The sequence below is a fragment of the Abrus precatorius genome, unplaced genomic scaffold (assembly GCF_003935025.1).
Source record: "Abrus precatorius isolate BTA unplaced genomic scaffold, Abrus_2018 Scaffold8, whole genome shotgun sequence".
Taxonomy (NCBI): Eukaryota; Viridiplantae; Streptophyta; class Magnoliopsida; order Fabales; family Fabaceae; genus Abrus; species Abrus precatorius.
In genome coordinates, this window is record NW_020874428.1 from 22,670,237 (window position 1) to 22,814,415 (window position 144,179).

Here is a 144,179-nt window from a genome sequence, read left to right on the forward strand (position 1 = left end):
GTTAATTGTTATTTAGTTTAATTTTTACTTTTTTTGGGGTATAAATTGATGTTTAAAATCTGTCATAAATAGTTCGAAAATATAGAGATAAACACGAAAAATGAAAAAGAGAATATGTGAAATGGCATATTGTTTGGATAAAATTAATGCTTCGTTATCAAGTTTGTTTTTATTTTTTCTTAATATAATTATTTTTTTTAGTTTTAGTAAAATCATTTAGAAAACCTTTCGTTTTTTAAATCATGCAAAGATCCATGGTAGTGATTGAATTATGGATAAAAATATGGATCTTCAGAGATACAAATCTTATATATTTCAGAAACTAAAAGTTTCCCTTTATATATAATTTGATATAGTTATAGTTTTTTATTTAAAAAAAAATTGTTATGTATAAACACAACAGCATTTGCATTTCTGCAATATTAAAGGCAATAATTTGAGAGAAACTTCAATCAAGTTAGTAAAATATAATTATTTTTAAATTTATATTTATTATAAATTATATATGATAAAGAAAACAAGATTTCCACCACCAAAAATAATATTTCAACCACTTGAAATAAAGTTGAATTAAATTTATTAATAAATGAAAAATAAACCAATAATATAGGAATAAAATTCCATATGGAATAGAATATTTTATTTTTCCAAAATATTGCCAATTGGATAGATGAAGCCGAACTAAATTATAGTAAGGCCCATCATCTTAATTTTGCTAATTTGATAGAGCTTTTTACTCTGAAGCTTAAAAATAGTTATTCTTTCATCATATTTTGCTAATTTGCGTCAATGGTCATTATTAATTTAACTATCTAATCTTTGGAATTGGTTGGCTTTGACAATATCTTTGCCTAATTTTTCTTGATGGGTCACTCTACGTCTCTGCCAAAAAAATGTAATGATAAATAAATACATATAAATATTTTCACTAAACACGAAAGCAGTGGCTGAGATTTTTTTGTCAATTACTTAAATAATCCCTAAAAATCTCAGCTACTCCTTTGGGCTCTATTGACTTTCATTGGTGACAATCTTTGTCTTGCATTCGTTATTTTTCATACTAAAACATGATGATAGCATTTCTTCAGTAGCGTCTGCGTTATGGCTAAATTATTGTACTTGTTCCTCAAAGCTATTTTTAATAGAATGACGTGCTTGATTAATCTCATCATGAATGCAACGTTTTTGACGCATGTCACACGACAATAATTGAAAGTTTATATATAAAATGCAATGCATTATCGAAATTCCATCAAATATCTTAAAGAAAAACAATTGGAGAAGAAAAATCATCCCCGTTGCCTTTTTTTTCCTTCCAAAATTTCAAATATAATATTTTCCCCTTTGAAATTTTGTGGAGTTGAGGGACGCACCTGTTAACGTTGCAGTTGACCATGAAGTCAGCAACGTCAAATTTTAAGCTCCGTGATATAGCAATTATGATGTAAGCATGAAGTGTCATAAAATAATGATTAAATTAATTTTTAATTTCTGAAAATACACTCAGTTTTAATTATAATTAAAAAAATTGACATGAAGTAATATTTAAGTTAATCACATCAACATTTAACGATGATTAAAAGTTAAAAATACAAATTAAAATAGAAAATAATTTTACAAAGATGAAAACAAAATAAAATAATTTTTTAAATTAAATTGAATCATATAAACATGCCTACACGAAGGAAAATACTGATATTATACACTGACCACCTAATAATTGAGCGAATCATAATTGAGATTTTTCATATGTATGTTGATAGCTGTATACGCATGCACTTGTGTTTGTCTAAAGGTGTTAACAGAGTAGAGAGGAAGTTTAAAAGAGCACGCTGCTTCATATATAGTGTGTACTTTTATAATTAATTTCATTAAAAATAGCATTAGATATGATAAAACTTTGCAATTAGGCAGAATATATATATATGGAAAGGTGGGGAGTTTCATGATTCTCAAAATTGTTGCTCCTTTTGTCAAGAATTTATTCATTTTGTTGGATGATTTTGAAAATCATTGTGCCCAATGACTTTGCAAACCTAACTAAGATTTCCAATACTTTTTAACGTAATAACACAGGCATCATTGCTCATTCAAGCTGTGTAGGACAATTCTTTCTCTCACTGGCATGTGAAAGGGCTAAAGAAAATGCTCAGTGGTTGCATACACAAGCCACACGTTAGAATGACCTCATTAGAGAATAAAATTAAATAATTTTACAAAAGGACCGTCAAAAGTTCAAAGTCACTATTATATATGACTTGTTAGAAATGGCTTATTAGGTGGCACTTTTGTTTGATAATTTTGCTAGCAAGTAACACTACCAAGACAAGTCCAAAATTGGTAGGTATGCACGTCAAAGATTTATACTCTACTTGGAGGGATTCAATAAACCATACATGCTACGTAATTTAGCAAACAAACCAGCGATAGTTTTGTCAAGAAACCAGGACACAAAAAGAAAGACGGTATTCACAAATTTTCAACTTAAATAAATATATATACACACACAAAAGACTTTGATGTAATAATACCCTAATTCTACCCTTTTTTTATTAATTAACTTGTTTATTTTATATTAATCTTGCTTATTAATTTTTAATGTTGCAAATAAATATACTTTATGAATTAATGTATAGGTGAATTATAAAGAGATTTGTGATTTAGTTCTATTGATTTTTTACTTTACACTAATTAATTATCCATTTTATGACAAATGTGCAAAATAATTACGAATTTTGTACAGGGTAAGTATAATAAAAATAATAAATGTTTTAAAAAATTTAAAGTGATAAATAAATTTTTAAATAATGAAAAATAAAAAAATGAAATAAATAGAAACTTGTCAAAGCCTATGAGCTTATACCTACACAATCTTACTGTAAAGAACTCAAACTCGGTGAAGATTTATAATTTCAACTTGGGGACCAGTAACTGTTGGGAAGAAGCAGAATTAATTAATGTGAATATTCAAGAAGCCTCCTATGTTTATTAAATCTATAGATTCTTCCAATTTGGAGACACAACTTGATTTTTGGGACCTATTTTAGAGAACTGAATCTCTAATATTTTGAAAAAAAATTGTCATGTGTGATTAAAAGTAGTGTATGGCAATGGAAGGAAGCTCAACAAATAGTAAACAAAAACAAATGGAGTAAGGAGTAGTTATCGGCCAAAGAATATTGATTTCAATGATAAAAATTTTAATTTTTTTTAGCTAAGTTTCACTCAAAAACGTGCTAACATATGATCATGTTAATCTTTTAGGGATGTTCCCAAAGGCGATAAAGATGATTGTATGGTCAAACATATTATAAGAATCATGTGTACATAATAATGGACAGTAAAAAAATGAATAGAATTATAAACTTTTAGCTGTTGATGACAACTATGAATCTTATATATGTGCATTTTGGTATAATAAAGGACCTTTGTGCAATGTCCTGTGTCAATCAAGATATGTAAACTCAACGAATGAAATTATATATAATTTTTATGTCACGTTTACTGATAGTAATAATTTCTTATTATGATTAAACATGGTTTGCAAACTATATATTTATTTGGTTTGGTGATGAACTTTAGTTTACACAATTTTTAATGCAAATTACGTGAAAAAAAAAAAAATCCTTTATCTAAAACACAGTTTTGAGAGATATACAATTGCACCCTAAATGAAAGCTAACTCATTTTAGTATTATTTCATTAAGTACTATTTTAACAACACATTTTTTTTATTTTTAAAATTAAATAAAATTTATATAAGTCTTCCAAATAAGATACGAGGCTCTAAACAGGGAATACAATATATCATTCAACACAATTATATATAAATTTTACTTAACAATATTGCTTTTAAAACAATTTATCAGTGGTTGTAATTGAATCATAGCCAAATCGATTATGTTTACTAATTGAAGAACATTCAAGGTTAAGTGTGCAACAATTTCACTTTTATACCTAAGACCATAAATATAAATTTTGTTTAAACAAAGTATAATTGATAAATTCGGATATGAATATTTAAGTAATTATAAAGTATGGGAATGAGCTTTAAATTAAGTTGTTACTCACTTAATTATTAGTTGAAGAAGAAGTATTTTTAAAAAAATATAAATGTGGATATCATAATATTATATTTAAACTAGTATTATCCCTTAATATTGGTAAACCATAACTGATTTTGAGATTTTTTATTTTTAATAATACTCTTGTCCAGTTCATGTCCTCAATGACATTAGTATTTAAATGAGTAATTCGGGTTTGTGTGATCAAAATTGGTTGTATAAATAATTGATCCAATTGTGCGGATTAAAAGCTTTGGGATTTGAACTAACTATAAGTCAATGTTTTAAAAACTGATTGTAATTCAACTATGGCCAAGCTGGTAAAATTAAGTTGATATAATATAATAAAATATAATAATATTAAATTTTATCAATTCAGTTATTAATTTAAATTTTTTTAAAAATTTAATAATAGTGCGCGACTAGGATTAAATCTTAAATAAACAGAATGTGAAAAAAAATATTTTAATATAATTTAACTGTTAAATTAATAAAGTTTATGTTTATAAAATATTAAAAAGATAAATTATATGTTATTTATATATATGTATATATATATATATATATATATATATATATATAATATTCAGTTTTAACATATTGTTTATTACATATGTTCATTAATTTTGCATTGACTTGACCATTTTTGATTAGTTTTAACTAATTTTATGGTCGATTGGTATTTTTAGTTGACTGGACCAAACATATGATTAGTTAACTAATATTTTAGTCAAGCTTAACATGGTTCAGTATTTTTTACATTGCTACACACCTGTCAAAAACTTGTATTAAATATAAGTAAGTTGATTTTAAAATGAGACAACTTTCCATTCTTCTAATACCTAAAAATCACTAGAGTTGTTCTGCCTTAACGCCTAGCTCCATTCAACACTAGGACTAGTCGATTTTTCATGAATGACTCACTCTGTGTGATTTAAATATTAAAGCTACAGATAAGATAAGAATATAACCTGATATGATAATATCATAAATTTACACAAGAACGAGCTGTATTATAGTTTTATAAACAAAATTATGCGTTTATGAGTTAATGTTTGATGGAATTAATTCTCAAAGTTGAATTCAAAATCGAATCTAATCTACTAAAAATTTTAATTTTACTTGTAATGGCAACACCTTGAAATAGGTGACGTGGAGTCAATCGTAAAACCACTCGTTTTTGCTTTCCTTTGATTGATGTAGTTTCCGGAAGGGGAGTGAGTAAAATTAGCGATGCGATTAGCGATGCGACGTGTTGTGACAAACTATGTTGGATAATACCCACATCGACACAACACAACACGCATCATGATTGATTATTCGGAACCAATATATATCCATTTTTTCTTAGTAAATCTACATATTTCCAATTCCTCACTTATTCATATCTTATAGAAATTGACCTGGGTGATGTGTGAGATAATTATTTTTTTTAATAAAAAGATTGTGAGTGTACATTATAATTTGTTTCGATCAATATATTTTATTATTTTTTAATTTTGAATTATATTCGTATTCAAATTATAATAAAATAAAAAAAATGAAGCTTACCAAAATAAAAAAATAATGACAGATGAAAATAAAAAAAGTGTTAAACAAATTAGACATTTGTAATTAAAAAACAAATAAAGTGTACAGACTTAAATAATAAAAAAATTTAAAAAACAAGAATTGTGACAAATTCAAATTTTAAATACAAACTCACGTTAAAAAAATTATAAGGTACAATTTAACTAACATTAATTACATTTAAAGAAAAGAATAAGAAAGTTTCATATTAATAAATTAAAAATTTCATTAAAAAGTTGTAAATATAAATTATTAAATATTTTACACAAACCACTTAATCTTGAACACACTATCTTTTCCGATCATAGAATAGATCTGTCCATAAATTATAATATTAGATGCCTACTATTACTTTGCTACTATCAACTTGATAAAACATATTTGAAAAGTGATTTTGCTTTAATCAATATTGTTTAGCGCTATAATTACTAAAAGATATAATGGTTTTATCTTGCACTATTTATATAGCATGGTTTTGAGATATGATTTAACAAATAACATAAATGCTGTTATACTTTTTAAAATTTGTAATATATACTATAAGTTTAAAATGAATGAACATTAATATTTTTACTGATTCATTAAAAATATCATAATATAAAATTCTTATATTGAATAACAGTTGAGATCAAAGATAAGTTGTAAATATTCACACCCTCTGTTTCACTAGGATATTTCTTAGAAACAAAATTGTGAGGCATACTACCACTAAAGTAGGCAATATTTTAGATATGATGAGCTCAACAGAACTACAGACATAAGCGAAAGTTAGATCTTACAATATAATTTTCTTGAAATTAATATATATGCATGCTTATTTATTTATTTGGATAACGTTGTATACATTAATTCGATACATGCCATATATTTTTTCCTACCATGATTACATTAAATTAGAAAACTTCGTTTTCTGAATCATTTATCAACATGTGGGATATAATTAAGAAGACAAAACACCACTCTTCTTCCGCGAGCGAAGCCACAAGTTGCATAAAACAATTACCTAGTTGAGTCCATTCACCAGATAGGACAAGGCTTTTTTCATGACACAATAGTCAACAGCAAAAATAGTATGCAGATGCCAAATTCAAACATTGCTACTAATGTCTTCTGGGTTGTTGCTGTTTCGTTTTCTCTCCTCAAAAAATACCTTCACGAATTCATTCAGCAACAACTGAGACAATAATAATAATGATGATAAAGACAAATTATACTCACCATTTCTTAAGATTTAACAAAATCATATTCAATATTTTTCTTTTATCATGCACAAATTTTCGTTAAACTTTAAGGACTCGAATATAATTTAGCCAGAGCACATTGTTACTCTGTTCTTATTTTTCTTCATAACCTGATACTCTGAATTCTACCTGCTCTTTTCACTAAGTAGAATGAAAGTCCATTTAATTTCTTTTCACTATAATTCAAAAGCACCTGGATATTTTCGATCTCACAAATCCTGCCCAGGAAATAATTCAAGCCGGCCCGGATAATACATTATAATGTTGCATTTATTGTGTTGAGAACTATATATATATATATATATATAATCTCAGCTAAGTACATAATCTTTGTCTGGTTATATATAACCCATTCACACTGAAGATGACAGAAATATCAGTTATGGACTCAATATATATAACTTATATATAGATGTTACAAGTTAAAGAAATTAATTAACTAAACATAACTACTATATATATGTGATATATAAAAGTTTATCAGGGAGTAAATCATTCTATTCTATTGGTCTGGGGAGTTCATTAACAATGAGATGATGGTGACTACAATGGGAAGAAAGATACTAAAATATCTTATAAAAAAGACTAAAGATAACTTAACAATTAAAAAATGAAATATTAAAAACATTTCAACAATGCATGATAAATATATAATAAAAGATCAAATATGAATACTCAGTACTAAACATAACTTAACAATCTTCTGAACATTGAATATAATAAAATTTAAAATTAATCTACTTTCAAGTAACACAATTTTAACCGTGAGAAACAATTTTTTCTTTCTTTCTTTCTAGATTATTACAACCATAAAAGGTAATTTTATTAATTTCTTTTCTTCTTTTGAATTAACACATGTACAAAGATAGTCAAGATGAGATAAGCACATAAAAGAACAATGAAAAAATATAAAAATATCTCAATAAAGAGTAACAAAAACCCACTATAAATGTATAAAAACTTCACTACGAAAAAATTCCACGATAGGAAGAGACTCCTAAGGGGTTCCAACGGGGGCGCAACTCTTATCTGAAATTAGTTTTCAGTATGCTCGTTGATATATTAAAGGCTACTAAGGTCCATTTTTTTTGTTCATATGTACGTTATTTCATAGGAATACGTGATCGACTCAATTTCGTTTATGTCGTTGCTGTGTCCCCTTCATGGCAAGAAAAAGCAAATACTTAAAATGTAATAAAAATGTATCAAAAAATGTTCAAGATTGGATTTATCTTAAAGTAAGTAAAGCGATTACTTAAAGTAGCTTTATAATATCAAAAAATAAACAAGGTTTCCAAAAAATTGACTTATTGTTAATATTTTCTTTAAACAAAAAACAAAGAAACAAAGTTATCAACTAATATATATATATATATATATATATATATATATATATATATAATATTAGAAGTGAAGGATTTTTTTTCTCAAAATTAAGTCTTTCATTTTATTATATTTTTATTAATTAATTATCGTTCTACTTAAGTCTTTCACTTTATTATATCTTTATTATTCAACATTTTAAACAGTAAAATCCAACATTTTTTGCATTATTCATTAGTATTAATATTATAAAAGTTTTGTTAACCTTAATCTTTAAAATAAGGATGAATAGTTAATAATAATAAAATTTTATTAAAAAAAGAAGTATTATATTTTTATAACTTCAATATAATAATTATGTACTTTTTTATAAAAAAAAATTATTTATGAATATTTAAATTTAGCCCTAGAGACTGAGGCTAAGTTTAACAATATCCATATTATAAATGTTTCAGACTCTAATATCTTGTAATTACTTCTCCACTTTTTACCCTATGCATGTGGACCTTGTTTCTACGAGTATGCATGTAAATGCTCGATTCTGTTTCTAGATACCAATTCATTATTAGTCGCTAAACAAAACTTCAGGTGAACAGGTATGATTTTTTTAAAAAAATTTACAATGAGACTTATAAATTAAGAGTATATTCTATATCTTTTAACACGTAAAATAATTATAATTATTAATTTTATGTTAATAAATAATGAGATAATGATTTATTTAAAAAAATATTTTTTAATCTCTAAAATATTAACAAAATTATAATTATCACTTTAAAAAAAATATATGTTCCTGTTAAGGATATACTTATCCTTCGTCCTGCAATCAAAATCTGTAATTCTACCTTTGCCTATCTTTACGTCCCGTTATAATATTTTTTATGAAATTTTAAGCTCTCTTTTATCTGGAATAGATGACACATTTCGATAGTCAAGTAAGTATTCAGTATAAAATAATAAATATTATTTAATATTTTGTAGTCAACTTTTTTTATTTATTATTCTTATTTTCCTTTTATAGGCACTATGTTGGATTAATGGATTTGGTGAGTCAGTCCTGGATTAATCTTTCTGATGATTTAGATAATTAATTATTTCTTTATTGGTTACTTATCCTAATTATGCTATTAATTTATTTTAAGATGATCGAAGGGGTGTCAGTACCTATAAAACAAGGTTGAAGAGGTTATTAGCACTTCTCATTCAAAGATGAGGCCGAAGGAGTAGTTGATATCCTTCATCACAGGACAAAATCAAATGGGTAGTTGATACCTTTCATCCCAGGATAAGGTTGAATGAGTACTCAATTCCATTTGGTTACAGAGAGAATGCATAAGACTTTATCTACTATAGTATCTTTCATCTTAAGATATGGCCGAAAAGGTATTCATTTTTTTTTTTTTTGGAGTGACTAAATAGGATTTTATCAGAATATATAACACCTTAAATTTATGGATCCTATAACAAGTACAATTTTTTTTCTTTTATTTTAGGGAGTGTCATGAAAAAAAAAATGAATATAATATAATATTTTCAAGATAAAAATCATCGTTCAAAATCATTAAGATTTTTTTTTCTTTTAGCTTTAATCGCTGTTGGACTCCTCCAATAAGTCAGTCTTTTACACAATTGGTGGTATTTCAGTAGAGTAATAGTATAACATTACGAACAAGATAGCATACCAAAATTTGTACAATGTGCCAGTCAAGGTAATGTGATAGAAATTGAACTTCGTTCTTGTTCCCTATGCAACCTTCATATGATGACTAAATCTCTTAGCGATATTAGCATTCAGCATAAGTATTGTAGAAGCCAGCTTGGGATCATAACTCATTGGAGTGGATCTTGATTATTGATATTAAGTCAACCCATTTTAGATGGTTTTGGAATAGTTTTGATCTCGGTTCAAGTGCTTCCCCGACTTAAGTAATTTCTTTTCCCACCAATTTTTCACTAATTACATGGTTCTTTTTATATATTTTTTCAGAAAAATTAAAATAATGTGATATTTTATAATTATTCATAAAATCAAACCCAAAAAAAAAAAAAAAAACCGGAAGTTGTCTGGCTAATTTTCTACGACGGCACATCGTTTGTTCTTCCTTTCGTAGTTCTAAAGGATTACATTACACGAGGGTCACCTGTAAGTCATAGAATCTCTTGAGTAGATCACAAAGCCTAAATGGTTGTTTATATAATTTTGGTAATGGAGTGCCAAGAGGTCAAAACTAATGATTTCGTAGAAACACATCATTCAAGACCCAACTTGGGGAAAAAATAAAATAAAACAAAATCTTATGTGAGCATGGTCTTCGTTTGTTTGGATAAGTTCTTTCTTTATTTTAATATATTTAGATGTAAACTTTGAGATTTTTTTTAATGTAGTATACTTTGTTTTCCGAAGCATAGAAGCCTACCTTAAAAACCATAAATTCCATTTTTTTAGTGCTTACCATTAAAAAACAGAAAAACTTATCCACAACATATATTAACATTTGTTTTATAAACGTGTTAGGTCCTCCCATTTATCGCCTTAATAATTAATAATTATAATCTTTATTTAACAAAAGAATTTTGTTGACAAATGGTCTCTAATCTTCTTTCTTAGTACAATGAGGGTGTAAAGAATTAAATTGGAATATTCAATAACTGTTAAATGACATAATTTTGTATCCAACACATGAAGAAATTATTGAAATTATTTTATACCCTCTTTGGGTCGACGTTGTGATTGGAAGTAGTTATAAACGAAAACGTCAAAGAAAAAAGAGGAGACTAAACTTGTGATGTGTATGTATCAATTATCATTTGTGGCATTGTCTTACTTTTACTTAATACTCTTACCATCCTCGGAGGTTTGAGTTAGTGAGTGGAGTATCTCACGCTTCCGACTCAAGCAAAGCTGGTCGATGAGGTGGCGCTTTCGGATTGAGACCTGGCACGTGTGGCCCATCTCTCATCCCTGATCAACACGTGTCCGCGGTAAACCCAGATAACGAATTGAACAGAAAAATACAAAGGCGAAATTAACAAATAAATTATATTTATTTAAATAATATGAACACCTTTATTCATCAATAAATAATAGATAAATTCTGATAGTGGGTTTGTGGGGCTTTGGTGACTTTGGAGCTTAGAGGGTTTGATTTCTATATATAAATAAGTAGGTGGTGGTGCTCTATCTTAGCTTATGTGCATATACTCAGACTCTAAATTCTCTCTCTTTGAATCTCAATTTGAACCTTCTAGTGTTGAGAGATCATTTGTAACCAAGCTTTGTTGCATTTGTCTTTTGATACAAAATGGGAAGACAACCTTGTTGTGACAAAGTTGGGTTGAAGAAGGGGCCATGGACTGCAGAGGAGGATAAGAAGCTCATCACTTTCATCCTCACTAATGGTCAATGTTGTTGGAGAGCTGTTCCAAAACTAGCAGGTCTCATTTCATTGCTCCTATTGTTTAGAGCATTTTCTAAATGGGCTCTTAGAGATTTAGTCCTTATCATGCAGCCATTTTATCCTTAATGAATGGTTAATGAAGCTGAAATGCTAGAGTTTCAGTCTTCCTTTGCTATTTGGCTATTAATATCTTTAAAATGGTTTGAACTTGGAACATGTTTTGCATTATGATCAATGGATTTTTGGTCTTAACTTCTTTCTATATGTGCTGCCATGGCTTGGTTCCTCTGTCCTGATTATTTGTTTCCCATTTTGTTCCCTTTTAAAGACAAGAAAATCGAGCACTCAAAATTGGCATATTCCTTTCACCTTTTCAAAACATGTTTATGCAACAAATGCTATGTTGAAACAATCACTTTGTTGAAATTAAATTTGACAATTGGGGTGTGACTCCATGCAGGACTATTAAGGTGTGGGAAGAGTTGCAGGCTCAGGTGGACCAATTATCTGAGGCCAGACTTAAAGAGAGGCCTGTTATCAGAATATGAAGAGAAAATGGTCATTGATCTTCATGCTCAACTTGGCAATAGGTTCTTTCCTCAACCACCCTTTCCCCCTGATCCCCCTGTTTTGCATGTTTATTTTTCCCTTGAAGAACCTTACCGATGATTAAATTAAATAATTGCTACAGTGACCCTTTGAAATATTAGACTAGGCTTATCTGAGGAAATTATCAAAACCAAACTAAAGATATTTTAATATCACCAAACGCACCAACCTAATTGAATTTGTTACTTTTATAATACATGCACCTCAATTTGTAATTTGTTTATACATCTAAGTGAGAAGATGTGGTCCCATGGCTCACACCAGCTAGGAGAAGGAGGCGTATAAAAATTGTAGACACAGCTCTTTTTTCCTCTCCCCTCCTTTTTACATTTTTTAGAGAAAAAATAAAGAGAAAAGGAACTGCTTATGATTGCAGTTAAAATTGACTAAAAATGGGTATCATTGACATATAAAAGTAAATAGAGGCCAAATTTGTCTTGTGGACAATTTTTTTTTTATTTCATAATTTGCATGTCATGGAGCATTTTAGTGGCTATGAAGTCATTCTTCCTTTAAAGTCATTTCCGCGTGGACCTTATGTTAATGATGGAATCTTTCATTATTTTTTGGAGTTATCAATATATTATTTCACTAATTACTAAAGTCTTTTTTTTTTTTCCTTGTCCTTTTCTTCTTATGCAGATGGTCTAAGATTGCTTCTCATCTCCCTGGAAGAACTGATAATGAGATAAAAAACCATTGGAATACCCACATAAAGAAAAAATTGAAGAAAATGGGCATTGATCCTGTCACTCACAAGCCCCTCTCTAATGCAACTGAACAAATTCAAAATCAACCAAAACAACTACACCAACCAGAAGAACAGCAGGACCAACAACCTTTGCAAGTTGACTTTGACCCCAAATTTGAACAGAATAAGGAGACAGAGAAGCCAGAGACTTCATTGGATTCATCAACCATCACTGAAGCCAAAGAGGAAGACAAAATTATGACACCCCAGTTTGACACAACGGATCTGATGGATGGGTTTTGCACAGATGAAGTTCCAATTATAGAACTTGATGAGATTCTAGTGCCTTGTGCTCCTTCCTCTTCATCTTCCTCTACCTCCTCTTCAAATTCAACCAACTTCCTTGAAGACCTACAATTCCCGGATTTTGAATGGTCTTGTAATTACAATGATAATAATAGTATTAACAATAACAACAATGAAAACAACATCATCATCAACAACAACAGCACTATGGCCTTGTGGGATGATGACTTTATTAGCACTCTAGATTTTCTGATTAATGATGATGATGATGCTGATAGAAAGCAAGTATTTGATGCTCCTCTCACTCAGTACTCAAGAATGGTCATGGATTCAGAATCTTGGGCATATGAGTTGTTTTGATTTTAATTCTTCTCACCTTTCCTTCTGCCTCACTCGTAATTTGCTTCTAAGTTTTACGAAGAATAAACAGTGAATCATTTATTAGGAAGAACACAACCCCTGTTTAGCATTACCAACCTTTTTTTTTTCTACTTAACTTTTCACCTTATTCTGTACATTACAAAAATATATATATGATAATGGAAATAAATTTCTTTTTTTTTTTAATTTACTTTCTTGTGTAGAAGTCACTATTAATTAGAATTATTTCTGAATTTTTTTCTTTTATTATAAGACTCGAATGTGAAAATTTTTGCCACTCTTCCTTTGTATCATTGGTGGAAACATGTTGGTTTGTTTTATTCAGTTGAATTCATTTTTAACTTTCTACTTTTTGACATAACTGTTGAAGTCCTATTTATTATTTTGTTCTGGTTATACTGCAGTTTCAAAGTCCTTATCTTCACGTAACTGGAATTGAATATTCTATTATATTTAATACTTCATATTTCTTTCTTTAAATATTTTAATTCTAATTCGTATATTGTTGTATTGTACAGTTGAATTCATGTGGTAATCCTTCTATATTATAATTCTGAACTATATTTTAGCCAATGTTTAATTATTTATCATACATTTGGTTCCACATTGTACATTTTCAATTATATATTCCTTCTTGTTCTTTTCTTTTCGTCTTTTTTTATTATCGCTTATCAATTAATAATATTAATTGAAACAAAGAAAAACAACGGAATATGTAGATAAGCCCTTTACAAGTTTGAAATAGTTATAATCTTAATATATAAAATCAATTAATTAGTCATTATAAATTGTTCATTCGAAAACAAAAAGTGATTGTGAAGCAAGCATCAGACCTTTCTGCACAAGATGCTTTGGAATAAACTACTGACCAGTTGATGACAAATAACGAATCTTAGTTTAAATGGAAAAATAGAGTGACTAATGTTAGAAATATCTTTTCATCTTTACAATCAATTTTTAGTTTTTGTACATTTAAATTTTGAGTTTTAGCTTTCATTTCATATTTCTAAAATATAAGCAGTTTTTTTTTTTTTTAAATCTCTACTGTTTATAAACCCGTTAAATGTTGACGTTTCTTTTAGCTGTAAGATAAAAATCCATTCTTAGCACCCACTGGCAAATTTATAATAACCACAGAAAGTAAACTTACTTACCTTTAAAAATAAAAAATTAAACAAAACTCAAATTTAGAGAAAATAAGAACAAAATATATCTTTATATGGAAAAAAATATTTCAGTCAATAAAATATTCATGAATTTTAAATTAAAATATAAAATATGACAATAATACATAAACCCAAAAAAAAGTAAAAAGGATTACAGGTAAAATAAAAGTTGAACTCTTAAATTTAGTGCAATTACCGGATTAAATCTGGGTACTGCTAATTAAAAGTTGCTCATTTTTTATTATTATTTTACTAAATTAATGCATAGTTGAATTTTTTTTATAACTTTATGTTTTAAGAATAATATTTGTTTGGTAAAGAATAGTAAATAAAAGATATGATAAGAGTTAATAAATAATGCTTTCGGTTTTTTTATAAGAAAAACAATTACAATTTTTTATTTTTAATTATAAAAAATAAATACTATTTTTGTTGTGTGTTACTGAAGGTAATGAATTTTTATAAAATTTAGAATATTAAAAGACACTTTGAAAATAATAAAAGAAAGAGAAAACACACAAATTAATTCTTTAAATGGTAGAAGTAGTGAATATTAATCTTACTTATTTAAATTGTCTTGTTAATTTCTTACATAGTTAGTTGTATAAGAATTAAGTCATTGTTATTAATAAACACCTAAAAAATATTATTTATCATTAAATGATACATAAATATTAAATCAACCTTGTTTCATATAATGTTAGAAACTAATCTAGTTGATTTTATGTCATCATTGTTACTTCCATCTTTTAAAGTCCTTTCTCTAATATATTGTAAGCCAACTCTGCCACCTCCTCTTTCTCTCTCTCAAAGACATGCACTCTTGTTCTTCCTTCATGCATCACACTTCAGACTGTCACCTTGACCCCACGTTACGAGGGAATAACAGATCTTCAAATTACAACAACCATTAATGTCTTAACGCAAACACAAAACTCTCAAGTTTCAACAATGGTGACGATGATTTTGCAAATTTACAAAAACACAGTGGTGTTGGAACTGGTTGGGAATTGCAGTTAACTCCGGCAATGATTTTTCACCTTTATTCCTCTTCCAATGTCATAGTGGTTATGGGATAGAACTACTGACCATTGTGAGGGGCTGGGTTATAGTGATGTAGCTTTGATGAGAGGGGAAGAGCGAGAGAGAGAGGTAATAAGGGCTCTGATGGAGCGAATCATCGTGATTAGAGTGACTTCAAGAAGAGAGAGAAGTAGTGGAGCATTGGAGGCGCGGATGACTATGAATAATGTACCTTAAAGCAAAGGGAAAAAGAGAGATGAGTGGTAAAGATTTTAAGGACACGATGTTATAATACTTTTTTTATTAGTGTCCAAGTTTTTCTTTCTTCCCCTTTAAGTGCTAATTTTAAATTTTCATTTTCAAAGATTATACTTAAATATGTTTTAAGATAAATAATTTTTTTATCGATAGTAAAAAATTGTGAGCCTTTTAATGTCATTATTAAGAGCTAATTTTTAATGTCATATTATTGTTTAAAAGATGAAATGAACTCATAAAGACTTGTATGATTAATTTTAATATTTTTAATTTTATAGTAATATATTGATAAATATAATTTTTTTCATTATTATTTAACACCGAATTGCTATATAATTAAAAAAATTAATTGTTATAATAATTAATTCAAAAATTATATTTAAGTAATTTGAATTAATTGATATTATAAAACAATTATTAATAATGTAACAAAATTAAACACTAAATTTCACCTAAATTTATTATTTCGTCTCCTCAAGTTGTTTACTAATATCAGAGAATCAAAATTAACCATTAAAAATGTCAAGCATGTAAATTAAGCTATTGGAAAATCATTTGAATTTACCTATTAAATATTATGTGTATAAGAGTGCTAAGAGTGTGAATTAATTGACGATCGATGAATATTCCTTTTAAGGTGTAAATATTATTGAAGTAATTTATTTTTATAAAATCTTTTTATGCACAAGATTAAGAACTTAAACATGATTAAATATGCTACATTTCGTTGGTACTTGTTTGTTTTTAAATAAATAAACTTAAGTTTAATAATAATTGTAATTATATAAATAGAATAAACTCAATTTTTATAAATTTGACATTTAAATCTCATATATGTTTATATAATACAGTAAATTTGGCGTTTTCGTTTTATTTATAAGTATTTTAATTATGTTCTCTAATTTTATTTTGATTCATTTTTATTTTTTATTTTTTAAAAATATTTTAAATAAGTTATTTAAAAAAATATGTATATTAACTCGTCAATATTTTTCACTTGTTCCTCTTTCATTCATTTTTTATCATCGTCTTTCATTTGTTTAACATACGTTCATAACAATGTTAACCTTGTCACTATATAGTTACTCCTACCACCACCTTCTCCCTCACCTCAAATATTGCATTGCTTTCAAGAACCTACTTTTAAGACTCACTGCAATTAAAAATTTAACACTGCAATTCTATATTTTTACTATCTCGACTATTTATTTTAATCTTACTTTCAACTTTCCTATTATTTTCATAATTATCATATGTATGTTTATTGTCATTATTATTACTATATTGATTAATCTTTGGAAGATGTCGATTAATCTTTGCTGATGTTATAACCCAAACTCAGCCTTTGTACAAATATATAATTTGACAATAATCAAGAGTGATAAAAATAAAAATAAAATTATTATTAATTTAGACTTAATTTGATATAAATAATTTTATTTGAATTTTAATTATGTTTTTTAACTTTTTATCTTATCGTATGGATACTTATTTTGTATAGTTCATTTGTTATATAATAAATTATTTGAGTTTTCTAAAGAGCTTTCTCAAGGAGTTGTTAAAAGATTTTACGAATAAGAAATTATAATGAGGAAAGATTTGGTGATTCTCCAACATTCTCTTTCGTTTATAGTGTCTGAATATTTCCTATTACACACTATGAACGCTGTTTAGCCCTGGCATTGTAAATCGATGATAATTGAACTTCAATTTAATGAGTATTTATAAAATTGATTTTTAATGAATGAATATAATGTTTTCGAGTTTAGATATAAATAATTACTCACAAAATAATTTTTTTAAAACACAAAATATATATTATTAAAAAGAGTTTAAGAAAAACTTAAAATTTATATAAAAAAAATTAAATTTACTTAAAAAATAAAAAGTAAAAACATACTTATACTTATATAAAGTTAAAATTAATATAAATTTATAAGTTCAAATACTAATCAGTTAACAAAATAATTTATTTTTTACTCACAAAATATCACTCATACCTAAGATATGTTCTCATTCTCAGTGGCCTTAATAGACAGAATAAAACATCTAATTTTATAAAATAGAAATATTTTTGTTCTACATTTCGTTCAAGTTATTTTTCTGAAATAATATTTTTATCAAAATTTCAAGAATTTTTAAGAATGATTATTTCTCATAAGTAATTTGTATCCAAACAAGTGAAAAGTCACCTATGCAAAATGTAGCATAATGTCTGTATCTATCTTGTTTGAGTATATTCTGGCGATGGTGAACGTAACTATCATGTTTGAATATAAAATATAAAGACCTACTATAACCTCAAATATTATAGCATAATGTAGCCTAAATTTTACTTCTGGAAATCAAATCGATAATTGAGACCACACACTAATGCATAAGCACAAAAACAAAAGAAAAATACAATAAGATCAGGTGAAAGTACCTAACTTCATAAATCCTTATTGACTCAAGAAATCCATTTTGTCTCCCTTTGTTTAATTTTAACCTCATCGTCAATTAAAAGAAATTACTATTATTAGTTTGTTAACTCTTTAATATTTTTTATTATATACTTTTAATATAAAAAGTTATATATTATAATTTTATTAATAATTTAATTTTTATTAAATACAAATTATATAATCAAAATTTATCTTAATACACGATAAATCTGTTTTAGTAATCAATAGTCATTTTTTTATAGTGATATAATATTTCTTTTGTTTCCTTTTTATTTTATGCCAATTTCACGGTATTATACTGACAATGAGTAGTGAATGATAGAGTCAGAGCCTGTATTAAAATAAAAATACATAAAAAATTGAATTAAGAACTTTTTTATACCGAAAACTAAATATTATATAAGTGTAATTATATGAATTATATATATATATATATATATATATATATTAATTGAAATTCACCACAAACCACCAGTTTTAAAATGGTTGGTTTACAGTTTTAACGAGCCACGTCTCTCGATATATTGAAGTGACAGAATTAAAGGAATTTAAAAAATAACATAAAACTAACCCTATACGGTTTTAGTTTCTTAAAGTTATAGCCGCCATGCCGCTGACGCATGAAAAAATTAAAACGACAATAAATAAAAAATTTTAATGTTTTTTATTTCTATAAATTTAATTATCGGGACATAACACTTCCTTTGCGTAACGGATTACTTTTTAAAGAAAAGACATGCACACTTAACACCTATAAAATATATTTTGTATAAAAGGATCACTCACTTTGTCAAAATACATAGAGTTAAAAATTTAATTATTTTAATGTGAGAATAAATATAAAATAAAAATAGAAATTATTTATTATTAATTTTAAATTAATTATATCTAGTTTTATTTTCTTAAATTATACATATACATAGACATAATTTTTTCATTTATTAATGTCTCTTACATTTTATCTGAATTTTTTATTTAACTTATATTTAATAAATTATAATTTAAAGTTTAATTTTTTTACTCACCGTTGTATGTAAAATTTGTACTAGTATACAAAATTTTTTCATATATATATAATTCAATCCCTCTTTTTATGGTTTTTAGATTAATTTTTTTTTCAAGTTAAACATAAATTGTGTTCGAAGAGTATTTGAAGTTTACCTTATTATATAATTTAAAATTACTAACTAGTTAAAGTTATGAAAGAAAGTAGTACATGATTTTTTAAAATAAAATTTTAAAGTTATTTAAATAAAAAATTATAAAATTTATTAAAATAAGTTTATTAAATAAGTGTTTATTTGAAATACTTGTTCAAATACATATATAAAATATTATCAATTATTTTTCAATTTAAGATTTAACTCTTTTTTTTTAAAAAAAATAGTGTTGTAATACATATCTTGAGTGTTCGTTGATCAATTGCCACGATTAATTTACCATTTTAACATAAAATTCTTCTTCTTCTTACATGATTAATTCACCGTTACCACGCCTTAGAAAAATCGCCCCCGAGCCACCATAGCACTGTACACTCTGCCAAGGAATTGCCAAATCCAAAACATTAATCATTAATCGATCACAGCTAACACTAAGGCCTTTGGAAAGTTGCAACTTGCGGTGAGTCCTAAAACGCGTATGAAACAAGATGAAGAAATCTCAAATTTCGACAAAAATTCAACTACAAAATGGTTCAAAGAAAAGGACATGCAGAATATTGAATCTAACTAAAAGATTTTGAATTAAAATTATTCTTATGAAAAAAATATTGTATAGACATCTACAGAAATTATTTAGACTAAAACAATAAATAACTTACACATTATTTTCAATGTAAACAAACATTTAAACACATATACGTATGAAACTATTTAATTAATGAAAAATCATACTAATTAAATATCGTATAATTATTTACATATTTGGTAATAGAAATTGGGAACTGTGGTCTACCTTCTTTTATGAACCTCTAGTTTTTAATGCGCAGCAAGTCTTTTGAACTATCACCAAAGCGCTTTCATTCACGCGCTGTTGTTGCATTTGCCCCGATGACCAAATTTAGTTTTCATCACCAAATATTTGTTTGGTAGTCATTATATTCAAATTTTAGATTCATGCATTTTGGTATATCATATATATCGATTAATTGGACAAGGACTGCATGCTATTTCCGTTATATTGTTTTGAAAATGTTAAGAATAAACTATTAATAATAATAAATTTTATTAAAAAAATTATTATATGACTTCAAATTAATTTTTCACACCATGACACATTTTAATATGATTATTTAAAATTAAAACTAATTTAAATAATTTTATTGATATTTTACTTAATAATTTGGAATTAGTTTTATTAAATTAACTATATCTAGCTTTGAGAAAAAAAAATCATGCAACGAATTGAGAAATTTGGTTTCAAAGTTAAGTACGTACAAGGAAGTGAGAATGAGTCTTGATGATACCTAATGGTGCGCATCGTTCTCAATCGACAGCACCAACGTTCCTCGAATTTACTTAAAAAAAATCAACTAACGTAAGGACAAGCCGAATAAGACCTCCTAAAAGTCAGAAAATAACTAATCATTTAAACCTTTTAATATAGTCGCAATCGCAAACAAGATAAACATAATTAGTTTGATTCTTAGAAATTCGTATATAAATGTAGAGTAGTCAATATACATATTAAAGCATTCTCGTTTTCTAAGAAATAGTTATTTAAATTTCGGTGCCGCATAATTATTTTATACTTACATTTATAAATTAATCAAACAATTTATGTGGTATAAAATCACTTTTCATGAAATTTCGTGGAGCTTTATGAACAAATAAGTCTGACTCTATCTAAACTTATTTGAATTAAACATTTTACAAATAAATGAAAGGAATAAAAAAGAAGAAGCATACATTAGTAATTTTTTAATGTATTTTAAACTTTAGATAAAATTTTAAAATATAAAAATATTCATATAAAATTAAAAAATAAAAAAATGACCGGAAATGAATAAAGAATATGACGAGACAAGTTTTCATATAAAAATATATTTTATTTAATTACTTATAAAAAAAATTAAGGAGATAATGTATTTAAAATTGATGAATAAATTATATTAAATGAGCATTCGTTTGATATTCTTTCTTCCCACTCACTTCTCTTTCTTTCTTTCTTTCTTTTTTTCCCAACTAAATAAATCAATAATGTTTGTTTTTTCATTTTTATTATTTTCATCAGTGATTTTAACATATGGTTTTAATTTTATGAATCTGTAAAAGTGGTAAAAGATCTTTTTTTTATTCTTTTAAAAGTATAAAGTAGAATATTAAGAAAAACCATGTTTACGTTAGAAATAAAAATGTTACTTAAAAATAAAATAGTAAATAACCTAATATGGTTACCTGACTGAGAATTTGAATCTATGATAATGACGGACGAGTGTGGACCACACGGAGGGAGGCGCGTGGGTCTACCAGCGAGGTCTTCTTTCATCATAGACTTAGTGGTGGACAGCTTACGTGTATAACAGCTTGTCCCTGTCCATATGTCAATACCAAATCTCTACATTGTGGGTCCAACTTGTAGTTAGTGCAATTGTGTTTATGACATGATGCAGTCATAAGATCACACTTCCTTTGTCACGACAAGACTTTTAAACATAATCAAATAATAAAATTTCAAAATCAATTTTTATGAGTTTAATTAACTTTTTTAAAATAAATAAATAATTCTTAAAATTATGTTTTTTAAAGTAATTTTTATTAAATATTTTTCTTAGTCTTGTTCTTACAATTTTTTTAAATAGTTATTACCGTCAATAGAGAGATGCCAAGTGATAATTAAAAAAATGTTAGACGTTATATTTAGCATGTGCGATATTAATTTTAAATGTGACAAAATTTAAATAAATTAGTTTTTAAAAAATATTTTTAATTAGTTTTTATTAAATTTTTGTTAAGTTTTAGTCTCATAAAATTTTAATTTTAATTTTTGCTACTTAAATAAATACTGTCGATTCAAGACAAAATGATATAATTTATTTTCAAAAATTTAAAATTCTACAAGGCTAAAAGAAAAACAAAAGTTTAATAGTAAATAATTTCAAAAAAGTGTATTTTTAAGGATTAATTATTTATTTAAATTTGCCACATCTAAAGTTAACATTTCACGTGACACATATGACAAAATTTTGTTTACTTAATCATCACTTGACAAGTCTTAAATAATAGTGTGGATTATTTAAAAAAAGTTGTAAGATTAAAAAAATTAATAAAAATTATTTCTAAAAGATAATATATTTTCAAAATTTATATATAATTATTTAAATATTTTTAAAATTTATTTATTATAATAATATTTTAATAATGAAGTAATTAGTGAATTTAATTGTGTTTAAAAAATGTTTCCTACACCCTAAATATAACACGTCACATTTTAATGTATAATTTACATTAGAATAGTATCACACATTATGGAATATATGTTATATTTTGGTTTCTGACATGTTTTGAATATGAGCCATTGAACATTTAAGTATGTTTAACTTCTTTTTATTATACGTTAGAAATTGATACATGACATATTTTGAATGCTATTTTTTAGCGTTGAAAATTTTATTAAATTTTAAATCTTAATTTTTTCCTATTTTAATAAAATTTAAATTCAAATTCTAGTTCCATTTAAATTTTAATTTTTCTCTTATTTTAACTAAGTTTAATTTTATTTTTAAATTTTTTAATCTTAAACTTTGATCAACATGAGAGAAAAATAAAAACTTTAATTTTAATTTTAATTAATGTGAAAGAAAATTTAAATTTATGCTTTGATTTTAATTTTTTTTAAAAAATTTAAATTCAAACTTGAATCAATGTAAAGTAAAAAGTAAAATTTGGTGAAAATGAGAGAAATTAATATTTAAAATTAAAATCCAACACAAGTATCTAGAATGTGTGGAGTAAAATGGAAAGGAGCAACACATTAGATTAGAGTGTGTAGCGTCTATTTATTTTGTTAAATATTCTTCTAATAATATTGTTGAATCAACCCATTTTAATAATTAGTTTAAAAGTTATATTATTTTGATAAATAATTTTAATAATTGTATTATTATAATTAAAAAGTTTTTGAAGTAGCCTTATAATTCATTTTTAATTATTAACTAAAATGTATTGAAAATTATAAAAATTATGAGTCTCAATCTTTTTTACTCATAAATTAATATTTTTTAATATATTTTTAAATTTTTTAATAAATTTAACTAATAATTAAAAATATAATAAAAAGAATATGTAAGAAAGTACATCACTACATTTTTCTAACTAATTATTTCTCTTATCTCTAAAAAAATAGTTGTTTAAAGTTGTGACACAAGAATTAGAATTATATTTAATTATTTTATTTTTATTAAAAATATTATAATAATTTTTATTATAACCATTTTGAAACTTGTTTATGTAATAAATAAATAGTAAGAAGATAGAAAATGAGTTTTGAAATAATAATCATCATAAGAAAAAATTAATTTCACTTTAAAATTATAAAATAACTATTATTTAAAAAATTGATTAAAAAATATTTTTAGAGACAGAAGAATAATTTAAGTGCTTAGCTTTCTTAGCTATAACTATTATAAAGGTATAATCGTATTATATTTTAACAATTCTTATATATATATATATATATATATATGTATATATATATATATATATATATATATTATTTTATTTTATTTTTTTCGTTTCTCTCTTCTCTTCTTGTTTATTTGATATCCAAAAATGAAAGTGCAAAATAATCATTTTTCATAACTGCATGATAACCCTTGTTAACTTAGCTATTTTGCGTGCAACTTCTAGTACCTTCCTTCATGCTTAACTTCTATCCTATGCGTACAAGAATTATCAAATCATCTTAATTCAATCACCTATCAAGTAAGAAGTTTCCTATTACCCTTTCACTTTTATGATATGTTCCCAAATTAGCCTCCTTTAATTTTTTATGTGGTATCAAAGTTCCATGATCCACCCTTGAACGATGAGAGCTTTGGTTCCATTGAAAGAAAAATCTGAAGAAGACATAAGTTTCAACCAAGATTGCAAAATCCATGAAGGTAGCACCATTCATAGAGAAAGAGGTGAACGATGGAGCATTAGAAAACTCAAGGAAAATGAAGGTGCGTATGGAGGAAGGAGCAACGAATGCTGAAGTTTATCAAGTGGCAGAGATTTGGTTCCCTTCGTTTTGCTTCGTTGATGAGCTCTAATATTTAATTCGTAGAAAAAGAGATTGAGGCATTTGCAAAGGAAGAAGAAACAGTGAAGAAGGCACGTATATTGTAAATGCTCCAGCATCAGAAAATTATGTAGAAAAGATGCATATCCCTATTATCCAATGGCGGGTTTAATCTTTGATACCTTCAATGAAATGGTGAATCGACAAAACATGTAATCCAATCGTCTTATGGAATCTTTCAAAACGGTCCACAAGCACGTCAAAGATATTGCCCATGAATCTCAATTTTTACAGCTTGATCAACATTAAGAAAGCCAGCAATGTGAAAGAAGGATCATGATCAATAGTTTGGATACTCTTGTGGAATGTGCTATGTTATCCTTTAGGTTTGACACCATGGAAGGTTTCAAACCTAATCATAACGGGTATGGATTTAACTCCTTATCCCGTTAATGAATGTTATGAGTAGACAAATGACAACTGCTACGAACCGTGATGTATATAAACTCTCTGCATGCATATTTCTACATATATTATCTATTGAATTGTTATCACTATAATATTAATATTCTGCCAAGTATATACAAAACTTTGGAAAAACATGGAGTAGATCCTTATATTATTGAGTTTGATATAAAAAATTGGCGAAACATGAGGTTTCAGAAACCTTAAAAGATTGATTTATGAGTCTAATATTAATAAAAATGTTTTAGAATTAATTTGAAATGATTTTGAACTTGTTTGATCATAAATTCCAGGTTTTTTTTTGTTTCAAATAATTTATTATTGGTTTGGGATAATAGATTATTTAGTCGACGAAACATTCTGCTGTACAAAATTATTTGTTTTTAGTTTTGAATAATCTGTTATTTCTTTTTTTTTTTTAGCAAATAATCAAAATTGGAAGAATAAAATAATTTATTACCAAGAACAAATATGTTATTTAATAATAAAGAAGAACGACTATTTGCGAAGTATAATTGATGAATTTTCAAGCTTAAAATATGGCTTTCTGTTTGTCAAAAACAGTCTATTATTTACGCAAGATAATTGATTATTCCATTTTAAAATAATTGAATCGTTTTTGGGGATAGCAAGCCCAAAACCTTCTGAAAATGAGAATAATTAATTGTTTTATAAGATAATCAATTAGGGGCCTCTTTAAATTTTAAAAAAAAATTGAGCTTTGAGGGCTCACTTTGTGTGAAAAGAAAAAGTGTGAAGGAAAGAAAAAGAAAAAGAAAAAGAAAATCTGGCAAGATTTAGAGTTGTATTTCAAATTTAAAGGAATGGGAAAGTAAGTTCACACATTCTATTGTCTTTGAATCCAATCCAATTTTTTAAGGAGTTTTTATTTTTATTTTCTTTATTTCTTAAACAAGATTCTTAGAGATTTAAGTAACAAAAAATATAAGAAAATTTGAGGATTTAAAAGTATACATACTTAATAAACAAAATTCTAAGGAGCTCAAGGAAGAAAACCAATCTAGAGAAAATTAAAGGAGTTGAACACGGAACACAATTAAGGTGGGTAAATCTTACCCACTTATGTGTAAAACTAAGATTAGGCAAAACGATAACTTTTGCAAAGATATTCAAGATTTTGAATGCCAATAATGAAGTGTTATATCTCACCAATTAAGAGAAGGAATTAATTGAGGTTACATGTATTCATGAATGGGTCTATCGTTAGGATGCCTTGGTGAGTGCTAAACTATAAAGTTATAATTTAATGTTAGGATGAGTTTTAATTAGAAGTCCAAATGACAAAAGGACGTTGAAATATGACCTTAAAGTAACTTATATGAGATTTTAACATGTATTCATGTTTTTAACATGTTTTTAAATGTTGAAGTTGATATGAACATGTAATGTGACATATGTGGCACGTATGAAAGTGCATTTTCAATGTATGAGAGGGGGTGGGTTGGCTCACTGGCCATGGTCATCCCCAAAAAATTCAATTTAGTTGATATTATTATGTGAAAACAATTTTTGACACTTTTTGACTTTCAAAAGTTATATTTTTTTAATGTATTCATGTTTACTATTTTGTTGTAGATTTATGTTAATTAAGTTGTCATTTTTTTATTATTTTATGGATTGTTTTAGTCAAATCAAATATTATACTGTTTACTAAATATTATTTTGATCGTTATTTGTTAATTGATCTTCAAATACTCCACTCTTGTTTGCAGGCACACAAAACATACATTTTCTTTTTTAATTCCTTTTACAATAGTTATATATATATATATATATATATATATATATATATATATATTATTAGCTTCTTATTTTTTTTATTTTTTTAAAATTCAATGTGTTTATAATATGACGCAATAAAAGGGCCTCTGCCTGATTCCCCTCAAAATCAAATTAATGATGTTTTTTCTGGAATAATGAGTTTGTACTGAATCAAATTTGTTATTATTAATATTTTTTTGAATTTGAGTATTTAAATAATTAAATTTATGTATTATTATGATAATAGTTATAAAATTCATGTATTATTTCTTGTAGTACTACTTTCTTCTAAGTAATTAACAAGATTTGAAATAAAATAGAAGTGAGAAAATTCATGATGTAATAGTTAACGACAGACGTTGAATACTAGAAATGTCTCCAAATGATTAGGTTTGCATAGTGTTTTGTCGGAGCAAGTTGGTTGGTACTCGTAGTGAAAAATTTAGATCCTAGGAAACTGAATTTATAGTTTGTGATTGGTGTGTAAAGCATTTATAAATAAGCAGTAGAAGGTCAATGTCATATATCCCTAAGGTGGCATTGCAGTATTTTCCGTTTACATTGATTGCAACAATGCATAATTACAACTACTACTGCTTCCAACCACTCATAAGATCTTATCTGTTAACTACAAATCAGAATAGACCAAATGTAAACAATTCTTCTGTTTTTCTTTTAAATTTGTTTATTTATCTATCTATTTAAAATTAAAATTTTAATACAAGGTTATTGCTAATTAATATCCTTTGAACACTAATTGAAAATTTAATAATAAATTTTTTTATTAAGAATAAATTAAAAGTTATGGTAAAAGTAAATTAATATTTTTTATAAATTTTTGTTATTGATTTCTCAATCAGTATTCCCCTAAAATAATAATTAACATTTATCTTGAAATAATTTTAATCACTATTATTTACTATACTCTTATTTTTACCTACTTTTTTAACAGTACTTTACATATTTATTATTCTTTAATCTGCATATTATTTTTTTAATAGATAAAATATGAAAAAGTATTTTACGTACTTTTGCCGACAATAAATCATAAAAGAAAAAAAATATGTAAACTTCGTAATAAAGCAAACATGAAATCCCTTCTACACGAGTATTTTAGGAAAGTCTATATTATACAAACTTTTATCTTAAATTGTCGGCCATATGTAAACTTTATTTGAGAACAAATTTAATTATGATCTAATTATTATTTTAAAAATAATTAACAAATGGTTTTGTAATAACCTTTAATTCTGTATGAAAACTTGCTAATTTATTTGTCGGGAATTACCCTTCAAATTTTTGTATATTTTGTGTGTGTATACTTTGTTTGTAGAAATAAATCAAATTTAAATACAAGTAATATATATGGCTTGGAGGAAAAAATTGCAAAAGAATTTACGTAATAACAAACAAAATCAACCATTAAATTTGCTGGATTAATATAGTTTTCGTGTAATAAATTTAATATAATAGTATAAATATTATGAGTCTATATCAAGACATGGTAATCCAGTGATACATTATAATGTTGTTAACATAGATTTAAAATTATTATACTAATATGTTATTATTATCGTAAACGAAAAAAAAATGTCAAAGAAAATAAACCTAACGAATAGTTTTTTAGTGAAACTAATAAAATGAAATGTTAAACGAAGTCTTGTTTTGGGCATCCTTTATTTCTTTGATTTTGATAGCTAATCACTTTCACTTGACGGTTTCCAATTGAACTTATGTATCTTACGCAAATATCGGTTCGGACTATAAACAGTTACTAATCTAGAATGATTATATTACTATTACAATATATTTATTATATTGTATAATATATTAATGAACAGATACATTAGTATAAATATAAAAAATTTTACATTTAAATTTTTTATTTAATTTACATCTAATAATTAGTAAAATAATATATTATAACTCATTACATGTAAATTAAATAAAAGACTCAAATTGAATATAAGAATTTTTAAACTTACACTAATGTGAAAAGATATTGTCTTATATAAAATAATAAAATTTAGCTCATGAAATTTAAAATAAATCATAAGAATTTAGATTACATATTTTAAAACATAAAATAAAGTAATAATAATAATTTACAGTAAATATTCATGAAAGCAAAATGATGATAAGAAACTAGTGTTATTTAACATTTCAAAGTTACGTAATACACTGACTGATAATTTTAAAAGTATGAGAGAGAAAAAATAAAACAATTTCATGCGACATTTATATATAGGTAAGATTTTTATGTGAATTTTTATAACTTAAGCTCGTTTTAATTTTGAGTGAATTATGCATATGATATAATTAACATAAGCTATTATTCCATTATACAATGTCATGCTGCCTTGTTGTTGTCACTGTGTTTTCAGATGGATGCCCTAAAAAAGTCATTATGCATTGCCGATTTTGATGGCAAAAAGGAAGGAATTTAATTTTAATTCATCACCTTTGTAAATATCATCTAATGATAAATGACTATAGTAATAGGAATTATTATTTTTATAGTAATTTAAAAATGATAACAATAAATAATAATAATAATAATAATAATAATAATAATAATAATAATAAATAAATAAATAAATAAATAAATAAAATAAAAAAATAAAAAATAAAAATTGGTCAATGATGTAAAATCTTTATACAAATATTAAAGCAAAATTAAACTAAAAAGAAAGCGAAGAAAGCGTATAAATGATTGTAAGTGGATTTCAAGGCAAAAGGATATAAAAATAATTTATTAAATTTTTAGAGCCAATTTTAGATGTTAGGCATTTTTAATAAATAATTTTAAAATTTTCTATCTTATGTTTATAATTTTTTTTATATTAAATGAAGAAATTATTAAATACTTTTATGTTTTTAGGATGATAAATTCATATGCTTTTTTATTTCATAATTACTTTATAAAGTATGAAGAAATTTGTTATAAAGATATATAGAAGAATTAATTAAAAAAATTTATTCTAAATTATTTTTTAATTACGTCAAAAAGACACATAATAAAAAAATATTTAATAAAAATTTATTTGAATTATAATATTTAATATTATCTCACCTTATTAAATCATCTAGTTTTTAATAATTTTTTATACATAATAAGTTTATTATATGCACAATGTATTTAATGTGTGCCAAAGAAAATTGAATTTAAATTGTTCAAAATAAAAAAGGCTAAGTTTAATTGCACTTTAATTTGTTCTTATATTATTATGATAAATGTGCGATTGAATTCATTAAATACATTTTTTTTGCTTCAATATATTTTTTTAATCTTTCAATTGTTAAGATAAAAAAATTCATCCATTTCATTCTCTCTTCATAAAACTTATAATCTTTAATTTATTTTCTTATCAATTTTTTTATGAGATGATTCGAGAACTATCAAAAATTGTTATTTGCAAACGATTTATAATGTTAAATTCATCTTTATTAATACATCATTTTTAATAAAAAATTAAAGTATTAGTACAAATATTTTGAATTTTTATATTAATATTATGATATATTATACTTTTGAAATTATGTTAATGCATAATATTGATGTATACTATCAATATATTAAATATTGGTATAATGCATTATTTGTTAGCATATGTCTATAAAGTGTATGCTAATAGTTTAATTTTTACTAAACAAAATCTATAATAACAAAGTTATCCTAAGAATTACCAATTTTATTTATTAATAAATATAAATTCCTTTTAATGATTCAAACCATCTTCAATTCTTAAAATTCAGCAATTGAAATATCATTCACCAAATCTCTTTTTTTTCCTTCAAAACCTTAATTTTTGTCAACAGAACCCTTTAAATTTCATTAAATTCCTAACATTTAAACCTTTCAAATAATTTTATTATCATAAATTCGTCCCGAATCCAGTTATTTGAATAAGAAACCTAATTTAAAGGTTTATGTAAGCAAAAAAAAAAACAAATAAGAAAACTCAATTGAATCAAATAAAAAGATATTTGATGATTAAAAATTATATGTTAATCATAATAAAAATTATTTAAAGATTAAAATTACATATAAATTATAATAAAAAGACAAAAGAATGTAATTAGGTCTATATTGAGATTCATTGCTGCAACATACCAGCATAAAATGATGCAAACTAAATCCATGCAACGTGTGGGATAAAAAATGGGTAAAAACTCCCAAAAAAATGGAAAACAAAAATGATGTGGCTTTCTTGCAAAAAAGAAAATTTCTATAAAATAACAAACAAGGGGCTAGAAGAGACTAATGACTAGAAGCTTTTTCCTTTTGTTGTGATGCATTTAGCACAATAGCTAACTCCCAATTGAACATTATCCTTCTCAAAATTCTTTCTTTGTTTAAGGCCAATGGAGGTTGAGAATTGTGAAAAATATGCACTAAAGAGTAGTACTTTTAAAATAATATAAGCGACAAACAAGATAGATAAAGGGCACGAGAGAGTGTAACAGAAGAAAAGGTGCCAACAAGTGCATATGTACTAACTAAAAGTGAGGGGAATAAAGTGTTGTATAATACAAATATATACATGTGAAAGGGATAGTCAATCCACAGAAACCTAAGCAGATTAAAACAAATAGAAAGATAAAGAGGCATGGGATTAAAAACCACCAATGGATTGGGCTAAAGAAAGAGGTAGGCAGATATGTTTTTTTAAGAAGAAAAAGGGTTTGAAAGAGTGAAGTTTGGTAGCAAATGTTTTTGTTGAAATTCCCAAGAGAGAGGAGATAAGGGGGTCGATGAAGATGATTGATAGAGTTTGGTGACTGAGTAATGTCAGCACTATACTCTTCATAAAGTACATTCTTTAGCATATTTTTTATATTTAACTAATCTTAAAAAATAAAATGATTAATTTATAAGATAATATTTTGAAAAAATAAATGGCAAACATATACTTTGATGTGGGCACAAAAAGTGTATAACAAAAATGAGTAATAAGATGGGGCGGTGCGGTTTGGTCTCCCAAAATGAATAGAACGGTTGACCCAAATGCGCATGAATTCCATTGGTAGATGTAGTGGAATTTTTGGGCCCATTTGTGCCTCTCCCAATGCTTCCAAAATGTTCATAGAAAGTGCCTTTAGAAGATAGACAGTTCTCTCTCTCTCTCTCTCTCTCTACCGGCATGCTTTTCATCATTATTCAAATGAATCAATCTTCCAATGAGTGCATCTTCACAAGTAAGATTAATTTGGTGCTTTATGCCATTAAAATAAGACTTATTTTCTTTCATTTCTTTCAAACATGATAATGTTATGTTAATATTGTGTCATGAACTTGGATTGGAACATTGATTTTGTCTTTGGGATATCCTTAAAGCTATGATTATAGAGTTGATCTCTCAACATAGTGATAATTAAGTAAAATTCTCCTGTGTAAGTATAAATGTTAATTAATTCAATCAGTGAAATCAACTTATGGGTTTTAAAGTTTTGAATTCAATATATTTTTATTAGCTTGTCATACTTTTTATAAGCTCTCATTATGATTCGCGACATTGTCTTAATCTAAGAATAGAATAGCATCTCGTCCTTAAACTTTGCCCTACTAAAAAAAGTAATAATATTGTATCATAAAATGAAAAGATATAAACTTTATGAAATGACTCATTATTCACAATAGAGAATTAGGGGAAGGAAAAAGGCATTTCCTTTTCCACTATGAAAAGTGTTATATTTATAAAAAGAAACAAAAGCAATAGACTGTTCGAAAAAAATTTCATCTTTTTGTGATTAATTAAAGCATTAAATTTTAATTTGTGCTAATTGACGGTTTAAGTTTAATAATATACTATCTCAGTAGTTTTAAAAACATATCTGCTTCCAATTTACAAAATTATTTTGATACATCAAGTTCATTATTTTTGTCATTCAACATTTTTTATAGACAAAGAAGCTTTTTTGATAAAGCTAAATACTCAATTAGCATTAGTCATAACATATTCCTTAAATTAGCTTTTGTTAATATGACACATTCCCAATGCACTGGTAGTTCACACAATAACATATGGTAACTAGCTTGAACACCTACACAACATTGGCTAGAATGACTTGTGCAACCTACTAATAATGACTTCAGCTGCACACTAGCTTGACGCAATCATGCTTGTCCTATATTTTAGAATAGATTGACATTCTGGTACCTTCCTCTTTCTCAAGAATCTTAAAAAGATAAAAAAAAGATAAAAGAAAATTAGAACACTATGGATATGTGGTTTACAAATTAACAATTGAAATTCCATGTTCTGAATGGGCAGATAAATGAAGTTAGTGAATCAATCCACTTTATAAGGATATACCAACTTTCTCCTCTGAATTTGCATTGATTAGTACCATTCATTGAAATCCTTTGGTCCACACACCCTACCAAAAGTTGGAATATTTTCTGGTTCAGTTTTTTGAGAGAGCTGCTTGCCAATGCAAGAGAAACTTTTTATTTCTTTGGATAAGAAGAAATTTTATAAAAAATTAACAATTTTTAAAAAATAAACTTACAATTTTTTCTTTTTTAATTTATCAATTCAATTTTTTTTTCTTTTCCCTTATTTTTTTCCTTTAAGACAGATGTTGACAATTTAAAGGGCACCACTTTTATGAAACCAACCAAAAGAAATAAAGAGAGAATATAATCATCTTTTAGCACCAAACTTTTCCAAATTTGTACTTATATGTAATATATTTTTATTTATCTATATATTCGATTATTGTCGCTAAAATTGTGGCCTGCATTGTTCTGAGATTTGACAAGGTGTATCATTTTGGGGCAAAGGAAGCATTACAATGAGTGCCATACATTAAAGTATTTTAGAATATACCCAACATTGAGGTTCCCCAATTTTATAAAAAAGAAAATAAAAATTATGTACTGTGAACACATAACACATAGGCCCAGACATTTGTATTTGGCTTTGCATTTTGGTCTTTGATATGATCAATGTACGTGCTACCTAAGCTTTCTTTCAACAAATTTTCATATATTTTAATATTTCGAATGAGTTGGCAAAAAGCACTGTCTTTACAGGAAGATTATTTGTTGTTGCCAAAATAGTGATTAAAGATTTTGTTAAATTAAAAATTGATTTAACAGCTACTTTCTTTTAATATATAGTTTGTTTCATTTTCAAATCAAAACCACTGGCGTAGTTGTAATAGTAATTGTTGAATACAGCAAGTCAAAGTGATGTCAAAATTACCAAACCCCTTACACCCAACACATAATGTCACCCATAACGTCATCTGAATAAGGTTTTTTCTTTATTTTATTAATTGAAGTTTTCAAAATTGAATTTAAATATTTAAAAATAATATTCTTTATTTTAAACATATTTATTATATTAAAAATATTTTGAATACTTAAATCTAATTCTAAAAATTAACAAAAATATTTTTTTTTCCATTTTCTTTTCATAGGAGAGTGGCAGATCGAGAAACCTCCACATTTGGATGTATAAGCATTTAACAGATCGACTAGTAATGATTGGCAGAAGGTTTGAAATCTATTATTACTATGTAATTAGTGGAAGACTGGAAGATACGATACAAACAGAGAGAAAATGAAAACATCATTTTATTCAACACCAAACGATGGTGATTAAGATTCTTTACAATGTTTAAAAGGGTTATTAAATATTTTAAAACATACTTGTCCTTTTTTTATTTTGTTGATACTTTTCTTTTTCTTTTTTTATCTAAATTATATGTATTTTTTTTTTATTAAAACAGTTATTGTTTAAACCAGAAATATCTATATCATCATAAAACTTATTTTTGCAGCAAATTTTTTTTTTCAATACATAATATTCAAGCTCAAGGCATTATTAAAGGACGATCAAATATGTATGTGTGTGTGTCATTTGAATCAACCAACCAACCAACCACCACCCATTGATTATTGATATTTTTCTATTGTTATTAAATGAAAAAATTAAGAAGAGTATAGCTAAATAATGTTTATAATTTTTAATTAAAGAAAAGTATAAAATACAATCACTCTTTTTAAAAAAATTGATATAAAAAAACTTTTCTTCTCACTTTATTATTATTTCCCTTACACTTAAATAAGATTTTTTTATATATAAAGAAATGTATAAGGTGTTTCAGGAATAACCTGAATTTTACATTACATAGTCATTGGATATGATTATGTACAATTTTTAAAAATTATTTAAATAGTTTATTTATTTATCATACTCAATAAAGATCAATAAATCATAAATGGTTTAAAATTCAGGCAAATTACTTTATAAAAATCAATCCTTTTTATAGCACAGTAAACTGAAGCAATTGAAAGTATCAAACTAAGTGGACTCAAATGGATCTAGTCCATATGAAGGCTATTTTAAGATTACAAAATTAATCCAACATTGACAATATTTTGTTAGTATTACATATGTAATAATTAATCAATAATTGTGATAATAGATATGCAGGTGGTTTTTGTTTATTCTAATGTTTATAATATTAAAAAAATATGTAATTGAATTAGGACTAATAAAATAATAAAAATCCACTAAGAAAGTAAATAAAGTAGTTATTAATTAAGTGAGAAAGACTTATCATAATAAGATGATGAGCATATTTTTAATAGAAAAATATTTACTCTTAAAAGTATTCGTATATTAATTAATCCTTTTTATTTTTAAATAAAAATATTAACAATATTTTAAGAGTTTTTTTGTTTATTATTATTGGAGAGTTAAAAAAAATACTTGCCTTTCATTTGGGCCAGGCCTGAACTCAAAAAATCAATGAAATAAAATAATGTAACGAAAATAGTAAAAGGTCCAAATTTCTTATAGTTCACTTTTGTTCCGATAGGGGAAGTGGGGTCTATAATTTTGTTTGTGTAGGGATTTAAAAACCCAAATGAAAACTGGTACTTGCTTGAGCCATTGAATTACCTGGGCTGCAAGAAGATGATGACCAGTGAATAGCGATTAACCACTCTCTCATAGCAATGGTTTAAAAACCAACTATTAAACGTGAAAATAGCCAAGTTATACAAACAAATCACCTGTTCGATTGTTCATAGTTTTGTGAAAAATATGACATAAAAGTATCGAGGAGAAATGAGAACATTTTTTTTAGAAACAGTGTTTGCATATGGTTGTTGGTTGCTAATCTACTCTGCTCATACAATGACAAGCTTTTGTTATCTATTTTGAAATGCATTGTTTCGATTAAGCTATAGAATCCGTGATCAATGCTCAATTGTTAAGAAAATTATAATTCAATTATCCAAAGCTTATTCATGGAGATAAAAGTCGAGAGTTCTCTCTTGTTCTCTTTACAGTTTACATCAGTATCGAAAGATGAAACTAAAATACAACAGATTTCGCGTGACCGGGAAAAAAAAAAATACAACTTTAAACGTGCTATTGTTTACTGCAAGAACAAAGCACATTAAGGGAAAATACAAATTTTTCAGTTGAAATAATTATATTTTACTGTATTTGTAACCAAAAGTGCTATAAGATTTAATAAAATTATAACTCCTTATCCACTTAAATAATGACTCCATTTCATTTTAAAATGTGCTAATCATAAATCCCTATATTATTAAGTCATCATTGTTGAAAATGGAGTATTTCTGGTCTTCACTACTCTTTCTTTTGCGAAGACTAACTTCTAAACTTTCATATCAATCAATATTTTTCTCTTCAATTAATTATTTATTCAAAAGAAAATCTTAACTCAATTTCCTTGATCAATGCTTAGTTATCCATTTAAACTTATTTCATTCCAGAGGATTGCAACTTACAATCAAGACTAATGGACACAATAGAAAGGAGGCAAGAGATAAAAGATTTCCAAGGTTTATACTACCGACCAGTCTTTAGTATTAACATCATATGAAAAATTAAAAGAACAAATATTAAGTTAATTCCGAAATTTTTTTACAGTGGTAAGGCATAGTTCCAAGCCACTCTTTGGTGCCCCATCGTATATTCCTGTAAAAAAACATACTGTAGTTCGTAACAAATGTTGAAAGTTATCGTGTTGAACCACCCTATCATAGCTAGATCGCAGTCGGAAAGATAGATACAAACAAAATATACAAGTGTTTTTAGAAATACTACTTAATTATACACTTAATAATAACTTCTTTTTACATGAAGGCTTACGCCATAAATTTAATCATGAAACTTAATGAAATGAGCCCGAAATAACTTATGACAAGACTCTTACAAATGCTCCTAAAGTATACATTGAGTAAACACTGCACAAGCTAACCTCTAATCGGACATTGGACTACAAGAGCTAATGTAAGGGCTAGCGCACATGTATTCTTCAACTTTTTTTGGGATGTTGGGCATCACTATGGTTCCGCCATTATAACCATCCATCAGCATTTTCCCTATTTTAGATCGCCACTCAAAACTGTCCTTCTCATTTTTCCTGTCATGCACAACTCTGTCACGGTAGTTAAGCATGGTTCCCAGGCCAGTATTTGGTGTCCAGCCATATTCCATAAACACCTTTGCCTCACCTTCAGTCAAATCTTCCCCAACCTATACCAGAGATAACAAAAGAATTGAGCGGATCAAATTTCAGTTTCTGTTGGGGGGAAAAAGCAGTAATAAAAGCAAGAAACTTTATATGAATGGGTAGCAAGACACTAAATCCAGCCAATAAAGTAATCCAAGTGTTCAAAACATGCATGAAAGTCATACCAATAATTCTTTGTTCTCAATAAGGGATATCCTGCTGCAGGAAGTCAGTTTCATAACAATCACCAACCGCTTGATCTGCCATTCAACAGGTAAGGACTTTACGAGCTCAAAGAAGTAGGTTGCATAACCATATTCGGGGCGTTCCAGCACTATCCTACATTGAAATTCAACACATAGGTAACATCAACGTATATAATGATAAGAAAACAAGTACTTAAAAAGATGAACATCAATGCAAATCAAGCACCTGTTATGCCTCTCAAAAACAAAAATAAATGATTGTAGGTCTCGGCACCAACCCCACTCAACTGGCCATTTTCGAAATTTCAAATATCGTGTCTGTAGCAGAAAAAATGAACATAAATAAAATAAGAATAACTGTAGCATGAAATCAACATGTAAACTGTTTGTTAGAAAATAATTACCTGCTCTACAAGTGAGATAAGACAAGCTAGGCAATAGCTTGCTCTTGAAGCCTTTGAGGCCCGAGTAATAGGGAATTTAAGAAAAGAGTGCCGTTGAGAGAAAATCTGACTCCAGATGGAGGAAAAATACATAATTTAAAGCAATTGGGCAAAACCATTAAATGGCTCATAAGAGAAATATTTGAATGTAATAATATAAATACTCAGGATATTGCTTTTGTCATTTTTTTATCAAAGAATAGTTTTTGGAGGTAGTATTAGTCAAATATGACATCTCATTTTATCCGTATATATATCCTGTATAAAACCGCTCATCAAAAGACATGATCATGTAACATCATAAAATCCAAAAATGTCAGTGTGCAAGTGACTTGTTTCTCTTGGGCCTTCCAGAAAGGTAGTGATTGACTTTGGATTATCTAATATACTAATTTATAATATACTAATTTATTTTCATTACTTTTCCTTCTAAGAGTTTAACTCTAAATTTAAATTTAGGAGACAAACTTTGGTTTTTCACTTGGGTAGAAATAAAAATTATATATATTTATTGTTATTTTAACAAGAAACAAGACAGATGGTTATGCGTTGCAGCGTTAGAAGTCAAAATTAGAGATGACATAGTACTATAAGTTTTCAAATTTAAGTATTAAAGTGTGATCCTATAGAATGATGAAAAATATAATGAAATTGTTACTTATAAAATATAAACTAGGTGGTTAAAGACATCATAAATTATTGTGAACGTGAAATACCTACCAAACTGAAAAGAAAATTTTATTATGTTATTATAGGACCAATTATACTATATGATAATAAATATTAGACTTTAAAGAGATGGTAACATAAAAATTATAGGATAAGAAGCAACTAAATATGAGTATTTCTGTAGCTCCTATTGCAAAAAAGATAACAAAAAATCAATTAAGATAATTTGGACATGTGCAAGGAAAACCACTAGAAACACCAGTAGAGAGAGTAAATGACATGACTTTTAGTCTGATATAAAAAAATAAAAGGAGATTCAAAACAACTTTGAAAAAAATTATTAAAAAATTTTTGATAAATAATATCTTAAGAGAATTTAATTTTTGATCAAACACAATAGTATCATATGATTTATGTAGTCAACTTCATCTTTGATAGGGAGATAAGGTTTGGTTGTCGATGTTGTCTCCTTCTAAGAACACAAGAGAACTAAAGATGAACCAGTTTCCCTCATTTTCCCTAGAGGAGTTGAGTCTTGACCATTCAATCATTCATTGACAAATAAGCAATCAAGGTTCACTTTCATTTCTCTTATAAGATTAGCATTCTCCCTAGATCGTCCCTTGAAATAGTTCCATCATAATAACTGATTAGCTGGAAAATAATTTCCATGTTGTTTGCTATTTGATGCAGCAATTAGTGTGTGGAAAAGTTGTTTTGAGAACAGTGCCTCCTCTTTTCATGAAATAGAAATACATTTAAGGTACCATAAAATAAAAAAAATGGTGTTCCATTTTTTTAAAATAATGATTTAACTGAAAATATCTTCAGCAAACATGTTAATTTTTTTAGAAGAGCATAACTATCAATTTTTGTCAACTCTTAATCCTACTTTACACTAACGAAACCAGGGAACTACTCGCACTTCAAAATAGTAGCCATGGCTCATGTCTAAGATGTAACAAATATAGGATGCATTGTGGACAATTTAAATGCTCCTCCTAACTGTGTTTTACAGTTTTTCTTATTATATTTTTTTCAACTTGTTTACCAATACAAAAGAGAGTATCACAATGATTAGATAAACTTTTAACATTTTATAATTTATAATAGTTACAATAACTCATGCTTATTTTTAAAACATTGATTCTCTTTTGACTTAAGACTTGTTGTGTGTTACATTACTATTATACTAATGGCTTTTCTTAGGCAAATGATAAAAAATCATTAAATAGTAAATTTTTTATTGAAAATTATAATATTTAATGTTATTAATGCGATCTTGGGATATTTCTATGATTTTCAATAAGAACTTATTACATATAGCTTTTTATTGTGTGCTCTTAGATACACATTAGAAAACTGTTATACTAATTAATTAATGCATTGCATTATAGCCGTTTTGTATCTATGTCTATGTAGGACAACAATCTATTAATCTGTAACCACAAAATGATATGAGAAGGTAAACAATTAAGACATTATAACTACCTAATGTCTTGAATTAGTTTGGTCCTGAAATGAAATGAAAAGGCAAACCATTGTGGAAGACAATATAATTATGGTATGTCCTTCACCTTTGTTATCACAGCCTCAAGCTCTGAAAAGCTATCTTCAAAAAATGATTCATCCAAAGCTTCATTATCCTCTTTCTCTCCATAAAGTTTAATTTCATCTACCAATACACCTTTGTCAAGCAAAACCTGCCAAATGGCATTTCCAAGAAGCTTGATATAAATTCTAATTTCACACTGACTGTACACAAACTAAAATATGGTACCTGCAGAAGCCCAGGAGCATCCTCCTCCAGTGCTGTTTGAACTGAATCACTGCAAAACAATTTAAAATTTGAGATAATTGTTATGATGGAACTATGGAAGTAAAGTTGGCATAATCATTATAAATTTATAATGGATAATTTAACACAACAGAATTAAATAGTACGTGGCTGTTTTTTTCCTTTTTCGTCTACAGTTGATGCTTAAAGGTTCTGCAGAATTTGAAAAAATAAAGCTCGATAGAAAGGAAGAAGGCTTAGTCTTCTTCAAAGATGAGTCACTCGTAGAAATATTTAAACTAGAATCCTCTCCAGCCATGAGAAAATTTAGTCGATCAATTAAGCTCATATGTTCCACTTGATCATCATGATATTCATTATGGACTTCCCATTCACTTTTAATATTTGGGAGTTTGAGAGAAATGCTACCCATAGCATCCTTGTTAACATTGTGGTTTTCACTGTAACCCCAAGGTTCATCCTTGACTTTGACAAAGGTTGGAGAAGCTGAACAACTTGGGCCATCATTATTTACAGGCATAACATTTTGTTCCACATGTGAATCAAATTGCATCATTATTCCTCTGGATTTTAATATATGGTCATCTTCTTGAAGGACAGCTGAAATTACCGATGCTGTTGATTTAGATGAGGCATAATCAGTTGAAAGAGATGATCCAGATGTAGCCCCAAGCGGTAATTCAAATAGTGTAGTATCACCTCCTTCTAGGGTGTCATAGCACTCATCTCTAGCCACCCTTGTTTTCCCATCAGCATAATCAATCTTTTCATCTTCTTTTTTAATAGTTTGTTCCATAATGTTTTCCAACAAGCTTCCATTATTCCCCTGTAACATAAATGAGTTGCATCATCAATTGAGGGATCCAACCATAACAAAATAGACTGACTTCATTTCTGAGAAATCGACAAGAGACTGTTAGTATCAGAACACTACATAAATAACAACCTATTGGTGGTTACTCGGAAGAAAAGTGCAGGCCCGTCAATTTAAATTAGAAAAGAAAGAATATATGAACACAAGTCATTACTATTGACAGCCCTAAAAATTGTGTGATTTGAATCACTTGATCACAGATTATTCCTTATACTCCCCAAACCAATTCTAATTTCTACAAAATAAGAACATGGAATTTCTTTAATATCCATCCCTATCTATTGTATTCCTGAGCAGTGCCCATCTTTCCTATGACATTAATTGAATTGAACCAGGGTGCTGATTATTGAATAGTAAATTACGTCAAAAAGTGGCTACTCATTAACCAGTGACCATTCTTCAAATATCATTAATGTGGTTAATTGTTCCTAAAATGAACATATTAATTTTTATACCAAGAATTCATGTTTTGCAGAAAAAAAACAAAAAAAAAAAAAGATAGCGCATTAAGAAAAGGCAAGGATGGGAAGGAAACATTGAAAGGTTTTATGTTATGAGTCAGGAGGCATTCAAATCCCTATCAGCATCTCAGCAGTTGACAGAAACGCTACAATGTAATGCTTTCTTTATAATTATCAAGACTAATGCTAAATCATCATACATGAGTGATAAGCTAACTTTTTTCAATATATCATTCAACTAAATGTACCATATAACTAATAGAAAAATAATGCTAAATTACCTCACCGGTTGTATATGACAATCCTGAAAGATTCCTGCAATAACAAATATATTTGTCAACAATGTTAAACACTTTAAAGAAGCAAACTCTATTTAGCTTTCTTCAAACAAGAAATTTTCACTTTATTTCTTCACAATGGCAAAAATATGATATGCCATATTTCCATTGAAATAAACTAGGTTGTTTACCTATAAAAAAATGTTAAAAGGAACTGAAATGATAATGCAAGAAACTGAAAAGGAAATAGAAGGGTTAGGCTCTTGAATTTCCAAACATATACATTGTCATTCAAAGTTATTGCATCTGCATATAAAAAAACAGAAAATATCATGTAAAAAACGTAAGCTAATTTACAGAAACAAGTTAAAAAACAATTTTTTTTCATTTATTTTTTCCAGAAAGATATCAGGTGTCATCTGGTTACAAGCCATTTCAGTCCCTTCAATTCAGAGTGCATGATATGCCAATGATATACAGCAACCAGAATTATCAATCCCAAAAAGCGGCACACAACACTCCACTCCAAAAATGCTATAGTATGATAGTGCATAGCAGGATGACCATTATTTTAAATCTTTTTACATAAATATATAACCTATACATATGCACATAATTACATATATAATACTCATAACTCCATAATGCAAAGCATATGAATAATTATCAACAAAAACCAGAGGTTTTAAGCAAAATATACAATTAAATAAAAAAGATTGCTGTTCACTATTGCATAGAGGAAACAACAGAGAACAAAACAAAGGCAGCACTGCTGAACCGAAGAATACAAAGAAGAAAGGAGATGGATGTTGATGGAAAAGTCACAGGAGATGGGTGGCACCACCAACAAACACATTAGAAGAGCCAAACAAAGTTGAGAGCAAGGAGGGAAGGAGTGTCAAGCAACCAAGGGGAGAAGAGAAAATGTGGAGAAAAAGTAGAGTTAGGGTTTTTCAAGTATTTTGAAAGGGAAAGAAAAGGACATTTTACCCTTAAAAAATCCTCAAAATTGTGCCTTTTTAAGGCAAAAGGGGAATTCGTCCCCATTTCTCTATAGCAGTACAATAACACTACAAAAGCCCTCATTTTGGGCTGCAAAATCAGCCGCAAAGACCATGATATATTTTCCTTTGTGGACAAGGCACTATTTATTGCTGATAAGCTCAAGCTTATTTTGATCAATGATGATATATGAAAGATGTCGCAAAAATTTGATAATATTTATGGATTTTATCCTCCATGCTGTCCACAAGGACTTCAAATCTGTTTGAAATTTTGAAGTAGACCTTGTCAACTAGGCGACAACATTTTCTTTCTACAATGCCATTTTATTGTGTGGAATGAGGACAACTTGACTGATGAATCATCTCATGTGAAAACATCAAGGAGTCAAAAGGGTAGGAAAAATAATTTTTTGAATTGCCACTATGTAAGATACAAATGTAGCAACAAAATCTGACACGGTTGCCAATTAGTTTGGTCATCTGAACACTCTAAATAAGGTTTGATTCCTATCCATTCTTTATGGAATAGTCATTGTTAGGAGAAGCAAAGCTCAATTCAGCAATCTTTGCACCTTGAAAGGGATTAGTCTCTTATTGTCAGTGAGGAGATATTTTTGGTGTAGCAAAAAATACAAAATAATGCATTCAAAGTGAAATTTGAATTTTAAAACAAAAAATTCAAAAATTGCCAATAAGTAAATAGCAATCTTTCATTAAAAATATCCAAGCACAGCTTGATAATTCATCAATGAAAATAAAACAAAATAATTGTAAAGTTGGATAAAGTTGGCACAAGGACATCAATATGAACAATATCAAAGAGAGATTTTGAACAACGATTGTCCTTTTGTAGGAAAGTAGCTTGAACATGTTTTCCAAGCAGACAAACTCACATTCAAAAATTTGTAAATCACAAGAACGGAGAATCATTTTTTCTTTAATTTATGTACACTTGGATGACCTAAACAACAATGAAGAGAGTTAGGGGACTCTAAAATAGCAAATATGATTAGATTATGGAGACTGAAGATAGTGGAGTCCACAAGATTCAAAGCCAACTGTTTATCTAATACTCTGATCCTATATATGAAAAGACTCAATATGAAAGGTAATGGAACAAGACCAGAACCTACCTAGAGACTCAGTAAAAGCAGAATCACTCTGACACCAACTTGAAATTTTGAAAAGATTGTAAGAACTTAAGAGATTTCCTATAATTTGCTTGAGTAAACTACACTCAGCATACTTAGGATTATGATTATATGTACAACAACAACAAACAACAACAATAGCAACCAAACCTTATTTAATTAAGTGAGGTTGGCTACATGGATTACATGACGCCACTGAGCTTGGTCAAAACCAAATTTTCAAAAATCTGGTTAATTAAAAGGTATTCTTTAATAACTTCGTCTAATATTCTTTTAAGTCTTCCTCAACCCTTCTTTACCGAATTAAAAGTCATGCAATCAATTCTCCTTATTGTCGCATCCAAAGTTCTTCTTTCCACACGACCAAACCACTTTAGCCAATTTTTAGTCAATTTTTTTTACTACAAGTGTTACTCTAATATTCTTTCGTATACTATCATTTTGTATTATGTCTTTTCTCGTATGTCTCTTCATCCACCTTAGCATTGTCACTCCCACTCTTTTTTTATGTTGTTCCTTTAAGACCCAGGATTCACTACCATAAAGGATAGCTGGTTATATTGTCATACAATAAAATTTTTCTTTCAGCTTGATAGGTAATTTATAGTCACAAATAACTCCTAATGTTTTTCTCCACTTGTATTTGTGATTAATATCTTCATTAATTTCTCTATCATTTTGTGTTATTTACAACAAATAACCAAAAAATTTACACAATACTCCTCAGAACAAAAAAAAAGAAGAAAGCATTTCCTAGAATATTAAGACTCCAATACTCCTCAGAACTAATTGCTAATTTAATACAATGTAAATTCCAAAAGACTTCAAAAAATCCATTTGTTTTGTTATTTCAATATTTATCCAATACTTTTTGGCCCCTCATTTGTTGTTGTTTTAGCAACATGAAAAACAAAGTTAGGGAGGACAAAATGACAAAAAACAAGTTTAATAGCTCAACCAAAGGGAAAACATGAAGTACCTAGCTAGCAGCATTCTTGATCTTTTTTTCAATACAATATGATCTAGATCATCATCAACACCTTCAGGAATCTCCTTTTTCACCTCTGTGGTAGGAAAATTTAGTTGAAGAGATGTTTTTCTACCCTTATCAACAGAATTTGAAAGAATCTCATAATCCTCAACCTTTATAGTGACAACACCATCATAAACAGACAGTGTCGGACATCGGGCTAAACTGCTGACATTAACACTAGTTCTCTCTACTCCACTTGCATCAGTTTGAAATGTGGGACATGTTACCTGCTGCAAATCAGGGCATAATCATGCTCGAATATTCTACCATTTGCCACCTATGCAAATGACAAACTGCCACTTCTAAATGGTGGGCACCACTCTGTAACTTTTTGTAGAAAATAATATTTATTGAACGAATCATTAGAACAATAATTATGTAGACCTTGCACGCCAAATTTTAGAAAAAATAAACAAGAATAAGTATATGATCAAGTGATTTATCTTTTAGTTTATTTGAAAACTATTTTCTACGTAACTATCGGGGAACTTGAATTGACTTCAAAACAATGTCAGATTAATGTAGCATTTCATGCACACATTATGTTTGATGATATAATAGAAGAGTACCGCTTATATTTGTTATCAAATATTCAGAAAAAAATAAAGGGAATTTATTGATAAAATAATTCTTAATATTTCAGAACATTATTGAGAGGGCACGCCCGTTATAAAAGCATTAAGTAAGCACCAGAAAGAATATGCAAGCAGAGCTTTGGTTGGATAAAAGAAAAAAATCTCTCGAGAGAAGAAAGAGACATCCTATACATTTTTTTCCATAACAGGCCAGAGAAACACACATGAGAAACAACATATGTGCGGGATCACACTAAAGCTAATTTCTCAGGAAGTCAGGATATCTCAAAATAGCAATTGGAAAAAAATCCTTAGCTCAACACACGTGTGCAAGCGCGCATAGGCGTTGAAGGCGCAAGAAAATTTAACTCAACCCTAAAACAAGTACAAAGACAAAAACCAAAAGTCTGAAACACTGTTTTCTTCGACTAGATCCCCCATAGAAGCACATAAATTTTGTATCTCCACAAAATTTGGGCATCTTCCCATGTTTTGATGAGTCACAATTATCAACAGAAATCACTCCAAATTTTCGCCTTAAATTCTAACATCATGCTCAACCAAATGCACCAAATCATTCTACACATAGCATGTTGCAGAAAAACAAAAATCTTCACAATACAAAATCTCTGTAACGAAACAAAAGCAACTGAAAACTTGGTCAGCAAACATAAACCAGTCAACCCATCATCATCATAAATAGGATTTTTAGACCAAAGTAAGGCTTTCATAGAGACCTTAGCTAATTAATTGCTCGCATTCATATTTGCGCAATGAAACTGAAATCAGAAGAAACACACCGTCGTATAAAATAATAATAATAATAATTTACCCGAGAATCGCAATCCTCGTTTTCCTTTTTCACGACAACATCCAGCGGTATGCGAGTGTCGTTTTGGAGAGTTGGAGAGTAAGAATCAGCAGAACGGGAATATAAGAAAGTTCGGCGTTGAGACAAGGGAATGTGCTCAGAGTCAACAGAGGATAGGGCGCAGTTTGTTGGGTTCATGTCGTTTAAGGTTCAATGAGTTGAAGGGAGGGTTTCAAAATGAAATTTCTGTTGCACAGTCAGTGAAGAGAGGACATTCAACTATTCAGTGTACACGTGTGACCTAGCAATAAAATACATCGTAACATTCATTACTCATAATGCAAAAATTTATCCATTAAAAAATAAAACATTAGAGCTAGATTAGTGTGTATAATAATTTTTTTCACATACTTAATATTATTTTTAGTAAAATTAAAAATTAATCTAAGTTATTTTAATATATTAACTCTTAATCATAACAAACTAAAATTTATTCATTCGAAAAAATGAAAACTAAATTAAATTGCATGATAAATTTTTCTGCAAACTGAAAGTTATTCAATTAATAATATTAAAATTTTAATTTAAATCATTTTAGTGTACTTACTTGATGTTATTAATCATAGTTTTTTCATAGTTTAGTTCAAGTTTATCAATTATATTTTTTACGTAGAAACATATTAAATTTATATATTTTTTATTTTATTATTATATAAATATCAAACATTGTCCTAGATTTAATATCTTTAAACCTTTTTTATATTTATTATTATTAAAAGACTCAATATATACTCATATATTAATTAATATATTCAACGTGTAAAAAGTAATATCCAATTTTATTAACAAATTTAGATATTATTAGTAAATTTGTATACAAACCATGAAATTGAAAAAATACACTGAAAATTAGCAAAAAAATAAAAAACACACTGAAAATGTAAATGTTTAGTGAAATTTCTCTTACTATTTATAAAAGCTAAAGCACCAACCAAATCAACTGAACATCTTTGAAAGAAAAATATATATATATATATATTAAGTGCTATATGAACATTATTTTACCAATACAAGATTGTGACAATCTTGAATCTTCATTCACCTAAAAATAAGATCTAGCTAGAGAAAAATGAAAATAAGCCTAGTGGTCATCACTTAGGAAGTATGCATGCTGTTGTGGGTTTGCGTAGAAGATGAAGGAATTGGAGCTTGAGATTCATGAGATTTGCAGGTAGGTTGAAGAAGACATAGAATTTTTGCATTAAATTTTAATTTTTAAAATAATATAAATATTTTTAGAGACTTTTTTATAAATATTAATTTTTAAAATAAGTATCACAAGCTGAATTTTCGTAATTTAATTAATAATAAGGACTAAATTTTAACATTTTTTAAATATTTTAATTAAATGATAATAATTTTTTTAAGAATTTAGTGACAAAAAAATAATTAAGTTTTGAAAAGATTTTAACTATAGTGAAAATATTTAAGATATTTTCAGCGTTTTATTTTATTTACCAATTTTAAAATAAAAATAAAAAGTTTTAAAAAGGGAAGAGTTTTTCAGATATTAAAACTAAAATTATATATAAGATTGTTAAGATTCAAATTGAAATTCATAAGCAAGATAATTTCAAATTGTATTATAATTTATTTGATATTACTTATAAAAAAAATGTGGAGAAGGCAAAATATGTATTAAGATACAATAATAATAAAATTATTGATAAGTTATGATATTACTATAAAAGTTATAAGGTATTTTTTATCAAATTAAAGTGATTTAAACTAAAATTTTATAAAATACAGTCTCTTAAGTTTTATTTAAAAGTTTAAAGGGTTTGAAAGAGGAAATATGAGAAGGAAAGAAAGAGAAAATGAGGTTAAACATCTCTCTTGTTTAGATATTTAATATTGAGAGAAAATGATGATATAAGGTTTAATTATATAGATGATATTATTGTATTTTATATATTTTATTATTTAAAAAAATAAAAAATTAAATATTCTTTTTTCTTTAAAAATTAATATTTTAAAAAAATTTACTTGAAAACTAATGTTTAAAAGAAAAATAGAATCCTAAGAGTATAAGAGTGTGGAAGAGAAAACTCCTAACAAACTTCGAAATTGAAAAAATTCAAAATATTAATGTTAAGAGAATTTTGAAGAATTTAAAAAAACTCTAAACTCTTTTCTTTATAATTATGTGACTCCCAAATAAGGAATAACTTTTCCTAATTCTTTCCTTTCCCTCCTCTCCTCTTCCCTTCCAAATACAACCTCCAAACATAATTTTAAAAGAAATAAATATTTATTCTTTCATTAAATTTTAAGAAGTGTCATTTTGTTGCATAATAACTCAAATTGGAAGTTTGTTAAATTTATTTCTATAAACAGATTTATTAATGTTAGTTGATTTTAGAAAATCAACCTTCGTGAAACTTTATTAGATATATAAATGCTAACGTTAAATAAAAATTTTAATATGAATAAGAAATAATTTTTTGTATCTCTTCTTTATCATTTTCTCTTTAAATAAAATTTTATTCGGTGAATCTATAAGCTTAGAATTAAGCTTCTATTATATTTTATTTTTAAAAATAAAAAATTATTTAAAAAAATTGCTCTAAGATATCTCTAAAATTGCATACCTATTTTGTGTTATTCTTTTAGAATCATTAGTCAGATTCTTAATTATTTAAAGAAGTAGCACTTGTTAGCAACTAAAAGAATATTAAGATACCTAAGTGAGATAATGGATTATGATATTTCATTTCCTTCTAAAATATACGAGATTATGAATGAGTTGCTATAATTTTTTAACTCAAATTAGTGTGAAAATGAAGACGTAAGGAAAAGCTCACAAGGTGCTTATTTAAGTTTTTTGAAATATCAATCTCATGGTACTCCAAAAGTAACGTGATTATGTTATCGTCACGTGAGGCTGAATATATAGTTGGTCAAGGTTGAATATATCGTTAGTCCCTCTGCTGCATGCCAAGTAATTTAGCTTGACTTTATTAAAAAATATTTAATGGTGAGATGCATAATCATATTGAATTTTCGGTAGATAACAAGTTTCTCATAAGACTTAACTACAAATCTTGTATTCCATAGCGTAAACAAACATATAAAAATCCAATTTCACTTCCTAAGAGATCAAGTTAATAAAGAAAAACTTGAAATGAATATTAGTATACAAGTGAGCAAGCAGCTATGACTAAGCATTGAAAAAAGATAAATTTGAAGAATTAAGAAATTTAATGTGTATTATCTCTTTGAAGAATTTGAATTAAAAGGAAGTATTGTATGATAATTCAAATTAAGATTTTTTTAAATTCGTTGTTGTTAAAACAATTATTGATGTTAATTATTTTAGTTAATTTTAGAAAATAGATGTGATGTGAAACTTTATTAGATATATAAATGCCAATGTTGTATGGAAGTTTTAATATGAATAAGAGTTATTTTTTGTATTTTCTTTCTATCATTTTATCTTTAGGAGGAGTTTGTTCACACTACATTTAACACGTATAATTAAACTTTTAAAGCAAACAAACAAATATTTAATACAAATTAATACACACCTAATCAAAATAATTAAAATAAAAGACTTAACAAGACTCATTTAATTCAACTCGATTCAAACTTAATTAAGATGATTAAAATAACTCTAAAAATATTTGATGAATATGACCAAACTCAATTATAAAGAAAAAAGTAATTGAATAAGCATGAAACTAAATAAAGAACAATTGTATTTAATAAACTAACGTATTAAAAATACATGATAAGAAATTATAAGTAAAAAGTATTTCTCAAAATAAATCTCAGAAATTTTTGACGCAGTTAAATGTGTTTTTTAAGAACGTACATTTGATTGAATTAAAAATTTATAAGGAAGGTTTAATAATTACTTTTTTTTATACAAATATTTCACTTTTTATTTTTTAACCAAAATTTTGAACATTTACCTTATTTTAATGTATAGATTAGAATCGTATTGCAATAACTTGAACATAAGCCCGTTAGATGTTTTAGTAAGCATCTTTCTTTATAATTTATGGTTGTTTATGAAAGCAGTGATTTTAAAAATTGAATGACAAATATGATTCTTTATATTAAGGAGAGATTTGAGTCTCCTTAGAATTCCCTGTGAATCAATAGCTTTGATTTCATTAGCAAATTCTTAATCTTGTGCGTCATATGACTATGCTTAGAGGCTATTTGGTTTAGAAATTAGTATTATTTTTTAATTACAAAACATCTATTCTCATCAAATGATATTTTTTTTTCTCTAAATCAAAACTAAAACAAAGCTTTTCTACTTCTTCTCTTTATCCATTTTTGAATTTGAGCATTATTTTACACATTTCCAACCTTGGATAAATCCATGCATGGTATCGTGAAGAGAATATTAAAGAAACAAGATAGATAAAAATGGCATGGATAAAAGAAGAAACCAAAAAGTGAAAATCTTGTAGCGTATCCAATAAATAATAGGGTGGCAAATGGCATTTACGAAGTGGACCAATTGGTAGGTGCGAAAACCCGTAAGGAGGGGTAGATTGGACCGTTGATGAATGATGTTCCATTGTTCAATGCTTGTGCCTAGTGAGAGAGAATATGGCCTTTTCGCTGTGTTTAGCAATGCACCCATTCACCATTCTTTGTTTGTTTTGCTCTTTTAAAAAACACAACTCAGCGCAAACACTGTGTCAGACACCGCTATTACTACTACACAACAAAACACTCCAACTGAAAAAGAAGTAACGGCTAGCAAAACCTGCATCTCTTCTTCTTCCGCATGCACCCTCTCCCATGCTGTAATCAGATAAATAACATCTACTAGTAATAATAATATTATCATAATCAAACCATTTTGCAATCTTTAACTCATTCACCCTCTTCTTATAAAATTAAGTTCTTATTTTTTAATAAAATATCTTTAAAAGAAAGTTGTATTCTCATTGAATTTTATAACTTTTCATATATAGATGTTTAATTTAATTTTAAGTTACTCTTATGCTTATTTTTAAATTTTTTATATAATGTATCAAATTTTAAATATTTTAAGTTTAATAATTTATACAAATATTTTTGTTCTTAATCTTAAGAGTATATTTTTATTTTAAAATTAAAAAAATAGTCAAAGTGGTCTTAATTAAAACACTAATTTTTTTAGTGTTTTAATTAAATTTTAATTTTAATATAATATTTAATTCCATTTTTATTATATAAATGAAAGTTAAAATTTTAACTAAAAATAATAAAAATGTTTAAGATACCATACTTGTTTTATGCTTTTAAAATGAGTATATTTTCATATTATAAAATGAAAAGAAGAATAAGAAAAAAATGAAAAAAGGATCAAAGGAGAAAAAGTTTGTCTAATTCCTGGGTTTTGTTTCTTTAGGCTTGGGGCTACATCTTTAAGCCTCTAGCTTGGTTACAGTGAATCTAACATGGTTGATTCCTTAGCCGTTTGATTTGTCTGACAACCTTTCCACGTGTGATTTATGTCTTGATCTTGTAGCCCCTCACACACACACAGTCATATATTCTCCTACAGCTTTACCCCACTTTCCTCTTTTCAATTTTCCCTTGGTTTTATTTCTTGCTAAGTCCCATTTCACACTCCTTGTCCCTCCCTCTTTCTCTCTCTTTCATTATTGAGTTTTTTCTCCAGATTTCTCATACAGATTCAATCTATGGCTGTGCATTTTCTTCTTCTGCTTTTTGCAGTGTCTGTTGTTGCAGCTGATGAAGGTGAGTGAGTGGACAGTTTTAACTCCCTCCCTACTCTTCTTTCTTTGCTGTTGTGCTTTCTCTTCTTTTAGGTTCTTTGTCAAGAGATCCTGTGTTTTCCACTTTTTGAAGTTATGCTTGCATTCTGAATCTTTCATTGCACTTTTTGTGTATTTTCTCCACATGGGGTTGGCATTGTTGAGAAATGGCTGTAAAACTTGTTTTCATTTTAACTGCATGGTTCTTCTCAAGCCATTACTTTCTTGTTCAGTTCTCACCATTCTTCCTTGCTGTTTTCTGGAGATTTTTGGAGTGTTCTTGGCGTGAGTAAACTTAACTATGCTTTGTCATTTCAAGGCCCAAGTACACCCTTCCATGCCTTGCATTTTTCACACCTTTTTCTAGCTTTAGCATATCCTTGTTGTGGGTGAGAGTGTTATTTGAGATTTATGACTAGTGTTAAATGTTTAGAACCAAGGTTTGATGAGCATGCTACGGTTGAGTTAACGAGTGCTTTGTTAGTCTGTTTCCTAGCAGAGTTTGTATATTTTCTAAACATTTTTATTTTGTCTGGGATTAAACTTTTGGCTAATAATTAATAACATATATTTGAAACAATAGCTAGGCTTTTGTTGTTTGATCTCCTTGAATGCGGTCCACCTGTAGGATTCAGATATATTATACAGAGTAGAATGGCTCTTTTGTCCTTATTTTCAGTCATATATTGTCATTTTGCTTAACACTTGGAACTTGGATGCGTGTATCACTATGTAGGGAAGATTGAAGGAGGTACTATTGTTGAAAAAAATAAAATTTCTTTTTTAGGAAACTATTCTATTGTTTAAAAGTTTTGCAGGTAATCTTCGAAGAAAGCTAGGATTTTTTTTCCATCACCTGGGTACAGAAGCATATTTACTGACAACATAATCATTAAATTATATTTCTCCGCAGAAACGGGGATTGTTTTGATCTAACAAAATGTGCAAAAGAGTCTGCTTTGTATATGCTTCCAAGTTGCAACCTATTTGATTGGTTAATCTAGTGAGGACTTAAATCTTCTTTCTGATGAATCTTAATGTTTGCACCTTGCAGAACCATTTGTTGGAGTGAATATTGGAACGGATCTCTCAGATATGCCACACCCTACTCAAGTAGTAGCTCTACTTAAAGCCCAGCAAATTCGGCATGTTAGATTGTATGATGCTGACCAAGCTATGCTCCTTGCACTTGCAAAGACAGGCATTCAAGTTGTTGTGACTGTCCCAAATGAAGAGCTCCTAGCAATTGGTCAATCGAATTCCACGGCTGCCAACTGGGTTTCCCGCAACGTGGTAGCACATTATCCAGCCACCAATATCACAGCCATCTGTGTTGGTTCCGAGGTTTTAACTACCCTCCCAAATGCAGCAAAAGTACTTGTCAACGCACTTAAGTACATTCATTCAGCCCTTGTGGCATCCAATCTTGATCGCCAAGTTAAAGTTTCAACCCCACTTTCCTCTTCCATCATCCTTGATTCATTTCCCCCTTCTCAGGCCTTCTTTAACCGCTCACTTGATCCAGTTTTAGTCCCAATGCTTGATTTCCTGCAATCCACGGGCTCTTATCTAATGCTCAACATATACCCTTACTATGATTACATGGTATCAAATGGAGTGATTCCATTAGATTATGCACTTTTCAAACCTCTCCCTCCAAACAAAGAAGCTGTTGATTCCAATACCCTTGTCCATTATACCAATGTCTTTGATGCCATGGTTGATGCTGCATACTTTGCCATGGCTTTTCTAAATTACACAAACATTCCTGTAGTGGTGACAGAGTCAGGATGGCCCTCTAAAGGTGGCTCTAACGAGCCGGATGCAACAGTAGACAATGCCAATACTTATAACAGCAACTTGATTAAGCACGTGCTTAACAAAACCGGAACTCCCAAACATCCTGGAATTGCTGTTAGTACTTACATCTATGAGCTCTACAACGAAGATATGAAGCCTGGGCCTGTGTCAGAGAAGAACTGGGGGCTCTTTGATGCAAATGGAACTCCTATTTACATTCTACACTTGACAGGGTCAGGAGCAGTCTTGGCAAATGACACCAGCAATCAAACTTTCTGCGTTGCAAAGGATGGTGCTGATCCGAAGATGCTGCAGGCTGCACTAGATTGGGCATGTGGACCTGGCAAGGTGGAATGCTCTCCATTGCTGCAAGGGCAACCGTGTTATGAACCTGATAATGTGATTGCACACGCAAATTATGCTTTTGACACTTACTTTCATAAGATGGGAAAGACTCCCGATGCATGTGACTTCAATGGAGTGGCTACAATCTCCACCTCTGATCCAAGTAAATTACTATTGCTATGGCCTTTTTTAGTACTGTTTGTTGATAACTTGTAGTATAATTAACAAATTTTTTTTAATGGTTGCAGGTCATGGTTCTTGTGTATTTCCTGGAAGGTAAGATGAGATATATTGGTTTGATTTATTTTCATTATTATCCTTTATTTGCTTTTGTTGTTATTGCTCCCTAGTGATTGGTTTGTGAATATGTACAGTCTTGGCAAAAATGGCACCTTAGGTAACTTCACAGCTCCATCAATGAATTCTACTAATGCAGATTCCTCAGCCTACAACCTTAGCAACTGTGACTTGGGATTTAGAAGCCTTCTAATGATAACAGGATTTCTAGTATGGGGAGTGGTTTTGCTATGAAGTGGTATATGTCAGAACATGTTGTTATTAACAAATTTTGTGGTAGATGAAAATGCTACATATTGGTTTAGGTAGCATTGTGTTGTTCATAGTGGTCCATTCAATTTTGTACAAAAACCAGCTAAGGGTTTGGACTGAATGAGGCTGCAACTGAATCATTATTATTATTCTTTTCAACTAGAATTGATTCGGTCTTTATCAACCATTTTATTTACATTTGGGTTAGGTATAATCTTTATGTTACATAAATCTGTACCCGAATGTGATCTTTAACCGTTACTGCATAATATGTTGTATTCCTATGCAGTGCGTGGGTGAAATTTTCTAAAACGGTAAGCGATGGTGACATGAACAACAGGGAACGTGTGAATTTGAAATCGGCAATTTCATTCATTTCTTGCGATATCTCTGCCCTGAATTGAACTTGTTTGTGTTTTCATACTCTTCCTCCCCCATTTTATAAATCTAGGTGTATCTAACTCATTGAATCCATTAATTGAGGTGAGTTAAGTTAGGACAATTATAACTATCATCGCTAAGAAAATGACCAAGCTCACTCTTAAAAGATATCCTAAATTGAAAGTGGTCCTACCAGAAATACCAATATGTATGAAACTAACATTTTATAGAGACGATTGGAAAAAAAATACAAAGTTTATAAAAATGATTAAAAATTTTCATAATTTTTTTAATTTATTAAGTTTTTTTTTTATCATAAAAGTAAGTTTTAATTTTATTTTAATAAATTTTATGATCAAATTTATGTTATAAATCTTAGTATAAAATAATTTATCAAATAAGTATTCAGCTAAACTAATTATTCAATTTCATCCTTTGTAATTTTGATAAACAAATTAAAAAATGTTAGATTGTTTTAAGAAACATTATTTTTTTAAAATAAAATACAAGAAATTAAATTTTAGCATTTTTCATGAGGATTTTTTTTTATATATGACTTTCATAAATTTTTTTTTTATATATATATATACACGGTATTATTTAAAAAATTATGAAAATATGAAATTTAAAAATTGTCAATGACAAATTTTTGGTTCAAGTATAGAAATTCAGGAATAGCAGATTGAAAAAGTGATAGTATCAAACGTGGCCCATAATTTTTTAAAAAATATTAAAAAAATAAAAAGTCACCGATGATAATTTTTAAAATAATTAATATTTAAAAAGTACTAAAGAGTAATCAAAAGTTCAATGGTGATTTTTGAAAAAAAAATCATATTTTTATAATTTTGTCAAAATTTCATATTTTTCGAATTTCAAAAAAAAAAAAAATAAGAAAAAGTCTTTTTACAAATTAAGTAACAGAAAAAGATAGAAATATAGCAACAAAAATGCATTTTCAAAGTTTGTTCAAATACATGTGTCTTAAACTATGATTAGGTGATATAAATTTAAATTTTTAAATACTTTTAAATATATAGTTACATGACAGTTTTGTATCCTAACTTCGCTAAAATATATAGAGAAAAGTTGTTTTTACAATTTTAAAAAATTAATAAAATATAAAAAATAATAATTAAACAATGAATATAGAGAATGAATTCGAAAATAAATTGTCACTATAATATTTTGAAATCCAAATATTTATATCATTTTAAAAAATTTTCATGCAAATTTTTAAATTTTTAATTTTTAAATATTCATTTATCACTATATTTAAATATTCATTTTAAAAAATATATACAATTATTATATTAAAAATATAAAAATACAATAAATATATTTGCTGTTTCTAATCAAATTTCAGCCAGAAATATATCCTCCTTCCTCTTCTCTAAATTTAGTGGCATCGTGCATTCGTGCCAACGCGCTGCCCCCGTCTCCGCTAAATGGCTTTGCAGTTACATTGGTAAATTGGTAATTTCGTTTAATCCCCAAACCCTAGCCCAATCAGCCATATATAAATTAACTACGAGCCCCTTCTTCTCTGTCACTACTTCTGCTGTTTTCCCAGATCTATTCATGGATCGTAGCCCCTAAACATTTCTTCTCCAAATCATCTTTCTTTTCTCAGTTTATGATTCTCTCTACTGAAACTAAAATGCATCTACTATGATTCTCTATTTCTCTAACCGTGGCATAGAGAATACGAAAAGATGCAATATCAATCGGTACCTCTGGACTGGCATAGTCCCCATTTCCAATGGATTCTTGCTATTTCTCGTAGGTTCCACAATTTCTAAATTTTGTTATTATTATTTTCTTTTTGGGTTTTGGTATTGTTCCTTAAGATTTACGAATTCACTGCCGATACTCCCAAGTTTTTTCTAAATTGAATTTCGAACATTTTTAAAAATTTTTTGAAGTTGTTTAGTCTTCTGGGTTTCGATTGTTATTCATTAAAATTAAGGAATTATTAGCAAATTTTGTTTTTTCCGCATTATTCTATATACATATGTGAATGATTGGGGAATGCTCGATGATGATTGTTTTGCTTTAACCACACCGAATAGAGGCTAGATGGTGGCTTGTGGCCCTTTCTATTTAAGTTTGAGATATAAGCCTTTTGTGCTTGGTTTCGCCTCATGATTTCTTTTTCTAACTGAAGAGGTTTAGTTTTCTTACCTCTTCTTTTAGAGATCGGGAGAGGGCTTTGTCAAGTACTTGATGTGACTCGCTTAAATGGAAGGGGGCCTTACTCATCTAAGTTCTCTCATGTGGAAAAATTTGGCCTTTCAACTGAGAGCAATAAATAACCAATCTTGATATTTTAAATTATATTGTAATGCTTAATTGCTGGATTGTGTCATGGTAAATATGGAAGATTGAATTGGATTGAGGTCTTGTGAAAGAAAGTCTCATCCTTTAAAAATGAGATTTTGATCATATGAAACAATTCTAAGCATAACCAAACAAATGCAAAAAAATTTAGATTTTAAGGTGGCAGAAGAAATTCTAAACACAGCCAAACACGTACAAATAAGAGATTTTAATGTCGAAAGGTAAAGTTGTAAATTTAGACGAACAAATTCAAATATGAAGGCTCTCTCTGTTCATTGGTTATATAACTTGTAAATTCTAAATTCTAAATTCAGAGGTTAACAGACAGTTTCTTCTTTTTGAAGAATTGTGGGGCTTGTTTGAAATCTCTTTATAAAAGTAATTTTTTAATTTTGAAAACAAAAGAATAAGAATATGTTTGATTTACTGTTTAAAAATAAAAAACTATTTTAGAAAAGGAAATTAAACATGCTCTAAAAATTTTATTTATAAAGTTTTTTTTTCTGTTTACAATAAAGTTTCAAAGTCATGTTTTTGAAAACTGAAAAATAAAAACAAGTTTAAAATATTTTTCGAAAGGCAAAACACTTTTCTTTTTTTAGTTATGAAGTGAGTGCAGTGGAGGGAGGAATGGTGTGAGGGATATTGGAAAAAACAGTTTTTTTTTTGTCTAATTGTCAATCAGTTTTTATCTTCTTTTTAAAAAGTAATTTTCCTAAAATTGTTCTACAGAAAAACTTAAACGCTACCAAATAACTCTTAATAGCGCGTACGTAATAAGAGAACGATTTTTTCTCGTGCCTTGTACGAGAAAAAAGAAAATAAAAAATGTTATAATTTTTAATTTTTCAAAAAATAACAAGAGATGAAGAGAAGATTGGCATTTAAATTATTTTCTTTTTACTTTAATTCAAGTTTTTTTTTCTTTTAAAATAAATAAATAGTGAGTTCAGGGTATTTCTTAAAGAATAATGACACTGATTAAGAAGCTAATAAATATAAAATTTTTAAAATTATTTTAGGTGCATTGAAAGTGATAGATTGTTACTGTTACACTTTAAAATTCACAGTATCGGTTACAATATACTCCCAAAACTATGGCTAAATGGACACCGATTGAATTTTTTGGTTATAAAATTCAGTGTTTCAATATATTTAGAAAAAATTAAGGTGATGGCGCCGGTGCTGCAGAGGGAGCTGATGAGAAAAGAACAGAGAAGAATTTTTCTGCGAGAACAGCGTTGGCTGCATCTGAAGGATGGAACGCATCCCAGAATACATACTCATTTCGGTTGCTGCACAACTTTGAATTTGGCAAGCATAAACCTCCAATACTCGTGTCTACATTGCAACAAGACGTATTTGAAACCTTAAAACCTGCGGAATCATTAAATACACACTTAATGTTAAGGATAGCCGGAAACAAAAAATTGATACATGATTGCAATTTCTATTGATTTCTATTGTCTAACCTTCCATACTAGTCTAATTTGATATGTTATATTGACATTTACCCGTCACAAAATTTTTTTGTTAAGTCTTATTGATGTTTAGTAATAATAGAAATTAGTATAAAAACAACTTAGGGACTAAAATGAATTCTTTATTAAGTTAGAAATGAAATTGAAAACAAAAAAGTTACAAATTTAAGGACTAAAGCAATAATTTACTCATTTTAAGATATAAAGTAGCAATGCTAAATTACCATAAGTAGATGGGTTATTGATCAAGTCAAGAACTAACGGATAAGTGTCAGCAAATATGAATTTAGCACTTGGAAGACGATGGTTTAGTGTGTTGATTAGCTTCTGTACATTGGAGTTGAACTGAAGGATCCATTCATTGACTCGCTTTAGACATAGGCCTCGTTTGGACTTAACCCTTTGCGATGGAATACAACCAAGTGGACCAAGTCCGTGAAAGACCATTTTTCGTGCTCCAAGCTGATAGAGACTCTGAAATAATCAAATTTAGTACTTGATTGAGGTTAAGTGTGTGTATTATTTCATGTAATGTTAAAACTCTTAGATGATATTGATAGAGATATTAAAAAATGGTCTCATAGAGGATGGTGTTTTGTTAAGTTATTGCAAACGTTGGTTTTAACAATTACTCGTTGACTAACCTGAAGTTGTTGATCTAAGGTTGAGATTAAGAGCTCTATGAACTCATCATGAGTGTATTGCTGGCCATCTGCCAAGAAGGGCTGCAAGAAATTGTTGACATAGTCATTGCTGCCTGCAATGGTGCAATTGATCGATTAAGGTTGTAGTATATTTGGATTTTTTTATCAATTACCCTAAAGTCAGTGATTAAAAAAATTAATGAATAAAGATGTATTAGTAACATTAAGTGCATATTTTGGAGAAATTAAACCAAACATGTTATGAATGACATACTTTTCAATAAAAGCTTTTAAATTTTTTTTAATCAGTACCTTAAGCTAACAGTTTATAAAACCGTAACATCTAAGGAATTGAAGTTTTTAACATTCAAAATAATGAATTGTAAAATAGTATTCTTCTGTGAATATGGAGCATTACCAATTCCAATGAAGTACATGGCTTCATTGCAATGCTTGTTGGCTGCCACTTCACCTACTCTTGCCGTGATTGCTTCTTTAGTTTTCTTGAAATTGTTTATTTGATCATCAAAAGAGAACCTCTGAATCTAAAATATTCAAGACATAATACAAGTTAGATAAGAAACCACTCAAGTTCTAACCTGTAAATAGAGTCCTTAAACTTTGAAATATTCTGCTTACAAAGTAAAGTCCTGTATCATTGAGAATTCCTGCCCCACCAGATGCATAGTTTACCCCTTTAAGGAGATTATCAACATTTTGAGACACTGACAAATAAGCTGGTGGTGATGTGATTCCAAGCTTAGCCGCTGCAGAAGGCCATAAAATAAAAATATAAAACCATTAAAGCATGGCTTGCCAAAACTATTCAATTTCATTACAAGAAAGAGGTAACAAGAGAATGCATTGAGATGCAGGAAATACATATGAAATCACCAATAGTCCTCCCATTGGTGAATCTCCCAGTAGCCTGGCCACCACTATAGTCAATACCATACCAAGGATAGTTAGACTTCGCTAAAGAATATTGTAGAAAATTATTGTTCCCAACATCTGTCAAGGAATCACCAAAGATATAGGTCACAGGCTGAGCTGCTAAAGCAATTGCTGCCACTGAGAAGATACAGGCAACAAAAACCAACCTTGGCATTGACATCTTTTGATTTTTTTAACCTTCTTTTGCTGAACACTTGGATATGAGTCAGTTTTATAGCGAGCCACATTATGGTTTTACACTGTAGTCTTGTGTCAATTCTCCAAATAGGCATGTTAGGTGGTTATATTCCAAACCACATTGACACTTGAGGAGTGAGGCTAAATGGTTAATCTCATCTTGGTGAAATAGTAAAATCATAAAACTTGGTGGTTGAAGTCTCTAGGAGTTGGCCAACTTAGAACAGTGAGTCAGCAATGTAAAGCTCTTGCTAGTTCCTTCACTTAAATTTTTGTTGCATTAGCTGTGACTAGCCTCGCTCAACACCTTTACTTGATCTGCTTGCAAGTTAATTGAAGGACAAGGAAATTAAGTGAGGAAGGAACTATATGAAATATATTCAATATTGTTTACCAACTATATTGTCCATTGAAGGTAATGCAAGATTGCTTAAAATTAGGCTTGACCTCTAGTGCTGCTTGGGTTAACTAAGTTGATGTTCTACTTGGTTAATTGGCTGAAGACTTTGAAGAATGACAAACCAAGCCTATATTTTTGTGAGAAAAGAACAACAGCAAGTAATTAATGCCATGCCTACTTCGTGGACTTGATTTTAACAGGAGGAAAGTGAAGGGAAAGGATAAGTTGAATTTTTATTTTGGGTATCCTTTTCTCATAGAAATTATGAAATAAATTTTAGATTTAAATATGTTTTTAGTCTTTAAAATTTTAAGGGTTCTTTTTTAGTTTTTCAATCTTTTTTTTTTTGGTTAATTTTTGTATTTTTATGAGTTTCTTTTTATCTCTTTTTTAAGTAATCTTGCAAACAATTGTCATGCAGTTGTCTCTTAATTAGTTATGTCATTATTTATAATTTACCAGATTAAATTTTTAAAAATATGGGACCAAAACCGAAAGAAAAAGTTTGGAACGACTAAAATAAAATAAAAAGAAACTCATAAAAATGTAAGGATAAAAAATACATATAATTAGGTTTAAATTTTATTAATTTGTAGTTTGTTAAGATTCATTGTAAACAAATAATTATTTTTTTGTAAATAAAATTCAAATTACAATAATTAAATGTATAAAATAAAAATATAATAAATAAATATGGTTTAGATTCAAATGTTAACATATAAAAATTATATTAACACGCATTTGAACTTTTTTACTTTATAATGTGTTATACAAATTATAATCATTAAAGATACGTATATTTTTCATATAAATTAAATTTTAAAATAAATCATAATAGTTCATTTAAGAACAATTAAATATAAAAATTTAGAAACAAATTATTATATATATTGAACATTTTAGATTATGTGTGTAAGTTGACCTAATTCTATAACAATTTAAAATAGTTTAGGCAAGAAAATTTATTACTGTATGACTAATTACAATAAAAATAAAACAATTTCGTAAGGCTTAATTTAAGCAAAAATATTAATATCTTAAACATTTTAATGTCATGTGATTTAATTTAAAAAACTTTTTTTTAAGTTAAAATGCTTTTACACCAAGTATCAAATTAGTTAATTATATTACTTCATAGTTTTTTATAAAATGAAAAATTAATTAATTTAATAATTTATTTGAATAGTATTATAAAATGATTAATTTTATAATATACAAAAATAAAAGATAAAATAAAATTTTTCATCCTTTAATTTTAAGATAGATTTTAATTTATTTTTTTTATTTTTTATTTTTTTTTTCACATTGATCGTTTACCAAGATGACAGTAAAAAAAGACTACCCAATTTCTGACTGACTCACGAGAAAAACAGTCACTTTTTATGTACAATGTGTGTATGTTACTTAATATTTTAAATATTAAAATTTTGTTAACTTAGTCCATTGAGATGAGTTTAAGTATTTGTAAAATAAAATTTTTTTATAAAAAAAGTATAAATTTATTATATTAAAATTATAAAATTATAATAAATATTTTTTTAATAAAATTTTACTATTATTAGCTACTTATCTTTAGATTGAGATTACTAAAACTTTAAATATTAGTTATCATCTAATGTTTAAATGAGTGTTAACTGTGTTAACATATTTTGTTTAGTTTTTACATAGCAAAATTTTTTAACTATTTTTAACCAAGAATGCTGAGTAAAAAGATCTTTAAAAGAGTTCATAAAAAGAAATTAAAATATAATCAAACAAGGTTTTTTTTTTAAAGAACATGTTCTTAAACGCTGAGTACGAGGAGTTTAAACCGATGAAGCGACAGAAAAGAACACTAAAAATATTTCATCGGCTGTACATACATTGTTGAGTAACAAGGGTTTCGAGGGCACAAGATCCCGTGAAACATGTTGCGACTTTCTTAAAATGGTTTTGAGATCTGAAGACCACTTTTCAACACAAAAATGCCGAAAACAACGAAAAAAATGCAATAAATAGTAGAAGCTTATGAGAAGAACAGATAAGGATAACTACAAATTTTCACAATTTTTAGTAATTAAAAAAATTACCAACAATTTTTCTTTCCCTTTCAGTTTCTTCTTTCTTTACCTAGTACAAGTTTGTTTTTGTTTAACCAGGCTTATTACTAAATTAACGTATCAATATGGTTGATTATATTATTATTTTATATTTTTTAGAATGTGACGTATGTATGTATGTTTCGTATCTTCTATGATGAGACTCGGTAAAAAATAAATATATTTGCTTTAATTTATAGTAGATATATTAACTTTAATTTATAATATATGTAACATTTACTATCATTACTATATATGTACATAATGAGTTTTAATTGGATTGACTGTAGGAATTAAAGAATGGAGAAGCTGTTGAAGTAAGCTGTAAAATTTGGAACAAATCGTGTGTGCATGTGTTAACGTAAATGCAACAATAAAAAAATTATGAATTTTGTCACTGCATAACCTGTTAATTTTATATAGTTAGTTATTTATTTTAAAAAATATAAATATTCTTTAATCTTTTAGATATTAAATTACAACTATTAATTCAGAGATGTTATCCCTTACGAATACGGTAGCAAATAATTTTTTTTAAAATTTTATGAAAATAATTAAAGAGACTCCAAATTTAATTAAAGAACATAATAAAAAAACATCTATAATACTAAACTCTTGTGCATTGTAATTAAAACATAATTTTAAAAGGGATGATTACAAATTGTGACTTATATTTCAATATTTTTTAAATGATATTAGGATGAGTCAAATGAGAAACGAATACCACACTCACTGTAAAAACTATCGAAACACTGGAAAGGGAACATGAAAAAGAAAAATATCTTATGATGAATAGACTTGAAATAAAAATTAAAGATGATAAAATAAATGAGAAAATCATAAATATTTTACTGACTAATCATGACTTAGTTAAGCGCATAAATCTTTCAGGTTACAGCCTAGTTGTAGAGCCGAAGCCATCTAATCTAATCCCACGTCACTCATAAAACAACGGCATGACTCCCTACACTGATTGCAAAACGGGGGAGAAAAATCCATACAACGTCTTTCATTAATGGAAGCATTATAGAGATAGATAGCATCTAGGCAGAAAGTGTTTTTCCTAATGGATACTATAATTCTTCTACTTGGACTGAAAATCCACATTTGCATCGCTTTGTCAATAGAGCTGTTTCCTTTTCAAAGTTCTCGAGCTCTTTCAAAAATACATGCTCATGGTCTTTTACTGGAGTACATAATGAAGCATCAATATCAGTATCCCGTTCGTCCACCTGTTGGTGTCTTGGAGTCTGATTCATGTCATAACTACCACAAACTGTGGCATTTGACTCGTTAACATTCGTACATTGGACACTAGTTGATGGCATCTCTGATGACAAACTGTTATTATAACGATTATTTAACCTTTGACGAGTTACAATAGATGAAAGAAGCTGGTACCACCGACTAAGAGCTTGTGCTTCATCCCTTCTCTTTTCTTCAGCCTGTCGTCTTTCATCTTCCTCAGCATATGCCTGGTGAAAGGAGTAATAGAAAAAATTTAACTAATAGCATAAATGTAAAACAAAACTGTAAAAAACATCAAACTTTAGAAGAGGAGAGAAGATGGAAGTTTAGTCCTTAGAAATAAATCTAGCGAAAAAGGGCTGAAGGATTTCCAGAATCAAAGAATATATCCTTATTAATAAACTGCTAGCCCCAGTAACCCAAGCTACCATACTTTACAATGTAAAAAGGTTTATCAAATTAAATTCAACAATAAAGCAGAATATACTCATTTCACAAATCAAAATTCAGTTTATCTGCAACAATAATATTTATTCAGTAAGAAAACGAAATATACCTCTAGCAGTACATCCTTGAACTCAGCACACACCACAATACCATCAAAGACAGGATATGAACGACCATTTTTAAATTCAAAACCAATCATAGCAGGTGCATAATCAATTTCAAGCCTCTTGGCAACCGAAAATGCCCTTGGAAACCGTAAGTGCACAGTCCCTGGTGGAAGACATTTCTCAGACCAAACATCTACCTGACCACGTTCATTCTAGATGGAAAATAGTAAATATAACTCAGTAATATGACAATATCTATATTCTCATTAAACAAGCAAATATGCATGTGCATTTTATAGTTAGTTCATATGCATGTCTATTAAGACAGTACAGTCACTAATGCAGAAGCCACTTGTGTTTAAGCACAATCAACTTCATTCCCATAAACTCATGCCTAAAAGGTCTTTCTCTCTACTGCTTCCGTAGAGTTAAACGTGAAAAAAATATATATAAAAAGTTGACTATTTGTAGCACTCCTCCCTGTCACAAGACAGATGGGGGTTTAAAAAATGTTTTAAAATTGGATCCATCATCAAATAGGCGGGGAATGTTTGGGTTGGGGAATATAATCTCCAAACTATTGTGTTGGTTGAGAAATGGAAGTGGTTTTTTCCATTGCCACCTCATTGTCTACAATATGGTAATTAAGAACAAGAACAGTCTTCATCAGTGCAGTCATAAACTGGAGCAGCAGGAATATATTGTTGGGGTGCCAATCATGTGATGAGATCCAAATCTAAAATTTCAAACCAACAGTTATTTTGTAATGATCCAGTGTGCAAATCACAGTAAAGAGTTCAATGCTTTGCAAGGTAATTTCCACAAACACATTATCTTTCATATCGATGTTTTTCATTTATTCAAAGAACGCATAGAAAGTACGATACAATACCTTAGGAACTATCCCATCCACAGCATGAGGCAGATTTAATGGTTCCAGTTGCCATTTCCCATAAAGTTTAATATTTTCCTTAGAAACAGTGCAGCCATAGTCATCGGCTTCAGAATCTTGTACTTTTTGAGGCTTTATGGAACGTTGAAGCTCCTAGATGGATTTTTTTTTTGGCAAAAAAAAAAAAAAAAGGTGTTAGAAGGAAAATAATACAATGGAGTACTGTAACACTGTCAGCCAGATGATACCTTCACAGGATGTTCACTGGGTTTAACTTGCAGCCCTTCCCGGAGCCATCTCTCTTTTGTCTTAACTATTTGCACACACGTCCTAGGGTAAACTGCGTGACCTGAACAAAATCCAAGAATTGGGCCCTTTGGATGAAGCACTTGATACTTTGTAAGCCATTTTTCTAGGGCATAAAGTGGATGACTTTTGTAGGCCTGCAAAGGGATAAAAAAAATCAGCATAAATGTCACCATGTGTAATATTAAACCTGTTTTCCATGGTTACTTTGAAACTACCTGCTGATTGGTTGGAAGCGGCTCAGTTAAGGCCCTAGTTTCCAACTCAATATCCTCAATAGAGCTCCTTGTAGAGGCAAAAGAATTGCTCAAGTTGGATTCTGAAGCAAGGATTTGGTTTGTTGTCAAATCAACCACACCTCCAGTTACCCCAGACTCTAAGTGTCTCAATGGTGCCAACACTGACTCCCACCACATTGAATTAACTCGATGTGATGCTATCTTGTACCACTTCATGCAGTACCTAATAGGTCAATGTGTACTAGCATTTTCAGACAATGTCACAAACCTCAATAATTTATGCAATGTTTGGTTCAAACAAGGGGTAGGGAAAAGAAAACTAATGTACTATTATATCCTAGGAGAGGAGAGGGAAAATAAAATCTAAGGACAAATTAATCAGAATAATCCAAAAATTATAAGCTACTTATCTTCCCCTCCAAATGGTCCCAACATTGAAGGGGAGGCAAAAATGAGAGGGGAGAGATTTGGTCCCCCTTTTCCCCAAATATCTAATCCACACAAGGTAAAATTATAAAAATCTCTTCCCTCTTTTCATTCCCCTCCAACTAAAAACTATGTTAGTCCCCATAAAATATTCTTTTGCAATTTCAACAAATACTATCACACTACATGAATAGAATAAATTACTTCTTTCAATTGATTATTATTATTAAGGATTTATTGGAAGCTAAAATTATCCTGTGTCAAGGTAGTGCAATAAGTCCGCACTGAAATCTGGATAAAATGATGGTGAGTTCATCCAAGAAGGGCTCCCACTCTGGGGTGGTTGTGGTCATCCCGGATCTTAGTCCAGCTGTGGCGATGGGGTTCATCTTGGATCACTTCTAAAAATCAATTCAACAGCTTGAGTAATTTTAACTTTAATCCTTCAGACATCTAGGAGAGCATTCTGGTTTTTCAATATCCAGTGTGTCTATGACCTAATGAACAATAATATTTTGTTATAACAGGTTTTCTCATATATTCTCTTTTGAGGGTGAGAATGAAAGAAATTATATAGTATATCATAATATCATTAACCATAACTGATCCCATCGTGCTTGTTCACTTCAAAACTTGTCATGGGTTGGCTTTCTTTTAGGGGTCCAAGAAGTTTTCAATGAGTTTGTGCCAATCATCAAGAAACAAATAATTTATCCCAACTTCCTAAGGATAATTGAAATTTCCAAAAGAAAAAAAAAAAAAAAAAAGACAACTTGAGCACTAAAAAAGCTTATGACTTATACAGAGCTATCAAGAATTTGATTGGTATTAAAAAAGTTGCAAAAACATCACAGAGATCATGCTGAACATATATGAAGGTGAAAATATCAAACCTGCGGGTCACATCTTTGGCCCCTTGCCCAGCAAAAGCAACAACATATCTCAAAGATGTTTTGCATGCAGCTGCCATGGCTTCAACCTTGTCCTCTCCATCAACAATCAAATTCACAGCATCAACATGCACCCACTTTCCTGTCAAATTTTCTTCACTGCAATACACTTCTGCCCAATACAGAGGAGATCCCACTTTCATTGATCCAATTGCTGTAGAAATTACTTGGGGGCAGTTTGAAGATTCTTCACCTGTAACCCTTTTCATTCCTTTTGATGGACAAGAAAAATTTGATGAATCAGTATTTGCACCTGACTCCTTTTTGCTCTCCTGACATCCAATTGCTGTAGCAGAAAGAGCCATTTGCAATTGCATCTGAAATTCAAGATCCCCTTTCCTCTTTGATTTTTGAGATCTGTCACTGAGACATGATTCAGGGTTATTATGTGTCTCAGAAGTCTGTGAGTCTGTAACACTATCAGTCAAGTCTTCACTAGATTGAGCCATGTGGCTTGTCACACGACATTTCTTACTTCTCCGTGAATGGACAGGAGAACTTTCACAGACATTTTCTTTCTTGTTACAAGATAATGATTCTTGAGGTGACTTAAAATCCAATTTTCGCTTAGTTACCATTGGTGTAGAAGTATTAAATATTCCCTTACTAGATCCACTTGCAACTGGTCTAAAGGATTGATCTGGTTTGAGAGACGCAACATCCAAAATGGACACAAACCTGAAATATGCCTCTGGTAAGAAACTTAATTCCACATATTTAGTCCATGAGTTATAAAAATTGAACAAATTTTCTTAACACTGGTAGTTCATGGCAATATTATTGATTCACTTATAATTTTTTTCTTTTTTTTTTTGTTTTAACATATTTCATTTTACTTCTTATTTTATGGTACTCTTCTGACTTGCCTATATGCCTAAATCAGAACTTCATTCTTCTACAAGATTTTAACATATGAAAGTCAAATTAGAGTAATTGCTTCACTATTATTGTTATTGTTCCTTTTCTAGATTCATTTCATTACATGCAACATCACTGTAAGTATTTTATCATTCCCATCCCAAATAATAAAAAGTGAATAATTCATTTAAATTCATAAATCAAGGATTGCTTCAGCAGTTGGAAATCAACTATATAAATTATGCAATATCATGATCTTTTTCATCAAATAGAAAAATACTAGTTTAATATTGCACCTAAAGTATTGAATCTACAAATTTTTCAAACCAAAACTATAATTAAAGTAATTGATGAGTGATAGAAAGATATTCTGTTCTGTGCTCATATGTAATAGTAATACCTGGCTGTAAGATTTAAAGCTCTTAATAGTGCCACTGATAATGCTGCAATCTGCAATTGTAAAAATAAAAAATAAAAAATTTCCTTGCAAACTTTCCTCAAAGTACTATGCAATTATATAAAGTATATTGAAAACAGAATCAACCAGTCTTAAAAAACTTTATTTTATTAATGGTTTAGGTAACTCAATTATAAGCAGAAGAGAGAAGTTAAAAGATTAGCAAATCCTTTCTTTCATGCCAAGAATGAATTATTAACAGATCCCGCACTTTCAAGTTTCAATGATAAAAGTAGTATGAGTTATTTGCCTGTGCAATCATACTGCAATGAATGGGAACCTGATCAAAGGACAAACTCAAAATCTAGTAAAGTATATAATCAAAAAGTAAACATAGTAAACAAGAAGGCCCTATTAAAGACATATTTACCTCTTCAGGACTGCCCTCATGTGATTCTAAAGCTGATGCCAAAGCAAAGCCTGGTGAAGTTTCTCTATTCGTACAGTTTTTAACATGGAAATTATTGTGGAACTGCAAGCGTTACACAGAAGGAATTAGACAAGATATGAGACATGATATAACATGAATTTTTACAAAACTTCACATTAAATGCAAAAAAGATAATATCTATATTTGCTAAATCAAATCATACCCATGATATTAAAGGATGTAAGGCTTTTGAAGTGAGTTTTGTTGTGACACTCGATAGATGGAGTAAATGTGCTGGAAGTAGCGAAAGCAAAGAAGCCTGAGATGATCAAGAAATGCAAAACTCAACAAGCAATATTAAGTCAAAAAAGCTTCAAAATTTTGTGCGATTAGGTTAGCATACTTTGGAGCCAAACAAGTTTCTTGTTTTTAACTTCCGAAGAGAGCTTAAAAAATTTTCTTCAAAATTAATAGCTACTAAACATGCTAGTCAAGATAGAACCAAGCAAAATTCAATAATACACAAACTCAATCAAGATAGATAATGCAGTTAACGTATACATACACATGAACATTGCAACCATTTAAAAATATAACCAAAACAAAAATAAGATACAAGAAATTGAGCTATTGATTACCACAAAAGAGGGATGTTAAGGAGGTAAAGGCTTGATAACACAATTATGTTGTTTATAATAGCAATGCTAACATAAAATTTTATCATATTCCGAAGAATTTTATCCACTAAATATAATAAAAATTAAAAGTTAACCTGAATGAGAGGGTCATCACAAGCATTGTCGATTAATCTTCCTCGAGCAAGTAAACAGAGCAAATGAACCTTGTGTATGAGTTCAGCCAAGTCCTGAAGAATTTTACAAAATTACTTTTAGCAAGTGGCTAAAGGTTATTTTCATATTAAAGGTAACTCCAATACTGCAGTAATTGACCTTATCTTCAGCAGAAGCTCGACGAATTTGCTTCTGTACAGTTGAATGAGGGGTTACATTCAATTCAATTGTCACATGCTGATCATCCATGGCAACTGTACCATCTTCCCAATCTGAGTCATCTTGTTCTTCCTGGTTATCCAAGTAGTCCTGATCTAAATTACTACATTTCTCCCCTATAGAAGCGTTCTCCATGTAATTTCTACTACAATGACCAACCTCCGAAGTCTTTTGTTGGAGAAATGGTTCCATGACTTGAGTTCCATTTTGCTCTGGCTCAAACTCAGGCTATAAGCAAATCAGAAGAACAACATGCTGCTTTAAGAACTTAACACGCATAATTTGACTAAAACTTAAAACATTAAGGATAAAGTTAAATCATGTAACCAAGTCACCAAAAGAATTGCACAAATTATTAATAAGCAACAAGAACAAGTTAAGAGGGGCCAACCGTCCTCTTCTTCCTGGAGGTGCCAACTTTATTAGCACGACATAAAAGCTTTCCCACGGCCTCCCGAGATATTTTGGTCAGTGTTCCTGAAATCCAGCATAAACATGAATTATTCATGAGTATTACGATTTTGCTTAATTGTGGTTGGACATGATATTAATCAAACCATTATCACTAGGTGATTGAAATTTGTTTCCACCTTCTGAATTTTGCTGGGGTCTGGTTTCATTTTCTGCAATTTTGACAGGAAATACTCAAAAACAACAGAATTTACAAGGTCAAAAACAAATACTAATTTCATACATACCATCAATTGATATGAACCTACGGGTATAGCATTAATTTGTTCGATTAGGGGAAAGCTAAGACAATGATGCTTCTCCTGTTAATTTTGGTTTCAATTCCACTAAGAAAATGATCCCTGACTCAAGTAGAAATTGAAACCAAGCCAAGTAAAGATTATTATTCCCATATTACAATTTCAGTGATCAAGTATCAAAACTTGCAACTTCAATTCTATTCCCCATTCCCAGCACATAAAAAAAAAACTCTACACTTACAAACTCAAAACAATTTCCGCAAGTCTATCTAAGTGATTGCTATATCTTCAGACTGCTTCTTCCAATGCATACAAGTTTCACTAAAAAATGAAATAAAGTAAACCTTCCCGATTTCATACAGGTTTCAATAGAACGAGTAGACTCAATCGAAGCATTGCCTCTTCAGTGTTTTTTTTCCCCTTTTTTTCTTTTCAATATCGTCCCATTTTGAATTCGTTAATGTTATGACTTATAAGAAACAGAGAAGAAGGTTGAATAGCGACGGAAACTACCTGAGGTTGAGGCTACGTATTGCGTCTTCCGCTGGAAACCGCCACCTCTTCGGTGTGGCATTCTTCTTCTTCTTCAGAGAGAGAGAGAGAGACCCGTCGCGCCCAAAACTGTTGGGAACCTCGATTGTGTTACGCTACTTGCGTCTGCACCCCTACTATCCAAGTGACGCTGCGGAAAATACCAAAATGACCCCCATAAGCAAAAGGACGCAAAAGCCCCTGAAACGAAAAATATTGAGTAAATACATATTTTAATCCTCAAATTATATTATTTTAATTACTAACTTCATGAAAATTCCAGTTTTTTAATGTAAAATAAAAAATAATTATAAAAAATTAAAATAAATAAATTTTAAATTATGAAAAATTAAAGTAAAAATCTTATAAAATTCAAAACTTAATTAATTTATTTTTATAATTAAAGCATTACCTCCACCTTAATTTTAAAATGTTTAGTATAGTTTAAATTAATCCTCTAAAACAAAATTTTAAACTCTTACTTTATCCTTAAAATATATATTTTAATTAAAATTCATCTTTAAATTATAATTTTTAAAATTTTAATTCATAAATTAACAATTATTAGTTATATTAGTTTTTATTATTAATAAATTAATAATTTATCATATTAAGTGACATATGAAAATTATTTTTAATATAAAATAGTGTTATTTTAAAATATTTCAAAAATAAATATTTTTATTCATAACTTTCAAAATTTTTAAATAATAAAATCTTTATTTCATCTTTTATTTTATCTTTTTCTATGACAATTTTTTTCTTTAATAGTATCATCGTTGCAATAACTTTAACTTTTCTATATTATATATTTTTACTGTAGTAACCTTATTCTGATTTTCTCTTTACAATTCTTACCTCTATTTTATGTAAGATTTCATCTTTTTTCTTTTAAATATAATCCAATAACCTCAAGTTTTCATTAACCCAAATCTCATCCCTTAATATTTTCTATCTCTCTCTAACTTAGTAAAACTATTTTTAAATCCAACATTTTTGCCAACTCACTTCACAACCAACACTCCCTCAAACCTCATTGCCCCTTTGACTTCTCCTATGTTGTTGTGCCAACACCTCCTCTGATGGCATGCCTTTGAACCTTTATCAAAACCTCTAAGCTTGAAGTTTGGTTCTAGTGGTTCAAGTGAGAAAATCTAAGATGAAAGAGCTTTGCAACATGAATGTTATTATAGTAGTGGTTGGAAGAAGAGAATAAAACGTCATGAAAGAAGAAAAAGCAAAACATGAAGCAAAAATCTTATTGCTTGAAATTTTTAAAAGTTAGGGATGAAAACAAACAATTTTTGAAAAATTTTAAAACAAATTTATTTTATGTTTGCAATAAATTGCTACATGTTATTTAATGTGACAAATCATCATTCTATTACTTAATTTTAATATATCTTAACAATAAAGACTAACATAATTTATGATTGTTAATTTTAGATACTGCATATTTAAGACTCTTGAGTAAATGTTTACTTATAATTAAAATTTTAAATGTTAATTTTTAATATTAACAACTATTATTTGATTTAGTACTTGTTAAAAACCTTTTGAAAGTGAATAATAAAGTGGTGAATGACACAATGACATTGTTTTAGATGTTTTAAAAAAATAGTTCATTTAGTACTTGACTTTTGAGTTTTTAGAGCATTTATGTATTTATTTTTTTTGCTATATTTTGTTCCATGACTTATTATTATCTGTTACCACTACAACAACATTTATCTCTTAACAATTCTACCAAACTAAATGCTTAAGGATAAAGAAAAAAGAAGGTCAATGATATTTTAGTTCAAATGACAATAATATTGGTAACGAAAGTGGTTCGTGGTGGATAACAAGGTTATTTGTGGTATGAAACTTGAAAGTGAAGAAAGAAAATGTTAGCAACATTTTGACTAAATGACAATGACATTAACGGTTGAGGATTGTTAGTAGTTGTTAAAAGTAAAAAAAAAAATGTCAAAAATAAAAAATAAATAAACTCGTGATAGGAGAGAAGAGAATTGACAATATTTTATTCAAAACTTTGATTAATAATTTTGTTCAAATAAATATCTTTTACAACAAATCATATTTAATTCTATTCCATCAAATATTAAAAATATATGATGTGTTCATAATTTTAAGAACATAGGATGCTTCCATTTAGGAGTGTCAAAACAGGCAAGCTTGTCTCAGTTTGCCAAAACTTGCCTAAAAATAGGCTAGCTTGAGCCCGCCTCGTTTAGAAAATGGGCTAGCTTTTCTAGCTCAATCTGTTTAAGAGTAGGCTAACCCGTCAAAAATAAAATAAAAAATAAAAAAAGTTAATGGGCCATTAAATTAATGAGCTAGCCTCACAAAAAATTAACCAAAAAAATAAAAAAGTTACAATAAATATTTAAAAAATATTTTTATATTAATAAAAATATTTAATTGTTTTTTAAAATTTATTTTGGGTCCAACTGGCCAGCCCACCCTAGCCTGCCATTGGCCTGTATTTTAACAGACTAGACGAGCTAGTAAATCTACATCACTTAGCTCGGCCCGCCAATTTTGATGGGTTAAACTAGTCGATCTGTTAAGTTAAGTCCATTTTGCCAACTCTACTTCCATTGATAATAAATATCTTCTTGTTCATTTTTTTAACTATTTTTTTTATTTTATATAATTAATATATTTAAATAAAAAAGGTTATAAATCTATATTGTCTAAAGGAAGAATAAAGGATTTTAAGCATTTATAACGTCACCAGCAACTAATAAATTCAAATTTTCAATACTAATCTTTTAAATATGTAAACGATAATAGAAAAGTTTTCTTTCAACATTCAATTATTTGGTGTTAGTTCATGTATATTATGCTTTTATTTTTTTATTTCAACACAATCTTTATGAGTTGTTATGATTTTTTTTTTATGTTTTGTTAATTTTAACCTTTAAGATTGAGTTTAAGCATTTATAAATAAAATTTTTTTATAAAAAAAATACATAGCTTAAAGTTATAAAAATATAATAAATATTTTTTCAATAAAATTTTATTATTATCATCTGTTTATCTAGAGAAGACATTAACGAAACCATTTTTCTTTTATCACAACACGAAATTGTTAATCCACTTCCCATTGTTGGAAATAATATAATTATATTTCAAAAGAATTTATTAATTATTTATTTTATTTTATTATTTTAATTTAATTATTATTATTATTTATATCTTCAGTTATAAAAAACATTTACATGAGCAATTATAATGATTAAAGTATTTTAAATCTTTTGAAAAAATCTCACGAAACTGCATGAAAGATGCGCAAACTTTTTTATTATATTTATTTCTGTGAATTATGAGTTGAGAGCTTTGTATATTCAGACAAAAAGAATCTGTTACAAAAAGAATTTGTTGTATTTTGAAGGATTTTTTATTACATTAAAATAATCCTTTAGAACAATATCCTATACGCCTCAAACTGAATTATTGATCAGCTACTTTGAGTCATTTTGACAACAGTCCAAACGTTATACTGAAATTTAAAACTAAATGAAATAATCAAACATCTAATATATATATATAAGACGTAAATCACTTGTCTACTTTATGTTCAAATACAAATGCATTTATTTTGAAGGCAATTAAAGAAAGTGATGCAAATGGTTTTTGGTTCTAGAGGCAGAGTCAATGAGCTTTACAGAGGAGCATCGAAGAAAGGCCTTTACTATTTTGTCAGTATGTGAATTAATGAAATTAAAGTGGTTGAATGCAACCTTTTTGTCATCCATCGATTTACTATTAAGAAAATTTGATTACTTCTCACTTTCTTCATTCCTCCTTCCCTCTCAACACTCATGTTGTTAATGAAAATTTGCTATATTTGTCCTCGACCCTTTCAGCTTACTACCAGAGTTTACCCTTTTGAGTTTTGAGATAGCTATGCAAAATCCCTGACGTGCATCCTGTTCACTTTTCCTATTAAAGTAAAATTACTTTTTTGTGTATCTTCAAGATAAGCATAAATCAAGGCTTCGGATACAATTAATCATGTAAGTTTTGAGCGAGAAAACTAGAGAAAATAGTGAAAGAGAGAAGTAAACTATTTAATTTTATAGATCACGAGTCTATTTAAATTTTAAATTATAAAATATTTTTAATTTAGGATATATCTAAAAAAATATACATAATTACTTTTAAAATAATATTTAATACCTTTTTATAAATTCATTTAAGAATCAGTTTTATCCGTACGAGAGTCTTGTCATATATGCATCAGCTTGTTTCATTTAAGAGTCAGAGTTAATTTAGCATTATTTCATTTAGGAATCATAGTTAAATTTAGCCTTATTTCATTTAAGAATCAGATTTTTATCGTATGAGTGTTATCATTATCATATATGCATCAGCATGCACCAACAGGCCTTTTTCTCTTATTTAATGCTGTTGCAGCACACAAGGCCATGACACACAATTCTAATGGCGATTTCTCCTTCTTTCTCGGGTCATTTCCACAAGGCCGCTCTGTTCAATGATCTGGGTTACGCCTCTCGTCCACCAGCATGGGCTGAAGGAGGTTGCATTTACCACTGGAACGCTCCACGCTTTGGTCCTCCTCTTCCTTCGTATAATTCTTATAACCAAGTGCTGCCGGGCACAACCATTAACACTTGTTTCCTTCCCTTGATCCTTCCTCAAATTTAAAGTTAAAATGCTGCAATGCATTTATATTGTGTACTCTGAATATTTATAATGTTTAACTGGCTCATGCTGAGGTTATAAGAATTATAAGGAGGATGAGGATTACCAAAGCGAGGAGCTTTCCAGTGGTAATTGCAACCGGCTTCAGCCATGCTAGTGGACGAGAGGTTTAATCCGGATCTTTGAACAGATGCTGATGCATAGATGGTAACACTCTTGTACGGATAAAATTCTGGAGCATGCTGACGCATATATGATAACACTCTCATCTCTGATTCTTAAACGAAATAAGAAGGCTAAACTTAACTCTGACTCTTAAATGAAACAAGCTGATGCATATATGACAAGGATTCAGCATATATGACAACACTCTAATCTCTGATTCTGGAATACTATTAAATACCCTATTATGAGAAGGATTTAGCATTATAGAAACTCAAAAGCAAGAGGAAATCACGCATTAGCATTTGTTCCAGAGAGAAGCTCATGCTCAATCGTTTTGCATCCTTAATGCAATTGTCATTGTTCCATAATATTGCAATTAATATGCACCTAAAATATGTTTACTTTTGTATTTGGGGGCTTTGTTACAGATCTCTGATGTATGAAGGAGTTCATTGGTGATTCCTAGCATATTATGTAAAGTAGCTTCTGTGAAATTTAAAATGGAGCTCTTATCAGTAGCAAATAAATCATATAGCTATAAATGGAGTTAATTCTCTAAATGTTAATCCATTTGATTAGATGAGATGACTTTAAATGCTTGATTACTTGGTGTGTGGATGGGCGTTTTATTGGATCCTCTTGCTAAGTTTGGTTCTACGGTGAAAGGACCTTCCTTCACTTACATCAGAACTGGAGCACTCATGCAGTCGGTTGAATTCTTACTCCTGCTTACACCCTTTACGATACCTCCCCCAACCCACCAATAATATATTACTACAGCCAGATCTACTTTATGGCATGTTTTATTGTTTATGCTTGCTTGAAGAATGGTGAATATCTGATCTCATGTGTTCTTATGTCACTCTGGAATATATACTTTCTGCTTTTTCCAGTCTATTCGCAGAACCAGGCCTTTTTCATGGCAGCATGATTTGTTTGAAGATAGCCTAAGAGCCGCAGGGATACAAAGGAGTAGAAGTTGGCACTAAGTTGTGTGTGTCAAACTTGGAACATGGAGTAACTAATGAGGACATAAGGGTATAGACTATGTCAATACTTTCTTCATAGCCTCTGCTTCTTGTTGGCCACAATTGAAGTTATCTTGAAACTTTGTTTGCTACTCAGGAACTTTTCTCTGAGATCGGAGATTTGAAGCATTATGCAGTTCGTTATGATAAAAATGGACATCCAAGTGTAAGTAATGAATTTGTATTTTTTACCCATTACAATGGTTCAATTATTTCCTTCTTGATTAGTCTATCTCCTTAGCTTTTTTTGTTCTTATGGACAGTAGTGTAGTTTGAATTGCCAGCCATAATGGATGTTGGAACAATTCTGAACTTGTAATTCCCAGCTGGGTCATGATAGGATCTAGTTCGTATCCTACATGATCCAGACAGAAAAGTGGCTTCATTTTCCCTATTTTGATTTCTTTTGTTTTGGGATAAAGGGAGGAATGCGCATTAAAGAAAAAAGAACAAAAACAGAACCCTTCTGGTTTATAATTTAATAAACCATAATCCCAATTCTCCCAGTTTGTTTAGATTGCACCATGACTCACTGGAACATAAACCCTAACTCTGGTGTTAGCCTTTAGTTTACTGACTGTTTCCTTACCTTTGAACAAATGCTCAACAGGAGAAGCGTCAACCTTGGCTTACTGTTTGGTTCTTGGAAGATGAGGATGATCTAAATGATGACGATGCTGATCAGGGGGAAGATGACTAGAATTGAAGTGGTGTGTCTTTTTCTTTTTCTTGAAGGCAGTGTTTAGATAGGACATTTTAAAATTCCTACCATTTATGTATTTGGATAGAAAAAAAATAGTTTTAAAATACTATAGAATTTTATCTAGATAATTTTCATGTTAAATAGAAAAAAATTTAAATGACTTGTTTTCGGAGAGAATTTAAAATTTTATCTATTATGCTTAACTTTTTGTATTTGTCATTTATAATTCTTTTCATATTTGACTCTCTCTAAGCCTCCCTCATTAGTGTTTTCATACTTTCTAGAATTCTAAAATCTCTCATCCAAAGTAACACCACTTAAATATTTACATGTCACTTCTAAAGGATTGAATCATGTGTTATTATGTATAAGGGGGATGTGTATTTTATGCTATTTTACATTGAGTCATGAATCATATGCATGAAATTGTTGAAGGTCATGATTTTTCAATTGGTTCTTATGGCATGAAAGTGAGATTCGTGTCGAAGTTTGTTAACTCTTGGGAAGATATGTTACAGAAAATACAATGTGTAGCAGTCATGTTGTATGCATCTCAACTTTTCAATAATGCATATGTCATTTTCTTTTCATTTGGATGGCTGGTGGTTACAGGATTCAGGTGAAGTTGTCTATACTAGAAGAAGTGATGCATTTGCTGCTCTTAAACGATATAATAATGTACTTTTGGATGGAAAGCCAATGAAGATTGAGATTGTTGGTGCCAATGTAGAATTGGCAGAACCAGCTCCTGTAAATGTCACTGGAGTAAATGGGCAGAGAAAGAAGACTGTTGTAATGAATGTTATTTTCATTGAGCGTAGAGAATTCTATCTGCTTATGAATGAATATTATTATTTTTTTATATCTATGCATATTGTGATGTTCGTTTGAAATTCTGTACTGCATCAACTACATATATGATGCTAACACGGAGAAAAGAAAACATGTTTAACTTAAATTCTGCTTGTGCTAAGTTTCTTCCAAAATCATTCATCTCTTGCCATTTTGGATGAATAGAATAAATATTATTTTGGATTGTATGCTAATGTTAGTGATGTTGCTGGGGGTCCTGCTTTGCGCGGCCGTGGTGTTAAGTTTCTATATCTTTAATTGTGTAATTTGTTGTAGATGTTTTAAACTTGAATTTTCGTATTTGACTTTGTATAAATTGAATGCATGATATTTTTTTTTGAGATATTATATATAATATGAAGATTTGGGTCATTCATGTAGTTTTGAAATTTTTTGGTAAAGGATCTCTTGTTTAGTATAGGACAAAGTGGCAATAGCGGTGCTTTTCAAAGAACTTTCTGGTGTATATGCTATGAGATTGGCAAGCCCTGTTTATTGTTTCATTCTTGTTTTTTTAACTTTTCCTTTTGTTTTGTTTTCAGAAGCATTTCATAGTCTTTGGCAGTTTAGTTTGGCTTTCTAATTCAGTCATGTCTTCTTTTAATTTGTGTAGGGCTGTAGGCCTTTTGAGCAAGAGCTAGACGATATTAAGTTTAAAGTGTTGAACAGTCTGATGCATCTCAAGATGTCCACATGTTGGCTATAATTTCCTTTTTCCGGCATAAAAAAGCAAATGATTAATAGAAACCTGGTCATATTAGTTTTTGAATGTTTCCCAATCACTTTAAAATAGGCATGTCATACGTTTAGTGCATCAATTGGGCAAATTTGAATAGAATTTGCACACTTTTAGAAGTTTCACTTATGTGAAGCAGAATTCATAAGTGGAGTTTATTGAATAGCTCTATATGATCTCTTATATTGATATCAGTAGATACAGACCTGTTCCCTCCTAAATCCCACTCCAAAATCTCTACCCCCTCCCTCCCTCAGTAATGTATGAGCCGTAGAATCCACTTCCACTTTGACAGAAACAGAAGTGCATATCTCTGTAAATGGGTCCTTCCTCACTGGGAATTAACTCCTCAATGTGATTTTATCTTATCTGAAGCAATCTTGTGTAATTTTGCTTTGATCTTTTAATTTCAATGTGAAAAAAAATATATAACTTAAAAGAATAAAAGACATAATAGAAAATATCAAATTTATATAATATTTTTGTAACACATTAAATGTTTACTCTCATCTCTTGGAGTATTGTACGCAATAATTTTATTGTTTTATTGAAATATATATTTAATTTTTATAGTTGACACTTATTTATGAATTAATCTTTATATTTAAAAATTTACATTTTAGTTTTTACACTTAAATTTATTTATGAAATTCTAAATATATAATTTTAATTTTACATTTTTGATAATGATAAAAAGAATTAGGATCATTGTTTAAATAATTTAAGGACAGAATCTTAATTTTTACAATTTTTTTTAAATAACTTGTTTAGAATTTATCTAAAATTATATTTAAACTAATTTATCTAATAAAATAATTTTTTTAAAAAATGCATAAATTTAAATAATATGTAATGTCTTACGCTTGAGGTATTTAGACCTTTTAAGTCAATGGTGTGATTTATGCAGGATTTTAACTGTATACATGACTGCTAAAGGTAACAAACTATTTATAATATGGTTGTAGCAAATTAAGCAACTTAAAGATTAAATATTTTTTTTTTAATTTTTGGTTTGTCTCACTTATAAAATAGCATGAATTTGGAACTTCTGAGTGCATTTTTTATTATTTTTGGTGTGTAAATCACATCTTTTTTACAATTTTTTTTAAATAACTTGTTTAGAATTTATCTAAAATTATATTTAAACTAATTTATCTAATAAAATAATTTTTTTAAAAAATGCATAAATTTAAATAATATGTAATGTCTTACGCTTGAGGTATTTAGACCTTTTAAGTCAATGGTGTGATTTATGCAGGATTTTAACTGTATACATGACTGCTAAAGGTAACAAACTATTTATAATATGGTTGTAGCAAATTAAGCAACTTAAAGATTAAATATTTTTTTTTTAATTTTTGGTTTGTCTCACTTATAAAATAGCATGAATTTGGAACTTCTGAGTGCATTTTTTATTATTTTTGGTGTGTAAATCACATCTTTTTTACAATTTTTTTCTTCTAAAAACAAGCTCTTTAATTACTCAACAAAAAAGAAAAATGTATAATAGTTTTTGAAATTTTTTGAAGCAAATATAAAATAAAAATGAACATCATAATTTCAAGAAAAAAATATATGAAAAGAAAATCTTTAAAAAAATAATAATAACATTATTTTATTTACTTTTGAACTTGTACAAAGTTTGATAGAAAAATGAACTAATCCCCGCAGTTACCACCGGGTCCTCCAAATTGGAGAGAATAGTCGACATCCTTTCCTTGATCTCCATAGTATTCAACACCATAGCACTCAGGTTTGTCAGTGAATGTTTGTGTTTGATATATCTGAGGTCCATAACTTTCTTCTGTTGTATTCTTAAAATAAACATGTCTAAAGTAACATGCATGAACGAAGTTATTATCAGGAAAGGCTCCAGATCCCATTGGAGGACTACGGGTACCTGCTGGAGTGTTTGTTCTTCCACCCCATCCCACTTGATCAGCTTTGGCCATGTTGGAAAATAAAGCTGCTGGAAAATATCCAACACTTCTATTTTCCATATTTAACCACCAATTTTTTGTCATCGAGTCCTGCGAACATACATAAACTTCTGTGAATATATGATTCTTGGCCTTGTGTCGTTTAATCTTGTCATTATATTAATCAATAATATATAGTTGAAAATTAAATTTATTTTAACTTAATATAAGCTGTATATCATTTTACTTTTTTAATAATAAAAATTTCGTAGCTCTGAGTATAACCTGTATAATAGCAATCGAAACCTCATATATGTCTCCGCCATAAACAGATGTTTCTTCCGCACGTGTACCAAGATGAATTTGGTCGTCAGTTTGAACAAAACCTGGACAGTGATAATTGTAGCATCCTGTCTTCTTGAAATTATCTGACTGTCAATTATGAACACATCGCACACTTTTAATACTTGAATTAATGAAATTTAAATACTTTATTATTAAATATATTTAGTTGAACAAAATTATCAATCTGTCTATGTTAACTAAAGCTAATATATATATATATATATATATATATATATATAATGAATCAGTCCTTACTGTCCATGCTGCGTAAACATGAGTTGCGTTATCACCGTATAACTGCGGAGCCACCTAATACCAATATGTGAGATAAATTAAGTATTGCTTTCTATGTCTTCAAATTGAAACCAATTAACAAGCTACTGTCCATATAATTTTTTTTAGCAAAAAATATGATAAATGCATCAATTAAAACTCACATGCCAACCAACCACAATTCTGTTGTTAGTCTCTACAGGTCCATTTTGAACCCATAAATAAGCAGCACTGATTTGATCCTTCTCAACTTTTGGATTCCAAAGACTAGTATCTCCACTAACTCCAGTATAAGAACTAGTTTTTGATGTAAGAATTACTTCTGCCCCCTACAAAATCATGAATAGATAGTAATTTATTATTTTTTGCTAATAAGCACAGGACTACTCTAAAAACTGAAAAAATAGATGTAATGTAGATTTATCAAAAATTCACTTAAGAACATTTGAAGTTTGGTGGGACAAAGAAACTTACATGTGTACCAGGATGGTCTTTGGTCAGCATATGATAATTGAATAATGATTTAGCTCGTATAAGATCCTCTTTTGTTGTCCTCCGAATAGGAACGGTGCCGGTTGGACAAGAGTACTTCTCAAGCAAAACTTTAAATCTAGTCGATGAATTCTTCGCACCAGTTTTTTCAATTGACTTTTGAAAGCTAGGTTTTCTCTACAATTAAAGAAAGCAAGCAAAAAAGAATAATGATTTAGTTCGTATGAGATTTTCTTTTGTTGTCCTTGAAATGAGAACAGTGTCGATTGGACATGAGTGCTTCTCAAGCAAAAATTTAGATCTAGCCGGTGAATTCTTCACACTAAGTTTTTCAATTGATTTTTGAAAGATAGGTTTTCTTTACAATTAAAGAAAGCAAGCAAAATAATTGAAAATGAGGGTAATCAAGCAAAGACTCAAAATTAACGACGGTCAAACGGAGTTTATAAATATCACTTTACCTGCAATTTGTGATTCTTTAATAAAGGATGGTCAAACGATGATTGCTTGTTAATATCAATGCAATCAACAATGTCCCCAAACTTTGTCTATAGAAACCAAAATACAACATAAAAAAATTATTAAACCATGTGCAGATTAATTAAACAAAAGAAAGCAGAAAGTGATGCAGAAGAAGGATATGAACTACATTAATACTCTTGATAGGAGGCTTGTTAACGATCTTCATATGGCTCTCTAACTCCAACTCTTCTTTTATTATAGTTTTAATACCATCAACGCTGTCAGTGACACTGCAACTCACCAAAATCAAGACGAAGAACAATATATTAATCATTTTCACAACTCTTTTGCTAAACAAAATGACTTGACAAAGCAATCATGTTTTACTATCACCTATTTTATACCAAGGCTGCAAGGAGAAGTGAAATAATAATACTAAAACAGAATTTAGCTAAAATAATTTTTAATTAAATTAATTATATTTTGTAATAATTTTTAATTAAAACAATATGTTTCTTTTGTAAGATTTATTTTACTTTATGCATATCCCTAAAAAAATGTTAATTAAATTAATTGTCTAATTTAATAATGATTTTTTAATAAATTAAATATTCCTTTTATTAAATAATTATTTTTTTATTTTGTAATAATATTGTTAAAAAATAATTTACCAACAACACGAAAGAAAATAAAATAGTAATATTACATCTAAATTTACGTCAATGTCTATCAATGAGAATTGAATTTTTGTAACTATCGATATTCTTAAAAAAAAACTTTGAAACCGAAAATAATGAAAATTAATTAAAATTTATAATCAAATAATAGTAAATTTGTAACTATTAATATTCATAAAAATCATGTAATAAAAATACAAATAATGGCAACCGATTAAACTTAATTTTTGAAAAAAATTAAAATACTTAGAAATATAAAAAAAGAACTAATATGATAAAAATAAATAAGATACACTATATATTTAAAAATTAAGTGTGAATATTTAATACTTTATGCCTTTATAATGAAATAAATAATTGTTAAGATTTATAAAAAGTAATAACAAACTAAATAATGATAGTTAACCATATTTATTTTATAACTATTGAAATTTCTAAAATATAACTGTGAAACTAAAATAATAACAAATGATTAGACATAATTTATAAAAATTATCAAAATTTAAAGAAAAATATTAGAATTAATGTGATAAAAATAGAAAGAATGACAATTGATGAGACATAATTGGTAAAAATTGTACAAATTTGTATAAACAATATAAAAACATAATGAAAAATAATATGATAAAAATTAATAGCATTCATGTGAAACGATAAAGTTTAAAAAGTTATTACATTATAGGCTTAATACAACATTGAGTAATGCATTAATTACACCATATATTTTAAATTTATGTTTATGTATTTAATACTCTGTGCATTTATAATAAAATAAATATTTATTAAGATCTAAAAAGTTGGTAAGAAACTAAATAAGGAGAATGAAATATATTTATTTTGTAATAATTGACATTTCTAAAAAATTAAAAAATATTAACTGATTAGAATTAATTCATAAATATTATCAAAACTTATTTAAAAAATATATAAAATTATAATCTTCTGTACATCTATCTATACATACATGTAAATTTGACTGCAAATATTTAATAATTTATATATTTTAAAATAAAAATTTGTTAGGATTTATAAAAACTAACAACAAGCTAAATAATAACAATTGAAAATATTTATTTCGTAATTATTGTTATTACAAAAAAGCTTTGAATAGAAAAATAATAATAACTACTTAGACTTAATTCACAAAAATTATTAAAATTTATTTTAAAAATAAAAGAAATAAAAATAAATTATATTTTAAATTTAAGTGTATGCATTTAATATTGTATTCATTTATAATAAAATAATTTTTTTTTAAGATCTAAAATGTTAGTACGAAGCTAAATAAGAAGAATTAAATGCTTAGCAAAAAAAAAAGAATTAAATATATTTATTTTGTAATAGTTGATATTTCTAAAAACACTTAAAAATTTAATTGGTTAGAATTAATTCTTAAATATTATCGAAACGTATTTATGGTCCAACTTACCTAAAACTAACAAAAAATTAAAAATAATAAACATTAATAAAAATATTTTTATAATAATAAAAATTAATATTAAGTAATAAATAATTATTTTTTATAAAAAATAAAAAATGAGCTACAAGCTAGCTCACTTTGGCATGCCATTGGCTAGTTAAAACAGTGCAGACTAATCACGGTAAAGTATTCAGTCTGAACCATCAAATTTGGTGGGTTAGATGGGTTGGCCTGTAAGGTCCATTCCACTCTATTATGTTAATCCTAAAGTAGATGTGCAAATTATGTAAAATTAGTCCTGTTTAAAAAATTATTTATGTATTATTTATGATGAAAAATGTCAGTTTTGTAAATAAATAATTCAAGAGCAATCTGAGAACTGAATTAGATCTTCTTTGAGTTCTTTTAAGTATTGTTAACATAACAGTAAAAAGGACGTTTCAGAATAAATAATTTAGCAAGAATAGTGAATATAAAACGCTTAAAACTGAATCACAACATAAAGATTCTTTACAGAAAAGTGTTAAATAAGAAACCAATTGTAGAAACAGGAACTAAATTGCGTGCAAGAAAATAAGTAAAAGGAATATAAATTAAAATGCAGAAAGGTAAATGTGCAGGAATGTAAACGTACGACTTCTCACAACAGCGAACAGCGGCTACCGTGAGTCTCCTTGTAGCTGGTGTCTGGCGCGGTGTAAGGTTTCAGCATGCAGAGGTTTTAGGTGTGGTGTCAGGGTGCAAAATGTCGTCCTCTGTAAAATGACGCTTTGGAGTATTTATAGGATGGAAGACCACCACCGTTCTTCTCATTTTGCGGCTACTTCTTAGTAACTACCTTTAACTGTTGATGCCCATTATCCACGATTGTTTGTGATCGTGCTGTTGGTTGGGGCTTCTTTCGTAACTGCTATCGCCTACGATCTCCTTTGCGTAGTGATGAATGTTGATAACTGCTGGTAACCACTTTTGGACTTTGCAATGACTTGACCTATCAAGACTTTTGTTTTTCTATTTTTCGAGTGTTTCTGGGAGAAGTCTAAGAGGCTCATTTAGTGTTATGGCCTTAGAATAATTTCTCCTTAACTTCTCTTTTCGACTAATTCTGGAGTTTTGAGAGCTTGTCTTGGTCTTGTGGACTTAGAATATTTTCTTTGCTCATTTATGTTTTTCGAGCAATTCTAGAGGGACTCTAGAGCTCAACTATGTTGGCAGACTTAGAATATTTTCTGACTACTTCCTGTTTTTTCGAGCAATTTTAGATGTCAGAGACTTGAAAACTCCTCAAAACTCCTCGAAAAGGCCATTAGTTTTGTGAACTTAGAATATTTTCTTGTCAGTCCTATTTTTCGAGCAGTTTTAGAGGAAAATTAACGAGGTGACAAAAACATATAAAATAGCTCAAAATGTGTCCTTTTTGATATGAAACAAAAAAGATAACTTTCCAATACTTCTCAAGTTTAGACCTATTTTTGGGCTCCTCCCTGATTCTCAACATTTTGTCGAAATGTAACTTCCTTTAACATAATTTTTAACTTAGAAAATTTTCCTTACCCCAAACATGTATAAACATAAGTATTTTGTTAATTTTATCCTAACCCTCAATCACTATAAATTTGTAAATCATGACTTTAGTATGAAATTTATAATTCAAGTCAGTACATTTTAAGTTTTCATAATTTTTGGTTTATTACACAATTTTGGTGATTTTCTGATTTTATATAAAATTACAGTGTTGAGTTAAATTAATGTATAATCTTGATTTACATGTAAAAAATTAAATAAAGTTTTAGATTAACCTTTGAAATTGTGAGCATTAAGTAAATTATAGATAACTTAAAAGATTTTCTTAATAATATTATATAATCATGAACAACTTAGAGGATTTTCTTATTTTTTTTCTCTGTTTCTATGAAAATCTTCTTCTCATTTGTCATGATTCTTCAAATATAGATATTATGGTCAGTAGTATAATTTGAATTGAGAAAATAAATGTTGGAACAATTCTAAACTTGTAAGTCCCTGCTGGGTCATGACAGGATCTAGTTCATATCCTATATATATATATGCTGTAATTTCAGGTTACAGTCAATTGCTACCAGAATTGCAATTCTTGAAAGTCAATTTCATGTTTCACGGTAGCTACTTAATTTTGGTAGCTTCTAACAAAAGCTCAATTTCTTATTTAAATACCTTATTTATTAATTTATTCTATTATTTTTATGATTATCATCACCTATTTATTCTTCTTTATTCTTCTGCTGTTTTTCTTTTCTTCTATTCTCTAAATGTTGTTTTCCTATATCATGAAACAAAAACACCAGAAAAAGAACAAAAATATTCAGCACCTGTTTGTCACCCAAACTTTGTCAAACAGAAAAAGAGAAGATGACCTACAATAAAAAATAAAAAAAAAACTAAAACAATTAATATATGCCATAAAAGGGCCCGTATTCAAACCACCAGTAGAAATTGCTCTTTGTACCTTTTTTTTTTTCTTCTTTTTACATTACTCTTTAGTCTTACCCTTTGTCTAACGCTACCATAACAATGATATCATCTTCAGCATATCATTCCTATGCTACCAATTGAAAATATATTATTTTTTACCTCAAATTGCTTTCAACGCATTATATTTATCGCAAAAAAACTGTACAGAAGTGGTATAAAGCACCGTGCTTCTTCTTCAACAAAAATAAAGGTACTTATTTCGAATAAAGGTTCCATGTGAAAGGTTTTCATGTTAAGTAATTGTTTGTTATACAAAATTGAGTATAAAATTAGATATTAAAATTTTAATTGAGCTTCAAAATTTTAATTATCATGTTTATATTTAGATATTTTTTTAGAACTGAGATTATAATTTTATAAACTAATTCTACTATCATGATTCACAATTTTTTTATTTTTATGGTTCTTATTTTTTCCTCCTCTTCTTTCTGTGTTTTCTGTTTCTTTTATACATATTTATTCTATTTTTTATATTTTTATTTTTATTTTTTTTCCTTTTAACTTTATATTTATGTTGATTATTAATATCACTTTTTTTTTAATATTTTTTATTCTTTTTTTCTTCATTTTACATTTATTATTAATAAAAGTAATTTTTTTTTGTTTCTTTTTCTTTTACTCTTCTATTGCGTCTTTTTTTTATATTTATTACATGTTTAATATGTTTACGTTACTGTATTGTATTACTTTTCAACACTTACTGTAATTGTTATTTTGTATTTTTTATACTTATCGAATTATCGTAAACTATATTATATTATTTTTCTGTATTTGATATAAACTATATTATTTATATTAATTATATAATAAATTATTTAATATTTTTCTTAAATTATTAGATGTTGAAAGAAATATTAAAATTAATAAATTATTAAAGATAAGAATAAAAATTAATATTAAATACAATATTTATTACAGTGAATAAAATAACTTTATGATATAAATAACATTAAGTAAAAGATAATTGCATTTTTTTCACTTATTTTTAAGTTTATTAGTATTTGTATTTTAGTTAGTTCATAAATTTTTTTTCTCCTTTTCTGGTTAACTTTATGGTATAAATAAATAAAAGTTAACATTAAGTAAAAGATAATTAAATTCTTTTCTCACTTATTTAAGTTTATTAATATTTGTATTTTAGTTAGTCCATAAATTTCTTTTCACCTTTGAGTACTGATTTCCCGTCCCTACTTGCAATATTAATTCCAGAAGTCATGTTTTTAGACAAGTCGCAAACAAAAGGTATATTTTCAATTTGAATTATTTTAATTGTGGGGAAGTGGGAACATACATCCAATTTTATTTTTATGGATTTCTTTTTTAGGCTTTACTTTGAATATTTTACCTCAATTTTCTGTCAATGAAAATCTTGTTTGTAATGTTTATTGAAGTTGTCAAAATCATAGATTATATACACAACTTTGGATCTTATTCTCTAAAAGTAACGAACTATATTATTTACACGATGGTTGTAGCAAATTAAGGAATTTAAGGATTAAATATCTTTTTGTTACCTTTAGTAGTTATTGTTTTACTTATAAAAGGAGCGTGAATTTGAAAGTTTTACATTTGGGAAGTGTGCAAATCATGTCTTTTCATTTATTTTTAAAAAAAACATTCTCTTTAATTGGTCATAAAAAAGAAAAATGTATAATTTTGTTTTTGAATGTTTTGAAACGAACATAAAACGAAAGTAAATAGCATTATGAAAATTACAAGCACAAAAAATAAATAAAAAGAAGTTCTTTTAAATAAAGACAAAATGATATTATGTTATTTAATTTTTCACTTCATACAAAGCTTGTTGAAAAGTGAACTAATTCCCGCAGTTACCACCGGGTCCTCCAAATTGGAGAGAATAGCCTACATCCCTTCCTTGATCTCCATAGTATTTAACACCAAAGCACTCAGGTTTGTCTGTGAATGATCTTGTTTGCTGTAAATCAGGTCCATAAAGTTGTCCTAATTTATTCCTAAACGCAACATGTCTGAAATAAGCTGCATGAACGAAGTTGTCATCAGGGAAAACTCCAGATCCCATTGGAGGACTAGGGGTACCTGCAGAAGTGCTTGTTCTTCCACCCCATCCCACTGTGTCAGCCATGGCCAGGTTGGAAAATAAAGCTCCTGGAAAATATCCAATGCTTCTATTTTCCATATTTACCCACCAATTTTTTGTCATAAGGTCCTGAGATTATACATAAACTTCTGTGAAATTATCATTCCTGGCCTTGTGTCGCATACACCATTCCTAATCTTGACATTACAATGAAAATTTCATAACTCGACCATAAATACCTGTGTAATAGAAATCGAAACCTCGTATATGTCTCCACCATAGACAGATGTTTTTTCCGCACGTGTACCAAGGTAGATTTGGTTATCAGTTTGAACAAAACCTTGACAGTGATAATTGTAACATCCTGTCTTCTTGAAATTATCTGACTGTTAATTGTGAACACACAAAATTATCAATCCATTGTGTTCTATGTAAGCTAATTAGAGTTAACAAGAATATATTTAATGAATTGAATATTACCGTCCATGCTGCGAAAACATGAGTTGCATTATCACCATATAATTGTGGGGCCACCTAATACCAGTATTCGAGATACATTAGGTATTGCTTTCCATGTCATCAAATTGAAACAACTTAATAAGTCATATGCAGATTATTTTTTTAGCAAAATGCTTCAGTTAAAACTCACATGCCATCCAGCAACAATTTTGTTGTTTGTATCTACCGGTCCATTTTGAACCCATAAATGAGCAGAACTAATTTGATCTTTCTCAACTTTTGGATTATAAAGGCTAGAATCTCCACGAACTCCATAAAAAGGACCAGCGAATGAGAAAACCGTTACATATGCCACCTACAAAATCATGAATAGATGCACATGATTACTTTAATACTGAAATAATAGATGAAATGTAGATTTATAAAAAAAAATAACCTAAGAACATTAAAGATTGGATGTACATAGGAACTCACATGTGTGCCGGGATTTTCTTTGGTCAAGATGTGATAATTTAATAATAATTTAGTTCGGATAAGATCCTCTTTTGTAGTCCGCCGAATAGGAACAGTGCCAGTTGGACATGAGTACTTTTCAAGCAAAAATTTAGATTTAGCTGGTGAATTTTTCACACCAGTTTTTGTAATTGGCTTTTCAAAGGTAGGTTTCCTCTGCAATTGAAGAAAGCATGCAAAAAAGAACATTTAAAGAAGAAATATAATGAACCAAAGACTCAAAATTAACAATATTTTAATTTAGTCTATATATGCCACTTTACCTGCAACTTGTGATTTTTTAATAATGGATGGTCTAATGTTGGTTGCTTGTTAATGTCAATGCAATCAATAATGTCCCCAAACTTTGTCTATAGAAACCAAAAGAAAACATAAACGAAATTATTCAAACATATAGCAAGATTATTTCAACAAAAAGAAAAAAAAAAGTGATTTAAAAGAAGAATATGAAATACATTAATACTCTTGAGAGGAGGCTTGTTAATCAGCTTCAGATGGTTCTCCAACTCCAAGTCTTCTTTTTGAATACTTTGATTACTATCAACTCTATAAGAGACACTGCAAGTCACCAAAATAAAGATGAAGAACAGTATATTAATCATTTTTGCAACTCTCGTTAAACAAAATGACTTGATGATAACTAATGTTTTACTATCACCTATTTTATACCAAGACTGCAGGGAGAAACAAAATAATAATATTATAACTGAATTTAGCAATAATAATTATTTATTACATGAATTAAATTTTGTAATAATACCTAATTAAAATAATATATTTCCTTTTTTACATTTATTTTACCTTATGCAAACCTCGAAAAGAAATCTAATTAAATGAATTGAATTTATTGCCTGACTTAATAATAAAAATATTATAATTATAATAAATAAGTATTTCTTTAAATAAATAATTATTTTGTATTTTTAATAATATTGTTAAAAAAATATACCAATTGGACAAAATAAGAACATATTAAAAGTTCCATAATATTAATTGCAACTATTTAATAGTTTATTCATATAAAATATATAAATACTTATTAAGATTAATAAAAAGTAATAGCAAACTAAATAATAAAATTATATATAATAATAATAATAACTTCATATTTTTTAAAAATAAAATTGAGAAGAAAAATAATGACAGTGATTATACTTAATTCATAAAAATTATCAAAATTTATAAAACAATATTAGAATAATATGATAAATTTAAATAATTACTGATATTAAAATTAAAAGCACTAATATTTATAAAATTTATCTGATAAAAATAAAAATAATGACAACTGATTACACTTAATTCTTAAAAATTATCTTTTAAGAAAATATTTTTAAAAAATTATGAAAGAACAAAATTTTAAAATTAATTACATTATAACTTTAATATAGCATTAATTAATGTATTAAGTACAATGTATATTTCAAATTTTAGTGCATGTATTTAATATTATATGCATTAATAACAAAATAAGTACTTATTAAATTTTAGAAAACAAACGGAAATTAATTAATGGGAGTTGAATATATTTAATTTGTAACTGTTGATATTATTTTAAACAAATAAATTTGAAAATAAAAATTTGATTAGACTTAATTCAAAAAAGTTATCAAACATTATAAAAATATGAATATTAAATTTGTAACTACTGATATTCATAAAATTTATCAGATAAAAAGATAAATAATTACAACCGATTAAACTTAATTTATAAAAAATATCATAAATTATTTAAAGTATATATCAATATAATAACAATAACTAGTATGATAAAAATAAATATAATATATATGAAAAGATAAAAATTTAAAAAATTAATTATATTATAAGATCAATACAATATTTAAGAATATATTATTTTAAGTATTAACATTTTCTTAAAGATAAAATCAGAATAAAAAAATAATATATTAACTATATATTTTTTTCAATGTAAGTGTGTATTTAATGTTCTACGCATTATATTAACAAAAATACTTATTAATATTTAAAATAATTAACAGCGAACTAAATAAACTTAGTTGAGTATGCTTCGTAACTTTTAATAATTTAAAAAAATAAATTTAAAAAGAAAAAAAATAATATTAATTGATTAGACTTAATTCATAAAATTTATTTAAAAACATATAAAAATATAATACTCTATACATATATGTAAGACTTACTTCAACTATTTAAAAAATTATGAATTTATGATAAAATAAATAATTGTTAAGATTTATAAAATGTAACAAAAATTAAACAGTGATGATTGAATAAATATATTTTATAACTATTAATATTTGTAAAAGATAATTTTAAAAAGAAAAATAATCACAATTGATTAAACTACCTAACAAATGAATTAATATGGAGTTGTTTGAATTTAATATAAAATTTTAAGTTTACGTTGTAATAAATCTTGTTATGTTAAATATTTAAATAAATAATTTTTTTCTTACATTAGTCAGTTTCATAATGATATTATTTAGCTTGAATCAAGAAAATAAAATAATAATTGGACTTAATTTATAAAAATTATACAAATTTATTTTAAAAATATATTGAGAACTAATAGGATAAAAATAAATAAGATATATACGAAAAATAAAAGTTTAAAAAGTTAATTATATTATAACTTTAATACAATACTATGTAATTATTATCTACATTATATATTTTAAAATTGAGTATACATATTTAATACTAATTTGTAAAAATTATTAAAAAAAATTGAAAAACATATTGACAACTAATAAAATATATATGAAAAGATAAAATTTAAAAAATTAATTACATTTTACCCTTAATACAACAATAAGTATTAAGTAATGTATAAACAACATTACATATTTTAAACTTAAAAGCACATATTTAATGGATTTAATGGATCCTATATAATTTTAGCAGAAACTATAGCGGCCAATCTAAATGTGTTTAAATAAAATTTGCTTCTATTAAATAAATTTGACAAAAAGTGATTATTACTTAAATTTAAAAAAAATATGCTTAAGCAAATTTAGTAAAAAAAAGTAATTTTTATTTAAATTAAAAAGGTATAAAAAATTTAATTTTATCTTCTTCATCTCTAAATTATAAGAAGTTTGAAGTTTTTTTTTTTTTTTTTTTTTTTATCAACGGCCACTTAGTTACCTAAGTCCTTACATATATTATCCAAATCGTCAATGCTTTTTTGAGCATTATCAAGGACACTTTGATTTGTCCCTTGGAGCATAAGCGTAGGCCTAAATTGACTTAAGCCGAATTGTCAAGCCACCGAATTGGGTTGGTAAGTGACCACTTGATAAGGCCTTGGGGTGAAGCTGTAGAAAAACAGTTGATAAGAGAGGAATTGCCTCAAAGTTATTGAACTCTCAGCTTTAGCACCTGGATTCTTTGATGAAAAAGGGCATTTGAACTCGACTGGTCCAATTTTTTGAGGAAAAAATGGGGCTAATTGAGGGCTGAAGGTATGAAGGTTCAAGAAGAAAGTGAAATATTGTTGAAAAACATCAGAGTAATGCTTCTTGGCAATACTAGTGGTGAGAAAAGAAAGACGAAATCCCTCTATCTCTCAAGAATTATTAGGAGGCTCAGAACTTTGTAATTTATCCTAAAAAATAGCATTCAGCCATAGCTGAAACAACCAAAATGGACCACTGATAATAGGAAGAGAATCATCATATCTAAAAAAAAGCCACTGCTTCTTTCAAGTTTTCGTACAAATTCTCCAAATAAGTTTCCCAAGACACACTAAAGACTCTTCGTGTAAAAGCTGGGCAAGAGTAAGAAGAGCCTTTGGAACTTGAAGTGATCTCGAGCAAAAAACATATGCCGAAAGCCAAAACATGAGGAAAGCAACATGCTCCTCATCAGTAACTAGACTAAATTGGACCATGTCTTTTCATATTTAGAGAGACGAAGAGTTGATAAGAAAGTTTTTGGAAATTAGAAATTATGTCTAGATTCTTAGGATGAGAATTTGGTCGAAACGAATGACCAATAGGTTTGAGCGCAACAATAGCAGCAACTTCAAAAAAGGTGGGGGTTATCATGCCACAAGGCACATGAAAAGAACTGGTACTTCGAATCCAAAAGAAAAGAGAACTCATGATCATGAGAAAATTATAAGACAAATTATACCTAGAAAGTTAAATTATGTCATAAATCCCTATCACCTTTCATCTGTCTTATTTTTCTTTTTTGACTCTATCTAACCAAGGAAGGTAAAGGTCTTTAGTAACTGGGGGCATAGTGCGCAATATTTTTTGCAAACTTTGAAGAGAATCTAGATTGTATTTCGAGGAAAAAGTTAAAATTCCCTCGATAGAAAAAGGAGAATCGACAGATTCTTGGGAAACAAAGGAAACTAAAAATGCATGAGGCTTCGAGTTCATTATAAAAGGAATGAGTACCTGGAATTTTCATATGGGCAGTTTCTCCTCCTCTAAAGGTGGATTGGGAAGGTAGCTTGAATGACTCATAGGCACGAGCTCAGCATTCGAAGTAGTCAAAGGAACCTTCGACTTGGATGACATTTCGAGAGAAAATCAGAGAAGGACTAGAGGAAGCAAGGAAATTTCAATACAAAAGAACTAAGAGTAGGAGAGTAGAGCTTCTGGGAGAAGAGAGTAAAAATGAAAGCGTAAAAATGAGAAAGTAACTTCACCTTTTTATACTGATTCCCAACCTCGCGCAAGGCCCATAAAATAGCTTAAGTCCAGAATATTTTGACATTTAGTGGGAAGTTGAAAAGATAGTGGAGCATCTTTTTAATCAAAAATCACCTAAAATCCCCATAGCGCACGTCTCAGTAATAGGATGTTTTGGGTAACTGTCAGGCACTATCTGCATTTAATGCATCGACTTTGGGCGACATGCCTGACACAAAGCAAGTAAGTGGCAGAGATGCCATAGAAATGGCGGGAAACTTGAAAAACAAAATTTTTTCAACTAATATATATTTAAAATATTAAAATCTCATAATCTGAGAAATTAATATTTTTGGGGGCATCTGTTTGGGGTAATGAAATTTTTCTAAGTTATAAAACCATATTGGAGGATGTATTTCTTTCGAGGTGTTTTGAGAAATTTTTCAAGTCCCTTACACCCAAAAAAATAATCGAAAAACAGGACTGGTAAGAAATTACTCTAAGTCCACAAAATTGAAATTTTTTTCGAGGTATTTTGAGGAGTTTTCAAGTCCCTTACACCCAAAAAAACTACTCGAAAAACAGGACTGGTAAGAAATTACTCTAAGTCCACAAAATTGAATTTTTTTATTAGGTATTTTGAGGAGTTTTCAAGTCTCTTACACCCAAAATTGCTCGAAAAATATGAATAATAGGAAAATATTCTAAGTTCACAGAACTGAAAGTCTTTCGAGGAGTTTTTTAGGGTTTTTCAAGTTCCTGACACACAAAATTACTCGAAAATCAAGAAGCAAATAGAAAATATTCTAAGTTCACAAACCTGGTTGAGCTTCATATCCCCTCCAGAGTTGCTCGAAAAATAGGAATATGCAGAGAAATATTCTAAGTCCACAAGATCAAAAAAGAGCTCTCAATACTCCTAAACTTGGTCAAAAAATAGAAACCATAAAGGGAAATTAATCTAAGTCCACAAAGCCAAATGAGCTTATTTGATTTCTCTCAGAAACTGCTTGAAAAACAGAAAAGTCTGTAAGAGTCATGATAGGACTTGAAAGGTCAACACAAGGATCAGAAGTGATTACCATCAGATGAAGATCCAACAACATGAAGAAAGATCATGGGCGATAGCAGTTACGGAAAGAGTCTCAATCGCCAGCACAATCATAAGCAAACATGGATAATAGGCAAAAACAGTTGGAAGTAAGCACGCACAGAAGACAGTTACTAAGAAAGTGCCTGCAAAAGAAGGCAGACAGTGGTGATCTGTCTGCCTATAAATACCTCAGAATTTTAGTCTACAGGGGATGACTTTTTGCATCCAGATACTGCACTTAAAAACCTTCGCACGCTGAAACCCTGCACTGCGCTAGACACCAACTTCCTGAAGATAAACGATTGTCGTTGTGTATTGTTGCTAAGGAGTCGTATGTTTATATTTCGCACCTTTACATTCTTGCATTTTAATTATAGTTTCTTTCATTTGTTTGCTTTTATTTCTGTTTCCTCAATTCAGTGCTTGTTTTGCACGCTTTATGTAAAATCTCTATGTTTGATTAAATTATGCGTGATTATTTTTTGCTATTTCTATTTAATCCTTTATTTCATAACACCAATTTTATTGTTATGTTAACAACACACTTAAAATAACCTAAAAAAGACGTAAATTCAATCTTCAGATTATTTTTGGATTATTTATTTACAAATCATCATGTTTTACTGTAAACACCTTGTTTCTTATTGAATGGACTTGAAATTATCTTGAAACTTTATTTGCTACTCAGGAACTTTTCTTCTTAGAGATTGGAGAGTTGAGGTGCTATAATACTAGATTTTAAGTAAAAAAAAAATCAAAATTAAGAGAAACAGACTCAAACAATTAATTAATTAATTAAAAATCTGACTTAAAGACCCAATTTCAAATACAAACCCACACTAAAATAAAAATAAATAAAATATAAGTCACAACTAAATTAAAACTAATTAAATTTAACAAAAAAAATGTTAAAATAATAGTCTTACATTAATAGCTTAACAACAAATAAAAAAATATATAAACAAAATGATTATAAGTCTAAATTTCTTAATGCATAACCATTAACTCCGTCACTCTTTTTCAATCATGAACTTGGTGCCAACATAGAGGGAGATATTTTTTGGCAATTGCCTCACACCCATTTCAGTAATCTATGTCATTAGGAAGAAGAAGTATTTCACCCTCAACGATATTATAAATTATGTGCAACTTAGTGGATTTTCTTGATCTTCTTTTTTCTTTTCTATGAAAATCTTCATCTTCTTTGCCATGAAGTTCTTCGAATATAGATGTTATGGACAGTAGTAAGAGAAGAACATCTCCTCCACCAGGCCGCTCTGTTGAATGATCCGGATTACACTTCTCCTCCACCAGCATGGCTGAAGCCCGTTGCATTTACGACTGGAACGCTTCTCGCTTTGGTCGTCGTCTTCCTTCTATAACCAAGTGTTGCCTCCTAGTGAGACAAGACCAGAAATCACCTTTGATCCTTAATTTATTTACTTTTAACTCTAACCCCAGCATGAGCCAGTTGAACATTAATTTATATAATATTCAGAGTACACATTATATTGCATTGCAACATTTTAATTTTAAATTTCAGAAAGGATCAAAGGAAGGAAACAGAGTTAATGGTTGTGCTTGGCGGGTGATTGAGGTTATGCCGGAGCATGGTCTTCTGGTGTGTGAGGGAGTGGGACTATTGGGCAATTTCGGCGATGTACTTCTCTTACCAGGAGGCAGCACTTGGTTACAAGAATTATAAAGAGGAGGAGGAGAAAAGCGAAGAGCGTGCCAGTGGTATATTCTATCGGTTTCAGCCACGCTGGTGGACAAGAGGTGTAATCCGGATCATTCAAAAGAACGGCCTTGTGGAAACGACGGGAGGAAGAAGGGGAAGTCGCCATTAGAATTCTGTGTCATCCTTGTGTGCTACAACAGTGTTAAATAAGAAAGAAAAAGGCGTCGTTGGATGCATGCTGATGCTTAGATGATAACACTCTGGTACCAATAAGACTCTCATACCCAAATCACTCTGGTGCATGCTGATGCATATATGATAACACTCACTCTCGTACGGATAAAACTCTTATTCTTTAACTCTAACTCTGAAATGAAACAAGCTGATGCATATATGATAACACCCTCATGCGGATAAAACTGACTCTTCAATGAAATAAGGCTAAATTTAACTCTGATTCTTAAAGGAAATAATGCTAAATTTTAACTCTGATTCTTATATGAAACAAGGCTAAATTTAACTGACTCTTAAATGAAACAAGCTGATGCATATATGGGATAAAACAATGATTCTTAAATGAAATAAGGTTAAAAACTTAACTCTGCCTCTTAAATGAAACAAGAAGGCTAAACTGAACTTTTTTGCTATCAAAGACTAATTCGGAATGGTGTCAAAAAATTGTTTAATGCGTATTAAATTCTATAATAATAATTTTTATTATTTATTAAGATATATTTTTACTTTATAAAAAAGTATTAAATATTTTTTAAAATTATTTATTTATGTATTTTAGATATATAGTCAATTAAACATATTTTATAGTTTAAAAATTAAATAGAATCGTGATCTTTAAAAAATAAATATAAATAGTTTTTACTCTTCAAACATTATTTTTCAATATAAAAATTTCAAATTGTGATAAAAACATATTGTTTATTTTTAATTGGTTATGGAGGAATGATGTGCTGAAGATGATATACGAGTGTTAAACAAAGGTTAAGAGTAAAGGCTTTGATATAAAGTATATTGTTTTATATGAAAATTTATTAAGAGTATTGTCGAAATGACGGGAGGGAGAAGGGGAAGTCGCCGTTAGAATAGTGTGTCATGGCCGTCTGTGCTGCAAAAAGGCGTGTTGGTGCATGGTGATGCATGTACGATAAAATTCTCCGTGCAATGCATGTTTTTTTTTTTACCACTTTTAATGTTTTTAAACTTTTTCTTACAAAGTTTTTTACTATAAAAAAATTTCTGACACTATTTTTTCCTTTTTCGTACAATATCACATGACACAATCTATTAAATAAAATAAAAATTATTTATTATTATATTATAGATTTAAACTTTTGTATTACAAAATAAAATAATGTATGCTAAATTAAAATTTTAAAATTAAAAATATGTATATATATATATATATATATATATATATATATAAACTTAAGTCATTATTTAAACTTTAAAATACGTTTTTAAATATAAATGTTCTCAGTAATTTTTCATAATTACCATCTTTATCACATATCATTCAAACCTTCCTTACTTCTTACCTTAAAAAATGCAACACAAAATTGTCTATGACTAAAGATTGGCTTATGGAGGTCTTCATAACCCAGTGTTCTGTAGAAATTTATCTTAACTCTGGTTAATAGCTAGAGACGATGAAGCTTAACGCAAGAAAAAAATTGTCTACGTTAAAACCTGAAAGGTTGCCTTGAACCAAAAGGAATTACAAGAATACATGGTATAAGCACTATGAGTTCAACATTGTTCCCTGGTTAGTTTTTAGCTTCTAATACATGAAAAGTGATTCTAGCTATAACAAATTGTGCAAAGAGTCTTATCAACGTTTCTTAACAAAATGGTGTTAACTTTTAATGTAAAATAGAATGAATTTTAAAATAATACAAAAGTTTAACTTAATAATATTTAAATCAAATAGAAAAAATTTTAAATAACTTATTTTAATAAAAAATTTAAAATTCTCTTTATTATACTTAACTTTTTATATTTATCATTCATAATTCTTCTCATACTTAACTTATAAACATCATTCATACTTTCATTATTTTTTAAAATTTTAAAATCTCTCACCCAAACACAACTGTAGTGAAGTTAAGGATTGGATTCTTTTATAATTCAAATTGTTTTTCTAGTTAAATATCATGTGATTCCTTTATACTCTTAGATCTGAGAAAAAGTATAAGTTTATTTCTCTCTTCTTATAATTGCTTTAGTAATACTAGACTAGTTTCTCTAATTTTCTTGCTCAAAACTTAAATAGTTTGTATCTGAGGCCTTGTTTTATGCTTATCTTGATTATACAGAAAAAGTAGTTTTAGTAGGCAAAAGTGAACAACATACAAGTTGGTGATTTTGCATAACTATCTCAAGAGGGTAACCTGTTGTGAAAGGGTCGTAGCCTTTCTGAAACGGATAAGCTCTCCAAGTAGTAAGCTGAAAGGGTTAAGAACCAACCAAGTATAGCAAATTTTCATTGAGGTAACGAGTTTTGAGCGGAAAAGAGAAATGCAGGAAGTGAGAAGCAAACAATATTTTCTTAATAGTAAATCAATAGATGGCAAAAAGTTGCATTCAGCCACTTTAATTTCATTAATGTTCATACTGACAAAAAAAGAAAAGGCCTTTTGCACGGTACCATAGAGTATCCTATAACGAGCAGAAACGAGGTTTTACCACACACCCTTCAACAAGATATCCTTTCCTATATCAGCTTCTTCTGCAAAGCTTTTGATGAGCTATCCTCCTGCGGCCTATATAAATCTGCATATACTCCTGCTTCTTCCCCAACTTCTTCACGTACCACTCACTTTCTCTCTGAATTCTAATGGCCTCTTCCCCTTCTCCTTCGGATCAATTCCACAAGGCTCCGCTAACTCGTCCCAATTACAGCTTCCACCCACCAGCATGGCTGAAACCCGTTGCAATTACCACTGGAGTGCTCCTTACTTTGGTCATCCTCATTGTTCTTATAGTCAAGTGCTCCCTCATAAGGGAAGAACGTCGAGGATTAGCTAGACAGTTTCCACTCCCCAATTCACCGGAAAACCAAGCTCCAGCGCAACCTCTGGCACCCATGGAGGACAACCATTGACCTTTGCTTCAAAATTTATATAAATTTCACATCACTTTCTTTGATCCCTCATCAAATGCTTAAAATTTTATATAAATTACTGTTATCATGCTGTTCACGTACTGTTTATTTCATTTAGTTTTTAATTTCGATGTAAAGTTACCAAAGCGAAACTCTCTGTATGAGCACAGTGATTTCCATGGATAATACAAAGGGTGTTGCTTCGCAACCTTCATATACATTGTGCTAATAGATTAACAGTATTGTGATTAAAGAAAAAAAAAAAGGAAACCCATAACAAGCATGGAGGTTAGGTTGTGTTGGAGATTAAAAAAAATGAAGGTTGTGTAATTTTGTTTTTGAATTTTTTGAAGCAAACATAAAATAAAAATGAATAGCATTACGAAAATTACAAGCGAAAAAAAATTATATGAAAAGATGTTCAAAGATAATGACATTATTTTAAATTTTTAAATAAAAATATATATAATGTTGCAACACAATTCTGTCATGAGTGTTGTTATTTGGTTAAAAATATATGTATAGAAGCGACACAAAGCACCGTGTCACTTCTTCAATGAATAAAAATATTAAGTTAGCAGGAAAAAAAAAGGAAAACTGGATAGAAATCAAGGCATGTATTTTGTATAAAAGTTTCATATGAAGGTTTTTCATGCTAAAACATTTAATTTTGAGACTTTACTTTGAATATTTTACCTCAATTTTCTCTCAATGCATTGTATGTCACTTAATCAAAATCTTTTATGTAACGTTTGTTGAAGTTATCAAAATTTTCAGATATTATTACACGAGTTTACATCGTATTACGCTAAATGTAACAAATTATATTATTTACACAATGGTAGTAACAATTTAAAGAACTTAAGAAATAACTATTTTATGATATCTTTGGTTATTGTCTCACTTATAAAATAGCATGAATTTTGAAAATTTTCATTTGATTATAAAATAGCATGTTTTTTTTTTCTACTTAAAACATGCTCTTTAATTACTCAGCGAAAAAAATTTGTATAATTTTGTTTTTGAATTTTCTTAAGCAAACATAAAATGAAAATGAATAGCATTATGAAAATTACAAGTGCAAAAAAGATATATATGAAAAGAAATTCTTTTAAATAAAGACAATGACATTAATTTATTTAATTTTTGAACTTGATACAAAACTTGATTGAAAAATGAACTAATTCCCGCAATTACCACCGGGTCCTCCAAATTGGAGAGAATAGCCAACATCCCTTCCTTGATCTCCATAGTATTGAACACCAAAGCACTCAGGTTTGTCTGTGAATGTTTGTGCTTGATATATCTGAGGTCCATAACTTTGTTCTGTTGTATTCTTAAAATAAACATGTCTAAAATAAGATGCATGGACGAAGTTGTCATCAGGAAAGGCTCCAGATCCCATTGGAGGACTGCGGGTACCTGCAGTTGTTCTTGTTCTTCCACCCCATCCCACTTGACCAGCTGTGCTCATGTTGGAAAATAAAGCTGCTGGAAAATATCCAATACTTCTATTTTCCATGTTTAACCACCAATTTTTAGTCATCGAGTCCTATAACATACATAAACTTTTGTGAATATATCATTCTATACGATATTCCTAATCTTGTCATTGTATTTAACAAGAATGTATAGATGAGAAATTAAATTAATTTTAACCTTATATAATTCTATCTTTTTATAATGAAAATTTTATAACTCGAATATTACCTGTATTAGAGAAATCGAAACCTCGTATATATCTCCACCATAGACAGATGTTTTTTCCGCACGTGTACCAAGGTAGATTCGGTTATCAGTTTGAACAAAACCTTGACAGTGATAATTGTAACATCCTGTCTTCTTGAAATTATCTGACTGACAATTGTGAACACATTGCGCGTTGTTATTATTTGAAGGAATAAAATTAAAAACACTTTGTTGTAAAAGATAATTACTTGAACAAAATTATCAAATTAACTGAAGTTAACAAAAATATATTTAATGAATCGATCATTACCGTCCATGCTGAGTAAACATGAGTTGCATTATCACCATATAATTGTGGGGCCACCTAATACCAATACATGGGATACATGTCATCAAATTGAAACAAATTAACAAGCCACGTCCATTTAAATTTATATATATATATATATATGGTAAAATGCACAAATTAAAACTCACATGCCATCCAGCGACAATTCTGTTGTTATTTTCTACAGGTCCATTCTCAACCCATAAATGTGAAGCACTAATTTGATCCTTCTCTACTTTTGGATTATAAATGCTAGTATCTCCACTAACTCCATAATAAGGACCGAAATTTGATAAAAGAGTTACCTCTGCCACCTACAAAATCATGAATCGCATTACTACTCTAATACTGGAACAATGGAATGTGATTTACAAAAAATAACCTAAGAATATTTCAAACTTGGTTGTACAAAGAAACTTACATGGGTACCGGGAATATCTTTGGTCAACATATGATAATTTAATAATGATTTCGTTCTTATGAGATCCTCTTTTGTTGTCCTCTGAATAGGAACAGTGCCGATTGGACACGAGTGCTTCTCGAGCAAAAATTTGGATCTAACTAGTGAATTCTTTACACTAGTTTTTCCAATTGATTTTTGAAAGGTAGGTTTTCTCTACAATTAAAGAAAAGAAGCAAAAATCATTGAAAGAACAAATTTAATCAAACAAAGACTCAAAATTAACAACGGTCAAATAGAGTTTATATATGTCACTTTACTTGCAACTTGTGATTCTTTAGTAAAGGGTGATCAAGTGATGGCTGCTTGTTAATATCAATGCAATCAACAGTGTCTCCAAACTTCGTCTTCATAAACCAAAATACAAAATAAACAAAATTATTAAACCATGTGGTGATATTAATTCAACAAAAGGAAGCATGAAGTATAAGAAGAGTATGAAATACATGAATACTCTTGACAGAGAGCTTGTTCGCGAGCTTTAGATGGCTCTCCAACTCCAAGTCTTCTTTTAGCGTATTTTTAATGCCATCAACGTTGTGAATGATGCTCCAAGTCACCAAAATAAACACAAAAAGGAATGTATTATTCATTTTCAAACTCTATTGTTGAACAAAATGATGATAAATCATGTTTTACTGTCACCTATTTTATACTAAAGCTGTGGTGAGAAATGAAACAAAAATACTAAAACTGAATATAACTAAAATAATTGCTAATTAAATTTTGTAATAATTCCTAATCAAAATAATATATTTCCGTTTTCAGATTTATTTTACTTTATCTTTTCCCTAAAAGAAATCTTAATAAATTAATGAAATTAATTGCCTGACTTAATAATGAAAATTTATTAAATGATTATTTTCTTTTTATTTTTATAATAACATTTCTAATGTATAATATACCAACGCGAAAGAAAATTAAGTAGTAATACAATATCTGGATTCAAGTAAATCTCTAATTGAGATCACATTTATTAATTTCAGGTTTTGTCACTATTTTGAGGATTTTATTATTATTATTAAACAATTCTGAACAATTGTAATATATTTCTAAAAAATAATTAATTTGATGAATTAATTGAAAATATTGCGGCAATGATTAAATAATTTTTCTTAAACAATGACACTATAATTAAGTAAAAGAAGAAATAGTTATTACTAAAGTCTATACATAATACATAAAATATTATATCGTTTATTTTGGTGGTAAAACTTATTGACTGAAAATCTTTATTGAGAGATAAAATATTATATTGTTTCTTTGTAATATAAAAAAAATGAGTGATAAATTTTATTTCGATATTATTTACGCTTTAAAAAAATTAATTTTCCTTATTAATTGAAAGATATTTAGTTAAAAAAATAAAATAATTACAGAGTGAAGAATGAAGGGTAATAATGTGTTTTCTTTCAAAGTTTGTGTTAAAATTGACCTATCATAGGAATATTTATCAGTAGAGTTTTATAATGTATCCTAGGTGTAGGTGATGGACATACAATAAGAAGTAAAAAATTGTTATAAATGTTAAAAAATATTTATTATATAAAAAAATATATAATAGCTACTTATTTAACTAATATAAAGTATTTAATAAAATATATTTAATACATTATATTATAGATTCATTGAAAAAAAAAAAACTTCTTAATTAATTGATTCAGAAAATTTAGTTGGTTTGAATACATATAGCATATTTGGTTAAGTATTGGAGTATTTTTTTATTAAAAATATATATCACACTTTTATTAATTTAATGTATTAAATATATTTTTTATAAAAAAAAATTGCTTTTTTATATGTTTAAATTTAATTTTAAAGGATGATAATAAAAAAATTAAATATTTAATTCCTGTAATTAACTTTAGTATCATTGACAAAAATATAACATGATTTAATAACAATAGTTTAGTAATTCTTTCAAACAATATTATATCATGTAAGGACTAAAAACAAGATTTATGTATATTCTAAGTTTTTAAGTTTTTTTAATCGTACAAATATAAGAATAGCATAGTAAACATTCCAAATGATGTTTTCTAAACATTTTTGCTTATTTGAATTAACTAAATTACACTTACAAATTATAAATTATAAATAGATAGATTCAACCTTTTTCAACACACTAGATATCTTTATTCAAAAAGTTGCATTTTGTTGATTATATGCTACCTTTCTTCAACCCTTGCCTCCAATAACTTTTTTTTTTCAATCTTTTTGTTAATCTTTGAAAATCCAAAAGCTTGATTTTTAATGTTCTATTCAATCAACTCTTGAATACAACTTCGTTCATATCATCATTAATTTGTGGTATAAAAAAATGATATTTTAGGGGTTCATAACAACATTCCTCTTTGCTTACTCCCATATTTTAGATTGATATATATAATTGAAGCGTTTGACTTTGAATTTCTAGTTCAACCTCCTTACTTTACCTTTGTCTCTAATTTTGCTTATAAGATGAAGAGAATATTCTTTTATCGACTGGACTTGAAAGATTTGGGGATAGGTTTCATAATAATCCGTGTATGGGGTAATTAGTTATTAGACCAACTCTAATATAAAATTCACAATAATTAAAAGGGATTAACTTGGAAAAAATAAAGATTAAAATGTATAAAAAAAAGCTTAGAAGGTAAGTAATCAATAAGATGACATTAAATTATTAAAACTAAAGCCTTTACTTTATTAGTTGATGCACGGAGGGTTTCATAACCCCTGAGCTAACTAGAGAAAAATTATAATATAAATTCATATCATTTTATTGTAAAGTTATTTTAATGAGATATTTTCAAATTAACAATTTAAAAATAAATAAATTATCATAAAATATAAAAATTTCAAATTTTCATTTAAAAAAATGTTACATGCAAATTGGTTCACAAAATCTATGAACTTACGATTGCCTAAAGGATATATGCTCACCTTAGAATGTGATGTTGAACAAATTAGTTCATTTACCAATAAGTCTATGTGATGTGATACAATGTAGGATAGATTGACTCTTATACCATCTTTTATAAAATGTGATTTTGTTATCGCTATATTATTTACACTAATGAATGATGGTGTATTTTTTTTTTTTCATCGGTTATTGTTTATTATATTTATTTGAGTGATAAATGAAATAGAATTAAAAGGTGGAATATTAAAGAAAAGAACTTTAGAGAGATAAAACGTATTTTGATGATCATTACGTCTTAAAAAGTTTAAATTTTAGTTATTGATTGAAAGATATCTTTAGTTAAAAAGAAATAATGAAACATAGAGTGAAGAATGAAGTTGTGGCAATGTGTTTTCTTTGAAAATTTGTGTTAGAAATGAGCTATGATAAGAAGATTCATCTATAGAGTTTTAATAATGTAACATAGGTCATGGACATACAATAAAAAATATTTTTTTAAAATATTTAAAATATTTTTTAAAATATTTAAAATATTTATTTAAAATATTTATTATATTAAAAATATTTAAAAAATGTAGTAATTTATTTAACACAAAATATTTAATAAAATATATTTAATAAATTAACTCATTCTATTCATAAAATTTAGTTGGTTTAGATACACATAGCATATTTGGTTATGTGTTGTTAATTTTTATAAAAAAAATGTTAAACTCAATCTTTAAGACAGAATTTAAATACTCAAAAAAAAATTAATCAAAAATATGTATCATGCTTTTAAAAATTTAATGTGTTAAATGTATTTTTTTTTTCAATAAAAAGTTACTATTCTTAAATGTTTAAACTTAATTTTAAAGACATTAAATAATAATATTTTAATTATTAAAATACACATTTAATTTCTACAATTAATTTTAATATTATTTTTAAAATAATTACACAATTTAATAACAATAAGAAAAAATTTAAATAATGTTATATTATAATATTATATTATATAATGTATTTTTACTTTTTAAAAAGAAAAGTTTTTTAAAAAAATTACAAACAAACATGCTTTAAATATATTTGTTAAAATTTTTTAATAGGATAAATATAAGAAGCATTAACAATGTAGTATGTGTTTAACCTCTTGCAACACACTAAATTTTTTCTTATTTTCCTATCTTTTTGCTACTTTCATATATATATATATATATAACAGCATATTCTTACATTGATATAAATTTAAAAAAAATTTATTTAACTTACATTTAACAAATTATAATTTATTATTTTACTAATAGTTAAATATAAATTAAATCAAAAAAATTAAATAGTGTAAAAAATTTTAAACTTCCTGAAGATCCTTCCAATGAAAAAAACGATTAAGGAAAATACGGTTCATATTCAGCATCCAAAATACTAGGCACATGGCGTTCATATGAAGGTCCATCATTTATCGAACTTCGTAAGGGTTAAAGTCGTAAAGACCATATAATTGAATCCCATTAGGATCCACCCCTTCGTGACCCAAAATTTAAATTCCATTTCCATACTGTGACCAACTCAGTGCTGACTCAATGCAAAATTGAGTATTTGACCAATGACACAAGGTACCAATCTGTCTCACCGCGGAGAGAGAAAGAGACGATAGAAAGAAAGGACATAACAATACGGCTAGTGGTCAAACCAGGCCAGGGAATTTTCTCCACCAAGGAAACAACGACTTCACAGCACACTGAAGAGGTCTTATCAACGAAAACATGGGAATATAGATTGTAGCGTACGAGGTTCTTACATAAGTTGATGTCCAGATATCAAGCAAGAGTCAAACTTATTACATCATATCACCTTGAGCTTCTCCTTTCCCTATCTTTATCTACAGGGCTTTCACACATTGACTCATAAACTTGTTTTAAATACGGGGTGTTCTTAATGATCGCTTTGGCCACACACCCACCAAGAATAACAACCACATTAAAGTCTGAAACAACAACCCTTTTCCACATTATGAATTTTTAAGTTAGAACTTGAGAACACAACAATGAGAAGGTAACTAAATCATCATCAGCTCAAGTCACTGTCCTCTTTGATAATTAGAAAGAAAAACCAACAAAGCCTCATAATAAGCTAGCTACCACTACATAATTTTACAAAGCAATTACATTAACACAAAATCTAAGACCACACCCACCACTTCTACGAAGTAGATCACTACATTTGACATCAAGACAAAGGAACCACTCTATGATTCAACACTGACTTCTGTCAATTGAGGCTTCACCTTGGGAGGTCTACCTCTTGGCCTTCCACTAGAGACGGTGGCAGGAGCCGCCACCGCCGGTGACCGAGCAATCTTCTTTGGCCTACCCCTAGGCCTGCCACTTCCAGTGGACACCTTAGCCTTTGGTGGCTTTGGTGGGGCATTCGGGTCCTTTGGGGGGCGACCCCTTGGCCTTGGAGGGGACAGAACAGTGCCTGGAGGCAAAGGAACCTTTGGTTTTGGGGGCCTTCCACGGCCTCTCCTTGGTGGGGCATTTGGGTCAGGTTTCATGTAGTTGTTCTTCCAGAACACAAGTTCTCCACCATCTTTCATCTTGTTGAGGTGATGTGACAAAAGGGTTGAGTGGCCTTCTGGTAACTCACCATAGGTAGATTCTATGTACTTAGATATCGCTGATTTGTTAGATCCGCTGGGTTCATTCAGGGCTTCCAGTGCTTTCATTATCATCTACAACAGTAACAACAGCATCAGCATACCTAGAGTAAGAAATTGGTAAGCATCTCCAAAAATGAAGTCTTTTTAAGCAACAGAGCTAAGATGTTGTGAAAAATCTTAAATCTTGTTTAAGGGTTTGTCAGAAAAACAAAGCACTCAAGGGTAAAATTTCATTAAAGGAAAAGTTTCAAAAAATAAAAGGTTTCTTATCTTTTGCTTGAATTGCTCTAAAACCCTAACTTTTTTCCTCCCTTGTTGCCAAAAATGGTCAAGATTTTAGCCCAGTGAACAAAACAAACAACCCATGAAAGTAAAATTGAACAGATCAAATAGATCAGGGTAAAATCTTCCAACTTTACTGGGAAAATTGCCACAAGATTTAATCTTGGAAAATAAATAAAAAGGGGAATCTTGATTTTGATGTGAATTACCTCAGGGTATGGAGGAAGCGATGGAGGTTTGTTAACCTCTTCAGTAGCCATTGAAGATGCAGGTTGTGAAGAAGTTCCAAAGCTTGAACAGTACCCTCACCCAACCAAGCGAGGCAAAAAAATGCAAAACTTTAACTGAGGCAGGTTCAAAATTTTTCAGGCGAGTGAAGGGTTTGATATGGATGACTCTTACAAAGATCTGAGGATTGAATTTAAAGGAAGATAAATAAATTAAAAATTGGAAAGAAAATTAATTAAAAAGAAAAAAGAAAAAAACTTCATGCCTCTTTTACAACTCTCCTTTGTTCATCTTTACGAGAATATGGACGGCTAGGAATCACCAAAAAGATGATGATCCAACGGTTGAGAATCTGTTTGGAGAAGGTCACTTGGATCGATGACGTGGCAGGAATGTGCTAGTTCACAGAAATTTTTGAAGGTACCCCGTTGTCTTTTTTGCATGCTCGTTCTTTTTGGATGAAGTTTTCAGGTAGAGACTATCCCAATTTTTAACTCATTTTTTATATATAAAAATGGTTTTTTTTTTTTCATTCAAATTTTAGGAGAGTTGCAGGTTGAAAATCTACGGGCAAAATTTCGATCTTTTTATAGTATCTATTTTTTTAACAGTTATTATTCTTAATTTAATAATTTTCCATTTTTATTAAAAATAGTTTAAAATAAACATATACATTAAATGTCATAATTTTAATAGAAAAAAATTATTCTTGAAGGACTAAAATATTTTTGAAATTATACTCGTTATCTTGGTTTGAACATTGACATTTTTTTAATTTTTATTAATTGCTTGAATAAAAAAACTCAAGTCCTTGTAAATTTGATAATTTTTAGCGTAAATAATTTGTCTTCAATAAATATTATATAACCGTAATATAAAACATCAAATTTTATTAATCATAAAAATATTAAATTTTATTAAATATAATATTTCTTGTTTAAATCATAAATATTTTTCACTAGTAACAATCATTCACTAAGGATGAGATTGCTATGAACAATAAATTTTTTCTTTCAAATATTTATTTACTATACTCAAATTTGATATTACAGGTTAAGTTAAAACATATCATTTCTCCTGAGTGTTTAGTAATAAAATTTATTAAATATAATTAACAATCAATAAATATTCTATAACGTTAATATACTAATAAAAAAATTGTTACCAATATAATTTGATTTGAAATGAAAAATTAAGAAATAAAAGATTTTGTTACACAACACAAATTAAGAATAAAAAAATTCATTGTCTTTTATTAAATTATTTGAATTATTTAGATTTTTTTGGTAACATGTGTTTGATATTAACAAAGCTTATAAATAAAATTGTATGTTGCTAAAGAAATAATTATATGCCGGATTTTCAAAAGATACATACATATAAACTTAATTTGTATTTCAGTTTGATTATTTTAGGAGAAACATTTTTTTTTTCAAATGATCTTTAAAATATTTTTTTAAAAATAAATTAAATCAATTTTACACTCATTTGTGTGACTTTGGTTGTGAAAATTTTTAAAATATTATAAGTTTGCGATTCAACTTATGAGTATTAAATATTATTCAGAATGCATATGTACTAAAATTTTAATTTTAATGTACATACATATGTATTTGTGTGTATGTATGTATATAGAGATGATTGTATACTTATAGAATTATTATAGATATTTATGTGTGTATATTAAGAGGCCTGATAACACTTACAACAAAATTGTTAAATCAATCTACATTAAATATTCAAATAAAAATTAAACACGCATGATTAAATCTAAAAATAATTTAGTAGTCCAAAATATTAACAAACTCAATAACTAATAATATAATAGTCTTCCATATAAAAGAACTTTAGGATACCCATATGAAATAAGAAAGAATAGTTTTTTTTTTCTTGATTTTTTCTTTCTTTCTAGACTAGCATGTGTCCAACAAGTCATACCATCAAGGCTCAAAAGCAACAAATAATTCACCTTTTAGCAATAAGAATTGTTACAATTAACTAGACAGATGATGGAAAGATATAATATAGGAGTTACAATGATATCATGACAAATTTGACAAAGTCACATAGTATAGTTCCAATGATTAATAAAATACTCTAATAAGTTCAGTTGCGTGGAAGAAAAGTGACAGTGACAAATAAAGGATGATGACAAAAAGATGAAAAAAAAGTGTTTATACCATTAACTCCAATAATAACCCAATATCTACCACCATGTGCATAGCAGATTTGTGTGATGCAAGTTGTATTAATTAGTTAGTGTTTACTGGTGAGTACTAGTAGTCCTAATCCTATTCTTTTAGATGGCTAGTTGGTATGGAATTTCATATTAGTAAGAATTGCATAATTGGAGACGATTTCTTGAATAACCATTTCCTTTCTAGATTTTTCTTTGTATTAACCAGTGTTGTTATTCTTGAACTTGTAACCTCTTTTTTCTTGTAAGAAACAACTCTTCGTAGACGCACTCTTGTCGTGAATGATCATCTGGTTACTAAACCACTCCCCTACCAATTTTCCCACAATCCTTGTCTCATTTAGCAATATCTCTATCCCTGTCAATTTGAAAAAATAATGCAGCACTTGCGTCAATGATAACTTTTTTGGAAACTCAGGAAAACTTAAGATGACATTCAAAAGTTATAAAATGTGATTCATGTAAATTTATTTGTTAATTGCATGATTTCACCAAAATATTTTGAAAGATTATAGAATTAATGAATTGTTTTTATTTGTGTTTTCCTTTGACTAGTGTATTCTTAAGAGGGATAAAACTAGGTACTCCTAGTAATGAGATTGTATTAGTTCTACACACATAATTCTAAAGGTATTTTTGTGAGAGAGTTCTTGGAGAAAATGGCATGTTTTTTAAATTTTAAATTAATGTATATATATAATTTATGATTATTATATTAAGTTCATATTAATATATTGATTTATATTTCTTCCAAGTTATAATATTGCACAAGTTAAAAATTTAATTTTAAAATTATTTTTTAAATATTAATCATCACATGTGAATTCTACATGATTGGAGGTTGATTAATAGCAATTAACTTGATTTTTCTTTCAATAGTTTTTTTTTCCTTTTTATGTATACATAAATTAAGCAAATAGGTAGGTTTTTTTATTTAAATATTATTTATCTTTATATTTTTATGAAATGTTAATTTTAATTTTTTTTAAAATAGTTTTATTTTTTATTCTTTTAAATTAAATAATTTTAGTATTAAAACATATTTAAATCAAGTTGACACATTTTTCATTTCATCATGAAGTTATATTAGTGAGATACATTCAATTAATAATTTGTAAAACTATAAAGATTAAATAAAAAAACTAAAATAAATTTTTTTAAAAAAATTAGACTATTTTTCTGCAGATGATTTTTTATATGTCCTTATTCCTTCCACTCAATTTCTAGTTTAATAAATGGAATGAAAATAATATGGGCAAAAATAGAATCATCAATTTCTTTTTTTTTCTTTAAAAAAAAACGTTGAAACACCTATGCGACTCAGTCACGTGTTTCATAACCAGTTCCAAAAATCAATGATAAATGACTAACTGGTTATTTTATCCATCCCTTTTTAATCCCTTGAAATTGAGCCAAATGTAAGTAAGAATATCAGTGTAATTAAAACAGGAAAAAATACTTGCAGAGAAGCGAAATGGTTCTAAGGCTACTTGAAAAGTTAATTCAATTTTTTATTTTTAAATTTAAGATATGGATATTTTTAATTTTTAATTAAATATTTTTAAAAATTATTAAATATATTTAAATTTTTTTTAAATCTATCAAAATTTAAGTTTACTTTTATTTTCTTTATTTTAATCTCTTCACTTTTAAAATTTATTTTTCTAGTCTTTTACTATTATTAAATAATAACATAATCAACTCAAATATTGTCACATATCAATTTTTGTAAATATATTTTGAGGGATTATAATATTTAAGTCTTTTAAAATTTTACAGTTTTTGTCTTTCATCAAATTTTTTCTTCTTAAAATCCTCAAAATTTAAAGAATTTATAATAGAATTAGATAAAATAATTTTCATAGTTTAGAAAAATAAAATTAATTGTTAAATTTTAAAAATTTAATGATATATGAGATTAGAATTTAAAGAAGAACCTTTTATGCGGATAAAATTTGGTATTTTGGATAATTAATTTTCAACAAACAATAATTTAATTTGTAATTATTTTATAAAAATAGATTTAAAAAACTAAATTCACACAATTTCAAAATAAAAATTTAATTGACTGAAAAAATTAAGAAAAATAAAATTATACATAATTAAAACTAAAAGAAGCAAAAATTACAAATCGAGGTTGCTAGAGCATAGGCTTACTACTATTCTCTTCGTTGGCCATTAAACTTGTCTTTCTTAAGCTCAGATTCCCACTGCCAGAAACAACGTAGCTTGCACAAATTTCACAAGGTTTTGGGAACCATCAGCTTTGAAATGAACATTCAACAAATTGAGGATTATTAGATACTCCGTAACCATAAAGTAAGTATAAATTAACTAATAAATAAAAACTGTTTGTTTTTCTCCTTCTTGTTTGGATGATTTTTAACAGGTACGAATTCACAGACAATGACACAAATGACATGGCATAACACAAGCATATTCCATTAATCCAATTCTGTGAACCCCCAAATCTGAAAGTAAATGCAGACATAAAACCGACGACATTGCTGTCACTCTCTAATAATTCACTTGCCGTTTTAAGGAAACTGTTTCGTAAAAGGTGCAGATTTTCTGTGTATGGAAATATGGACTATGGAGTGCTGTGTAGGAACGAGGATTGAGAGCTAACAATGACACACGGATTGATGACGTGGCATGTGCTATTTTTAATTATTAATGTTACTCTCGAAACACTTTTTCCTCTAATTAATGTTTTCGGTAAAAATTTAAAAGACCTGCGAATGCATAACATTTAAAAATGAATAAATTTGTGGAAGATTAAATATATTATTAGAATTAATAAAAATAGAAATAGCATAGGTATAAAATAAGCTTTAATCTTGTTTTATATTTTTTTATTAAATATATTATCACATATTCGATGTTAATGTTTGTATTTAAATGTAGGTGTGATTTCTGTTTTCCAATTTTAAGTATGATAATTATATTTTAATAGATGAGCAATTCTAATATCTCTAATTTTAATTTTTGTTTAAAAAGTAAAAGGAATGAGCAGTGGTATGCTTGTGGATAAGGGTACAAGTTAGGAGTAGGTATGGGATGAGATGGTCCCCGAGAAAGGCAACAACAACATCAGAATCAGCGATTCCCATTTATACGTCGCAATCCCACCCCCCAAACTGAGGAGTAGGATCTCCTACTTTTTGTCACCACAACATAGACTATGGATGCACCCTCCCCATTTTTGTAAGAAAATTCTTACTAATTCCACATTTCTATTTCAGATTCAGAAACTCCAAATTATTATTTCATAAAGGAGTAGTTTTTATAAGAAATAATATCTAATTTATTAAAATTAATAAAAAATAATTATATATTATAACTTGATAATGTATTTTAAAAATATTAATATTAATATTTTTAAAACTTGTATTGCTTTTTAAGTTTTATCCACACACTTTTTAAAGCATATTATTTGAGAAGCCAACAAAATTTAATCTCAAAATCGGGCTAAGTTACATGTAAAAAAGCTATAAACATGGATCAAACCCGTATCATTTAATTAGACCTGTATGAAAGACTGTAATAAATAATACTATATTTGCATTTTTCTCATACGTGGTCCATAGTTTAATTTAAACCGGACCCCACCTTATTTTATGCATATTTACACTAATTTTATTATACTTCCTGTGTAAGATAATATGTTTCTTTGGACGTCAATGTAGTAGTATTTTTTTACATTTAAAACAGTTGGTGTACGTATTCTTACTCTATATATATATATATATATATATATATATATATATATATAAAGTTTATGATATTTGATCCCTACATTTTTTTTATTTTGAATTTATTAGTGTAATATAATTTTTTACATGTGCCTATAGTTTCATACTATTAAGATAATGGTCACCTGAAGTCCTGAACCGAAGTCTTAATACCTTACTAAGTTATACTATAGAGACCTATAATATATAGAAATTATGGATTGCTACTCAACTCTACAGACTAAAACTAAATAAGTGAAAAATATAAAAACTAAAAATATAAAAAATATTATAGGCATGGAAATTCAAATAGATGAATCTGGTAAATATTACTTTTAATTAAGTTAACGAATTGGATGATAATTTGTCTTTCAAATTTTAGCTCAGTCATGTCCATGAATCATACACTATTTTTGGCCACAGGAAGAGAGAGATGTAAAATAGATTGAGTCATAACTCAACTCAATTATTCAAAACTTTGTCTCACTGATCAATTGAGTAATAACTCAATAAATTGTGTGAAATAAATATTATTAGTTGTAGCTGTAGTAGATGATGGTGTCAAGAAAAAGTTGCATTCTCACTTTCTACCGTCCCTTTTTCTTCAGGTCTTTTTTCACTTCAAAATCGATGGTAAAATTTGAAATCAAATAATCTCTTGTGGTATAGTTTACCATAGACAACATTGATTAACAAATAGATACAGATTATACATGATGACGGACACTTGATTTTGCCGTGAGGTTTACAAACCCATAATTTTAACACCCCATTCTACCTTTTAAAAAATAACACAAAACACCCCATTCACCACTCTACAACTTCCCTACTTTGCGTCTTCCACCTAACATAGGATAAGGAAATGAAAGATTTAAATAACCAGATTTGATGTGTATACATATATATAATCCCAGAGAGGGTTTTGTTTTTGGGTCGAAATCCCAGAGTGGGTTAACTTTGGACAGATGTGAGGAGACCAAATGAAAACTCTAGTCCAGCAAAATTTTGGGCTTTCACAATTTTTGTAGGTAGCCCACCAAACTGACACCTTAACAGACTTAAACTTTGCAGTCTGCATCTCTTTTTTACCAATTTAATAACAAACCATCCCATGACACCAAAAATTCCTCCCTCCATCGGAGAAATTTTCTGAACTTTTGCAACAAAATTTGGTCACCATATGTCTACATGATGCAGGATGAGAAAATACTTTCCACAAATCCTAAATGTGCACATTCATCATGAAGCAACATCTGCATTTAGCAACGAGTGAAATTTTTCAGTATTTTAAAACATTGATGGGAGCTAGAATGAATTTTGATATAAGTACATAATTACAGACCTTATGCCTACATGTCTTTAGTTGGTGAATGCAACTTCACTATAGTGGATCATTACCCAAGTTCTTAAGCCTGAGTTCCACAGCCTTAAGATCACGAAGATGTTGCAAGATTTCTTGAAGCAGATCCACTCCTTTCTCTCCACCATTCTGTATGGAACCCATGCAGTGTTGAAGAAACTCCTTATCTGTTTCAAGAGCTTGTAACCTCTCATAAACACGATCAACCTCATGTTCAATGGATGTCTTCATGCTATCCATTTCAAGCATAGGATCTAAGTTTTGCATATCAACTGATTCAGATTCCAATTGTCTCTCAAATGTGAATGTTTCTTCAGTCTCATTGTCAGCTGCATCTAAATATGGCAGTAGCTTCTTTGCCAAGGAACCCATTGTTCTTCTTGAAGAGTGTTTATCATCTGAAAACCCATTAGAATACTCATTCTCCTCTAGACTGATAAAGTTGCAGTTTTCATTTAAGTCTTTGTCACCATATATTGATGAATGCTCAATCAATTTGATGTCATCAAGCAATTCCTCATTATCTCCCAAAGAAATAATCTTTTCCTCTAATGCTTTGAGTTGCTCTAGAATGGATGCTCTCTCTTCCTCAAATTCTGCCAATGTATCATCAAGAGCACTTACATGCTTTACACAATCTATTGCCATCTCCTCCAAATTAGAAACTTTATCCTCAGTTGCATTCTTGTCATTGCCTTCATCATGGTTGAAAAAGCCATTATCTTCGTCCTTTGCCTCGCGGTTAAGATCAATGGATAGCTCATCAGTGTAGCCAGTATTGCTGCAAGAAGAAGAGGAGTCTCTACTTCTTACAGTTCCATCTTTCATTCTTCTTAGCACGCTTAATTTCTCTTTTGCTTCATATTCCATTACCTTCTGCCTGTACTCTTCCAATTCCTTCTCAAGTTCTTGCTTCTCTTTCTCCCTTTTCATCATTAACTCATTCAAAAGTTGCAACGCTTCCTGATCATACTCGGATTGTTCTTCCATCATCCTCTGGTATTGCAATGCTTCCATCTGCATTGCAGCCTTTTCCTCCTGCAGCCTTGTAATCATTGCCATTGTTTGGTTGGCAGCTACTGCTGATGCACTTCTCTCTTCTTCTAGCTCTTGATATACAGCACTTAGAGCCTTTCTTTCGGCTTTTAAAACTGTTTTTAACCTGTCAATTGTTAATACTGGATCTCCATATTCTACCTCACTTGCAACACTACCATCCACAGAATCATCTGCTCCTGATTCTCTTTTATGCAGGTCATGCAGGCCATCTACAAAACTAGGAGTCTCAGGAAGTTTATCTTCTTCTACTTCATATGACTCTGAGCACTTGGCTGGTTGATGGCTTGTTTCGTCATGATTTTTCTCAACCGAGATTGTTTTCTCAATCATTTCAGCATACTTGTGATCATTTGTACCTGCTTTACCTGAACCTGGATTGTTAATTTGATAATAGTTCAATTAAAGTATGAAGATGTTACATTGAAAAAAAAGAAAAAGAAATATTTTTTTCAAGAGTTAGCGCTTCACATTTAGAGAAGGTTAAAAAAAAAAATAGGGTACTAAGGTAAAACTTACAAAGATTATTCTGTGCAATGAATTCATCAAAGGCATTAAGAGCTTCAGTATCATACTCACTTGCTGAAGATTGATCTTCTGGTATGGTTTGGCATGAGCAGGCTGGGTCTTCTGATGGAGGCAGATTAACTGTGTGAGCAAGTATTGAAATCATAAATGTTTGTCATAATGCCAATCTCTCAAATAAAGTATGCTAAAATAAGTCTTTTTTATTCCCTACATATGCGATAATAATTCATATACTAGCTTATTAGAAGACATGAAACATCACAATTCATGCACTTCTTTGTACCCTGTGTATTTTCTGGTTCTTCAATAGCTGCTTCTATACTTTTGTCATCATTGGATAACCTTTGAGACTTTCTTAGATTATTCTGAGAAATAAATTCATCAAAGGCATTTTGAACTTCAGTATCATCATCACTTGATGAAGAAGATTCATCTTCTGCCATGCATTGACATGAGCAGGCAGGTTCTTCAGGAGGAGGCAGAGTAACTGTGTAATAAAAGGTTTAAGACATAAATGTTCAGGACATGATCTCTCGAGTAAAATATGCTAAAGTAAGTTATTTTTTCTACATTCATTTATCACTATTAAAAAACAAGTCAACTACTAGACATGAAACATAAATTTTGCAAAGGGATAATGTTTAATTCTTAAAATTCATGAGCTTCTTTGTACCTTGTAGCGTATTTTCTGGATCTTCCATACCAGCTTCTGCACTTTTGTCATCTTTGGATAAATTTTGAGACTTATTTAGATTATTCTGAGCAATGAATATGTCAAAGACATCTTCATCTTCATCGTCATCATCACTTGACGAAGATTCATCTTCTTGTGTGCTTTCATTTGAGCAGACCGGTTCTAGATATCGAGGCAGATCAACTGCATGACCAAAAACTTGTGATTCTTTATAATCAAGACTCACAACAAGCTTAATAAGATCATTCAACAGAAGCATGCTATGCTTTTTGTTTCTGACTTCAATAATAACAATAATATAAAGGAAATAGGAAATGTGAATGACACAAATTTGAATAGATAATGTTCAATAAATTCTACAAATCATTCACTTTCTTGTACCTTGTGTATTATCTCGTTCTTCAGCAGCTGCTTCAACACTGTTGTCATCGTTCACCGAAGTTTGAGCCCCTTCAGTAGTAATCCCTTGTGTATATACTTCAACTACTGAATTCTGTTCTGAAGTCATAGATTTTGCCAAGCTTTCAAGTTCTCTCATGCTTGTTTTCTCTGTATTCATATCAATTGTGAGTGATCCAACCCCTTCTAAGGTAATTGATTGTGCTTCAATTGGTGCCTCAGTAGCAAAGGTCTTTTGCTTCCTCTCTCCAAGATCCTCAGTAATAGAGTCTATTAACTTGACAGGTATCAAGCGATGGCTATCACAAACTTTAAAATTCTCGAAGTGCATATTGATGAATTCAAGTGATGTATCTTCCCAGAGTGAACCCTGCATGGTGGAAGTGAATTGACAAATAAAATTGTCGTCACCACTTCGATCCAGCTCTGTGATGATAAGATCATCATCCTTGTCATCTTTTTCTGCATCCTTTTCATCTGAATGCAAGTTTGAAACAGAACTTGAACGATCCTCAGCCACCTCTCTGAGGATAAAACTTTCAATATCAGAAAGTATCTGATGCTCATCTGCTACCCCTTCATCATCATCATGATCTTTCTCAAACTCAAGCTCTTTATCACCTTCTTTTTCATCATCTATTGCTTCTTCTACAATAAGTGACCCTTTACTTGGGTAGTCCTCATCACCCCAAGAAGGCTTCAATAGCAAATAAGAAGGGTAAAACTGGCTGTTCAAGCTCTCATTGCAGCAAGAGCACCTTCTTATGTTCTCTTCATTTTCTTGCTTTTCACGACTCACCCATGAAATGAAAGCAATCCTGCGTCTCATTGCAAAGGAGTTTTCATGATGGTTTGGTCGAGAGGCCAAACAATCCTCACACATGCTTTGTGTTTCTGCTAGTCTTCGATGATTTGAACAATAACCCAGCTTGGAAATCTCAGCTGCATGAGCCTCACACACAAGATCCTTGTGCAAATGTTTGTTCTTTTCTGACTGCAGTACATGATCAACCCTTGAACACCAAAGACATGGTGGTTGGAGACCAACCCATTTGGCAAATTTTGTGATGAGATAACTGAACAAAGAGTTGAGAAGAAGAAGTGCAATCAAGACCCATTCTAGAACTGCATACACTAGAATTACAACCACTTTGTTGGTGTTTCTATGCAACATGGTTGCAAACTTGTTGGTAGCCATTGATGTTACCTCTTTCCAACCTTTGTTGTGACTTGTGTGGTTGTGTGTGTTGTCACTGAGAGTCTGAGAAAGATATTGGGAAATAGGCAGAGGAAGGGAAACAAGGAAGGAGCACAATGGTACAAAAAAAGAATAGAAGAAAAGTATAGAGAACAGCAAAGAATGAGAAATTGGCAAGAGAAGCAGTGTCTGAGAAACGTGCTAGTGATTCAGTCACTGTATCAGTAATATGCATCATTAATAATTACCTTTAGACTAAAGTGGATCTCCGCAGTGACTTTGATCGTAATATTATATTTTATCTATGGTTGTTTCAGGGGCAGCCCGACATGATAATAACCTGGTAATATTGTTGCATGTATCTTCTTTTTTGATCTGTCGCACCATATTGTATTTGCTCGTATTCATTCATCCAAAGTGAATGCACACTTTGGGTTTGGAAAATTGGGAATGTGAGATCACATAAATGACGCATATTTTGTTTGGATGTGCAATGGTGTACACATCAAAGTAAGTAAAATTATTTTGACAAAGAAAATACCATCAATAACTTGACCGATCATAATAACAACAATAATATGTATTAAATTATAAGATTTTATTAAGTTGAATTTAAATTCTTTTATTAATAAAATATTTATGACAAAAAAAATAAAGAGTATAATAAATAATTTTATTAATTATTTAAATTCAGTTTTGAACTTAAGAGATTATGTAAACTGTCAGAACTCTTCACCGCTGACATAATCCTAAGCTTACAACAATGATAGTACTAACAATCAAACAAAACAAAAGTAAGTTGGGATAAAAACAAGATTTTCTCTTAAAATTGTCTGAAGCTTGAATTATGTATTTAATTTATTTCCCTTCTATTTGATTATCCAATGTTAGGAAAGACAGAAATAGTTAATATATAAATTTCAATACATATATAGAACTTTCACTTCACTGATGAGATTCACACATATGTAACCATCGTTCAAGACACAACCAAATGGCAGCAGAAAGTTAAAGAGAAATGTAAACTAGAAAAAGAAAAGAAAGAGAATTAATAAACAAACAGAAGACAGTCCTTGTTGTTCCATGAATTTGGCTAGGACCACTTCACGCGCAAGATGGTCCCCACCACCATCCATGAAAATGGCTAGTAGGTCATACATAAGTAATGTGTTACTTAAGGCCCTACTCGCATTAGCACTATTAAACATACGCTCTTAGCAACGGTATAAACTTTACGATTCATTATTCAATATAATTTTCTAAATAAATTATGTACTGATTTTCTTCTTAATCCCTCATCCTTTTTCACATTACTATCATTGATTCAATGAAGTTTCGGCTAAGGCTCTACATAATATTAGAGTATGGTTTTAATGAAATTATTACCTATTAGAGTACTTGTTCCCTAACATTCAAATTATTCAGCTAGGCTATTGCAATTTCAGTATTATATATACATAACTTTCTGATCATAAGTTTTATATTTACATTATGTATGAAACATCATAAGGAATCGTGGGTGACTTGGGATTCTTCTATTGAAAATTTTAAAGTTAAGGGAAGGAATGATGGAACAAGGGTGGCAACAGTGGTTGGAATGATGAAAAGGTTAAATTAGAAAGAAAAAGTGATTTGAAAGGAGGATAGGAATTAAATCAAATTGGGGACTGTGACAGTGATTTAAGGTCTTCTGTGTGAATAAAGATTGGAAATAATGTTATGTGGGATCACGGTCTTGCCTTCAACTTTTGCTTTTTAGGTCTCAGCTTTTTTTGGCTTTTGAAAAGTTCATTCCTGGATTTAAGATGCAAAGAGATCGTTAATGAAATAATCAACTGATACCTTAATGAAATTAGAGGATGGCGAGGACATCTTTAAGCCACGTTTACAAGCCGGGAACCATGATTAGAATTTTGTTAAATAGGGACATAAAATAACAATGACTCCCCCACATGAACCCGAAGCACCTCCCCTTCAGAGGTGAGATGGTTTTTGTTTTTTTCCGGTAAACCGGGTGAGATTAATTTAGTTACTATAAAGAATAAAGATTATGATCAAATAAATAATTACAGTTAAAATTATGTAATTTCGTGGTCCAACTTTTCGTGTGGGCTTTTAATAAATAACCACGTCCCTACCTGTTCACATTATGAAGATTTTGTTTTTTTGCACCATTCTTTTTACTAGTTGTACCACCTCTTTTATTGTCATTTTTACAGTTTAATTTTCAAAAATGTATTTAATGCTTTCCAAATTTTAATTTTTAGAAGTGGTTTTACATCTTCAAAAATTAAATTTTAGAAATCATTCATAAGTTACTTTCAAAATTTAATTTTAAAAGTGTTACATGCTTCTTAAAATTAGATTCTAAAAAGGAGCAGTGTGAATAACGAAAAAGAGTAACACAAATAGTAGTCACCTGATATTATTTACACTTTCCTTTTTACAAGCTATTTTTCTTTCTTTTTCGGCTGGGCATTTTTGTTATAGAGATTCCAACTCACATTTGGTGGCCACTGTATGGCCACTTACAAAATAAGACCTGATATTGACCAAAAATAAATAAATACATAAAATATGATATCATAGTTACCCTATCAGCCAAAATGTTAGGATGTGACTTATGATTATGAACAACGCTGCCAGTCAGCTCAGGGTAAAGGTTGTTTTTTATCAACAAATTTCTCGGTATATATAGGTTTCTATCTTCTAGTTTTGGTGCTCTATTGTGCCAAAGACGGTATAAAACATGTATGCCAATAAAATGTTCAGTCACATAATTAAAAGGGTAAAACAAAAGCCAATTTCACGATTGAAGTTTATCACAACAGTGAATGTACTATGCCACAATCATTTTGTCTAATAATATTCAAATAATCCAACATCAAGGAAAGAAATTGCTCTTTTGTATACGATTATGCAATTTTCGAACCACTATGATACCATTACCTACAGGCCCCACGTATGCAGCGTTTAAGGTAACTCCATTAGATATTAGGACCATACACAGCCTAACTTGAAAGCGGCTCAGATAATCATCAAAGTGCAGTCGAGCAATGTGTAGTACGGAAAGCTCTTTCATACAAACAAGTATGATCGCGAATATGCATCTATTATTTATGTATATATGAGGAAACTTCCGCATTTTATGATGCACATAACCATCATATTGGCACCTTAGACTTGCAGTAGTTTCTTTCTAGTGATCATTTGGGTTAATTCTATACTAGTTAGTATCCTCATGAGGCAACTATGCTGAACAGAGCAATCAAATATTTCTCATTTAGGATCTTCTTCATTATCAGATCCTTTGCTTCCTTTCTCTTCCATGAAGTTTTCATCCATCATAAACCTCCAGCTATCCCCTTCCTGTATTTCCCATTGTTTTTTCAGTTCATAAATAGCTTTGGATGCAGCAGAAGCAATGGCTGGGTTGCTATCTTCTGCCAGTCTCTGCAACACAAGCCAAAGGCATCAACTTTGCCAAAGGGAGAAAATTATGCTATATTGCCTGTCAAAAGTACTTCTTGGGATAAATCATAATTACCCACCTGCAACGCCCCCATCCCTGCATTTCCAAGAGTCCACATGGATGGTGCTGCTGCCAGTGCATTGGCTAGAGCTCGTCTAGAAACACAAAATAAAGAGCAGAAATGAAGATAAACAAGGGAGGAAAAGCATAGTAAGGTATTGATTAAGGTTAATTCATGCTTGTTCGTTATTTGGCAAACTGATTCTTTGAAAGACTAGTATCACAGGAAGCTTACCTAGTGCTGACATCAGGAGAACTAGAACACTCTACCAACAAAGATACACTTTGTTTACAGTCCATTGCATCGAGGTCTATAAGGGTTGTGATCAACAACTCAAGCTGCTCTCAGTAGGTAAGAGAGTGTAACTTCAATACTTAAATAATAGCTAGGACCAGACAGAAACTAAATAGAGAATCAAACCTCTTCAGGATCAGTGTAATCAATCCCATCTGCTTCGGAAAGTGCTGATGCCATACTCCAGTAAGCTTCCTGTACATTTTAAAATCTTACAATATGATTCCTGATTCAATTGATTTAGGGATATATATACACACAACAAAAACAGAATGGAACTGAAGGAAGACCTGAAGAGCAGCAATCCGTTCTGTGGTCACATCCCCAGGAAAGGAATTTGTGGTTTTTCCATTCTTTTCAAGCATTATTCGACCTATTACATTGTTTTCTGAAAGAGATCCTTTATCTCTGTGAAGAGGACTGCACACCAACATCATAAGAAACATTTTAGAGTTTACTATATATATATATATATATATATATATATATAAGCAGGCATTTGAAGTTACTTGACTTACAAGTTATACATCTTGCTCACCATCATGTCATGGATGTTTTTGATGAGCTGCAGAATTTACATAATAGAAAGTATTTTATTCCTTCGGATCTTAAAAAATTGGTATGATATTTTGATATAAGTTATGTTAACAGATTTATTATAGCACATGCAGAATAATGCCTGCGACAAGGGATCATAAACTGTTAACTATAAAAAAAGTTCCACAATGAACACTTGCAGAGCATAAAATATCACCTCCAGAGCCATAAGGGCATCTTCCATTGCACGTTGCTTAGCACGGAAGTCAGCAAGACGTAAATCAGCCTGACAGTTCAACAGTTATGTCAACAGGATTCATATGTTCTGGCTATTCATATGTATTTTAAATAATCAAAGACTCTTGGTTTTTATGACAAAAACTTGCAAAAGGAGCTAGTGATCCACATAAAGATCTACATAGGATAGGAATACATAGGAAACATCTATAAGAACAACAAATTTTACCAAGTCTGATGGGTAAAAAATTTCTAATCCAACGAGACATAGAGTTGAACTGAATAGAGGGATTAAAAAACTAAACTAAATGGTGTCAATAATAGTTTTTCTCAATCCCCCTCTTCTTCTACCGATGGGGCTGCCTACCATCTATTCTACTTTCTTAAATAAGGCTTTTGTAGGACTTCTCCAAGCATGCCTCTACCATTTTTTCTACAATAGTTACTATCTAACCTTCCCCCTAATGAATTCATTCCTCTTGTCTAGTATGAGCAAAATAAATAGTGATAGGCATATCAGCAAAATATGCAAGATAAATAACACATGATGCAAATTGAATCAGTGTCTCTTTTAAATCAAACTAATCACAGATATCATCTTTTAGATTAAAATTCAGAAATTAAAGATTAACAGATTTACCTCCAAGGCCCCATCACTCCAATGCTCATCGGCAGCACTTTTCAATCTGGACTGAGCTTTATCCTTCAATATCTGCAAAGCATATATTATAAAAAAAAGTAGTATTGTATCACTAGTTTGTACTCTTCATCTTCAACCAGAAAATTTAAAGATCTAGATGATACAGACAGTAGCAATACGATTAAGCCGGCTAGCTTTTTCCTTGACATCCCGGTCAATTTTCTCAGTGTCCTCTCTTGCTCGAGCTATCCAACAAAATAAAGAAAATGTAAATTGAAATTGACCATATAATGGGTGCATATGAATAAACCAATCTATAAAGGTGCATTTCTTGAACCTTACCTTCAGAAAAAGGAGGTCATACTATATAGGAAGAGAAGTTCAACATATATGTAGAGAAAGGATAATTACAATAAGTGATTGTCGTGATGGGATTATACTGTCTTATCAGCATCATTGAATTAAAGATGCTGGTTTGATACCCTTCCTATATCCTTTGACTTATTTGTTTCTTCCTTTCTTTTTTGTTGGGCACAAGGGAAGAGCAGGGACAAATGGGAGGATATTACTGTCCTAGGGTATGAAATACAGTGACTTGTAGTTTACATATTTGAAAAGTAATTATCTCTAAGTTCCAACAAAAACAATTGTTTCATTGGATGAAATAAGAGATACAAAGTTAAAGTACAACTCCTCGTTATGTAAATACTGTACAAGAGCTAACCATCAAGCTTGAGAAATTCGGTCCCAAGAAAAGCAACATCTTGGCGTGCACGAGCATCCAGCCTCATTATGCCACTGAGGGAAAAAAAATTAACAGTTATTCTGTGCTCCAGGACAACATTTTATTTCCGTGATGTTTCTTGAATGAGATATTTAATAGGGTACAATATCCAATTACATGAAATGAACAGATATTGAGGTGACAACCAATATTTAAGTCAGCTAGATACAATCCATGTTATAATTTCCCCATTCATGATCAAAAAACTATTTAGTTCAGTTAAATCATGGTTTGTTGAGTAATTGACTGGATAGTGATAACCAAACCATCCCCCAATTAAAGAATCTTTGTTCACAAATTTCTAACATACCTTTTAAAAAAAGTGGACTGATGAACAGTAGTGGAAGGACATTTTAAACAGAAATAGTATTGTTAGTATAAGACCAAAATCAGGTTACCGGCAGTACCGTGAGAGAAACTTTGCATCATTACAAACAAATCTACAAGCTTCAGCTAAGCCATGAACAGCAAGAGTGCCATCATTTTTCTCGTCTTTGGTATGTACTCTGTAAATACGAGGATCTCTAATATGTGAGCTTGAATCCTCAAATATTTAATTTTGATAAAATTGCATGCCATCATCAAAAAGATATGAAAGATAGATGCTAGTTTGACAGACAATAAAATTGGCAACCTAAAGGCAATAATTGTAACAGCAAAAAACTTTAACAGATGGATTATCATCTGTAGTTTAATTTTCTTACCTAGATAAATCAGAAACATCATCATATGCAGTAATACATTCTTTCTCTTCAGTATTATTTGCTCCTTTTGATTTACATGAGATAGAAGATTTCTTGGAGATCAAACCAACTGGCTTTGCATTGATGAACAAAAACCAGTTATTGAACAAGGTAGGTTTCTCTGTGTGTAGACATCTATGGTTCAGATGTACATGTTCCAGTCTATGACTTGACAGCTGTAATCTGTTGTTCCTTGTTGACAAGGAAAAATAATGTTTCTCGTGTGATATACAAAGAGCTGTTCTATTAGTCACAATAGGACTGCTTGAAATTTTGTTTACAATAAGTGCCATCAGAAAGTTCAAGAAAAGAATGAGACAGACACAGCCTTCATTGCACTTGAAATATCTCAATTCTGTAGCAAAGCAAATAAAAGAAAATAAAGTCATTTACATAGAAGCAAGGAGTGCTTTTCCGACCACAATTTTCCATTCTACAGCAGGCATATTACGAAAAAAAAAAAAAAAAAAAAAGGAATAGGATTTGTGTTCTGAAAAATACAGTTTGACAGTTGGTTGATGAAAAAGACAAAATAACCAGCAGTCCTTCAATGTTAATCATGACTGGATCATCATCATCATATTTGTGTTTATGTTAACATCAGACCTTAGACTGATTTTAAGCATCTAAAGCAATAATAAGTTTTTATCGGATAATAACATATTTATTACCTAAAAAATACAAAAATGTAATAAATACTTCCTGCCCCAACAAAAGTTCATTTTTATCTAGTTGCTTAAAATTAGCCTTAAGGGTTGATGTCAACATTTTCCGTATTATTATTTAATGAAAATCAAAACAGGCGTAAATAAACAAGCTTCATACATATTGTGTTAAAAATAAGTCAGACAGGTGAAATCTCATTTGCAGAGAATTATTTACGACAAAACAATCATAATGCAACCAACCAACTCTGGAAATTCAAATTCCAAAAAGAGCAGTCAATAGAGAGCATGCCTTCTTAGGTTATTCTTACGAATATCATTGCAAATGCAGTTCTGGTCTGGGTCATTTCATATATTTGATAATATTCAGCGCTATGCAATACTCTGCACCTAATACCCAACCTCATCAAAACGTTTCTGAAAAAAGAATATCTATTTAATAAAGTGGAATAGCTCAATTAGCTCTCTACATTACCCATAAATCAATCACCTTATTTCAAAGCAACGCCTTATTTGAAAAAAGTACAGGTGGTTAATTGAAGTCAAACAACTAGTGAAACCATGAAGCAGATCAAAATGCTGTTCAGTTCATCCTTTTTCAATTTCCTGAAGTAAATATTGAGCAGCATCAATACTGCAGTGACAACTCAATTCACTCACAATTGACATACCCAACAATTTTCAGCATCGCAAGAGGAACATACTGTATTGGAATTAGACAGATCACCATAGACAAAGAAGAAGAACTGTTCATTACATCAAAATGAGACAGTAAATGACAATTGACAAAAGCCATTAAGGAAAGTGCTAAAAATTAAGACAAAAAAAAAAAAGCAAAGGAAGGTGAGAACTTACTTATGGAAAAAAGAGAAGGGGAAAGAGGAGGGGGGGTAGGAACCAAGAGTTATAGTGGCTAAAGGTCATATCATAAATACATCACCCAGTGAAAGAGAGTGGAGAGTGAGAGAGTGGAGAAAAATGAGAACCACAAGGTGAAGGTGTGGCCCTTTGAATGCCAACAACAAACAAAAACTGGGAATGGGGCGTAATAGAGACCAGAGATAGAGTACTCAAATCAATGTATGGATATGTGTGTGACTCTGAGAAGTAGAACCAAGGTCCACGTCATTTCAGGTTCAGACACACTTCATAATTGCCTGTTTTTCTGGACGGAGACACGACAACCCAATCCGTGAGGGATTGAAAGTTTATTTTTGTGTTTGTTGGGTGAAGTCATTTCAAACCCTCGAGTCTACTTCTTCAACCCGCTATTTTTTGGGCTGGGTTATTTCACATGTAGGTATTTTTGGGCCCAATAGTGACCATAGATTAAAAGTCTTGTTTTTGGACAGTGTCACAACAACCCAATCCCTAAAGGATTAAAACCTCAGCCTGTTAGAACGTCTTCTTGGGAGTTGGATTTCAACCCAACCCGTAACTAGCATTTCAACCCGCTAATTTTTGGGCCGGTTCTATATGAGATCAATCAGCCCAACTCGTTTGGAAATGGGAACAGGTTAACCTGTCAGAAATTTTCCCCCATTTTTTTATTTCTTATTTCTAAGTTTTTAAAAATTCCAAATTAAATCATTTTTTCATCATTTCTCATTGTTTAACTCAATATTCGTACTCTCATCTCTATCCTTAGTAAGAATCACCATAAGTAGAGTCAGAATATAAGATATTATAATGAGTTTTGCTAATTAGTGCATTAAGAATCACAGAAAAAATTATTTTTATTATATTAAAAAAACTAATTTCGATTTTTTGACTAGTGTCATTAAGATACTGATTAGCATTTACCTATCATAATATTCATCTTCATGCTTATATTTTAAGAAATTACTTATATTTGTTATTATATCTATGTGGAAACAACTTTGATACTCATTTTTCTATTCATTAAATATCTAAATCTTTATTGTTGTTTTCATTACTCATAATTTAGTGAACTAAAATACGATTTTCCTGTGCTATTTCAAATTAATAAAATATAACGTGTTATTATAAAATAAAAAATACCAATTAATAGTACACTAAATATGATTCAAAATTATAAACATAAATCCAAAAAAACTCCTATGTTAATAGAGATATCTGGAGTTGCTCATCTCAGGAGTTTAATTTATTCCCCTTTCTCTGTCTAGCCAAAAAAGCAATGATAAAATCAAACATTATAAATTACAAGATCATTTATTTGAAGTCAAGCATAATACAATAAAGAATTAACGTGAAGTTAAGAAAAATGTACATTTTTTTATTAAAAATATGCACTGTCTCCATAACTTTAGTCACTTTATTTAAAAAATGTACATTATTTTTATATTTATATTTTATTATTTAAGTCGGGTGATCTGTCAGTTAAAAAAATTATTTAAAAAGAATAATTCTAAACCCTTATTATCATTATTTTTAAGATAATAATAATAAATGAATATTTTTATTTATTTCTTATTTTATAAAGTAGTAGAAATATTATTAAGAAAATATAAGGAAGCTCGTTTAACAATTCAACTGGCTTGTACTTATTAAATTATTTGGCTAATTAGAGGGAGCAACCTCATGACATTGTGTTAACAGCCTCGTTAAGAATTAGTTACAAAATTCATAAATAAATAGTTTTATTTAAAAGTGGAGTAAAATATATTAATATATTTTCTTAAAATATTAGTAATTCTTTCATATGGCTCATACTAAATGTGTAACAAATGAGGATATTGAGAGTTTTAAGAAACTTCCATATTGTTTGCTTAGTCAGAACAATAGTATTTAGTGTATGTTTATTATGACACCATTAAAAAGGCATTAATTTTAGTGTGAATTTCACACCCCAATGAATATTAAATTCCATTCATAAATATTGTTGGCAGAGTGGCACACCTCACGGGTTCCTTCTGAACGAGAAACAGAGCAGAGGGGTAAATGGCCTTCTTCTGAGGTTGTGAGTGGCACTGTGAGGACAAGCAGGTGACAAGGGACTGGTGGGTGGTCAAGGCCTGACTTGAAAGCCATAACAATGTCACTTTGTCATGGTAAAGTAGACATCTTAAACAACTGGGTTAGTTGTGGGTACTGTTGAGGGCAAAGACTGAATGTTGCAGCAGAGGATTTCAGTGTGAAGGATCATGGCATGGTCCATGGAGAAAAAGGCACAAAGCTTTATTCAATGCATGTAACTTTAATTGAAATACTATATTGCTTTATACGCATCATCAAGCTGGAATAGCTCAGTTGGTTAGAGCGTGTGGCTGTTAACCACAAGGTCGGAGGTTCAAGCCCTCCTTCTAGCGCTTATTGATTTAACTCTTTTTATAATATTCATCACTTCATTTTATATTAAAACCTATGCATTGTATATTAAATTTATTTTTTTCTGTCTATTTTCAGACTTTTCAAATTATGAGATTTTACTTTTATTTTTCTCCCAATTTTCATTTCATTCTTCGCACTTGTTAATTATGCAAAAATGTTAAAGGAGAAATCTCACTATAAAAGAAAAAAAAAATGTAAATCTAAAAGGTGATTAGTCTTCCCCAATTTATTTCATTTGATTCTCATACAATAGATATATAATAATGATCATTTCTCAAGTAGCACTTGTGGAAATTTTTATCTTTAATAAATTGAAGCCTTATATTGTATTAAAAAGTAGGATCACTTTTGAAATTATTTAATTATTTACATAATGCAGGTTTAAGAAAATCTTTAATTTAGGAAAAATGGTTAATTTTGAATATGAGTTTGGGATATGGGATTAAAAAACAAAGCAATATTTCGTAGGTGATATTAATTATTAATTATGATGATGTAGTATATATAATGAAGTCGTAATAACATATATTGAACACTAAAAGGAAAATAAAAACAAAAACAAATGGTTGAATTGTGTTTTGAAACCTTTTAAAATTTTGGTAAAAAAAAATCATAAAAATGTGTTGGAATCTTAAATTGTCTTAATAATTAAGCTATTTAAATTTCTAAGTGAAATTTCACAATATCACTATATCACAATTCAATCCCATATGTTAAAGGGCCAGAAACAAGTAAATGAACTAAGAGAGGGAGGATACAATCATTTTTATATTGATTTAACCTAAAGTTAGTATATATATTAAAAAAATTTACTCGAGATGGTTAGAGATACAAGTATCGCCTTTTAAAGTTTTTTCTTTCACATTCTTCTTCAAATTTAATAACCTAAACATTATTTAAGTTTAGATTCTTTAGGCTTTCCTCCCACTATGTTTTAGAACAAGAAAATAAAACTTAAAAGAGTATCTCTCAAGGTATTCATAATTTTTACGAGGATGTCAAAAAATATTTGTTTAGTGAATACTCTAAAAAAGTATTTACGATCAATGAAAGAGCGAAAGTTGAAAAAATTAATGTCTAATGCTTTTATAGCAAGTTGTAATTACTCCTTCATCTTCTTTTGTTGTGAACATATGAACTTTTTGAATTGTTGACGATTCTTTAGTGTAGCTATGTATTTTAGATGTGAATTTTATCTTTGTACATTTAGAGTATGCTTAAAAGGATCTATAAATAATTTATAAAAATTTTATAATTTTTATAATTATATTTAACTTATTTTAATAAGTTTTGTTAACCTTATAATATAAATATTATTATTTCAAAAATATCATTGAACAAGTGATTACATCAGTAGCTGGTGCAAGTTAATTTTGAGCTTACATAAAAACCAGACTGGAAAGTAGCTTTTTGAAATATGAGCAACACAATGGTAAGGATAACATTGTACTTATATAGAGAAGTTTCTATTTTTGGTTAAAGCAATTTTTTTTCTTTTTCTTTTATCATGTCAAGCAGTGAGTCACATATGTGGTCCATTAGAGTTAACTCATAAGAAATGTTATTTCTATAATAAAATTTGTTATATTTTTTTTTTATGAATTAGAGAAATAAAAAGATAAAGAGAAAGAAGTGATTAAATAGACGATGCCATGTAAAGAGAAGGAGGGAAAAAAAAAGGAATTGTTATAAAATTTATAATAATAATAATAAAAAAAAAAACTCTTAGCTCATCTTCAATCAGCATATCTTAGAAAGCCTTCTCCATTATAAACGGTCTAGAATATGCTTGTTTTTTATTCATGAACTTTCAAACACTTGCCTACTTGACACTTGAGGACAATTATTGTCATTTTTATCTTTATATGCGTATTGTGTTTGGTTTTTACATATTTGACAGAAAGCACATTAATTTTTCTTTGACATTATTTATTTTCATCAAAATTGCAAGGCTAAACAATTGATAAATTTTGACATAAAAGTCATATCAATGTGATATAAAAATATATTACAAAAAATTTTAATACAAACACACATAAAGTTGTTAATAAGTTTATCAAAATTACGCCACAATAACATCCTCTTAAAATGCTCCATTTTGTAACACATTATAGTTGAATTGGATGCCCTCTTCAATTTTCCTATAATATTCTTATCGTATCTACCAGTCCATCAATTTGGGCATTCTTAATCCCTTATAACTCGTTAAGATGAACATTTACAAAATTTGATATTATATAGACAATTAAACTGAGTATCAGAGCACGTTTAGATTGGTTTACTTTTTAAAATTAAAAAAAGTTCCTTTAATAATAATATAAACAAGCAAGCCAGTAGTTTAACAGTGAGAATTAAGATCAAGTTATTCTTTCTCTAGGTCAATGCATGATTGCTCTATTTTTATTTCTCCAATCCTTATGCAAGAATATTTTATATTACTTTCGTGAAGCTTTAAACTTTACCAATAATTATATTTCTATAATATGTAAAATTAACAACTATTTATATACAGTTACTATCAACCCAACATAATTAGGTATAAACAGATAATTACAAATAAAAATAGTATATTCTTTCATTTAATATATAATGTATTCAATTTGTCTATTCAATGTTATAAATATTTATAAAATACATTATAAATTTATGATACATAATTAATTTTTTCTTAATCTTAATAAATTAATTTTTTATGTTTCATAAAAAGGATCAAACCCAGTATATATAACAGGGGCACAAAATACAAATTACTAAAAATATATATTTTCCCTCTGAAGACTGAAGGGAACATAACTAAATGTGCCCTCATGCTACCATACACTAGCATTGCTGAAAAATTATAAGACAACACTGTAATTTATTAAATATGAGGAAAAAGGTTTAAGGGCATTTGGGTCCTCCTTCCTTTGTCTTCCAGCTGTTATAGCAAGGACAAACTTGCTTGTTACCATATGTGCCAGGAGGAACACACAGGCATGTGGCGCAGCACTTCTGGCAAAAAAACATGCATGGCTTCTTGTGTGAAGTTGCAGAGCAACGATAAGTACACCTTGGTTTACAATCTGTTTAATTATTCACATTATTAGCATTTGCCAAAGAAATTAATAAACCCCTTAAAACCCACACAAGGTTACCAACAAACAATGTTAAAATGGTGTTGACTTCTAATAAAAAATGAGAATAGAAGACACCAATTTGATATTTGAAAGACTTTATGAAAAGTTTATAAAACGTTTTTAGTTTATTTTATTGATTTTAGTTTTCAACTTTACATCATAATTAAGCCTAATTGATAAGAGCTTAATAGATAAATATTTAAGTTGTTTATCTCTAAATATATTCAGGATATCTTAATGCACAAAAATATGACAAGACATTGTATACCTGAAGGACGAAGTGTTCCACCACGTCCATAAGCCTGTTCAAGTTTCATATGGACAAATTTTGCGAGTTAGAACAGTTGGAGATTACATATTTCTACTTTAGAGTAAATGCACGAGCATGATTGAGTAAAGCCCAAGAGATTTTCTTATTAAGTACCTCAGCCACATTAGAGAATGTAACCAAAAGAAGCAAAGAGAGGGCCAAGATGGTGCTGTATGATCGTGCTGCCATTGCTAAGATATGTGAAGTGAAGAATGGCTCGCTTTCAGAGGAAAAGAACGAATATTAAGTGTTTGTTATTCTTCATTTAGAAATTAATTGGAGGGATATTTATAGAGATAAGAGAGAGGGACCAAATCATGAAAAATTTGAAGCGTAAAAGCAAATAACAATATAATTTCCGTTGTTTAAGGCGTTGAAAAGGGTGGTAGAGTTGATTGGGAAAATACAAAGGTGGTTGCATGATAAAGTGAGCGATAACTTCGGCGTGTCTTTTGTTTCATTTTGTATTGATTTGTTATTGTCAACTTGGTAACATGGGTAGTAGGCCCTTCCTCCATTTATTTTCTTAGTATCACTATTTTTTTTCCTTTTTTAAGAGAAATTGTTCATTCCTTCACCGTTGCCTATAATCATGACGATATAAAAAATTCTCAAGAATAATGTTTATATGCATACTGTTTTGTTTAACTACGTAAGAAAAACGACAAATAAACCAAACAAACTAGTAGAAATTAACTCAACATTTGCGACATAATTAATTAGTAATAGTACCTTTTACGGGACCTACATTTCTTTTCTTGTTCTAAGATCGATCCCAATACATGTCCTCATGTACGGATGGACATGTGATTGAACATGCATTTTACTGTTTCAATCATTAATTAATTTAGTAAAATGAATTAATGGATACCATTTTAATTTTAAGTACAACTTAACGAATACAATATAGTGAAGTGATGACTAATTCTACCTTGCAGGAAGTGAATACTTTACATGCACATGATATAAATCTGTTTCAGCCTTTAATATCAATTTAAAATAGAGTCGTTGTTTCTTAAAAATATCAAATGGTCGATTTATAATGATTTTTCTTAATATAGATCGAGGATCATAAGCATAATTTATTTTTTTTCAGTGTGAAAACTACTTTTTGGCATATTTATACTATATCCTGTATAGTTTATTTGCGAGAATGAATAATATCGGTGCATGTATGTTACGATGTTTTCTAGGAGTACATATAACTAACCTATGACGAATCTTCAAGCATGTTCGGGTTTGTGTTTAAAAGTTTGTAGATTTATATTTATTTTGCCTTTACTAGTTATAATTCTTTGCATTAAATTTATATTTATAGTATTTTTAATTTTTTCATATTCACATATTTATATTATTATTTTAAAAATTATAAGTATAGATAATATTAATTATTTTTAAATTAATTCAATAACATGACCAAAATAACCTGCATTTATAATTTTGAAAACTTTGTTTCTTCTTTATGTTATTTGAGCGTTGACCTCTCTTATATGTATAAAAATTGATCTGTTTACAAAATTTCGGCCCTCTTCCAAGATTTTTATTCAAGCACCACCATATGTAACTGACACAATAAAACTAAGTGTAGCTTACAAATAAATGTTAGACTGCATCGGCAGACTTTTGATGTTGAACAAATACTTATATCTGCACTAAAAAATTGGTAAAAAAACTATAACTGGAACCTAATTGAAATCAAAATGCTAACTCATTAATAGGAAAATTAAATCAGAAACATAATATAGCAGCGGATATATATATATAAGAGAAAACCAACTGGGTTGGATATGTGAAAAGGCTAGTCCTAAAAAATTATATTGAATTATGGTTTGAATCCCAATTTAGAAAAGTGCCGTGCCCACAATTATTGCTTGATTGTATTTTTGAGTACAAGTATCACATCTTAAAGAAGTGTAAGATTCTTTTGAGAAAATAAAAAAATAGCTATCGTTGATGTAATTTAAAATATATGATAAAATTAACCTATAAATATTTAAAAGTAGGTAATCCTTTATTTTTCTCACTTTATAAATTAACTTACTCCAGAGGATCTTTTTCTATAAAAAATTAATGGAAACAAAAAAAAAATTGTAGAAGAGAAAGGATAAAGAGCTTGCACCGGAAAATTTTAACAAGTTATACTCTCCGTAAATGTGAAACTTAAGTCTAGTCCTCCGCTTAAAGATTTTTACTATCAAACTCAACTTCTCTTGGATCCACCTATAACAACTGCTCACTTTCACATAGCTCAGGTGTTATTTTCAATGACCTAAAATAACTTACCAACTCGAAAGTATATAATGGAGAGGGATAAAAAATGTATTAAAAAAATAATTATGAAAAAATATATTTTTTTACAATAATTAGTATCGCATAAAACGTGATACGAATTTATCGATTTGATACAAATCAATGCAACAGCGATATAAATCAAGTATCGTTTTGGCTTCAGAATCGATTTGTAAATCGCATAAATCGATTGAATCACAAGTGAAATGTGATTCTACTAGCGTCACACAATTTAACTGCGAACTGGGTCACGCAAAAAGTGGGCCGGGTCAGCGTGACTTAGTACAGTAAAATCCTAAAAAAATATCTTTTTTGAATTTTTTTTTTACAGGAAGGTCAATTTGCACCCCAAATTGTTCTGTTAGAAGACCCACTATGTAATATTAAAAGAAAACTCTATATTCTCTTTGCCTTCTCATTCCCGCTCTTTTTTTTTTTCTCTTTTCTCCACGTATATTGTTCAATCTTCATGCTCTCTATTACATTATTGTTATTATTGTGATTCTTCTCTCAACTTTGCACTTTCTATTCAATGTTTCTAGTGGTCCCCCCTCCCCTTTTTTATTTTATTTGTCTTCTACTCTCTTTTTTGCTTGTTGTTTGGGGAGACAATACCAAAAAAAACAAAGGAAAATGATATCACATGAAAACACTGTGAAAATGTCTCTCTGCACAGACTATTAATAAAATGCAAATATTGTTCTCATTCTTATTGGGGTAGAGTTACAAGGATAAAACATCATCTAGCTAGAACAAGGGCAAATGTAAGTGTCTGTATAAGTATTCCAGATGAAGTAAAGGAAATATTCATCAAACTATTGGAAGAGAAAAAATGAAAAAAGTTGAAAATAGCTTGAAATTTTTTGAAGAAGCTTAGATCTAAGATATAAGTGGTCATCAAAAGAGAAGTATGGATTATTTTGTCAACAAAGAAAATGGAGGGACATCTAAAAATTTGAAGCAAACAACAATGAATACAATGTTCAAAGATAGAAATGTTATTCAAGAAATTTGCAAATGCATTTATGCTAATGCCTTACCATTCAATTTAGTTAAAAGCTCCCATTTTATTCAAATGGTGAAAGTTGTTGGAGAATTTGGCAAGGGTTTAAAACCTCCTGCTTATCATGAAGTGAGAGTCTCTTTTTAAAAAAAGCAGTTGATAGCATCCATCAAAATTTGAAGAAATACAAAAATGAATGGGAGAAATGGAGCTGCACTTTAATGTGTGATGGTGGACAGATGGGAAAGGAAGGTCACTCACTAATTTTCTTGTCAACAGTACTAGTGGGATTGTTTTTCTAAAATCTATTGATACTAGTAATGTAATTCAGGATGCCAAGCAAATGTTTGAATTATTGGACAACATAATAGATGAAATTAGGGAAGAAAATATAGTGCAAGTAATAATAGATGGTGCTTCTAACCTTGTGGCAATAGAAAAAATGTTAGAAGAGAAGAAAACTAAATTATTTTGGTCGCCTTGTATAGCCCATTGCCTTAATTTAGTTTTAAAGGGTATTGGAGAGCTTACAATTTTCTATGCTACAATTACAAATGCAAAGAAAATCACAACTTACATATATAAGCATACATAGGTCCTTAATTTGTATAGAAAGCATTCCAAGGGAAGAGAGTTAGCTACCAACCATAACAAAGTTTGCAACCACTTATCTCACATTAAATTGTATTATGCAACAAAAGAGTGCTCTTAGACCTATGTTTTCTTCAGAAGAGTTTGCTTCTAGCTCTTATGCTAATAGAGTCGAGGCTAAGCAAGTGATGAGCATAGTGTTGAGTGATGATAAATTTTAAAAGTTCATCAAATATTGTCTAAAGTGTGTAATTTCACTTGTGAAAGTACTTAGACTTGTAGATGGTGATTCAAAATCAATCATGTCATATATTTATTAAGCAATGGATAGAGTCAAAGAGCAAATTGCTGAAAATTTCCAAAAGAAAGAGTCAAGGATAAGAAAGTGTGGAAGATTATTGATACTAGGTGGAACTTACAAATACATAGGCCTCTCCATGCAGCTACATATTATCTTAATCTTAGGTAAATAGACATTCTTAATATCTTAAATTTCATATAGTTGCCTATTTATCCTAACTCTTTATTATTTGGTTAGGTTCCATTATGACAAAAGCTTTAATCCAGATAGTAAGGTTTTGTATGATTTATATGAAACCATTGAAAGAATAGTTTTAGATAGAAAGACAAAATTTTTAATTGATCAACAACTTGAGAAGTTTAAATAAGCCAAATGATTGTTTGGAATGAATATGACAATAGACACTAGAGACAAGAAGCAAACTGGTAATTCTTCAATCTTCATACTTTGCTAACTTTACATATAATTATAAATCAATAAGTAACATGACATACTTTGCTAATTGTTTATATATATATTTTGTTTTGAATTTTGATAGCTCTTTGGTGGAAGAGTTATGTTGGAGAGGGTAAAGAGTTACAAAAGGTAGCCATGAGAATTTTGAGTCTTACATGTAACGCAACAAGATGTGAAAGGAATTAGAGTACATTTGATCAAGTGCATACTAAAAGAAGAAATCGCTTGAAACAACAAAGACTAAATGCGCTTGTGTTTGTTAAATATAACCTACAATTATAGATGAGACAAAAGTATAGAGAAAGAGGAGAGAGACTTATGATGCCATATGCTTATCTGATATTGAATCAGATAATGAATGGATTATTGAAAAAAAGGATCCATGCTTACCAAATGATGTTTCATGGATGGATATACATGAGTGTTTTACTTTTGATGAGGGAGCTCCAAGCAAGAAAAGAAAGAGAAGTATTTGTGCTGATTTAGAACTTGAACAAAAAATATCAAATATTTAATTACCCAAATACATATTGTCATGCTTGTTCTATTATTTTGGTTTTATACATCCAAGAAACTTAAATGTAAAAGCTGATAAGAAAAAAAAAAATCTATAATAGAAGATGATGATGAAATTGAAAGTATTATTAGAGATGGGGTGGAAGAGGAAGAACTTTTAATTTTAAAAGATGAAGAGGATGAACTAAATGACATAGATCTTGTGGATGATGAATGATCATTCATTATCCATTTGAACTTTTAATATAGTGAGTTGCAGTCATTTTTTGTTTATCTTTTTGAAAGATAATATGTTGAATTTAAACAATCACTTTTTTTGATAATGTGACTGAGTGTTATGATTTGAATCTTAGTTTGCTTACAAGTGCATGTTACATTGTCAGCTACATACTATATACTTCAAAATGTTAATATATAAATGCTTCTTTATGTTATAATGTTCTTATATTTATGTTTTAAATTATTGATCTTAAATTTTACAATTCAAAATTCGATTCAATTCATGATTTAAAAAGTTGGTCTTCCAATTCATAATTTGAATCTCAATTTAACTAGCTTGGTTTTTTTGCATAGATATAGCCATGAAGGTATGGCACTAATATCTAGTAAAAATATGGGTACAGGAATTTTAATAACACCTTAAGCAATACTTAATCTCATTGGAGACATGCCCCCATATTAAAGCTTAAAATTTTTACTAGAATCTAACTCAGGGCACGATTTTGAATGTTTTGTTTTCTTCCTCCTTTTGTACTTTATTTTCTTCGCTATGCTATGAAGCTTGATTTAAAGGCACAAGCTTTATAAATTATTTATGTGCGACAAGGGAATATCCTTCTAGCTATCATTCTTTATTCGATCTCTTAGCATTTTTGCAACTACGCATTAGTTCTTTTGTTCATCAAACAACGGGTTGAGTTAAGTTTTCTTCAACCTTCATTAATTTGATTCTCCTTAAGGTCTTCAAGTCTTCATGTATATATCTTCCTATTTACAAGAAGCTTCAATATAGCATAATATCTTCTTTCAAATCAACAAGTGGCCTTGGACAACTGATCATTGTAATCTTCAAAAGTATGCAGCATTGTTCTTATATAGAATCTTCAATTTCTCCATGTAAAATCATTAGCTGATTGTATAGAATATCCATTCTTGATCAGTAAAAGGGATTCTCGGCTGAGTTAAATCATAATTTTAAAAGTCACTGACTTACTATAAACCAAGTTACCATAAAAAACCATTGACAAAGTTGTTAACATTGTTGATATTGTCATTAACACAGATACACATGCCTAGCCCAACATGACTCTATATGCTTTTATTTTAAATTCAGTTCACAAGTAGGATTTATACCTACACAGGACTAAAAGTTTAGTAGTTTTGAACGATGTGAGACTTCAAAAGAAGGAAGAGATGATGAGACTTGTAGGCATTATACTTACAAAACAAACTGAATACCAAAAGCTTTTTATTCATTTGTTCTCTTTCTTTCCTTTTTCAGAAAGATTTGAATAAAGGAAGTGTTGAAGTCTGCTCGCGAACTGCATTTGCTTCTTTTTCACAAGAGAGATAGAAGGAAGAATGATAAACAAATATGCAACGAAGAAGAGAGAGATCAATTCTGAATTTAATGGAGGGATGAAACTGTCCCCTCCTTAATTTTAAAATATTTTTTTTATATGAAAAAGGTTGCGACTAATAAACATTTTTGGTCCCTTTTATTTAAAAAAAAAAGAAGTGAATTTATTTGAAGCTTTTTTTTTTTTAACAATTTAATAAGCTGAAAATTTTAGCTCATTAGGCTTAGTTCTTCCTTTCTTGATTCAATTCCGTTCTTAATTATTTGAATATGATATTAGCTTTAATTTTAGATGATGATGTTTGAGTAAATTTTAATATAATTTTTTATTAAAAAATTAATTTAAAAATAATAAATTTTTCTTTTATTTTATAAATTTTTAAAGAAATTAAATAAGAGAATTATATATATATATATATATATATATATATATAAGCAAAAGTTGATTTAACTTACAAGAATAGTTTAATTTATTTTATTATTCTATTTTTTACTCCTATTAGTAATTATTAAGAAGATTATTTAAATTGGATCTTTATCAAAGTTGCTTTTGTTTTTTATAATGTAAAGCTAAACTAATCGTTACTTTCATGTTAAAACCAAGCCATTAATAGAAAATTTTCATATCAGCTTTGATAAAAATTATCCAAATTGATGTGTAAGCTATTTAACAAAAATAAAAATTAGAGTTTGTTTTGATTAATCAAACTTCTTTTTATGTTTAAAATAAGTGCATTTCTAAGTATTACAAGTTATAGTAATAATTTTCTCATTTTATTTCGCACCTCAAAAGAACATGACTAACTCTGCCTAAGTCTCAAGCTTTGCTTGTGTGTGTGTGTGGGGTGTCCTTTTTTCATTAATATACGAAATAAAACTTCATATGTAGACTAGGAACCGTATTTTTACTCCAGAAAGATTCTTGACCATTTTTCCCTGCTCTCTTTTTCTCTCCCTTTTCATTTCAAAAGTAATGAATGAGATCCTCGGGATGACCTAAACCATATTTCCACTTGCGCAGTAGTTCAAGTAATCTCTCTCCTTCCTACCTTCGGCAAAAATTACGCAGGTTGAAAACCCCCTTCACTAGCAAATAAATTGTTATGCTGCTAACTTGTTAAGGGTCAGTCTAAACTGATAAGTAATAACTGAGACTAGGTGGAAGTGAACGTTTACACTAGTCGTATCTCCTAAACAAATGTTACACAAATTGTACTCAACTGAAAATCGAAAAACTAATATTCTTACATAAACGAAAATCTAATAGCGTAGGTACACCCGTGGATTTTCATAGTTAGGCTATTACATATACATCACATTATTCTTCTCATTGACTAAAAAAGGATAATTCAAAAATCAGTTTCAGTAACTTTGAAATACCTACATGCAGATCAGTCCCAAGCCTCCAGTGTGAAAAATTAGATGCTCTTACCAATTCATGAAGCATCTATTAGCTGAATGTTCAAACGAGAGAAAGAAAACACCCGATTCCATAATTCCAATAGCAAAACGTTTCATACACTTTATTA

General features: G+C 28.8%; 12 protein-coding genes, 1 non-coding gene and 1 pseudogene across 38 annotated transcripts; 4 read left to right on the forward strand and 10 right to left on the reverse strand.

The window, feature by feature from the left end:
• Positions 1 to 11,381: 11,381 nt before the first annotated feature.
• LOC113846230 (transcription factor MYB20-like) lies at positions 11,382 to 13,653 on the forward strand. Its single transcript, XM_027474252.1, has 3 exons — positions 11,382 to 11,632; positions 12,056 to 12,185; positions 12,847 to 13,653. Exons 1-3 carry the CDS (start codon positions 11,500 to 11,502, stop codon positions 13,559 to 13,561), a joined length of 978 nt encoding a protein of 325 aa, XP_027330053.1. The 5' UTR covers positions 11,382 to 11,499; the 3' UTR covers positions 13,562 to 13,653.
• A 23,377-nt stretch (positions 13,654 to 37,030) lies between these two features.
• LOC113847328 lies at positions 37,031 to 46,960 on the reverse strand. Of its 6 annotated transcripts, XM_027476348.1 has the most exons (11): positions 46,773 to 46,960; positions 45,312 to 45,595; positions 42,181 to 42,214; positions 40,850 to 41,390; positions 40,711 to 40,765; positions 40,547 to 40,595; positions 40,344 to 40,469; positions 38,059 to 38,163; positions 37,881 to 37,972; positions 37,634 to 37,787; positions 37,072 to 37,471 (listed from the first exon to the last, which is right to left on the reverse strand). In XM_027476348.1, exons 1-11 carry the CDS (start codon positions 46,947 to 46,949, stop codon positions 37,196 to 37,198), a joined length of 1,893 nt encoding a protein of 630 aa, XP_027332149.1. In that variant the 5' UTR covers positions 46,950 to 46,960; the 3' UTR covers positions 37,072 to 37,195. The 6 variants fall into 6 exon arrangements, 5 of the variants coding, with proteins under 5 accessions (XP_027332147.1, XP_027332149.1, XP_027332148.1 ...); XM_027476346.1 differs by having other exon boundaries at positions 37,031 to 37,471; positions 40,711 to 41,390; XM_027476347.1 differs by having other exon boundaries at positions 40,711 to 41,390; positions 45,312 to 45,592.
• A 5,456-nt stretch (positions 46,961 to 52,416) lies between these two features.
• LOC113847962 (glucan endo-1,3-beta-glucosidase 2) lies at positions 52,417 to 55,213 on the forward strand. The gene is made up of 4 exons (XM_027477297.1): positions 52,417 to 52,520; positions 53,592 to 54,845; positions 54,931 to 54,958; positions 55,057 to 55,213. Exons 1-4 carry the CDS (start codon positions 52,463 to 52,465, stop codon positions 55,211 to 55,213), a joined length of 1,497 nt encoding a protein of 498 aa, XP_027333098.1. The 5' UTR covers positions 52,417 to 52,462.
• Positions 55,214 to 59,105: 3,892 nt separating this feature from the next.
• LOC113874461 (GDSL esterase/lipase At5g37690) lies at positions 59,106 to 61,191 on the reverse strand. Its single transcript, XM_027512685.1, has 6 exons — positions 60,960 to 61,191; positions 60,717 to 60,844; positions 60,496 to 60,622; positions 60,078 to 60,190; positions 59,658 to 59,907; positions 59,106 to 59,329 (listed from the first exon to the last, which is right to left on the reverse strand). Exons 1-6 carry the CDS (start codon positions 61,189 to 61,191, stop codon positions 59,118 to 59,120), a joined length of 1,062 nt encoding a protein of 353 aa, XP_027368486.1. The 3' UTR covers positions 59,106 to 59,117.
• Positions 61,192 to 64,473: 3,282 nt separating this feature from the next.
• LOC113846186 (DNA repair protein RAD4) lies at positions 64,474 to 72,350 on the reverse strand. Of its 7 annotated transcripts, none has more exons than XM_027474170.1 (15): positions 72,220 to 72,347; positions 71,587 to 71,619; positions 71,388 to 71,473; positions 71,156 to 71,224; positions 70,937 to 71,068; positions 70,759 to 70,851; positions 70,210 to 70,305; positions 69,987 to 70,088; positions 69,560 to 69,609; positions 68,245 to 68,979; positions 66,905 to 67,148; positions 66,629 to 66,823; positions 66,381 to 66,533; positions 65,491 to 65,700; positions 64,520 to 65,161 (listed from the first exon to the last, which is right to left on the reverse strand). In XM_027474170.1, the coding sequence occupies exons 1-15, from the start codon at positions 72,278 to 72,280 to the stop codon at positions 64,760 to 64,762; spliced, it is 2,661 nt and encodes an 886-aa protein (XP_027329971.1). In that variant the 5' UTR covers positions 72,281 to 72,347; the 3' UTR covers positions 64,520 to 64,759. The 7 variants fall into 7 exon arrangements, 6 of the variants coding, with proteins under 6 accessions (XP_027329970.1, XP_027329969.1, XP_027329972.1 ...); XM_027474173.1 differs by adding an exon at positions 71,695 to 71,769 and having other exon boundaries at positions 64,659 to 65,161; positions 70,937 to 71,224; positions 72,220 to 72,349; XM_027474172.1 differs by lacking the exon at positions 72,220 to 72,347 and adding exons at positions 71,695 to 71,769; positions 71,865 to 71,892 and having other exon boundaries at positions 64,659 to 65,161; positions 70,937 to 71,224.
• A 5,047-nt stretch (positions 72,351 to 77,397) lies between these two features.
• On the forward strand, positions 77,398 to 80,365 carry LOC113874462 (annotated as a pseudogene).
• A 1,688-nt stretch (positions 80,366 to 82,053) lies between these two features.
• Positions 82,054 to 86,695, reverse strand: LOC113874463. Its single transcript, XM_027512686.1, has 8 exons — positions 86,628 to 86,695; positions 84,074 to 84,236; positions 83,886 to 83,972; positions 83,407 to 83,601; positions 83,097 to 83,261; positions 82,915 to 82,968; positions 82,600 to 82,746; positions 82,054 to 82,425 (listed from the first exon to the last, which is right to left on the reverse strand). Exons 1-8 carry the CDS (start codon positions 86,693 to 86,695, stop codon positions 82,054 to 82,056), a joined length of 1,251 nt encoding a protein of 416 aa, XP_027368487.1.
• A 3,615-nt stretch (positions 86,696 to 90,310) lies between these two features.
• Positions 90,311 to 97,275, reverse strand: LOC113874464. Its single transcript, XM_027512687.1, has 9 exons — positions 97,239 to 97,275; positions 96,977 to 97,038; positions 91,981 to 92,199; positions 91,789 to 91,875; positions 91,487 to 91,681; positions 91,203 to 91,367; positions 91,034 to 91,087; positions 90,793 to 90,939; positions 90,311 to 90,682 (listed from the first exon to the last, which is right to left on the reverse strand). Exons 1-9 carry the CDS (start codon positions 97,273 to 97,275, stop codon positions 90,311 to 90,313), a joined length of 1,338 nt encoding a protein of 445 aa, XP_027368488.1.
• A 5,950-nt stretch (positions 97,276 to 103,225) lies between these two features.
• LOC113874465 lies at positions 103,226 to 105,115 on the reverse strand. Its single transcript, XM_027512688.1, has 7 exons — positions 104,969 to 105,115; positions 104,783 to 104,869; positions 104,484 to 104,678; positions 104,212 to 104,376; positions 104,045 to 104,098; positions 103,756 to 103,902; positions 103,226 to 103,597 (listed from the first exon to the last, which is right to left on the reverse strand). The coding sequence occupies exons 1-7, from the start codon at positions 105,113 to 105,115 to the stop codon at positions 103,226 to 103,228; spliced, it is 1,167 nt and encodes a 388-aa protein (XP_027368489.1).
• Positions 105,116 to 108,628: 3,513 nt separating this feature from the next.
• On the reverse strand, positions 108,629 to 110,846 carry LOC113847305 (HMG-Y-related protein A-like). The gene is made up of 2 exons (XM_027476316.1): positions 110,560 to 110,846; positions 108,629 to 110,140 (listed from the first exon to the last, which is right to left on the reverse strand). The coding sequence occupies exons 1-2, from the start codon at positions 110,608 to 110,610 to the stop codon at positions 109,655 to 109,657; spliced, it is 537 nt and encodes a 178-aa protein (XP_027332117.1). The 5' UTR covers positions 110,611 to 110,846; the 3' UTR covers positions 108,629 to 109,654.
• Positions 110,847 to 117,752: 6,906 nt separating this feature from the next.
• On the reverse strand, positions 117,753 to 121,938 carry LOC113848288 (myosin-binding protein 2-like). The gene is made up of 5 exons (XM_027477742.1): positions 120,529 to 121,938; positions 120,127 to 120,330; positions 119,737 to 119,940; positions 119,505 to 119,573; positions 117,753 to 119,293 (listed from the first exon to the last, which is right to left on the reverse strand). The coding sequence occupies exons 1-5, from the start codon at positions 121,742 to 121,744 to the stop codon at positions 117,891 to 117,893; spliced, it is 3,096 nt and encodes a 1,031-aa protein (XP_027333543.1). The 5' UTR covers positions 121,745 to 121,938; the 3' UTR covers positions 117,753 to 117,890.
• A 2,561-nt stretch (positions 121,939 to 124,499) lies between these two features.
• On the reverse strand, positions 124,500 to 130,139 carry LOC113845823 (senescence-associated protein AAF, chlorolplastic). Of its 15 annotated transcripts, none has more exons than XM_027473437.1 (16): positions 130,033 to 130,076; positions 129,882 to 129,923; positions 129,668 to 129,783; positions 129,470 to 129,594; positions 128,474 to 128,867; positions 128,177 to 128,275; positions 127,710 to 127,783; positions 127,154 to 127,230; positions 126,986 to 127,057; positions 126,326 to 126,394; positions 126,090 to 126,136; positions 125,862 to 125,991; positions 125,698 to 125,766; positions 125,512 to 125,615; positions 125,296 to 125,371; positions 124,937 to 125,197 (listed from the first exon to the last, which is right to left on the reverse strand). In XM_027473437.1, exons 5-16 carry the CDS (start codon positions 128,803 to 128,805, stop codon positions 125,024 to 125,026), a joined length of 1,323 nt encoding a protein of 440 aa, XP_027329238.1. In that variant the 5' UTR covers positions 128,806 to 128,867; positions 129,470 to 129,594; positions 129,668 to 129,783; positions 129,882 to 129,923; positions 130,033 to 130,076; the 3' UTR covers positions 124,937 to 125,023. The 15 variants fall into 15 exon arrangements, with proteins under 15 accessions (XP_027329241.1, XP_027329238.1, XP_027329236.1 ...); XM_027473435.1 differs by having other exon boundaries at positions 129,470 to 129,567; positions 130,033 to 130,073; XM_027473438.1 differs by lacking the exons at positions 129,668 to 129,783; positions 129,882 to 129,923 and having other exon boundaries at positions 130,029 to 130,076.
• A 2,254-nt stretch (positions 130,140 to 132,393) lies between these two features.
• TRNAN-GUU lies at positions 132,394 to 132,467 on the forward strand. Its single transcript has one exon. It is a non-coding gene; the product is annotated as a tRNA-Asn (tRNA).
• Positions 132,468 to 135,369: 2,902 nt separating this feature from the next.
• On the reverse strand, positions 135,370 to 136,104 carry LOC113847988 (protein RSI-1). The gene is made up of 3 exons (XM_027477331.1): positions 136,030 to 136,104; positions 135,874 to 135,907; positions 135,370 to 135,551 (listed from the first exon to the last, which is right to left on the reverse strand). Exons 1-3 carry the CDS (start codon positions 136,102 to 136,104, stop codon positions 135,370 to 135,372), a joined length of 291 nt encoding a protein of 96 aa, XP_027333132.1.
• Positions 136,105 to 144,179: the final 8,075 nt, after the last annotated feature.

Excerpts from the sequence above, each read along its gene's own strand:
- LOC113846230 (XM_027474252.1), top strand. The coding sequence starts at position 11,500 with ATGGGAAGACAACCTTGTTGTGACAAAGTTGGGTTGAAGAAGGGGCCA. Across the intron at positions 11,633-12,055 it reads AGCTGTTCCAAAACTAGCAG|GACTATTAAGGTGTGGGAAG; the intron begins GTCTCATTTCAT and ends GACTCCATGCAG. Across the intron at positions 12,186-12,846 it reads CATGCTCAACTTGGCAATAG|ATGGTCTAAGATTGCTTCTC; the intron begins GTTCTTTCCTCA and ends CTTCTTATGCAG.
- LOC113847328 (XM_027476346.1), bottom strand. The coding sequence starts at position 46,949 with ATGAACCCAACAAACTGCGCCCTATCCTCTGTTGACTCTGAGCACATT. Across the intron at positions 37,973-38,058 it reads TTATCTCACTTGTAGAGCAG|ACACGATATTTGAAATTTCG; the intron begins GTAATTATTTTC and ends TTTCTGCTACAG. Across the intron at positions 37,788-37,880 it reads GTTTTTGAGAGGCATAACAG|GATAGTGCTGGAACGCCCCG; the intron begins GTGCTTGATTTG and ends ATTTCAATGTAG.
- LOC113847962 (XM_027477297.1), top strand. The coding sequence starts at position 52,463 with ATGGCTGTGCATTTTCTTCTTCTGCTTTTTGCAGTGTCTGTTGTTGCA. Across the intron at positions 54,846-54,930 it reads AATCTCCACCTCTGATCCAA|GTCATGGTTCTTGTGTATTT; the intron begins GTAAATTACTAT and ends TAATGGTTGCAG. Across the intron at positions 54,959-55,056 it reads TCTTGTGTATTTCCTGGAAG|TCTTGGCAAAAATGGCACCT; the intron begins GTAAGATGAGAT and ends GAATATGTACAG.
- LOC113874461 (XM_027512685.1), bottom strand. The coding sequence starts at position 61,191 with ATGTCAATGCCAAGGTTGGTTTTTGTTGCCTGTATCTTCTCAGTGGCA. Across the intron at positions 60,623-60,716 it reads ATGATACAGGACTTTACTTT|ATTCAGAGGTTCTCTTTTGA; the intron begins GTAAGCAGAATA and ends TGAATATTTTAG. Across the intron at positions 59,908-60,077 it reads CCTTAGATCAACAACTTCAG|AGTCTCTATCAGCTTGGAGC; the intron begins GTTAGTCAACGA and ends TGATTATTTCAG.
- LOC113846186 (XM_027474168.1), bottom strand. The coding sequence starts at position 72,280 with ATGCCACACCGAAGAGGTGGCGGTTTCCAGCGGAAGACGCAATACGTA. Across the intron at positions 71,225-71,387 it reads CCTCCAGGAAGAAGAGGACG|CCTGAGTTTGAGCCAGAGCA; the intron begins GTTGGCCCCTCT and ends ATTTGCTTATAG. Across the intron at positions 66,824-66,904 it reads CGCTTCCAACCAATCAGCAG|GCCTACAAAAGTCATCCACT; the intron begins GTAGTTTCAAAG and ends ATCCCTTTGCAG.
- LOC113874463 (XM_027512686.1), bottom strand. The coding sequence starts at position 86,695 with ATGCTGAAACCTTACACCGCGCCAGACACCAGCTACAAGGAGACTCAC. Across the intron at positions 83,602-83,885 it reads TAAAGAATCACAAATTGCAG|AGAAAACCTAGCTTTCAAAA; the intron begins GTAAAGTGATAT and ends CTTTAATTGTAG. Across the intron at positions 83,262-83,406 it reads AAGACCATCCTGGTACACAT|GGGGCAGAAGTAATTCTTAC; the intron begins GTAAGTTTCTTT and ends ATGATTTTGTAG.
- LOC113874464 (XM_027512687.1), bottom strand. The coding sequence starts at position 97,275 with ATGATCTTTCTTCATGTTGTTGGATCTTCATCTGATG. Across the intron at positions 97,039-97,238 it reads TGTTGGATCTTCATCTGATG|AATATTTCTCTGCATATTCC; the intron begins GTAATCACTTCT and ends TTGTGGACTTAG. Across the intron at positions 92,200-96,976 it reads GGGATATGAAGCTCAACCAG|TCTTGGTATAAAATAGGTGA; the intron begins GTTTGTGAACTT and ends TTCTCCCTGCAG.
- LOC113874465 (XM_027512688.1), bottom strand. The coding sequence starts at position 105,115 with ATGAATAATACATTCCTTTTTGTGTTTATTTTGGTGACTTGGAGCATC. Across the intron at positions 104,870-104,968 it reads TCTCTGTCAAGAGTATTCAT|ACGAAGTTTGGAGACACTGT; the intron begins GTATTTCATACT and ends TGGTTTATGAAG. Across the intron at positions 103,903-104,044 it reads ATGTTTACTCAGCATGGACG|TCAGATAATTTCAAGAAGAC; the intron begins GTAATGATCGAT and ends CACAATTGTCAG.
- LOC113847305 (XM_027476316.1), bottom strand. The coding sequence starts at position 110,610 with ATGGCTACTGAAGAGGTTAACAAACCTCCATCGCTTCCTCCATACCCT. Across the intron at positions 110,141-110,559 it reads CGCTTCCTCCATACCCTGAG|ATGATAATGAAAGCACTGGA; the intron begins GTAATTCACATC and ends TTACTGTTGTAG.
- LOC113848288 (XM_027477742.1), bottom strand. The coding sequence starts at position 121,744 with ATGGCTACCAACAAGTTTGCAACCATGTTGCATAGAAACACCAACAAA. Across the intron at positions 119,941-120,126 it reads TCCAGAAAATACGCTACAAG|TTACTCTGCCTCCTCCTGAA; the intron begins GTACAAAGAAGC and ends TTTATTACACAG. Across the intron at positions 119,294-119,504 it reads AGAAGATCAATCTTCAGCAA|GTAAAGCAGGTACAAATGAT; the intron begins GTGAGTATGATA and ends ATCCAGGTTCAG.
- LOC113845823 (XM_027473440.1), bottom strand. The coding sequence starts at position 128,901 with ATGACTTTATTTTCTTTTATTTGCTTTGCTACAGAATTGAGATATTTC. Across the intron at positions 125,372-125,511 it reads TCTCCTGATGTCAGCACTAG|ACGAGCTCTAGCCAATGCAC; the intron begins GTAAGCTTCCTG and ends TTGTGTTTCTAG. Across the intron at positions 125,198-125,295 it reads CAGGGATGGGGGCGTTGCAG|AGACTGGCAGAAGATAGCAA; the intron begins GTGGGTAATTAT and ends CTTGTGTTGCAG.
- LOC113847988 (XM_027477331.1), bottom strand. The coding sequence starts at position 136,104 with ATGGCAGCACGATCATACAGCACCATCTTGGCCCTCTCTTTGCTTCTT. Across the intron at positions 135,908-136,029 it reads CATTCTCTAATGTGGCTGAG|GCTTATGGACGTGGTGGAAC; the intron begins GTACTTAATAAG and ends AAACTTGAACAG. Across the intron at positions 135,552-135,873 it reads TGGAACACTTCGTCCTTCAG|ATTGTAAACCAAGGTGTACT; the intron begins GTATACAATGTC and ends ATAATTAAACAG.